The sequence below is a fragment of the Halichoerus grypus genome, chromosome 2, assembly GCF_964656455.1.
Source record: "Halichoerus grypus chromosome 2, mHalGry1.hap1.1, whole genome shotgun sequence".
Taxonomy (NCBI): Eukaryota; Metazoa; Chordata; class Mammalia; order Carnivora; family Phocidae; genus Halichoerus; species Halichoerus grypus.
Genome location: NC_135713.1, coordinates 62,983,056 through 63,124,270, shown reverse-complemented (window position 1 = coordinate 63,124,270; position 141,215 = coordinate 62,983,056). Strand labels below are relative to the sequence as shown.

The 141,215-nt window shown below is 48.5% G+C and overlaps 1 protein-coding gene across 8 annotated transcripts; it reads right to left on the bottom strand.

Annotated features, from left to right (window-relative positions):
• Positions 1 to 25,330: 25,330 nt before the first annotated feature.
• HRH2 (histamine receptor H2) lies at positions 25,331 to 80,413 on the bottom strand. 8 transcript variants are annotated; one of them, XM_078066892.1, is made up of 4 exons: positions 80,285 to 80,413; positions 56,802 to 58,375; positions 28,048 to 28,210; positions 25,331 to 26,485 (listed from the first exon to the last, which is right to left on the bottom strand). In XM_078066892.1, the coding sequence occupies exons 2-4, from the start codon at positions 57,875 to 57,877 to the stop codon at positions 26,429 to 26,431; spliced, it is 1,296 nt and encodes a 431-aa protein (XP_077923018.1). In that variant the 5' UTR covers positions 57,878 to 58,375; positions 80,285 to 80,413; the 3' UTR covers positions 25,331 to 26,428. The 8 variants fall into 8 exon arrangements, 6 of the variants coding, with proteins under 6 accessions (XP_077923018.1, XP_077923020.1, XP_077923019.1 ...); XM_078066894.1 differs by lacking the exon at positions 80,285 to 80,413 and adding an exon at positions 71,783 to 71,945; XM_078066893.1 differs by lacking the exon at positions 80,285 to 80,413 and adding an exon at positions 70,192 to 70,389.
• Between the last annotated feature and the right edge of the window lie 60,802 nt (positions 80,414 to 141,215).

Sequence of the window (141,215 nt, the reverse complement as noted above, 5' to 3'; positions counted from 1 at the left end):
CAGTGAGCAACAGAAAGAGAGAGCCTGAGCCAGGGGGGTCGTCCACAGTTTAAGACACTTAGCCTCCTGCTCCGCAACCAGAGAAGGGAGGGGTTCCAGAAGTCAGCTGCGTTGGTGCTTCCCAAACTTCAGCCATTTGGACAAATGCCACCACTTTTGTGGTTTCCCCCTCAGATTGACTCATACCCACATGATGATTTACTCAAAACTTCTTTATTTAGCGAAGATCGCCTTTATAATTTTCGTTAAGATAAACTCATGATTTTGGCATCAACGATTGCATTCGAAAAGGACGAAACCACTGACATACATGGGAAACTAGTCTTGCTTGACAGAAGTAGAAGATAAATCCTCAAAAGAAATACAATGCAAACCGCCCTCTTCTCCTTTCCAGAGGGATGCTGTTACCTGACAGAATTCCGGAATTCCAAGTGTGCTCTGTCTCCCTTACGAAGAATGACCAGGAGCGCGGAACACATTCGAGACTTATCGGCACCAAGCTCGCTCCTTGACGAAGTAAGGACTAACAGAGAAGGGGCAAAGGAGCCAGGCTTGCTTATGATGCAGTTCGGTGCCATGGAAGGCTCCTCCATGTCCGCCTGAAATCATCCCACGTATCCGCCTTGGAGGAACCTTACCTTAGATCGAAGCCCGAATGCTTTGTGACTTCTGCACTGCACATAACAACACAGTCTTGGGGGGGGGGGTGCAGACAGCAGTAAGCATGCCTCCCAGAGATCGGTGGTTTCGTTGGCACTCAGCCAAGCTGGGTGAGGACTGACTAGGCGACCCTTCTGTCTAGTCGGGGACAGGGTTGGCAAACTCTTTCTGTAACAAGTCAGGAAGTGAATGTTGTAGGCTTTGCGGGCCACACAGTGTCGGGCGCCGTGACTCAAAGCTACTGTTGTGGTGTGACAGCAGCTCAGACAAGATGTAAGTGGCTCAGTAGGGCTGTGTTTCATAAAACTTTAGGAATGCTGAAATTTTAATTTCAGATAATTTTCACACATCACGAAATAGTGTTCTCCTTTTGTTCGCCATTTAAATTTTTTTTCGAGATTTATTTATTTGAGAGAGAGAGAGAGACAGAGTGAGCAAACAGGGGGGAGGGGCGGGGGAGGGGGGAGAAGAGAATCTGAAGCCGACTCTGTGCTGAGCGCGGAGCCTGAAGCGGGGCTCGATCTCATGACCCCAAGATCACCGACAGAGCCTAAACCAAGAGTCAGACGCTTAACCAATGGTGCCACTCAGACGCCCCCTTTTCGACCACTTAAGAATGTAAACATATTCTTAGCTCTTGGGCCATTCCAAAAACAAGTGATAGGCCAGATTTGACCTGAGAACCATAGTTTGCTCACCCTGGCCTGAACCAAAAGCTGTCCCTGCCTCTGTCAGGGCCGGCGGCTTCCTAGGTGTGGGATCTGCTAGAATGCACGTGGTCCTGCACAAAGATGGGCCCCCACTTGGTTGAATGCTCCGCTACAACCATCTTGAAAGCATTAATAATTTTTGAATAAGGGACCCTGCATTTTCATTTTGCAGTGGGACCTGCAAATTACGTAGCCAGTCCTGGTGTCTTCTCATAAGCTGTGTAGAGACATGGAGAATTATCCCCCAGCAGTGGCCTTACTGGAGCATGTCCTCCTTATGGTGATGGCAGAAGTACAAGAAGCTAAGTGGAAACACCTAGGTGTCTTAAGGCCTACGCCTGAAACAGGCTGACTGCCACTTCTTTTCGCCTTCTGCTGGCCAAAGCAGGTCATATGGTTGAGCCCAAAGTCAGGAAAATGGGAAACATACTCTGTTCTTTTAATGAGAGGGACTCTAATGTCACATGACAAAGGGCTTGGATACGGGGAAAGGTGATGAATTGGGGCCAATAATGCCATCTATGACCAACTCTGTTATGGTCTGTTAATCATTCTGGCTGTTTCCATACCTCTAGTGTCAAAGAACTCATTATCTGGTCCTCTTGTCTGTAAGCTTTATTAGTCCCTTGTTCCATCTGCCCAGGCAGAGGCAAGGACAAAAGAGTTTTGTGTGTCCTGAGGTTGATTTCCGGGGGCAGCATTACACAGATAGTCTTCCTTCCCCCTCTACGGGATCAGAGAGACTGACAGCATGGAGACTAGAACTCGTTGGCATTTTGAATGCACAAGCCAGCATGCCAGTCTCCTCCTAAACATTCAGGCAGCTCCCTTTCCTGGAAGAGTCCTCTTGGGGATCTCAGTAGCTTGACTAACACCTTCGTGCTGAAAACCTGGAGAAGAAAAATGGCTGGCTCATATTCTACTTGGTGAATTCTTTCTAGGTTTTAAACACATTTGAATAAACAGAGTGAGGCCACAAACACAGATCTGACTCTATCATTCCCCTGCTTGAGGTCCCTTCCTGGCTCCCGCATCCCAGCTTGGCTTTACCACACGGTCTTTGTGGCGTGGCCACAGCTGCCTACACAACTGCATTTCCCGCACATTCCGCTCACGATAAGCATCTAGACTCACTGGACATCTTCCACCTCTAGGCCTCTGCACCCACTGTCACAATCTTGGAGGTCACCGGTGAGATAAGCCATCTCTACTTTTAAACAAGAAACGGGACATTGTTGGCACATGTAATTGAAAATCCAGTGGTGGAGGGAGTTTCAGGCATGCAGAGGTGCTTAAATCATGCAGTTTAGAATATGCTTTTCTCTTACTTACTCCATTCTCGGGCAGGCACTCCCCTCACCGTGATCAGTAGGAGTAGCTCAGGAGAAAAGAAGAGTCTCTTTTCTAGATATTCCAGCAAAGGTCCCAGGGCTGACTCTCATTGGCTGATTGGGGTCACATGTCCATCATTGAACCAATGGCTGGGGGAGCTTGAGTGCACTGATTGGCCAGGCCTGGATCCTCAGCTTATTCCCGCATCTAGGAGAGTGGCGTTAGCTCCGCTTAAACCACAGGGACCCAGAGTGGGGATTTCCCAGGGGAAGATCAGGGGGCGGTTACCAAATGAAGTGCTGAACAGAGGCAGGGAAGCCAAGACAACAGACGTCCCCACCCTCTGGTTCCTCCGTCTGAAATGCTTCCTTCTTCTCTGCGTGGCAAACTCCCACTCATCCTCCTAGCTCCACCTCCGGTGTCGTCCTTCTTGTAGACCCCTGAGCCCTCCCTAGAATAAAGCCACTCCTTTCTCTGTGGGTCCCTCCCATCACTCAGTGCTATGCTGCCACGGGTCTCTTGGGGTCATCTGCTTCTGGAAAATGTTGGTGAACTTGGCCAAACTCCCCAGTTTCAGAGCCTGTGCCAGTTCACACCTTCCCTGATTTCCACGCGTCCTTGGCTTTCCTCCGCATGACACTCGGCTTCCACATCTGTGCGTGTCACCTCAGGTTGGCCACTGGGGTGCACACCTCGACGCCCTTGCCATCTCAACAACAACAAAGTCTCATCACACGTGTGACTTTGTGAGTGTTCTAGCCTGACTGAAGACCTGAGGGTGACAGAGGAATCCCACGCCTCTCGCAGAGCCTTCTGCCGTTAGGTGGGCTCCCCACTTAGCCCCGCCCCCTTCTAAGAACACCCTTCTCCCCAGGGTGGCCCCCCCACTGGGCCTGGCATTTACTCCTCCTGTCTCCCCTCCCCCAAGGCACAGACCTGCCAGTCTGGTCTGCACTTACCTACCCCCCTTCCTCTCTTCCCTGCTCCCCACTCCTAATTCTGGCGAATACTCTACATCGGGGCAATTCCAGTGGTCTGTCCAGTCTCCCTTCTCAGCAGGATCCGAGCTCCTTGAGGGCCCAGGTCCAGGTCATCTCTACGTCTCCAGTGCCCAAGACAGGGCATGGCACCGAGTAGGGGCTCAGTGGAGGCTAAATTCAAAAACTAGTTTCAACAAAAGGCTGCATTTAAAAAAATCAGCAAGAATTTCTTTGGCCGCTGCAGGAAGCACAGAGCGTGTGGGTGAGTGATGATTTCAGCAGAAATGCCGCCGGACGCTCGGCTTCTCAATTATTTATGGACCTAAGGAGACACGTTCCCGGAGCGCGGCAATATATTCTGAAGATGTCGGGCAGAACGTGAGTGACTTTGTTCCTTAGAATCCCTGCAGCCCTACTCTGCACCTCCCAGGGAGGGGGACTTTTAGCTTCTTTTTTTTTGCAGCAATAAAGAACTGTTTTGGAACTCAGTTCTGCTCCTGCCCAGTTACTGTTTCTCAATGTGCTGGCAAAGATCGAGAGATGAGAGCAGGACAGCCTCTGGGAACAGAGGGGTCTGGGTTCGAGTCTCGTTCTGCCCTGGGTCACACTACGCTGCCCCCTCTCTGGGAGGCCGTTTTCTCCTCTGTGCCATGGAGACCGGCACTGCTTCCCTGCCAGGCGCCTGGGGGCCTTCAGCGAAGCAGTAACCTGTAGGCCTACAGCCTGCCCCGGGTGCACACACAGGCACTCATCTGATGCTGGTCCCGTGCTCTGTCCTGGCTAAACTAGGTCCAGCTTCACCCTGTGTGGCTCTGAGTTCCTGGAGTCCCCCATCAGGGGCAGAGTTTGTGGATGGAACTTTAAAAAAGATTTACAAAGCATATGCTTTTCATTTGAACCAGGGAGTAGAGATGGTATAATTAGCTGCAAGGGATTTCTTATTTGTAGAAGGAAGAGTTGAAGGATTTCCAGGCCAGACTATTAGTGCTTTTCTCAAGAGCAGAGGGTATGTGAGTTCCAAGCGCAGGAGGTGTGCTGATCCTGGAGACAGAGGGTGTGCTGGTCTTAGGGCCCAGGGCTGTGCTCTAAGGGCAGGTGCGGACTCTACAGTCAGACGGTCCTGAGTTTTCACCTTGTGTTTGGTGACCCAGAAGTGAGTGGGGATGGAGGCAGCCTCTGGAGCCTCATCCCCATTGGTGCTGGCCCTGATTTTCACAGTGGGTTTCCACTTCTGGCTACCTTCTATAATGTTCATATGGTGACCAACAGAGACTGTGATCATAGAGATTTCCTAGGGTGTGGTATTCCACAGGTGCTTAATAAATGCTGAATGAACTGTTTGACGAGTTAATAGCCTCAGACTTGGGGTGAGATGGAGCTTGATACAAATTTTATGTGCTCCTGGCTAAGTGTCTATTTCCTCTGAACATCAATGTCTTCATGTGCGGAAGTGGGTGTAAAACCACCGACTGGGCTGGGTTTTTGAGGATGGAATGGATCACAGCTGGAGAAGCACCCAGCACATAGTTAGCACTCAGTCCATGATGGATTCTCCCTCTGAGTGCCCAGCTGCCTTCTTTAGAATTTCAGAAGTCTCCACTTTCCCCCCTTATTCGTCTCTAAATAAATAATTCTCTCCTTAAGTACTGCCTTCTAGATAAAGAAAACTCTCTTATTTAATTTGATTGTTTTCCTGTTTGTTTAATTACTACCATTAAAACGTTAATGTTTTCTTGTATTTTTTCATGGCAAATGTGATATTTTAACTCCACTTGGGGTTATTTTATTTGTCAAGCTTCTGCTGTTGCAAGTATCAGAAACCTGATTCGAAGGGGGACTTATGAAAAGGCAGACACTTACTGGTTTCTGTAATTAAATATCGTAGGGGGTTGCTTCAGCCAGAACAAGGCTGCTTGCAGACAATCAGACGGCGGGTCAGGATGCGGTGTCTGGTTCTTGGCTCTGCTCTCCTGCGTCACCCTCACTCTGGGGCAGGCTTTGCCCCCGTCCTCTCCTCTCAACAGTGACATTGAAAGAGCTTTCCCTGGGGCGCCTGGGTGGCTCAGTCGTTAAGCGTCTGCCTTCGGCTCGGGTCATGATCCCAGGGTCCTGGGATTGAGCCCCGCATCGGGCTCCCTGCTCTGCGGGAAGCCTGCTTCTCCCTCTCCCACTCCCCCTGCTTGTGTTCCCTCTCTCGCTCTCTCTCTCTGTCAAATAAATAAATAAAATCTTTAAAAAAAAAAAAAAAAAAGAAAGAAAGAGCTTTCCCTTCCCATTGGACACACCAAGCATCTTGGGACTTGGGTCCAAATGTTGCAGCTGGGGGACTGGCCAGCTCTGCTGGATTCCATGCCTGGAGCTGGGGGTGGGAGCTTGGTCCCTCCAAACCTCTTGGGCTGCGAGCGGCAGGGAGTGGGTCCCACAGGGAAGCCAGGGTGGTTTCTGCTCTCTGAGGCAGGGGACATCCGTAAGGATTATTATCATTTCTATTTTACAGGTGAAGAAACAACCTATGTCCACCACTATTTCATTAGCAGCTAACTCAACCCCCTCTAATAAACTTATTTCCTCTGAAAAATAGGACCTGGCTATCACATAGTCAACTTAAAAGACCCTTGTGGAACCAGGGTGCTTGTGTCGCCTTCTAGAGATGTCCGGGGCCACATGTGGGGCCTGGTTGCAGAGGAGCTTGTGCAGAGTGCCAAAGAAGGCTGAGGGTGGCCTTTGTCATGGCCCCCCTTGACGATCTTGTGTAGGTCCCCATCCTGGATCTTCATTCCTTCATCTGTGAAATGGAAACAATCAGCGCTATCCTCTCAGAGATGTTTGGAGGATGCGCTGGGGTGACGAGCATGTAGGAAGCGCTCAGTGAACGCAGAGCTGGCTGTGAACCCGTGCCACCTTAGGCCAGTCCCTCTGCCACTGGAGCCTGAGCATCTCTGTTTGCAGAATGGGATGATGACAATCTCACATCCAGGGTTGGGCAGGCAGGAGGCACTTAGCGTCTGGAGACTGAGAGGAGAGAGGACTTTGGGGACTATAAATTCCTACCAGGTTCCAGGCATCTTTACCCACATGACCTTGCTGTGACTAAGTCCCCTGCTATTCAGATAAGGAAACTGAGGCTCAGGGAGGCAAACTTCCTCCTCACCCAGCTGAGGGGCAGAGCCAGACTTTTTTTTTTTTTTTTAAGATTTTTATGTATTTATTTATCAGAGGGAGAGAGAGACTGAGAGCACAAGCAGGGGGAGCGGCAGGCAGAGGGAGAGGGAGAAGCAGACTCCCCACTGATCAAGGAGCCCGATGCGGGGCTCAATCCCAGGAGCCTGGGATCATGACCTGAGCCGAAGGCAGATGCTTAACCGACTGAGCCACCCAGGCGCCCCCCAGAGCCAGGCTTTGAACCCGTGTCTTACCACTGTGCCAGCTGCTTCCTGAAGAACTGGGGGGCTGCTTCCACATATAGCCCTCATCCCTCAGGGCCTGGCTAAGAAGGCCTTTCATGTGTCTCCCCAGGGCTCCCCAGTCTGGGATAGGACCCTCCGTGGTTTCCCGCAGCTCCCTAGGTCCCCATCACAGCTCTTCCTCCCTGGAAGTGCTTCTGTCTGTGTGTCTGTCTTCCTCTACCGGACCAGGGACCAGGCCTGAGGTGCCTCAGAGCCCCTGATGTGCCGCTGGGAGTGACGGGGGAGCCCCTAAGTTTGGACACAATGGCGTGGTATAAAGAGCTTCCGGCTTCACCTGCAGCCCTCCCAGCCGCACCCTGAGCAGGGCCGAGAACCTCCTCTGTGAAATGGGAACACCGTCTAGCTGTGTGGTTGTCAGGAGGGAAGGAGTGCGACAACTGTAGCTAACGCTCTTTGAGGACTTCGTCATCTCATTCATTTCTTCCAACCATCTTTTAAGGCAGGACTAGACTCGAGCACATTTTACGGCCAAGAAACAGACTGAGAGACGAGAGCTGACTTGCCCGGAGCTGCGCGGCGGAACCCACGGCCGCACGGTGGGGGCTCATCGGTGGCGTCTGGAGGAATCACACGCGTTCACGGGCGCCCCGAGCACACCGTCGCCTGCCCGCCTTGCCCGCCCGGGCCGCCTGGGGGGGGTTAAGTGCCGCGCCGTGTACCCCGCCGTGTACCCCGCCGTGTACCCGCCCAGCTTGCTGCGCCGCGCGCCCCGCCCAGCTTGCTGCTCTGCGCACCAGGCCTGGAGCAGCTTCTGGAAGGTGGCCGGTTTGGGGCAGAACAGGGGCGTCGCCTAGCCTCGCCGAGAAGCAACTGGCGCTTGAAGTGTCAGGTTCTGGTCGGGAAGGACGGCGGCGCGCCTCCCCCAGCGCACACGTTCAGCGCGTCCTCCTCCCGGCGGCAACAGCTTCCTCCCGCGGGAAGGGCTGTAGGGGCCGCGCGGCCTCCGCAGGGGCAGCCCCAGCGGCGCTGCGACATTGACAGGGAGCGCTCCCGTCCAGGAAGGGCGGCACAGGACCCCTGTCAGAGACCCCTCAGGAAACAGCTAGAGACACTTGGGGTATAAGGGAGGGGCCTGTGGAAATGTGGGTGGGCCGTCAGTGGTGGGGGACCCGAGAACCGCTCCTGCTGCACAGCCAGGGAGTGTTGGGGCTGGGGCCAGCCCTGGAAAGTGGGGGGCCAAGGCCAGGCGGAGAGGTGCTCTGTCAGCTTTCCCAGAGGCCTGGAGGGAAGTAGGTTTAGAAGGCAGACTTGGACCCACTGTCCAGCAAGAGAATCATTGGCCAGAGAAGTGGTGAGCTTCCTGTCTCTGGAGGTATTCAAGTAGATACTCGAGCAGAGATATGGAAGGATTAGGGCACCGGGATCTCCAAGGACCCTTCCTGATTCTCTGTATCTGGGGGAAATGACTGATGATCTGACTGCTCCTCTGTTGCAGATGACCTTGGCCTTACAGAGAAGACCTCAGGCTGAAGCTCTGAGCTGGCTCTTGGGGCCCTGTCAAGGACAGGGCGCAGCAACCCTTGGCGAGGGACCAATAATGCTTTTCTTTCCCTGCTCTCAAGGATGGCATCTGTTGACTCTCCTGCAGCTTAGCGTCTGGTTCTTCTAGATTGGTGGAAGGTCATGTTCCAGCAGATGTAAGTGACCAGAGGGTAGACAGGCAGTTCATCTTGAAGGCTGAAAGGACAGGGAAGGTCAAGGGGGCTACGGGAAGGCACCTGGATGAGATGGCCATCCGGAGAGGCTGGGATCCTATGGGGAGCATTCTAGGTATGGGCAGGTGAGCTGCGAGTGTGGAGAATCAGGGATGGCTTCCTTGCAAAGGTGGTGTGAAACAGTCTTGAAAGATGGGCAAGACTGGGGGAAAAGGGAGGGACATTGCAGGCAGTCCCTAAACCTGAGACTAGAGCCAGAAGCTGGGTTCGTCAATACCTATTTGGCTGTAATTGCTAGAAATGGAATTAAACCCAAATGGATTTTTTTTTTTTTTTTTGGTTCATGTAATTGAGAAGTCCAGAGGCAGCTTCAGGCATAGCTAGATCCAGATTCTCAAACAATGTCGTCCTCTCTTTCCATTACTCAAATCTGCTTTCCCCATGTATTGTCTCAGAGGGGCTCTCCCAAAGATGCTCACTGGCAGCACTTCTCTGCTAGCTCTGCATAAGTTCCAAGAACAGTCTCATTGCTCTGACTTGGCCATGCCCAGCCCTGAACCAGGCATGGAAGCCTGTGGCTCACTTCGACTGGGTCATGGTCCAACTCCTGGGTTAAGAAGGTGCAGAAGTATTTCCATAAGGAGAATTGGGGTCCCAGAAGAGGGACAGTGGATGGAGGTGAGGCAAAACCTGTCTGTGGCTGGGGCCTGATCCTGCCGATGGGCTTCCTGCCACCTTTCCTTCTGACTTCTGAGCACTCCTGGCTTCCTTATCATGATGCTGGGACCCTCTGCCCAGATGCTCCTTTTCTTATCTGAGCACCCTCTTGGTGATGGCCAGATGTCCACATCCTAACCCCCCAAGCCTGTGAAGATGTGAGCTTCTGTGGCCAAGTTGTGATGAAGTTAAGAGCCCTGAGACAAGGAGACAATCCTGAATTATCCGGGAGGGCTCCGGGTAATCACAAGCACCGTTGTGCATGAGGGGGAAGCTGGAGAGGCAGGAGGAGGGGATGTGAGGGCAGAAGGGAGATTGGAGGGATGCCATCGCTGGCTGGGGGCCAGGAGCCACAGGATAAGGCGGCCTCGAGAAGCTGGAAAAGCAAGGAACAGATTCTCCTCTGGAGCTTTCTTGAGACTTCTAGCCTCCAGAATGGTCAGTAATACATTTGTGTTGTTATAAGCCATGAAGTTTGTGGCAATTTGTTACAGTGGCCAGAGGAAACTGACACACCCCTGTGTACTTGGTATTTCACCTTGTGGATGCCTTGCTTTGCACTGGCCTCCCTCCATCACCCAGAGAAAGAGTCATCTCCAGGGAATCCCTGCTGAAGCAGGGTTGGGAGTCAGGTCCGCTCCTCTCAACCAACCCCGCACTGAGCCCCCCTCACCCAGGCTGGCTCCCTCGGGAATCCGTGGCATGGGTCTGCAGCAGAAGGCCGAACTCAGGTGGCTACAGGATTCCCAATGAGCCAGTCTGCAAAATGCAGACAGAGACAGAAAGGGCTCTGCTACCCACAAATAAAAGGCCCTGGGCTTTTGCCACTGAACACTAGAATTAGTTCCTGGGTCACCAAAGGCAAGGGCAAAGTTAACAACTTGGAAATAATTTCTTGTATTTGCTTAGTTCTATAATTTACAAAGTTCTCCCACATCTGTGATCTCATGGGTTGCGCCAAACCTATGAGGAAGGTGTTACTCACATTTTTCAGCGGAAGGACACTGAAGCTTCAAGATTAATGACTTGCCCCGGGTCACACAGCTAATGAGCGAGGGAGCTAATTCAAGGCCAGCTTCCCGTCTCTAGAAATTTGCTGTTGAATGACTGAGATGTGGAGGGGCCTCTTTATCACTGGGGCCTGGTGAGCGTGTGTGTGTGTGTGTGTGTGTGTGTGTGTGTGTGTGTGTGGTCGAAGACAGGGGAGTCTTTGAATTTCTGTAGGCCTCAGTGACCCCAAGTGTACTGGGATTCTGCTGGACAGAGGGACCATGGAGGGCAGATATGCTTGCCCAGAAAAATCTTTCCTGATGATACACCTGAGCCCTGCCAGGGAAGCCAGACGAGCTGTGATGAGCACCCAGGACTTAGGTCTGTACTGAAGGCCTCTCTCTGTTACTCACTCGCTCTGCCCCGCCCTCCGTGGGCCTTGCCTCCTTGGCTGGCCCTCCTACACCCTGAAGGAGGAATCTCACCTGCCTCCCCCACATCGCCACCTTTCCATGCCCTGGGCTGCAAGGCTGGGCTCTGGGAACTGAGGGGGAGTTCCAGGGGCTGGAGTGCCAACCTGGACTCGCTCTATTGGTTTGCGTTGTGGACTTTTGCTGGTCTTTGGCCCCCCAGCCTCCCCGCCCCCTTCACTGGGGAACCGTGGGCAGGGCTGTCCTGGGGCTGTCTATGGAGGTGGCTGTGTTCTCCAGACCAGGCCAGGGGCGTGGCCTTACGCCACGGGTTTTGAATCATAGGGAGAGACCACCAGAGGTCATTCATCACAGTGGAGGCAGCCTGGCGGAGAGAAGAGTGTATCCCCAACCCCCCGCCCCACCCCGAGCTGCTCTGGCATTTGCTGAGCTCAATCCTCTGGCTTTCCCTTCATTTTGGGAGCTACCTGACATCCTTCCAGTAGATTAAGTTCCCTCACATCAGAGTTTAGGGCTTGCAGCCAAGGACTCTTGATGATGCAGACAGAAACCCAAGTAGATAGTAGGAAAGGAAATATTTTCTAAAGCCTTCTTTAGAGCAATGCAGTGCACATTTGTCGAGCACCAATGGTGTGCTAGCCCCTGTGCTGGGCACCCGGGCTCCAGAGAGGTCCAGATCTCCTTCACAGCCTGGAGGAGCTCATGGTTTGTGGCAGGGGACAGCGAAGGGACAGAAACCAGTGTCAGCACGCTGCTGTGCCATGTCTCCCATGTAATAAACTCCCAACTGCTAATTCAATTGGCACCCAGAAGGGTTTGCTCCTGCTTCCTCTCATTTCCCTTAAAAAAATCAATAAACTGCTCATAATGTCTTTTTTTTTTTAGATTTTATTTATTTATTTGACAGATAGAGAGAGAGAGAGCACAAGTAGGCAGAGTGGCAGGCAGAGGGAGAGGGAGAAGCAGGCTTCCTGCCGGGCACGGAGCCCGATGCGGGGCTCGATCTTAGGACGCTGTGATCATGACCGGAGCCGAAGGCAGACGCCCAACCAACTGAGCCACCTAGGCGTCCCTCATAATGTCCTTAATAAAGACAAAATCAGAGCTTTTTATAACCTTATTATAGGGTTGGCATTTTCAGCATTTCCCCCCCAAAACTGAAATCAAGTTTATGTGGCATCATTTGGGAATCAGACAGTGGACTGAGACAATTGTTTATGATAAATAAACCAATAACCAACCTGAGTTTGGCAGTTTACCATTTTCAGAGGCTCCCATGGGCATCACAACAACCCAGAGGTTAGAAGACTAGCTCAGAGATGGGAAGGAACCTGCCAAAATTCACACAGTGAGATGGAAATGGTAGAGCTGGGGTTTGATCCTGGATCTGCCTGGCTCCTCAGCCCCGGTTTTCTTCTGTGAGCAGTGCGGATGAGTAGCTGGAACTGGGAGCTGCAGGATGGTGGGGCTGGGTGGAGAGGCTTTCTGCAGGGAGAAGGCTTGGCCAAGGGCTGTTGCTGGCAGGTGCCGCGGCGTGAGCATCCATGTTGCCGCACTGCCCCCTGGTGGACTCCCCGAGCCTGGCCTCCGGGCTGTTGGAGGGTTGAGCTGGGAGTTTCAAGCTGATTGTAGCTATGGGCGGGTTTGGGGAAACCTTCCTGGTGGAATGGCCTGTGCTTTTGGACAGCTGAATGTTTAAGCCTTCCAGAAGAGATAACAGATGTTCATGTGTTGGCTTGTTTGTGTGAAAAGTGTTTATTCATGAATGCATTCAACCTGTCTCCAGAGACACCTGCCTACTCCTGCCCAAAAGTTGATGACTTGGCACGACCCTTGTGCTCAGGGAGGCCCCAGCCTCATGGGAGGGTCAGGCCCACAAGTAGATGCCCATGATGCGGGGTGATGTGGAAACCGTGAAGCCATGCCCAGGGCATCCTGGGAACCCTAGCCTGGGCAGGAGTGGGGAGCGGTGGGAGGGGCGAGGGAAAGGTTGGTCAAAGAAGGTAACAGGTCGGGTGAGTGTGGAGGGGAGCTGAGGTAAGATGGGTACAGAGGGAGCAGTATGTCCTCTGTGAAGGGAATGGCTCTGATTTTACGCTGTAGTCATCATTTTGTGTTCTTTTCCTTCAGGAGACCCAGCCCAGACTGTGTGAGCTTCAGGGGCTCCACCTTATCTGGCTCTGCCCCCAGGCCAAGGAGGAGCCAAAGCAGCTGTGCGCTAGACCAGGCCAGGCTGGTGGTGTGGCCAGAGCCCTGGAGGAGGGCCTTGGGGCAGCGGGGGACTGCGGAGGATAAAATGATAAGAGGCAGAGGGTAGCCTGTTGGCTCAACTAAGAAATTCAGCTCTGTCCTGAGGGCAATGGGGTCCTATTAAGAGGTTCTGAGTAGGAGAGTGGCCGAGCTACCCCCAAGTTAGAAAGTTTTTGACAGACCAGAGAGCTCTCCCAGAGCAACCCCCTGACCCAGGCAGAGGGACCCCCACCATGGTTCCCGTGCTTTGGCAGACCCTGCCCTGGCCCTCCAGCCGTGCCGTTCCCCAAAGGCGATGAGTCCCTGGGCCAGGAGGATGTGCCCACCTGGAGCCCACCCCCGGCCCCTCTTCCAAAACACACCTTGGGGAGCTGGGACCTGACTCCACAAACTGTGCAGGACTTGCCCACCTCCAGCCTCCAGAGGGTGGGCCATGCTGACGGTGTGTGCATGGCTAGACCCAAAGACAGCCATTTTGGGGGTGTGGAGAGGGAGCTGGAGGGTGCCTGACGGAGGGTAGCAGGCAGCTGGAGGTGCTGCGGGGGAGCGGGGGAGGGCATGCCCGTGTGGTCTCTCTTTGTTGCCCTTCGTTCCCTCCCCAGAGACTTACGAGCACCTGCGTTGTGCCCTGTGCTGGGCTCGCTGGGCCAGGCCCGGTGGTTTCCTGGGCCAGATGTACTCTGCAGGCCTGGGCATACAGCTGGAACGAGGAGCCAGGAAGGGGTTCTGTAGGTGGGAATCCAGAGGCTGGTGGCTGCACACACGCATGAGTGTGTTCTTCTTCGTGGGGCCAAGCTGAGGACCAATGCCAGGCCAAACAGGGAGACAGTCCCAGGGCTGATGCCTGCCTGATGTAGTGACACGTGGGGGAGGGAAGGGCAAGAGGAAGGGCTAAGGCCCAGATGCCAATGCCAGGAGCCCTCACTTCCTATTTCTTGGCTCTTGGTATGTAGCTCAGGAGTAGGTCAAGTGGCTTAAGAGTTCAGGGCTGGGGCAAAAACACAAGGGGGGGCCACTGGCAGGATTGGGGAGCCTTATCTTGGGGTTGGGGGCAGGTGGGGGCCTATCTCTGGCAATCTGGTCTCTGGGACACAGGCCAGACCTCCTGTTCCCTCCAGAACAGAATTCCCACCATGTCTGCAGCCCTCAGGAGGCAGCAGGAGGCTCCCCAAAGGCGGGGAGGAGGCACTAGTCTGGCCCAGCCTGGTAATTAGACCTTTCAATTGCAATTACTTTTGCAATTAGCTCAGCTGGTAATTGGAACAGGAGGTGGTAATTTCTGTCCTTCATGGAAGCTCCCTCTGAATTGAGTTTTGCTCGTCTGTCCAGGGTACAGGGTAGAGCTCTGGGGAGAGTGCTGGGCTCTTGGGTGGGAGCAGTGGGCACACAGCCTGTGGTGGGCTCAAAGTGAAGCATTTGGGTTCTCCCGACCCCTGCAGTGGGACATTCAAGGCACAGCAAGTGGGTGCTTGGTGCTCTGCCCTTGAATGTGGGCTGGCCTAGTGACTTGCTTCTAACTAGTAGAATATGACAAGGGTGATGGATGTCCCTTCTACATAGGTTACAAAAGATTGTGACTTCTGGCACTTTGCTAGCAGACTCTCTTTACTGCCTCTGACTGGCACACTCCAAGGAAGTCAGCTGCCATGTAGGAGAGGCCCGTGCAGGAGGGAACCGAATGCTGCCAACAACCGGTGAGTGAGCCTGGCAGCCAGTCCTTCCCCAGCTGAGCCTTCGGATGAGACCATAGACTCTGGGCTGACACACCTGATCACAACCTCTTGAGAGACTGTGAAACAGAAAACCCAACTAAGCAGATCCCAGATTTCTGACCCTAGAAACAGGGAGACAATAATTGTGTGTTGTTTTAAGCTGCTCATTTTTGGTCTAAGTTGTTATTCAGCAATAGGTAACTAGTACATGGACAAACTATTAAATTAAGTATGTTCTATCCTTTGACCTTGACAAAGTATACTTTAAAAACTACCTGAGAGGTCAGGTTTAAATCTAGAATCTTTGGACTCCTTGGATTTCTGCACCAGAACTTGGTGGGGGGGGGGGGGAGGTGGACTATGACATGAGGACACCCCCCTTCTCTTCACACCCTGGCTCTATCCCATACACCCCAGGGCTCATACATGTGAGAGGGTTAAAGCTCCATACACCAGCCCCCACAACAACTAGCCAATTCTGGGCCCAGCCATGCTCCCACCATTGTCACGATCTGCCTCAAGAGGTTGGCTCTAGGGAAAAAGCCCATGCAGGCCCTAGAATTGGGCTTTAGCGCTATTTAGCCGAGGAAATCCAGGGTCTCAGGTGTGGTTTAGAAGGGAGGGTTGAGCTCCTGGTGGGCATAGCCTCTTGGCCCCACAGACTCCTGACTCTGTGAGGTACAGCTGGAGGTCCAAGGCAGGACTGTCTGAAGCTCAGGAACCATAGCGGGGGCCCTTCTGGCCGGAGGCTGAGGGTCCCCCTGGGAGGGCCCTTGTTCCAGCCTTCTCAGGCAGGAGGGAAGCACCCCCAGGGATATGCCAGAACAAAAACGACCCTGGAGAGACAGGAGGGGTGGGGGCTTTAAATAATACCGGGTCAGTTCTCACCGGGTCCACTCTATGCCAAGCACTTGCCAGGCTCTGGCAACGAAAGACTTAAAGGACACGGCCTCTGCCTTCGCAGTTAGTAGCAGAGGGCACACCTCCAACCAGACCCAGTCCTTCTCCCCAAGCATACTGCTTCTTGAAAACCTATACATGGGAGAGGTTTTTTGTTTTACAGGCCTTCATTCAATTAGAATGGATTGAGTACCTATTACATGGCAGGAGCTGGGTATTAAGCAGGAGGGCTTTATTAGCATAGGGGTTATTAGGAAGCTCATAGATCCTGGGCAGAACTGGCTGCCCTCTGAAGCTGGCCCTGCCCACCAGCCTGATGCGCTGCTCCCTGAGCCCACCGCTTTCTGCAATGAGCTTATTTCTCAATTGAAGGTGCTTGTTGCCTGTGATCGGTTAAAGTCACACGTCTGTACCCGAAGGGCAATGAGGCCGGGAAATGCAGATGTTTGCATTCTATACTGGGCAGGAGGAGTTCACAGTAGAGGAAACCCTGGACAAGCGGGAGGGCACCCGCAGGTGTGGGCAGCTGTGATTGATAGCTGCCTGCCTGGCAAGGGGCGCGCGAGGACCGACCAGTTGTGCGGGAGGAAATCCAGCAGTGTTAACTTAGCAACTCGCAACAGTGAAGCCTTAACGTTTCCTGCTAGTAATGTGCCACTTGTTTTTGGAGACCACTGGCTTGAGGAAGAAGAATGGATCTGATCTTGCCAAATAAAGGATTTTCAATCCCTTCCAAATTTTTTTGCAAGTCACATTCTATTTCGATTTGGGGTAAATATTTAAACCACCCCACGGATGAATGCTCCCTATAGCAGTTGCTGCAGTTTATAACCTCTAGCTCGGGACTCCCTCCCCCTTCTCACAGGGTTGTCACCATCCCCCCTGTTTAGCTGTTGCCTGCATATTGCCAAAAAAAAAAAAAAGTTGATTTCAGAATATAAAAATAAGACTGCAAAATCAAAACCAATCAATGTTTATATTTAAACATATTCTGCAAGCGGTAATATTATGCTAGCTGGTGAACTGCAGGTGAATTCAACATTAGAGTCATTTAAGGTGGGGTCTGAAAACATTTTAATACGTGAAGATATGGGGTAAATCCTCCCAGATTAGCATATCTGTACAGGAAGGACCTTCATCAAGCTTCAAACTACACGATGTTTAAAAACTTGTAACTGTCTTCATTTGGTGACATGTAAAACAGTTATTTACTTTAAAATTGTAGGGCTTTTAAAGCAAATATTTACTAGGTATCGAGTAGGTGCTGGGCACTTTGTATATATTATCTCATTCAATCCTGATTTGATCCTTATACTCATGGTCACTCCCATTTCACGGATGAGGAAACCAAGGTACAAATGAATGAGCACCAGGCTTTCTTAGGACTTGAACTGGAGCCAGAATTCAGATCTTAGGGTTCTGAGATCAAGACAGGAGTGAGGGTCCTTCTCAGTAAAGGTCTCAAAACCTTGAGACCCACGATGTGCCTATTTGCTTTCTCCTCTTATCTTGGGTTAAAATAGAACCTGGCTTTGTTAACAATGATATGGTGGGCCTGACCGCAGTTTCAGAGAAGTGAGGACAGGAGGTTAATCCCCACCCCATGGCTGTTAAGAGTGAGTTTCTTGGGCTTGAAACAGACAGTAATGCCATTTTGTAACCTCACTTGCTATCCCTGGTGGGTCAAAATCGATACTTCTAGATTATCGAAATCAAAATTAGGATAGTTAAAAAGATCATTTGTACCCTGTGAACATGGAGATATGAAATCCCTGTTAAGACCTCTTCTTTGCCTGGAAGGGTTACCATGGATACAAACTGGTGAATTGATTACCTGGAAGACAGCTCAAACCAGAACATTCTTAGTATTTCTTAGTGCCAGGTCCTCACAAACTGCAGCAAGGAGTCCACGAAACCACAATGGTTGGGTGGCTGTTGTCACCAGGTAGGAGAAGGACACCCACATTAGTGTGCCTTCCCATGAAGTTCAGTGGGTCGTGCAGAAGGGTGATGGGTCTCCAGTTGCCCAGATCAATAGCTGACTGGCATCAAGGCCCAGGCCCACCCTACTGGTCCTAAAGCGTGACAAAGGACCACAGAGGCATAGAGTCTCAGGAATATAGGGCCGGAATTTTGCCCACCCTCTCCATCAGATTCTAGGGGGCCCCCGTGGGCTTGGCAGGTGGATCTGGGTTTCTGTAACAGAAACTGATCCCCTCTCAGAAATAGGGCATGTGGGAGAGGCTGCCTCTCCAAGAGAATGTCCCCAGGTACATAACTATCTTTATTTCCATTTTACACCTGGTGAAACCGACATAGAATATACCTTCCTCTTTTCTTGAGGGATTCCCAACATCAGAAATTGTGACCACTGAGAATACACCATATTAAAAATCATTTTTATGTAATCATGAGTCGAGCTGAGCTATGGTTGACAAGTTATACTTAGTAGACAACTAAAATGTTGTATTTTGTAGTTATTTAACAAGCATTTGTTCCTTTTTTTTTTAAAGATTTTTTGTTTATTTTTTAACAGAGAGAGAGACAGCGAGAGAGGGAACACAAGCAGGGGGAGTGGGAGAGGGAGAAGCAGGCTTCCTGCGGAGCAGGGAGCCCGATGTGGGACTTGATCCCAGGACCCTGGGATCATGACCTGAGCCGAAGGCAGACACCTAACGACTGAGCCACCCAGGCGCCCGCATTTGTTCATTTTTTTTAAGTTTACATTTTCTTATATTTTGGAAGCTCTGGCTTTTTTTCAGTTCCCAAATATCTCTGGAGGTCTCGGAAAAAGAGTGTTTTTACAGTGTCCAATGGTTAGAGTAACCCTGCCAGCAGGCGGCACCCCTGCCCACTGCTGTGGTTAGAAAAACAAAATTTTTGTCAAAGCGTAATTTTCAAAAGATTAAAAACATAACTCGTACAAACGTATAGTCAACACGTGACAGAGTTTAATTTAGCCCATTCGTGGGGGAACAAGCAAGATGATAGAGCTGGCTCAAGGAAGTATCTGAGAGGCCGCTGTACATCTGGAAAGGAAGAATCTTGAAATAAGACTGCTGAGACATAAAACTGGTCAGTGTCCTACAGGACGATAAACTGTAACCTTCGGAGTTATCTTTTCTACTGAACAGAAATCATTTGCATTTCTGTTGGGCCACAAGAAAATCATTTGCAACTTATCAGTCTTGTATAAATTAACATGTAACTGCAGAGTCTGGTCCCTGATCAATACTAAATAGTCAACAAAAGGACTTTCCGCTAGAGAATCATATAATACTGGTCGGGCCTGCTGGCTACACTCCCATATGACACTCAGAGGACATGCCATCATCTTTAGCCCTATTTCCAAGTCTTAGATAAATTTTGTTAAGAACAGATAAGGGTTTTTGGGGGGCAAGTCCTTGCCGGGGTCATGGCGGGCTGTAGATGTGTGGCTCCCAGGGCAGATAAATAGTTTGGTACCCCTCCAGGTCTATGTCTCTCAATTTCTGTTCAACACTTAGTCAGTAGAGCCGAGGGAAAACGGATTTTTCTGTAACAAAAACTAGATACAGAAAGAAAGTCAACGCATTCACGTCTATGGTCCCAGCGAGTCAGTTCTGAAAATACTCCAGCAAAACATTTCCTTTTTTTTGGTGGTTATTTTTCCTTCTTTAGCCTGCCTTTGGGAAGATCCAAATCAAATAACTAGTGGGAGGCATAGTAAAGAGTTTTAATTTTAGATAATCCTTTTTTTTAAATTGGTAAGCAGCAGGAACGACTGGGTTTTGGAATTTCAGCAGCCGTCGCTGTGGACGCCAAGCTTGCTCTGATGGCACGTGTATACAGCCAAATGTCCAGAACAGGCAAATCCATAGAAACAGAAAGGAGATTGGTGGTTGTCAGGGGCTGGGGGAGTGACTGCCGATGGGTAGGAAGTTTCTTTCTGGGATGATGGAAGTGTTCCCGAATCAGACAGTGGTGATGGTTGCACGACTTTGTGGATATACTAAAAGTGCTGAATTGTGTACTTTAAAGGATGAATTATATGGTCTGTGAATTATACCTTAATAAAAAAAATACCCACAGAAGGATCAGCACAGCAAGGTATTTTTAAAAATTCCACAATGGGGAGCCATTTTCTTTGTTGGAATTGTAGGGGTCAATGCACAATTTGCCAGCTACAATAGAAGAATGGTTCTGGAAACCTGAGTTAACATATTTGTAGTTATCTGCATGATGTTTCAGGGCTCCTACTCTGGCTGGCTGGCTGGCTCAAGCCACAGTTCACCTTGGGCTGGGTCTATCTGTCGTGACATGTTTCAGGGGAGATGTAAGCACAGAGAACTGAGAAGATACCCCTTCTCCTCTTCTCATTTGTGATATGAGTCAAAACTGTTCCAGACTGTTTGAAACACCTGCTTAGACCCACCCAGTGTTTAGCATTTTATGCTGTGTGAGACATGATCTTCAAACTGGAAGACCCTGTCATGTTGTGTGTGGCATTTGTGAGACAGCCATTTTCTGAGGATGTAACCATGAGGAAAATTCACCTGAAATAATCGTTGTCTCTATGTATTCATCGGATGTCTTTACTGATCATATCTCTTAATCCTTAAACCTTAATCCTTAATCTTAAACCTCAACATGCAAGGTAGATTTTATTACCCCTGTGTAACCAAAATGACATATGGGGCCTCCCTATCCCTTGAGATCTGGACAAGGTTGTTTTGATACACCCCCCCCCCCCCCCCCCCCCACCGCCCAGGAAGTCTACAGCCTTCCCGGAGACTCTGGTGCCTTCCCAAAGGGCTCAGATTCTCAAATTCTCCTCTGCTCCGGGCACCTGCTTCCTCTGGGGCCCCTTCCATTATGTTCTTTGTGGACCCACATGTGAAACTCCACTCCCTTCCTAAATTCCCCCCAAAAGCCACTCACACAAAATATGCATGAGTGCAGTGAACTTTCCTGGAGATTTCTTTTGTAGGAAGAGAGATGGAGAATGGTTTGCATCACATCAATGTGTACAACTATAAAATGAACACTAGGCATTCCCCTTTCCTCAAAATGGCATTTGAGAACGTGCCTGATTAACATCACCCTGTCCCCATTTTAGTGGCTCTTGTTTTTTTCCTCTTTTCCCATAGCTTCTCTTCACCATCTGCCACCCCAGACTGTGCCTCAGGAACTCCAAATTTTTTCCCCACTGTTATGCAGATAAATGCATTTTCAGATTCAACTAGGTGCTTAACAGAACAAAGGGGACCCATTTATCAATAAAGGGACCTTCTCTTGAAAAAGCAGTTAGGTTATAAATAGCATAAAGAAAAATGTCCCCAGTACCACCACTTCATGGATGAGAAAGTGAGGGTCAGAGAGGACTGTGTCTGTCACTCCCATTGCCTTGTCTGGCTCAACCCCCCAGATCAGAGGCACACTGTTTCTCTGGGAGAAGAGTCTGGAGTAAAATCAGAATGAACTCTGTCCCTAAATCTCTATGAGACATTGGGTGCCCAGGGCAGCCCTGACTTGGATCTTGCATCCTAGATTGAGCTCAGGGTATGTGAGGCTTCCCTCTCTCTTCCCTGTTGGAGCATGACATTTGGAAGTCAGTGCCAGGGCCCAGATTTGAGTCTTAGACATACTGTTGCAGGCCAGGGTAGAGAATGAACATAGGGTGTGTAAGAGACTGGAAGCAACTGTATTACTAGGGAGTAGGGAAGCTTAGAGAGCTCCCAGGAATTGCCAGGCACTAGGAGACCCATGTCTCCTCTATCTGAAAGGCCCTGGCTCTGCAGAGCTCTGGAGTTGGGCTGATTTCAGTTCCTATCTAGGCTCTGCCGCTGCGGTGGATTAGATGGTCATCTAGTAACACTCACCTCCACCTCTACCTCAATTCCATGGGAGGAGTAAATTTACTCGCTCTATGCATGACTTGGCCATGGGACTTGCTTTAGCTAATGTGTTTGTAGACAAGATGCTTGGGAACTTGAAATGCACTTGTGCTGCTGGGCTTGCTGTCTTGTGTGCCCCTGCCATTTCCATGACAAGAACATGCCTAGGTGGGCCTACTGGTCCCAAGAGAGGATGGCAGGCATGTGGAACAAAGCTAAACCACCGAGCAGAACACATCCTAGATTAGCCAGCCTACAGATTCATGAGCTAAATAAATGTTTACTGTCATTTTCTGGGAGAATTTGGGCATGCTTGTTATGAGCACTACTGTGGCCATTGTGAGTTGATACATCTCTCACCAGCTGTGTGACTTGGAAGGCTGGCTTCCTCCATGGAGACCCACAGGAGGAAAGCAAGATTTGGTAGAGCTCATAGAAAGCCTGGGGTGAGCCCAAGGAAAGTTCTGGGAATTTCTTCCAGTTAAATGTCCCGTCCTGCACTCGCTGGAGGTAACGTATCTCTAGGGGGAATATTCTAACTTCTAGGGGATGAAAGAAGCCACAGCGCATGATAGAAAAGACCCAGGTGGGTGGGGCTGTAGGGACCCAGGCCCTCCACCTCCACGGGTTGTTGGTGGGAGCTTGGATGATCTGTGCTTCTCTGAAGGGCTACTGGGCAACATGAATACTCCATTTCCAGAATTACACCTGTCGGTATGCTAAACACATTCATACACCACCACCACCACCACCACCAAAACCTACTTGCATATGTGCACAAGGAAATATTGTCAGACGATCAACATAGTATTGTTTAAACAGCTACAAGTTAGAAATGACTCAAATATTCCTGGCTAGGGGGACACCATGGCACACTCTCTGACGGTTAACAATAATGGAGGAGCCCTTTATGGGTTAATGTGGTTGAACCTTGAAGACACATTGCTGAATTCAGTTCGTAAAGTAGAGCATAACGTTTGTGTTGAGAAGCAAACAAAACGGAACTGAACACCACGCAGCCAACTGGGTAGCAGTGGTTTCTCAAAGGGAAGTGCTAGGGGAAAGCACGGGGAGGGGTGGTCAAAGGGACTCTGGCTTTCTCTGTAGTGTTACAATTTTGAAGACAAGAGGGTCTGAATTGTAACCTCAGCTGTGTCACATAATTAGGTTTTTAACTCTGGGCACTTTGTGTTCCTCTTCAGGCCCCAGTTGGTGGGGATGTGAGCCTCTACCTGCCAGGGCTGACTGGTGGAAGAAATGAGCTGGTGTCTGTGGAGGGGCTGACATCATGTTTGGGCACAGGAAGGGTCTCATAAATGTCAGTTGAAAGCAAAGGATAGGGTCATCCGTGAGGCACACAGCCCAGGCTGCTGGTCCTTCTGGGGCTCTATTTCCTTGGGCATCCTGCCAGGACTACTAGGCACACAGAACCCTGGCCAGGCCCCGGCAAGTGAGGGCTCTGGTCCAGCCGGACCCGTGCTCGGGCTTGTGCAGTGGTATCTCAGGGCATGAGAGAAGCCATGTTGTGTTGTGTGACCCCGAGTGGGGAGGTTGGGACATGACACCAACATCTGCAATGCTCCCCAAAAATAACAAATTATGAACGCCTTAGAGCTGCTGGCTGGGTGTAGGGGAGCTCCTCCCAGTCACCCTCCAAGCTGTTAGTGACCACTGAAGGCTCCTGAATTATCACTGGAATGCTTGGAATTCTGAGAGATGTGTGTCCTTGGCTATCATTTCCTGCTTGGGTGGCCTGGGAAAAGCTCCCTCAAATGGACAGTGAAGATGATAAATTCGCCCTCCAAGCCCCAGATGGAGTTGGGTCAGCAAAGGTGAATTGCTGGCTACTTAGCTGAGATGAGACTCCAGATGGATTCCCTCAATCTGGGCTACTGAGCACTCCCTCCCATCCACCACACTTCTGAGTTTCAGCACAGCCCCAGCATGCCCCAGGAATGCATCCCTTCAGACGGTCACGGCTGCCGTGGCCACGTCCTCCTACACTCCGCACCCCGCACCTTGGCCACCCCAGCACTGGCCCCCATGTCCCATTCTTTGCATGATTCCCTGGTAATTTTGGTACAGGCCAGTCTCTCTGGGGGGTGGGGAGGGTCCGTTCCTTTGGGTTCCCAGCATGGAGCCCACAGTCTGCAGTAGAGCCAGTAGTAGATCCTAATAAAATGCTACAGTCCACCCTTCCCAGCAGTGGGGCTGCTCCCTCAACTGGAGAATGAAGGATCGTTCCATAACAGACCTCCTCATTCCTGAATTTTCCAAACTGGAGTCTGAATGATCTTTCCATAACACAGACCTCATCATTTTAGCCCCTCCTGATGAAGACCCTTGCAAGCCATCCCATTACCCATGCTCCCAATGCAGCTGCCTCGGGAGCCTGCTCTCGCTCTCTGAGGTAAGCCCTTCTAGACTCCCTGGTCTTTTTTCCCTCCCCCGCCCCTCCCCTGTTTGCCTAGTTAGCAATAATGGTTTTGCTTCTCTTCGGCTTCCTATTGGTGGAATCTACACCTGTTGGAATAGGATTCTGGAAAAATTCCCAGGCTTCCAGCCCTGGCTGGCTGCCTATATAGTGCCCCACTATTCATCACCCCCACTGCTATAGTTCACGGGACACTTCCCTGTCATTTCCTTCCATCCACATAGAACTGCTTAATACCAGCTATTGACTCCATCGGCTGCTCTCATCTTTCCCAGGTCTCCCTTAACACAGCTTTGTCTTTTCTCCCCTGAAAAAACCCATATTAAAATCCACTTTGAGGGGCGCCTGGGTGGCTCAGTCGGTTGAGTGCCTGTCTTAGGCTCAGGTCATAATCCCGGTATTCCGGGATCAAGTCCCGCATCGGGTTCCCTGCTCAGCGGGGAGCCTGCTTCTCTCTCTGCCTTTCACCCCGCTCATGTTCTCTCTCTCTCTCCCTGAAATAAATAAATAAAATCTTAAAAAAAAATCCACTTTGAGCCAGTCAGTTCCCATAAGCTTTGACTGAGATGAACTCACAATCTCTTCTCTGCCTCCTGTGGACATTCATCCAGGTGTGCCTTTTTGCATTCGCTGCAAGGCCCAAAGTTCAGGATTCCACAGCCTCCTCTGGCCTCCTCCCTTCCCTCCCAGGGGACACGGTCACTGCTGATCTCGACTCTGGTCAGCTCCCTCCTTCATCTTCCAAACCCTTTCCTCGGTGCCTTTGGTATTCCTTCCTGGCCCCACATCCATGAACCTCTTCTTGATCTGGCGGCCTCTTACTTGCTCCTCAACCACCTACCCTACTGCAGACTTCCTCGACTGACAAGTTTTCCATTTTGAAGATGTCTTTTTCTCTTCCTTAACACAGGCATCTCTGCGGCTGACAATCGTGGGCACATGGCCTTCTGCAAACCCTTACTGAGCGCCCGTCATGTACCTGGCTCACCGGGGAAGCAGGACAAAGGCCTGATCCTTCTGACCAGCCCGTCCTTCATCGCCAGTGTGGTGTTTCTATAGTCCCCTGAGAACTCCTTGACTTTTTAAGGCAACTGCCAAGTTGGCCTTTACCCCAGTATTTTACCATAACTCCTCTTCTAAATTAAGACACACCGTGTGATCAAGTTTGGGGAGTAGTCCTCACCAGGAAGTTAAAAAATAAAACCGCGAGGCAGCATCTGTTTTGATAGCTTTATTGGAACATGATGGTAACACAGAACATGGATTTGGGGGCCCATCACAGATGCTCCCCTCCTCTAGACAGCATGTGCCCCACTTCTGCAGCCAGCAGAGACTCCCAGGAGCCTCCAGAAGGGTGGGGGCAGCTCAGACACAGACCCAAAGAGGCCTCTGCCATGGCGGGTGGTGTGTGGGCACGCTGGGTTGGAGCCCTGAACAGCTGAGACTGTGACGAGCCCGACTGGGTCTTATGCCTCCAACTACTTGGCCATGACTTCGAGACCCACCTGCCTCAGACTCCTGGGAAAACCGCTTAGGAGGGGACTCTGGGGCTTCCAGAAGGAATCCAGCCAAGAGACTGAGCACCTCTGAGGGTCACTGGGGGCAAACCATGCCTTCAGGTGTTTTGGCAGATAAACTGCTTAAAGCCCTTACTAGGTGCCAAACACCCTTCTAGGGACTAGACATACAAAGGTCAACAGAAATAGGCAGGGCCCATGACCTCCTGAGTGGGGGAGACAGACGAGGGTGAGGGAGTCACACGGATGACTGTAAATTACAAACACGCAGTGGCTTCTGAGGACAGTTGGGGTGTGTGTGTGTGGGAGGCCTGACCTAATGGGGTGGGTCAAGGAAGACTTCCTCAAGAAGTGGTATTTCAGCTGAGCTCTCATGGTCAGATGGGTGGGAAGAGCATTCCACGTCATGGAAACAGCTTTGTGCGTGGCCCTGCGGCGGCTAGGAGCAGGAGGATAAACAAATAGAAAGGAGAAGCCAGGCGGGTTGGGGTGAAGAGACAGAGGGGAACGTGGCAGGAGGAGGCTGGAGGGCCCTGCAGGCCTGAGCACGCAGGGCCGGTGGGCCAGGAGAAAGATGGTCGCCTGTGTGTGCCGTGTGAGCACGTCCGAGTTTCGCACAGCCCGCTGTGTCTGCTGGGTGGGGGGGCTGGTCGGAGGCCAGTGGGGAACGTGGAGAGCTGTCAGGCAGCTGTCTCATTTGTCCTGACCAAGGACGGCAGTGGGGCCGAGTGCGGACAGAATCAAGCAGATGGTGGGTGCCTGTGCAGCTGGGGCCTGGGACAAGTGACCACGAGGAGCTAAGGCTGACCTCGGGCTGCGAAGCCAGTGGCAGACTTCTGTCTGAGACGGGGGACCTGGCAGAGGAACAGGTGCAGGGAAACGGTCAGGAGTGTGGCTGCAGACGTGCTAAAAGTGAGGTGCCTTCGAAACACCCAGGTAGAGGGGTCGGGTGGAAAACTCCCAAAGGAAGCCCGGGCTCCAGGCACAAACCTGGGAGTAATCTCCTCACAGCTAAGTCTCCTGGTGACTTCGGTTACGAGGGTGCAGACGAGGCCACAGAGGCAGAGAAATCGCAGTGAGAAGAGAAGGCTCATGGGACCGGCACACCTGACAGCCGGGGAGAGGACAGTGAGCCGCCAGAGGGCAGAGAAGGCCTGGGTGCGCACGGAGGGGGACGCCACCGGCGGCGGCTCTTGGAACCAAGGGAGGAGCGGGCTCCGGGAGGGGCCGGGGTTAGCAGGGAGAGTCCATGCCCACCCTCGTTTCTCGGGGTGTCACCACCCCCACCTCCTTGGGTCTCTTCAACAACCCTGTAAATAGCAAAGGGGATCTTACCCCCTTGGATGGAGGAGTCAAGAGCTGCTCAGAGAGATCACTACGATGCACCCAAGGTCACACATCCAGCAGAGGACGCTGTGGGGTCGACTCCCTCCCCCCAGGCCCCGCCCCCCAATGCCATCTCTCGCTGACTCTGGCACACCGCCCGCCCCCCCACCTGCCCCGCCTTGGCTCTGCTCCGCACCACTTCTTGTTGATGAACAGCACCAGAGAGGGGCAGGACTGCGGCATGAAGGCACCCCTCAGGCTCCGGAGCGGAGCCCCGCTAAGAGAAGGCTAGGCTGAGTCAAGCAAACACCTTGATCTCTCTCCTGAGCAGCAGTGCAATGTCAAGTCAAGCGCGTGGGCTCGAGGCCTGGCTCTTTGCCCATGCTCCCGTTCCTTCCTTCCCTCGACAACTATTTTTCGAGCGCTTCCTAGGAGCCAGGCTCGCGTGCTAGCTGAGAGCCCTGGGGCGGGCCCCGGTCTTCCTGGAGCCTCAGTTTCTACCTCTGTGAAGCAGGTTGGTGATTCTTACCACGTGTTATAAGGATTACGCGAGCTCAAGCAGAGGAGGTACCTGGCACGCGGCAGGTGCTCAGGAAAGGCTAATTTCCTTCCTGTCTTTCCCTTCCCTTCCCTCGCCTTTCCTTCCCTTCATCCTACAGAACCTGTGCGAGAGTGAGAGCTAACTCTTTATGGCAACACCCTCTGCTGTGCTCAGAGGGCCTGCGCATTCCTGCGTGTACAAATCCACGCACACACCTGTGCACGCGTCCGCCATGCCCAGCCACCTCTGCTCATGACTCAGGGCCAGCACCAACGTGAGCTTTGAACCCATGGGATTCAGCGGACCCAGGCCCAGGAGAGTTCTGAACATCTGCTGGGGATGCTGAGCACAGAACAGGCTGCTCCGCACTAGACCCGAGGACCCCAGCACCCCGCTGTGTGCTCCGGGAGTCCCTAGACTCAGGCTAGGGTGGCTCTGGGGGCTTCTGGGACCTCCTTTGGGCTCCAGGAGTCAAATCTTGGTGACCAGAAGCAGTGTCTTCTGTGTCCTGGGCCGGGTCTAGACAGCCTCGGAGGGCAGAGTCCTCACCGCTTCCTGGGGTGGTGTCCTCAGTGGCTCCTCGGACAGTGGCTCGCCTGGTTGCTCCTCTGAGGGGCCTCTCATGTGTCTCTGGAGGAACCTAAGCCCCCACAGACTCTTGCAGCAGCTTAGAAGATTGCTGGAGCACACAGTGCAGGATAGCGCTGGCTTCCTGAGGAGACACAAGCACAGGTCAGGGCTGAGGTGACCACAGAGCAAGGCCAGAGGGCCTAGGGCCCACCTCTGGCCTTTGCTTCTTCTCTGCCAGCCTGGGGAAGGGTGGGGGGTGGGGTGGGGGCCCTTCCTTGGCCAGCAGGGCAGCCCACATGCAGCAGGGACTTCTTCCCTCAACCCACGGGGGAGAGCATTCAGGAGACCTTTCAGATCTCAGGCCTGCTTCCAGCATGCCGTGCACCCCTTAACTCCTCTGAACCCCAAGTGGAGGAAAAAACAGCCACCTTTCCAATTCTTGGAAGGATTAAGTGTTATAAAATAGGTACAAAAGTATCCCACACCTTGCCTGGCTCGCAATAGGAGCCCAATTAATATTTGCTGTTTCTCACTCTTAGTGAAATGATTCCAGAACATCGGCGGTATGCCTTGCATGGGTTGAAGGGAGGCTGGGAGAAGACACACAGATTTATTCAGCCTTGCATTAAAATCAGTTGTGAGCGCATCTGTCTCCATCAGAATGTGTGCTCCCCGAAGGCGCTAGCCCCCGGCAATTATCGCTGGTATATAGTAGTTCCTCAGCTAACGTCTGTTGGGTCGATCTGATCAAAGAATAGATCACTGAAGACTGAGTTAGCCAAAAGCTTGGTAGGAAAGTTTTTAACAAAGTATTTGGCATATATTTTTAGCAAGAAGAGGATTTCCCTCCCTTCTGGGCGTACAGAGTTCCTTTGCGCTGTTGCCTGCTAAGGTGCGGATGGCAGACCTGTTCTTCTCTTGAGCTACTTTCAGTGAGTAAGAATTCCTTTATCACGTTTATTTCAAGGCAGAGGGAAAGGCTCAGGGTGGCGCTCCTGTGTTTGCAGCCCGCACCATCTGCAGATCTCCCTTTAGAACAGAGAACAGGAGGCAGGCTCAGAGCTTTAATCAGGCAATTGGGTCTGGTCAGACTTTGATGACATTGTTTTGTGTCATTGTATCTATGCTCATGGGTTCTGTTTTCCACCAGTGATACTGTGTTTCCATTTATGGGGACAATATAAAGTTTCCTCATGTATTTCAGTGAAAACAGTGAGTTGGTATAGAGCTTTAAGTGCCTATAATGCAGGTGGGAGAAGACTACGGGCTGGACTGGATGGGGAAGGCAATGTGCAAGCGGCCCTGGTTTGGGGAGTGCCGTTCCAAGTCCCCGACCCATCCCAGCTTCCCCTTAGCCCAAACACAGAAGAAGCTGAGTACTGCATGGTGGCCCTAGAGACTCTGTCTGGGGTCTCTGCAGCCCCAGGGCAGGACAAAATCTGGCTTCAGCTATGTCTAAAACCACGAACGCTACCTACTTTCTGGCTTCCCTGCCTAGGCTGGAGTGGTAGCTTTCCTTGTCAGTTTCAAGCTGGGAGCCACCCGCTGCTTGGCCCTGAGACCCCCTGCGGTTCCTTGGGATGTCCTCTGAAGATCACACCTGGCCTCAGCTCCCCCCATCATCTGTTAAGGTAATCTGGCTGCCAGAGGAATCAAACTCCCTGCTCCTCCTCCTTTCTACATAGAGAGAGGTAAGAGCATCGAGCTTCCCTTTAGCATCTGTTAGATAGATGGGGGTTGTGGATTTGGACGCCTGACTTTGTAAGACACAGATGAGAGAAGCCCCCGACACCCAAGCTTCGCTCAGTGCATAGGTATGCTCCAGCTTAGCCACTGCTGAAGGCTGTGAGTGGCCCAAGCTCTCCCTGGAGGTTTGGCCAGCCCTTCCCTCCCCAGAACACGTGCCCTCACCTGGACCTCAAGGTTATATACCCCTGGCACTTCAGAGGCCCCATTCTCCATGCTAGCAGTGTACATATTTGCCCAGGCAGGCAGGTATCTACCCTTGGGTTAACATTCCACACGCAGCTCTGGTCAAGCGACTTTCACTGACATCATCAAAGAAAAGCTGGCTTTGGCTAGGAAATAACCAGCTCCCTTGTAAAGAGCTTACAGGTGACTTAAAATAATATTATTATGGAAATATCACATGTTCCTTATAAAAAATTCAGGACATAGAGATTAACAAAACAAAGAAGATAAACATCTCAAATAACTCCTCTACTCAGACATATCTTTTTGTTACATATTGATTCTGTCTTTAAGTATTTTTAAATGAAATACATCATACATCCAAAGAGACCGTATAAAAGCCAAATATGCATGGTTTAAAGACTACCAAGGAATACTGAAATGGAGACCAGCATAACCACCTCTCAGGTTAAGGGACAGAATTTACCAGTACCGGACTTGTTTTAGCAAATACTTAGGTATCCTGAAACATCATATTGTGGTGTTCTGCCTGCATTTATTTATTTATTTATTTATTTATTTATTTATTTTTTATTATTTTGGCAGAGGTGGGGGGCTGCAAATTACAGCTTTATTCTTTTTACAAAATAACAATTAATTCAGCAATATTGTCATTTTCCAAATGGGGGCTAAATCTGGATTGTCTGTCTGGAGCAAGGCTGTTCGTGGATGACAATCATCTTGAAATGAACCTTGATGGATAAATGTGATTTCTCTGCCTCAAACGCCTTCCTTTGGCAACCATTCAGTCCCCACAGCATCATCGGGCCCCATTCCCTAGAGGATGCTTTTGGATTCACCTCTCCATGTGGCAACAGTGACTGCTTGAGATGTGAGTTCAGAACTCAACCCAGAAGAAAGAGAGTCCTTCCCATGACTACTGCATCTTTCTTATGAGGCAGAGAAGCTAGGAGCACAAAGGCAGTCGATGGCTATCCAACTGAATTACTATCACTTCCAACCAAGACTTTTATCCAGGGGCACCTGGGTGGTATAGTTGGTTAAGCATCCGACTCTTGGTTTCCGCTCAGGTCATGATCTCAGGGTCATGATTTAGGGTCTTGGGATTCTCTCTCTCATTCTCCTTCTGCCCCTCCCCCATTGCTCTCACTCTCTCTTTACAAATAAAAAAAAAGACTTTTGTCTAATACAACAACACAGAGTATTATTTGAGGTTGACTATTTCCAGTAATAATATATTCAGCAAAACAACCTTCTACAACAGTTTATAACTGTAAACACAACCAACCTTCTGTACTTTATGATCATAACAACCCTCTACAACACTTTGCACCTATAAACAAAACAACTTTTACAATATTTTATAACTGCAAACACAAGTTTAACATGCCCGGGAGGACCTGCCACCTATTTGACATTTTGAGTGCATATAGAGGCTTGAAAAATACTAGCTTATTGGAGTGCCTGGGTGGCTCAGTTAAGTATCCGACTCTTGGTTTTGGCTCAGGTCCTGATCTCGGGGTCCCAGGATCCAGCCCCAACCTGAGACAGCCTCCACGTTCAGAGGGGAGTCTGCTTGAGGATTCTCTCTCCCTCTGCCCTTCTCCCTGCTTGAGCACGCTCTCTCTCTTTCTCAAATAAATAAATAAATCTTAAAAAAAGAGAAAAATATTGGCTTATTTATCAGTTAATACAGTTTCAGATACTAAAATTTTGATTATTTAATGCAGTTAGTGGTTTTTGGCATACATAATCTCTCAGCATACATCTCAATCATTAACACTTAGGTAATAAGCATTAATTTATGTAATAACTATAATTTACTCTGGATTTTAAAAAAATTCACCACTTGTAAAAAAAAAAAAAAAAACCAGAAAAATCCAAAGAAGGATTAAAACTACAAATTGAAAGTATTTAAAATTTATTTTATTTTATTTTATTTTTTTTAAGATTTTTATTTATTTATTTGACAGAGAGAGACACAGCAAGAGAGGGAACACAAGCAGGGGGAGTGGGAGAGGGAGAAGCAGGCTTCCTGCAGAGGGGGAGCCCGATGCGGGGCTCGATCCCAGAACCCTGGGATCATGACCTGAGCCGAAGGCAGACGCTTAACGACTGAGCCACCCAGGCGCCCCGAAAGTATTTAAAATTTAGATTTTCCTTTTATATAAGTAAAACCATGTTTTATGATTTTTTTCTGTAGCTACCTTTTGTTGTTGTTGTTGAATGCTATATTTTTGAGATTAAACTGTGCTGATGCATGTACCTGTAGTTCATTTTCACTGCTGTAAAGTATTTCATTACGTGAAAATACTCCAATTTATTTATCCATTCACCTGTTGATGGACATCTGAGTTGTTTTCCATTTTTTTTTTTATCATTTCCCTTCTCATACTTGTTTTTGAATTTACACAATAATGGCCTCATCAAATGAATAGGAGAGTTTCCCTTTTTTCCCCTCTGATAGAGTTTGTGCAGAAGTGGAATGATCTATGATCTATTCCTAGAGTATTTGGTAGAACTCCTTTGCAAAACCAAGTACTACTGGTGTTTCATTCATTTTATTTATTTTTATGTTTTTAATTTTTTTTAAAAAGATTTTATTTGTTTATTTGACAGAGAGAGACACAGCGAGAGAGGGAACACAAGCAAGGGGAGTGGGAGAGGGAGAAGCAGGCTTCCTGCAGAGCAGGGAGCCCGATGTGGGGCTCCATCCCAGGACTCTGGGATCATGACCTGAGCTGAAGGCAGACGTTTAATGACTGAGCCACCCACGTGCCCCTCGTTTTATTTATTTTTAATTGTTACAGGACCATTCCAGTTTTCTGTTTCATTGCAAGTCAGTTTTGGCAAGTTCTGTTTCGCTAGAAGCTTTTCCCTTTATCTGAGTTTTCCCTTGTTTGGGGCATAGAATTGATTACAGCATTCTTATTACCTTTCTTAATCTCTGTAACATCTAAAATAATATCCACTCTAAACTCTTAATATTGTTTATGATGTTTGTGATTGATTTCTCTTTGTAGTTCTTTCAAATTTATTTCATATATTTTTAAAAGCTAGTTTATTGGGTACGTATGTGTTTAGAATTATTATTGTTCCAGTAAATAAAATCTTTTTCAAAATATGGTGACGATCTTTATCTTTAGTAAAATGTTTTGCTTAAGATTCACTTTGTCTGATTTAATGTAGCTACCCAAATTTCCTTTTGTTACTATTTGTCTAGCATACTGTATTTTTGAAAGTATAACTTTCAACATTTTTGTTTCCTTAAGTCTATTTCTTGTAAAAACATTTGTTTGGATTTTTAAAAAATCATATCTGATGACCTTTGTTTTTCTTACTTGGACATTTTATTCCATTTACACATATTGTGATTACTGATATATTTTAACTAATTTTTTCAGTGTGGTTTTGTGTTTTATATTCACCCTACCTTTTCTAAATTTTCGTATCTTTTCTTGCTTTGCTTTAGATTGCCCTTTCCCCACCCTCATTCTCTTTCCTTCTTACCTTGTGGAATTTCTAGCCTCTTATAAAATAATTTTAACATGCATATTTAATATAATAAAGTCTAGTGGCATGGAGCCCTCCTCATTTACTTAGCTTGCCATCCATGCTAAATGTAAGTTGGGATGAGACATTAAGCTAAATTCCAATACTGTGTAGACGCTATTACATTACAGAGTCTAGAGATACCAGTAGGTTTAATATTCCTTGACCCCCTTCATAGCCCCATGGCCCATCCTGCCCTGAGCCTTAAATCTTGAAGCGGGGGATGTTAATGGGGTTCTCAAGAACACATAATATGTGTCTGCCACACAGTAAGTGCTTATGGTAAACACCTGTTGTTTTCACCTTCCCATCATCTATTCCCCTTCTCTTGGTTATAGCACTTTGATTCTTTGGGAGCCAGCCTTCCTCACTCTTTGCCCATGTGAGTGAGGTGGGGTTGACTTCTTATTCTTTGCCCTGGCTCCTGGGGTGGGTACAGAGGTAAACTCATGACCTACCCAGCCAATGAAAGCCTGAAACTTTTTTGTTGGAACAGTAGGAAAGGGACACATTTTCCACTGGAGTTGCTAAGATGGGAAGATGTAAACTTGGAGCTGCTGGTGGCACCACAGGGAGACTCTGAGAATGAAGTCAACACAGTGTAAAACTGAGTTGAAAGCTGGAGAAAGACAAATTTCTGATGACATTTGCACATTTGGATCTAGCCATGCTTGAAGCTACCCTTGTTTTCTTCAGTTTTATGAGTCAGTTCCCCACCTCCACCAATCCCAGCCTCTTTTATTTATTTATTTATTTAATTTATTTTTTGAGAGAGTGAGCGAGCTCGCATGTGCATGAGTGTGTGTGTGGGGGGAGGAGCAGAGGGAGAGAGAGAATCTTAAGCAGGCTCCACGCCCAGTGCAGAGCCTGATGTGGGGTTCGATCTCAGGACCCTGAGATCATGATCTGAGCCAAAATCAAGAGTTGGACATTTAACCGACTGAGCCACCCAGGCGCCCCCCACCCACACAGCCTCTTTTAACTGGGTTTCTGCTCCTGGCAGTCAACAGTATCCCGATTAATAATACTTCTAGAATCTGAATCCCATCTTTTCACGTTGAGGGTGTTAAAATCTATCCGGCCACTCATGGTCCGGATCCAGTTTCAGTGCTACTCTCTCTATAGGAAGCCTTGCTCAGGCCCTCTCTGAACCTCAGTTTTCTCTTCTGAAATAAGTTTATAAAAGCAACCTCACAGGACTGCTGTGAGGACTACAGGTAATGAGTGTCAGAGCTCTTCCCCGTTACCGTCTACTGCGTATGGTACCGACGACCACACAGAACCACATGCGCACAGCACCTGCTGTCATTTACGTCTGTGCCTTTGCACACGTCCCGTTGCTGGAGTCTTTATGTTCTTCGTTGCTGCTCAACTTCTACTTCTCTTTCAAGGTTCTGCTCAGGCATCGCCTCCCGTGGGAAGCTATCTCTGAGGCTTCCCAGGATTGCTGATCCCCTCCTAGCTCCTATAGCCCCTCCGCTGAGGCAATGACCTCCTTGGGTTAACTATCCATTGACTTGTCTATTTCCCAGACGAAAGGCACGCACTGGATCTTTCATCTTCAGCCCCACCGTCCAAGTTTCTAGTAGGTGTTCAGTCAGTCAGGTGTGTGAAAATGAAAAGCCCGATCAATCTCAGTTTCAGGAGTGATTCTGCCATGTTCGGACTTCCCCAATTCACAGATCATCAGAAACAGAAGCACTTCCCTGTCGCTCCGGCAGCCCTTCTGCTGTGTTGGTGACTCATGCTGGCTTTATTTCTATCTCTACCTCCCTGCTGCAGGCCGGGAAGAACCTCGTGGACAGGAGCCCCAGGAGGGGCAGTGAGAGACGCTGACCATTTCAGCCAGCACCTCTGAGACTAGCCATGTGCTGGGGCGGCGGGGGGGGGGACGGAGAAAGCGGGAGATTTGGGACCAGGAGCCCTGAGTGTGGTTTGAGTCTTCCTCATTCCCCTGCTGTTGGGTCTCAGACACTCCATCTCTTTCTCAAGTCCCTCTCCTCATTAAAATGGGGACGAGCTCAGTGAAAGGGGCTGGGAAAGGAAGCTTCTCCTCCTCCTCCCTTGTTTCTTGCAATGGGTGTGGTCATGGCTGCTTTGTTCCTCAGGGTCCCCAAGAAATGGAGGTTGAGGGACTGTATGTTGAGGGTCTGGGCTGATCTCTGAAACCAGGTTCTTACTATGCTGTGCCCAACCACGCAGCATAACCGTCACCACCACGTGTCAGCTTCACCTACATCCTGGGAACTGGGTCACTGAAACTCCTTTATGGGGAAAAGGAAGTGGAGGAGAAGAGAAAGGAGAAGAGGCTCTCTCGTACCCTGGGAACCGGCCATAACCTACCAGGGCTCTTTCCCCTGCCTTAAGCTTTTGTCAAAGTCAGGGGTGACCCTCTTCTCCAGGCCAGGCCTAATTTCTGGTTGTTCTGAAATAAGCTATGAGGTGGACATTTCAGGACACCAAGCTACCCGGAGGCCATTCAGAGCATCATCTTCATATACCCTTGTTTCCTACCACAAATTGATACCACCCGATATGCTGGAATGACCAAACTTCAGGCCTCTGCTCATGAAAGAAATTATTTTTTCATGCCCTTCTCAGAATTTTCTGGAAGCAAACATAGAGGGTTTGCCTACACCAGCATCAGCTTTGAAGGGGTGGTGGCGGGGTCTTTTGTCCTTCAACAACAAGCGTCACAGCGAACTGGGCAGAGGCTTCCTGCAGGAGTTTTGCACACACGCTGCATTCATTTTCGTGCCAGAGAAGGTGAAATTTATCCAAGAAGGGCACCCCAGAACTCCCTGGGACTTAGTTGAGATCTAGAGGTAATAGTCATAAACCATTGGCCTCTTTTAAGTTTTCGCTCATGACGTAGGAACTAGATGGTGAGGGTCTGAAAGCCTTGGGCTCATCAGAGGGATTTTTATTAGGGAACTCCCAGGACACGCATCCCTGAATGCTGGAGGGTCACAGCCTGGGACCGCACTGGGAGCTCAGTGAGGGAATGGTTGGCTACCACTCTCGCAGTCAAGCGAGGGACCTGGCACAGAGCCGGCATCAGGCATTGTACTAGTGAATGAGCAAATGATTGACAAGAACTAGCATTTACCGGGTGCTCACGTGCTAGGTCTTGAGTGGGCTATTTGGCATCCTTTTTCTAGTTAATCTTCCCAGCAGTGCTATAAGGCAAGCACGGGTGTCCCACTTCACAGACCAGGAAACTGAGGCTCTGGGTGATTCAGTGATGCCCCTAGGTCACTCATTAACAAAACTCAAATAGGAAACAACAGCTGTTGGCTCCCACGTGGATGATGGTGGGCACAGAACCATTTCTGGCCCCGGGGACCAGGGGAAGCCCTGTGGAGCAGGTGGCCTTTGAGTTGGGCCTGGGGCAATGAGTGGAAATGGAATGGGGATGTTGGCAGGGGGTATGTCTCTTTGGGCAGAGGGGGCAGCCTGAGCTGTGGGTTGTGCTCTGGAGCAGGGAGGTCTAGTTCATCTGGAGCAAAAGAAGCCTGAGGATGCAGCGGGAGAGGAGACAGAGTGGGGTTCCATAGCCCGAATGTGAGGGGCCTGCTGGAGGAGTTTGCAAGTAACCTGCCAGGCCCTGGAGCAATGCTGGAGGCTACAGAGCCGAGGAGTGTCAGCGATCGGCCAAGGAACAGTCTCAGCTTGTGGTCAGCACTGGCCCTTCTCCATGATCTTACACCTATGTGGGTCAGTGAGATTGTACCTGAGTGAGGGCCTGGCATAGGGTGGCCGGTGGGGAGGGAGTGTGACCCTTTGTCACAGGTGCTCCCACTGACGGTGATGGCTGAGGCTGCAGGGCATGGGTCCGGGCCTTTTTCATGGGTGTTCTCTTTAAGACTCTCAGTCTCCAATCATGTTGAGCATTTCCGGGGTGCTTGAACTGCCACATGGGCACCACCCACATCTTGACGGATGAGGGGAGTAGCTCTTCGTGGAATTAAGGGACCTGAGCAAGGTCGCAGAGTTGGTGGGTAGAGGAATGGGGTTCTTGCCTTGTCGCCTTGGTCCAAAGCCTGTGCTCTAAGCCCTCAGAGCAGCCAAACAATAGCCACCATCCACGGAGCGCCTCCTGTGCTCTGGGTCTCAGCATTTTGTGAGTCTGAGCTCAGTTAATCCACACGCAAAACCCATGGGGTAAGTGCTATGATTCTCCCCATGTGATGGAGAACACTGAGGCACAGAGAGGTGAGAAACCTGCCTCAGGTCACACAGCTGGTAAGGGGAGCTGGGTATGTTACAGCACACTGGGCTTGTTGCTTGAAGGAGTGAAGGTGTGGGGAGCCCTACTTCCACTCAACCCCTCCCTTGCCTCCATGTCATCCATGTCCTGGGGCTGCACTAGCATTGCCAAATAAAAAAGTGATGATAGTGTTCATGCGTCTGGCACTCAATACTGAACTCTCATAGCACCCGTAGGACACATACGATAGAGTTGTTATCTTCTTAGCGCTAACAGGAAGTCTGGGCCCAGAGAACTTGAGTCACTTGCCCAGTGACTCACAGCAGGTAAGTGGTAGAGCCTTGAGACAGCCCCGTTTGGCCCAACTGCAAAGTTGGAGATGCCCTGCCCACCCTGATCCCTTCCTATACACAAAGTGGCTCTCGGGGAGGCCGGGCGTCCCCCATGTACTTTGGATCACACTTAGTTCGCCCCAGTCCCAGGCTTGTGCTCCCCCTGCCCTGCTGCTCGAACCCTCCAGTAATTCCCCATGCGACTGGATGGCTTGCCCAATCCTCTCCTTGAAACTATAGAACGTTTGGTAAACCTGAAGAAAACCCCAAAGTCCTGCCCACTTACACCAGTGGGTGCTTATGGAAAAAACCACATGGCACCCACGTCAATCCTCAAAGTCATTTCCGATCACTCATTCTATCCCACTTCTGTGAGGCAGGCCAAGTGTCATGCCTATTTTACAGATGGGGAAACTGAGGCTCAGGCAGGCTTGCCGTATGCCCAAGGTCAGGTGTTATCAGGTGCTGCATCCTGGGCTCAGCTCCCTGTTATCGCCATGCTGGTCTCTTCAGGTTGAGACTTACTTGCTCTGAACGGTTCAGGACGTGGATGTGTGACAGGCTCTCCCTTCTCTGATGGCTCCTTCTCAGCCCTTTCAAAGACTCCCGTCTCTTCCCTGTCCTCTCTGCCCATCCTACAGTGTTGGTGGCCCCTTCTCCTTGCATCTATGCCCTGCCCCAGCCAGCAGCGCCCCTTACAACCCTTCCAGGACGCTCCCCCCACTTGGCTTCGAGGAAGTGATACCTTCCGGAAGCCTGGCAGCCTGTCTAGAAAACTACTAGGCAAAGGGTGACAAAACGCTTAAAATATCCTTCCCCTTCTACCAGTAATTCTGTTCCCAGAAATTCAGTTTCTAGGGAAATAATCTGAAAGAAACCAAATGTTCTCTGCATGGAGATGTTCATCATAGGGTTGCTTATAATAGCAAAAAAATCTGGAGACTACAGCAAAGTGCAATAAGGAAACATTTCAGTCAATCATGAGGCTCCTCATGCACTCCCCTGACCCCAGCAAACTGCCATGGACCAGTGTTCACTGGGGAACCCCCACGTGCCAAGCACTCTTCTCAGACCTTTATATTTATTCTCTCCTTCAATCCTTACAACCTTTTGAAGTGGGTCCTGGCAACGCCCCCATTTTACAGACAAAGAAACTGAGTCATGGAGAGGTTAGGTAATGTGCCCAAGGTCAGTCTGACTCCACCAGGCTCAACGGCTCCCAAAGCAGTGGTGGTGACTAGTTACCGTCACCAGGTAGATAGTTGTTAAATGCAAGCCAATGTGCCAGGTGTGTGAGATGTCTCAGGTGGGGCAGGATGGGATACTATTTTGAGATGTCGAGGGCTTGCTGTGGCTTCTCACTCCTGCTTGTCCCCATTGTCATTGCTGCCCCCCACCATTCAGGCAGCAACTGCAGGTGTGGGCAGGGATGATTTCTTAGACTCCAAACAGAAACAGTAGTGAGAGAGTCCTAGGGTATTTGGTGTTCAAGGGCCCACGTGAGCAGTTCCCCCACCACCCAGAGAGGAAGAGGAATGACCTGGGGGCTGGGGCAGGGGGCCTAGAGTTAAGTGGTAGAGTGGGCCCCACCCCGTCACCCCCCTTTGGGGTCAGAACCCAGACTGGAGGTGAGGTGGGGGTCACTGGAGGATGAGTGTGAGGGTCTGAAAGCACAGGGGCTTGTGCCCTATCCCTAATGGAAGCCAGGACAAAAGAGGGGTCCCTGCAGACAAGGCAGAGAGGAAGCTTCAGTTTAACCCTGTACCCCAATTCCTCTGCTCCCACAGGGGGTGCAGGAGGTCCCTCAAATCTCCTGGATCTACAGTGAGCTCCAGCATGTGGCCGGGCTTTGATGCCTGCCTGCTGGGGGAGTCCAAGGAGGCTGGGGGCCTGCAGCAGAGGTAAAAACCCCTGAGAGAATGTGGTCGGTCCTCAGCAGTGCCAGGGAGAGCCCAGGAGCAGGTCATTTGTGTCCTGGGGCCCAACCATGGCACAAACACCAGGGATGGAGAAACTGGCATGACAAGTCTATTGTGGTCCAGAGGATGCTCTGGGGGTCAGACAGCCTCTGGGAACTTAGCTTACCCTGGAGGGAAGGAGATGGAGGGGGAGTAGAGAGAATCTTGTATTGAGTTGGTTCAACTTCCAAAGTCACTGTGTTTCCAGCTGGAAGTGACCGAGCTCTCTGACCAGAGCTTCTCCACCATCCATGAAATGGTGGTCCGTGGGCACCCTGAGCAGAATGAAACAAAGAATCTTACACCTGCGGGGGCTCAGGGCTGCACCGTAAGCTGCTGTCCCGGGCACATGCATGAACAGCCTTGCTCCTTTCTCCAGCTTAGGATGGAGGTGCTGTAAGGACCAGCCCCACTCTTCAGATAGGGACAGAGTTTTGGAGAGGGAAGGACTTACTCAAGATCAACCAGCCAGCAAAAATGGGGAGGTTGGCCTTCAGCGCTCTCTCAACAGACCACGGCACTAAACGGCATCTCATTGCCTATGAGCGCACCCCTCTCCCCACGCTGTTCCTTTGTCCAGAATGGCCCTCTGCTCCTCAGCTTAGAAACTTCCTATTGTCCCTCAGGAGTCAGCTGAGACATCATCCCTTCCAGGAGGCTTTCTCTGCACTCCCAGCCCGGCCCCCACAGCAACGGGGTCTGGGCACTCATCACGTGTGTCTGTACCCCTCCCTGCTCTTCTAGGGCCTCCATTAGTGTACCCCTCCCTCCCACCCAACCCCCTGCAGGGGAGTGGGCCCTTGGTAAAGGATGAGTGAATCAATGACTCAGTAAGACTTAGCAGCCCCTAAAACAGGAGACATGTGGCCTGCTGAAGAACTCCAAGTATGGAACCTCTTTTTTGCCATGATATTGAGGCCACATCTGCTCATGAAGAACATGAAGGGAGAACAGAGCCATGATTTCAGGGATTGCATAAGATGGCAACAGGAATGGGGTTTCTCCTCGACTTTCAATTTTAATGTTTCCCCTTCCACAATAATTCAGTGTTTATAAATACTGTGTTTCCAAAGTCAGTGTGGAAAGGGGAAGTTTCCTGAATCCTCTGGTCATTGGGACTGCCTTGCCACCCACCCCGAATGCCAGTCCCTGGGTGACAATGGCACGTTTTACAGTCCTGGAATGAAGAAGGGAGGAGTCTCATTCAAGGGCCTGTGCTGCCCAAGCCTGTGGCCCTCCCTGCGCGCTGCAACCTTCTACACGATCGGTATGGAGCAGCAGACCCACCAGCGTGCTGGCGAGCCACCTGCCACTTACGCCAGTTGGGACAAACTCCCCCGCCCCCAACCTTCCCATCTCTGGGCAGAGAGTAAGTGATCCACAAACCCCAGGAGAGCCTCACGGGCTATGGACACCCTGCAATGCACAGCGTGTCTCAGGCGTACCCCATCCCTGTCCCCCAACACACCCACAAACAGCGCCTATGGGTTTAACAAACCCCTGAAAGCAGAGAGCCCTGTGACGCATTGCTGCTTTGTCAGGGGCCGTGGCAGCCTCCAGAAGTCTGAGCTCTCTTTGACAGATGAGGAAACTGGGACTCGGAGAGGGATGTGATCTTCTCTCTCTCTCTCTTTTTTTTAAGATTTTATTTATTTATTTGAGAGAGAATGAGAGAGAGAGAGAGAGAGCATGAGACAGGGGAGGGTCAGAGGGAGAAGGAGCAGGGAACCCGATGAGGGACTCGATCCTGGGACTCCAAGATCATGACCTGAGCCGAAGGCAGTCGGTTAAGCGATGTGACCACACAGCGGGTCGGCAGCAGGGGCGGTGAGGAATTCAGGCCCCTCATCTGCCAGGGCGGGGCTCTCTTGGTAGCCCTGTGGTGCACCTGCTTTGCACCCCCATCTGCACTCACAGCTTGGGGCGTGACAAGGACACATTTTACTGAATTTGTCTCCACACTCAGAATGATTTATTAGTATGAAAAACATGTTCTTTGCTGCCCTTGCCAGAAGATTCTTGACACAAACACATTGGGGGTTTGGCATAAAATCTCTCCTTTGTTAAGCATGGTTGAAATTGTCCCTTGGGACTGATCCAAATCCCTCATTTTCAGAGGACAGATGTGAGACTCAGGGGTCAGGGCCGGACTTGAACAATTCAGTGGCCCAGCTGCAACATGAGTCCACAAAGCCTGCCTTGAACTTCCCAGCCGCTTCTGTACAGAGGGGAGGAAGGAAGGAAGGAAGGAAGGAAGGAAAGGGAGGAAGGAAGAATGGGAGAGATAAAGACTACCACTTATTAAGCATCTACTCTGTGCTAAGTGTTTTGCATAAATTGATGCTTAGCCTTATTGCTATCCTCGCAGGGAGACATTTCTATCCCCATTTTGCAGATGAGCAAGCTGAGGCTCAGAGAGCACAAGCCACCTGCCCAAAGTCACAGAGCCAGCAAGTGCTGGGGCTGAAATTGACACCCATTTCTTTCCCCTACATCAAGGGTTGGCAAACTACAGCTTGTAGGCCAAATCTAGCCTACCACCTATTTCTGTTGAAATGGTGGTGGTGGTGGGGGGGAATAAATAGAAGAATAACATTTTGGGGCGCCTGGGTGGCTCAGTCGGTTGAGCGTCTGCCTTCGGCTCAGGTCATGATCCCAGGGGCCTGGGATAGAGTCCCGCATGGCGTGGAGCCTGCTTCTCCCTCTCCCTCTACTGTTCTCTCTGCTTGTGCTCTCTCGCTCTCTCTGTCAAATAAATAAATAAAATCTTTAAAAAAAACAAAGAATAACATTTCATGAGTGATGAAAATGAGACAGGATTCACATTTCAGCATCCATAATAAAGTTTTATTAGAACACAGCCACCCGCATTCATTTATGTACTGTCTATGGTGCTTTCACACTCTAAGGGCAGAGTTGAGTAGTTGCAAGAAAGAACATATGGGTTGCAAAGCCCAAACTATTTACTATCTGGCTCGTTGCAGATAAGATTGGCTGATTCCTGCCCGATGCCATGCAATTTCCCAGGGGGCCTGGAAAGTCTGCAAGGCCTCCCTTGTCCCTGCACAAGCACATCAGGGGTGAAACCCAGGCCTCCTTCTGCTTGCCAAGCCATGTGCCCTGGGGCTGGATCCCCCTGAGAAGGGCCCTTCTCTAATTTGTTCACCTGGAGTGTTCACCCTTTCTTTTATGGGTACAAAGCTACTAGCAGTGGCCCCAAATGTACAGTTCCCCTTCCTTCCCCATCACGGCCTCTGGGAAGGCAGCCCCAAAGTATGTCCCATCAGATCTGCAGCAGAAGGAGTGGATAGTGAAGGTAGAGAACAAGCAGGGGCAGGGGTCTGCGTGAAGCTGGGGTGGGTGGGGGAGGGATGGCCCAGGCAGAGCTGGGGCCTCTAGCTGGCCTCAAAAGGGACAATCACCAGGGAGTTAAATGAGGAGTTCTCTACCTTTCAAGTGACTCCCGGGAGGCCACTATTTATTCTCTGTGACTTTTAAGGCTGTAAAAGGCTTCCCACCTCCTCTTTCTCTGTTCTCCTTCCCCTGACTTCCCCTCTGGGGGTGGGAAGGAATCTCATTCCCCAAACTCTCAGAAGAGACAGAAGATGAAAAGGATTAACTCTTTGCTGTAGCCTGTCTGCTCTGCCTGGCAGCTGTGCATAAATGTGCGTGAGCCCTGCAGGCCTGAGCACAGTGTTCTGGGCCTCCCCTGGGCCGGAGGCAGGGATGGGCACCTGGGGAGTCCTTGACATAGTCTCATGCCTAGAGCTCCCCACCCAGGGCCTACAAACGGCCAAAAGCTTCCATAAAGCCCAAGCGCTTGGTAAAGGAGAAATCAGACCATGGATGAAGGAGGGGAGGAAGGAAGAAACAGAGGGAAGAAAAGAAAACACAAAATAGAATGGAAGAAAGAAAGGAAGAAAAAACAGAAATAAAGAACCTGCTAAGTGAAAAAGCAGGGCACAAAAGACCATATATTATATGAAATGTCCAAAATAGGCAAATCTGTGGGATAAAAATAGATTAGGTTGCTTGGTGGAGGGCAGGCAGGAATCAGGGTTTGGGAGATGATCACAGAAGGCTACAGGGTTTCTTTAGGGGGGTGATGAAAATGTTCTAAAATTGGTTGTGGTGATAGCAGCACAACTCTGTGAATATACTAAAAACCAGTGAATTGTACCCTGAAATGCTCGAACTGCATGGTATGTGAAGTATATCTCAATAAAACTGTTACATGGAAGGAAGAAAGATTGAAGGCGGTCCAAGATGGTGGCATAGGAAGACCCTGAAATCACCTCCTCCAATGGACACACCCAGTCTGTAACCCATAGTTACATATGGAACAATTCCTGCTGAAAAAGAATGGAAAAGTAGTGGGACATTTCCCTCTACAACAAGGGATAAAAGGGCCACATCAAGACAGGTAGAAGAGGTGGAGACGCGATCTCACCAAAAACCTCAACCCTGGTGGGATAATTCACAATAAGGAGAGATCTTGTGGGTCTGGAATCTCTCTCTGAGGAGAGAGGGGTTTGTGCCCCACACTGGGCACCTCAACCCTTGGTACCCGCACTGAAGAGATGAGGCCCCCAAAACATCTGGCTTTGGAAACCAATGGGCCTTATGTCCAGGAAACCCGGGGCGGGTGGTCTGTGGAGATCTGAGATATTCCTTCTGAGGGGTTCTTGCACAGACTCACCCATCCTGGGACCAGCGGGAAGGAAGAAGTTTGAGAGGTGACTGGATTATATGTGGAGGAGGTGCATTTACCAGAGAGGTAGAGGACAGTTGGGACTCTCTTTGGGGACAGAGGTGCTGGTGAGCAGCATTTTTGTACTCTCCCTTTACCTTGCTAGCACAGGTAGGTATGCATAGACACAACTTTGCTAAAGCCTTGGGTGCGCCTGGCCCCCAGCACTCTCTCTCTGCCTCCCTAGAGCCATAGGCATGCCCTGGCCTCAACGCTCTCCAACAGCCTCGCTGAAGCTGGTGGGTGAGGGCAGCCCACAGGGGACACCGTTGATCCCCTGGACCTTGTGGCCTGAGGTGCTTGTGTTTATTGGCCCCACTGGGACCATAACAACTGGAAAGACAGTTCTGGGCAGGCTATCACACCCAGGGCATTGCACAGATAGCAGACTGATAGCAGTTGTGTTTCAACTCCAGTCTGCCTCTGAAAAAGACCCATCTCCTCATCCTGGAGCTTCAATCTGAGGGACAGGCTTCAGGTTTGCCAGACATCTAGAGGCTATAGAGGGACTCTGAGGGAATGTAGGCAGGGAAATAGCATCTTTGAACCTTCCCTTGGCCTTCACACAGCTCACTGTTATCTCTTAGAAAAGAGCTTATACATTTGCCTGAAGCCCTGATTTTTCCAAGAGTTGCCCACAAGACACCTCCAGATTTCCTGGTCTGGAGGCCGGCAAAGTTTACAATTGCAGTCCCGTGGAACTATATATATTTGCATACTTGAAAAGCTGCTACCTGAGGATCTGGCTTCCAATCAGACTGAAAGTAGGTGCTGCCTGTGATTACTCCCTTTGGAACACTGGTAGGTCTTGGCACACCCTCAACCACAAAGGTCTATCAAGAATAAATCAGGCTACTCAGAGAGTCACAAAGGTGTGAGGGACAACAAGAGCTAGGGCAAGATTGAACGATAAGGTTCATCTCCTACACAAGGCCACTCTTTCAAGACTGGGGGAGGTAGTTGTTTTGACTAATACATAGAAACAAACACAGAGAGGCAAGCAAAATGAGAAAACAGAGGAATATGTTCCAAATAAAAGAACAAGACAGAATCTCAGAAAAATATTTTAATGAAACAGAAATAGTAATCTACCTGTTAAAGATTTCAAGGTAATGGTCATGAAGATTCTCAATGAACTTAGGAGAAGGATGGATGGACACAGTGAGAACTTCAACAAAGAAACAGAAAATGTAAGAAAGTACCAAACAAGTCACAAAGCTGAAGAATACAATAATGGAACTGAAAAATACACTTGAGGGGCCAAGAGCAGACCAGATGAAGCAGATGAATGGATCAGTGACCTGGAAGACAGGGCAGTGGAACTCACCAAGAACAGCAAAAAGAAAAAAGAATTTTAAAAAGTGAAGATAGTTTAAGGCACTTATGGAAGAACATCAAGCAGAATAACATTTGCTTTATAGGGGTCCCAGAAGGAAAAGAGAGAAAGGGGCAGAAAACTTACTTGACGAAATAATGGCTGAAAACGTCTCTAACCTGGCAACAAAAACACTTAGTTCAGGAAGCCCAGGGAGTTTTTTTTTTTTTTTAAGATTTTATTTATTTATTTGACAGACAAAGAGAGAGAGTACAAGCAGGGGGAGCAGCAGGCAGAGGGAGAGGGAGAAGCAGACTCCCTGCTGAGCAGGAAGCCCAATGTGGGACTGGATCCCAGGACCCTAAGATCATGACCTGAGCTGAAGGCAGATGCTTAACCGACTGAGCCACCCAGGCGTCCCATGAGCCACCCAGGCGCCCCTGCCCAGAGAGTTCTAAATAAGATGAAACCAAAGAGAATAACGCTAAGACACATTATAATTAAAATGTCAAAAATTAAACAGAGAATCTTAAAAGCAGTAAGAGAAAAAAAAAACTTCTTGCATACAAGGGAACCCCCATAAGACCATAAGCTGATTTTTCAGCAGAAACTTTGCAGGCCAGGAGAGAGTGGCATGATATATTCAAAGTGCTGAAAGGAAAAAACTTCTGACCAAGATTACTCTACTCGGCAAGGTTATCATTCGGAATTGAAGGAGAGATAAAGAGTTTTCCAGAAAAGCAAAATCTAAAGGAATTCATCACCACTAAACTCAACTTACATGAAATGTTAAAAGGGATTTCTTCAAGCTGAAAAGAAAAAGCACTAACTAATAATGAGAAAACATATGAAAGTAAAAATCTCACCAGTAAAGGTAGCAGATCAACCACTTATAAAGCTAGTTCAAAGGTTAAAAGATAAAAGCAGTAAAACTAACTGAAACTATTAATGATTAGTTAAGGGATACCAAAATAAAAGAAAGTAAATATAACATGAAAATCATAAAACATGGGGGGAATATAGAGTTTTTAGAATGCATTCAAATTTAACTTGTTATCAACTTAAATAAGACATATATATATATACACTGTTCTATGTGAACCTCATGGTAGCCACAAAGCAAAAACCTATAGTAGATACACAAAACATAATGAGAAAGGAATCTAAACATAACCCTAAAGAAAGGCATCAAACCACAAAGGAAGAGAACAAGAAGAAAAAAAAAAAAACCATAGAGGAACTATGTGCCAGAAAACATCTGACAAAATGGCAATAAGTACATAACAATAATTAAGTGTAAATGGACTAAATTTTCCAATCAAAAAACACAGAGTGGCTGAAAGGATAAAAATAAGACAACTATATATGCTGCTTACAAGAGACTCACTTCAGATATAAGTACACACACAGACTGGAAGTGAAGGAGTGAACAAAGATATTCCATGGGAATGGAAAGAAATCTGGTTTAACTATATCTGACAAAATAGACTTTATTTTATTTTATTTTTATTTTAGAGAGAGAGAGCACGCATGCCTGAGTTGGGTGGGTGGAGCGGCAAAGGGAGAGAGAGAAAATCTTAAGCAGGCCCCACACCCAGCATGGAGCCTGATATGGGGCTCGATCTCAAGACCTTGAGATCATGACCTGAGCCGACATCAAGAGTTGGACGCTTAATCAATTGAGCCACCCAGGCGCCCCAAAATAAAATAGACTTTAAAGCAAAGACTGAAATAAAAGACGAAGAAGAGTGTTACATCATGATAAAGGGGTCACACCAACAAGATGATAACATTTATAAATATTTATGTGCCAACACAGGAGCACCTAAATATATAAAACAAATACTAACAGACCTACAGGGAGAAATTGACAGTAATACAATAATAGTAGGGGATGTTAATACCCCACTTTCATCAATGGATAGATCATCCAGACAAAAAAACCATTAAGGAAACACTGGCCTTAAATGACACATTAAACCAGATGGACTTAAAAGATATATACGGAATATTCTGTCCTCAAACAGCAGAATACACATGCTTTTCAAGTGCATATGGAATATTCTCCAGGTTAGATTACATGTTAAGCCACAAAACAAGTCTCAATAAATTTAAGAAGATTGAAATCACTGTTAACAATAGAGAACAAACTGAAGGTTGGAAGGAAGGTGGGTGGGGGATGAGCTAAATGGGTGATGGGTATTAAGGAGGGTGCTTGTGGTGATGAGCACTGGGTGTTGCATGTAAGTAACAAATCACTAAATTCTACTCCTGAAACAAATATTACACTATATGTTAACTACTAGAATTTAAACAAAAATTTGAAGGAAAAAGAAAAAGATTGAAATCATATCAAGCATCTTTTCTGACCACAGTGGTATGAAACTAGAAATTAATTACAAAGAAGAAAACTGGAAAAATCACAAATATGTGGAGATTAAACAACATGTTACTAAACAGCCAATGGGTCAATGAAGAAATCAAAGGGGAAATTAAAAAAAAAAAACAACCTTGAGACAAATGAAAATGGAAACACACAATCCAAAATCTGGGGGATGCAGCAAAAGCAGTTCTAAGGTGGAAATTCTTAGGGATACAGGCCTACCTCAAGAAACAAGAAAAATCCCAAATAAATAATCTAACCTTACACCTAAAGAAACTAGAAAAAGAAGAACAGATGAAAGCCCAAAGTTAGTAGAAGGAAGGAGATAATAAAGACCAGAACAGAAATAAATGAACTAGAGACTAAAAAAAATAGAAAAGATCGATGAAAATAAGAGCTGGTTCTTTGAAAAGATAAACAAAATGGACAAACCTTTAGCTAGACTAATCAAGAGAAAAAGGGAAAAGGCTCAAATAAGTGAAATCAAAAATGGAAGAAGAGAAGTTACAACTGATGGCGTAGAAATACAAAGGATTATAAGAGACTGCCAAGAACAATTATATGCCAACAAATTGGACAAACTGGAAGAAATGGATAAATTCCTAGGAACATACAATCTTCCAAAACTGTACCATGAAGAAACAGAAAATCTGAATAGACCAATTACTTTACCAATTATTAAAGAGATTGAATCAGTAATCAAAAAACTACCCCCTGCCCCCCAAAAACTCCCAACAAACAAAAGTCCAAAGCCACACAGCTTCACTGGTGAATTCTACCAAACATTCAAAGATTTAATACTTATCCTTCTCAAATGCTTCCAAAAAATTGAAGAGGTGGGAATACTTCCAAACCCATGTTAAGGCCAACATTACCCTGATCCAAACCCAGACCAGGACACTACACAAAAAAAGAAAATTACAGGCTAATATCCCTGATAAATGTAGATGCAAAAATTGTCAACAAAATATTAGCAAATCCAATTTAATAATACATTAAAAGGACCATACACCATGATCAAGTGGGATTTATTCCAGGGAAGGAAGCATGGTTCAATATTTGCATATCAATCAATGATGACACACACACAAAAGTATAAAAGTCATATGATCATCTCAATAGATGCAGAGAAAGCATGTGACAAAATTCAATATCCATTTATGATAAAAAAAAACTCTCAACAAAGTGGGTATACGAGGAACATACCTCAACATATTAAAGGCCATATATGACAAACCCATAGCTTACATCATACTCAACAGTGAAAAGCTGAAAGCTCTTCCTTTAAGATCAGGAACAAGACTAGGATGCCCACTCTTGCCATTTTTATTCAACATTATATTGGAAGTCCTAGCCACAGCAGACAGGCAAGAAAAAGAATTAAAGGCATCCAAATTGGAAAGGAAGGGTAAAACTGTCGCTTCTTGCAGATGACATGATAGCGATATACAGAAAACCCGAAAGATTCCACCAAAAAACTGATATAAATGAATTCAGTAAAGTCACAGGATATAAAATCAATATACAGAAATCTATTGCATTTCTATACAGTAATAATGCAGTAGCAGAAAGAAAAATTAAGAAAACAATCTATTTAGGGGCACCTGGGTGACTCAGTCAGTTAAATGTCCGACTCTTGGTTTCAGCTCAGGTCATGATCTCATGGGTCATGAGATCAAGCCCCGAGTTGGGCTCTGTGCTCAACGTGGTATCTGCTTGGGATTCTTTACCTCTCCCTCTGCCTCTCCCCCCACTTGCATGTGCATGTGCATGCGCGTGCTCTCTCTCAAATAAATAAATAAAATCTTTTAAAAAAAGAAAGAAAACAATCTCTTTAACAACTGCATGAAAAAGAATAAAATACCTAGGAATAAATTTAAGCAAGATGGTGAAAGACCTATACACTGAAAACTATAAAATACTAACAAAAGAAATTGAAGAAGATATGAATAAATGGAAAGATATTCCATGCTCATGGATTGGAAGAATTAATATTGTTAAAATGTCCATACTACCTAAAGCAAGGTACAGATTCAATGCAATCCGTATTAGAATTCTAATGGCTTTTTTCACAGAACTAGAACAAATAACCCTAAAATTTGTATGGAACCACAAAAGACTTTCTCTAGCCAAAGCAATCTTGAGAAAGAAAAACAAGGTTGGAAGTATGACACTCCCTGATTTCAAGCTATACTACTAAGCTATAGTAATCAAAACAATATGGCATTGGCATAAAATTAGACACATAGATCAACGGACCCAGAATAGAGAGCCCAGAAATAAACTCACACCAACCCCTAAGCAGTGGTGGGGCAGGACTCACACTGGGGCTCCCTAGTTCCACCCCAGAAGCAGACCACCCCAACAGCCTTGTGGTGTGACGGCCAGGCACAGAGGGTAGAGGTGACAAAGCGGCCAGTGGGATTCCAGTGTGCCGGGGGGTGCGGCCAGGGCCCTTCGTTGGGGGTGAGCTGCTCCAGGCACCTTCGCAAAAAGCACCATACAGGCTCTCAAGAAATGTTGGAATCGGTGTGCCGAAAGGTTAGACTACTTTAGAACCCAGATGATACAGGGAAACAAATTTGGGCTCTTAGCTAGGCAAGCTATGGGAAACTTCCTGCCTGAGCAACACTCCTTCTTAGGAAGAGTGTGTGCACGGCTCATGGGGCTCTTTCACTCCTGTGGGTCCTGCAGCTTCATCTGCAGAGGCTGGGCTTGGAGCAGCAGATGAAGTCAGCCCCGCACTCCCCTGAACCCCCAACCTCTGGCCAAACCATGACATGCTGTGGAGGCCTAATGGACAGCATCGGGTTGTCAGGAACTGCGGACTCCCCTCCTCCCCGCCCCCACTCAGAAGCTCACTTTCTGTGTCCTTGGCACAAGTGACCTCACCTCTCTGGGCTGGTGTGTAACACAGCCAGGGGGAGGGGCCAGGTTACTGTTCGGGGCCTCTTCCCTCTCCAAGACTGATTCAGAGCCTGTGGTTGGGTTGTTGTGAGGCCTGCCCTGACACCACTGTTTGGAGGGAGGCCCGCTGTGATGTCCAAATTAGAAAGGGGAACCAGAGATTTCTGAGCTCCCACTAGTTCCTGCAACCTCCTCACTGAGTTTTGGTTTCCTAATCTCTGAAGTGGAGGCAGTATTATTTACCTCTTAGGGCTCTTGGGGAACTAAAACTAGATATTCACTCACGCATTCATTCAACAATATTACTGTGCCAATCCTAGTAGGGATACAGCGGTGAACAACACAGGCACGGGCCTGCCCGTGGGGAGCGTACCCTCGGGGGTGCAGACCTGAAACACAGAGAATGCATCAAGAGGAATAAGACAGTCTGGGCTGAGGCCAGGGGGCGTGGAGGACAAGGCCTGGGAGGTCAGGATAAGAACTTGGGAGCATCAGGAGGGACGGCGCATAGTCCCACTTCCACATGGAAACCCGCTCTCTGGCTGCAGAAGGAGAGCAGATAGGAGGGCTCGGGTGGACAGCTGCCACGGGACCTCTGAGGAGAAAGCTGGCTGGAGGGGTGGGGGCCCCCTTGCCTCCCTTTGCACCCCTTCTCCCAGGGTCTTTCCTGATCTCTGGCTCCAGCCTCCAGGTGCTCTGCAGGAATGCGGAAATGCCACGCCCACGAGCGACTGCTGATACTCCAGGTGCTTATGAATATTATCTCCCCGCCCCGGGAGATTACCCAGAGTAAGCCAGTGTGTGGAAAAAGGACCCAAGAGGCCTGGGCAGGGGTCCAAAGTACTGGGTTCACTGGCCCCTCCTGAGCTTGCGTTGCGCCTCAGATAAGTCACTTGCTTCCCAGTGATCTTAGTTCCCACATCTGGTATCAATGGGACTAGCACCGAGTCTGGACTAAATTCAAGTCCAGACAGTGTTTTACTGTAGAAAGACCCCAAGCTTTAGGGTCAGACAGGCTCAGACGGGAATCCTTGCTTGGATTTGAGGCTATGTGGTCCGACGCTGGCCACTTTGCTTCTGGAAGCCTCAGCTGGCTGGGGGCCCACACTTTGAGAAGCACTGCCCTAGAATAACATCCCTCAGGGAGGACAGCCTCTGATCTGCTCACTTCTACGCCCCAAGCAGGGCTGGGCTTATAGCAAATCCTTGCTGGGTGCCTGGGGATCCTGGGCTCGGAGTGGTCTGTTTTGGCTGTGACTGAAGTGGGTGGAGGGCGGGTGTGGGTCAGGGGATGTTGGCAAGAAACAGATCAGGAGGAGGGTAGGGCTTCTAATGCCAGGCAAGGCGCTGGGACTTGGGGTCGCTGAACATAGTCCCCAGAAATGTCCACATCCTCATTGCTGGAACCTGAGCATGTTACCTTCTGTGGCAAAAAAAAAAAGGACTTAGTAGATATGATTAAGTTAAGGAATGTGGGATGGGGAGATGATTATCCTGGTGGTCCCTAAATATAGTCACAAGAGCCCTTCTAAGAGAGTGGCAGGAAATTTGGCTACAGATGGGAGAAGGAGTTGTGACAAAGGAAGCAAGAGGGGCAAGATGTGAGAAAGGGCTCATGAGCCAAGGGGAGCAGGTGGCCCCCGGAAAAGGCACGGAAAAGGCACAGAAAATGCACGGAAAGAGATTCTCCTCTGAAGCCTCCAGGAGCAACCAGCCCTGCCAGCACCTTGGTCTCAGACTCCTGACCTCCCAAACTGTAAGGGAATCCATCTGCCTTGTTTTTGGCCATCGAGTATTACAGCAGCCCTAGGAAATGAATGCAGGCCGATATCCAGCAGGAGCGGTGGAGGTCACTGGGCGGGGCACGTGGACAGAAGTGACAAGGGCCACTCTCTCCAGGAGTCTCCCCTTGGCTGGCGCCACCATGCCCCTGACCCAGCCCCACCCTGCCCCAAGGGCAGGCCCAGTTAGGCCCTTCAGAATTCTCCACTCAGAGCGACACCTCCACCACCACCCCCTCCCCCCGCCCCAGCAGGGATAAGGGCCTTCGGTCAGGTCAAGGCTGATTTTTGTCCCCAGACGGAAAGCAGAAAGGACATGTTATCAGTCATCAGGGAAGCTGGGAGCCAACCTCATGGAGGGCCACACGAAGCCCTGATGCCCTGGCGGTCTCAGTGGGAAAATCAACCTCTGGCTGTTCGTGGCCTCCTTCACCCCCCACCCAGGCCCCCACCAGTCCAACTGGTTCACCATCCTCCTCTGCCCAACCCCTCTGCCCACTGTTTCCGGGGCCTGGAGGACAGAGCACGGCCACGGCCACACAGGACGTGTGTTCTGAAGGCCCTGGTTCTGTGGCTGCCATGTGTGACCCAGGCAGGCCCAGCCTCTCAGCTGGCCTCAGCCTCATAGCCCCTCCTTCCCAGCGTGGCCGTGAAGATCGGAAGAAAAGGTGGGCATTCATGGTCCACAGTGTGCCCCGCACCCAGAGGACAGCCAATCGGGGGGGCTGCTATTTCTGTTGTTGCTCAGAACGTGGCTTTGGTTGACTCATTAGCTTGTGTCACTTGGGTAATTTACTTATCTTTTCTGAGCCTCAGTTTTCCCATCTGTAAAGTGGAGCTTAAACAAGCATAGGGTTGTGGGGAAAGTGAAATGAGGTCATAAGTCCAGAGGGTCCAGTACCACCCTGGATGAATAAGGTGTTTTCCCGTCTGCATTTAAGGCTCAGCTTGGAGGTCTGCTCCCTGGGATGGGCTCCCTGGGCCATGAACCGCCTCCTCTGGGCGCCCAGCACACTGGGTTTCAGTCCTTGGCATGTGCTGCACCGAGCTGCTGCCCATCTACTCTTAAACTAGACCATGAGCAATGACAGGTGGTGAGACCTGGGGTGGGGGGCTTGCTTTATTTCCCTTTGCACCTCTAGCACCCAGCCCAAGGGTGGGGATAGGATGCCCACAGAATGATTATACATGGAAACAATGGCCAACGTGTACAGCGGGCACCTAGTGGGTGCCCGAGTAGCGTCAGCTGTTGTTGCTAAGTGCTTATTGAATACAGTTCCCTACGGACTAGGGGTGAAGGCAGCCTCTTCACCAGGGGGTCACACAGGTAAGAGCAGCGGGAAGTGGCATGCATGACTAGATTGAATCGTGTCAACAGCCTTCTATGGGGTCTACTCTCTGTGCTTTGTTCTTTGTTTTTGTTTTTGTTTTTTTTTAATATTTTATTTATTTATTTGAGAGAGACAGAGATAGTGAGAGAGAGCTCGAGCAGGAAGGAGGGGGAGAAGCAGACACCCCGCGGAGCAGGGAGCCCGATGCAGGGCTCGATCCCAGGACCCTGGGATCATGACCTAAGCCAAAGGCAGAGGCTTAACCATCTGAGCCACCCAGGTGCCCCTGTGCTTTGTTCTTTGTTTGCTTCGTGATCTAACTTAGCTTTGTGCTCGAGGCTGCTTCCTGAATGGGGGAGGGAGTGGGAAAGGACATGGTCAGAGGGGGCCTTACCCATCAGGGCCGGATGTGGAAGGCTCCAGATCTCCATTTTGGAGAGACATTGCTCGGTGGTTTGGAAGATGGATTTGAGAGGGAGAGTCTCAAGGTTAGGAGCTGGAGGCAGGAGCAATGAGGCTTGTTCCAGAAGGCTGGCAGTGGAGGGGTGGAGGGCCCGGGACCCAAGTCTATGGCAGGACACTCCACACCTGGCTGCTGCAAGGACCAGAGGGGACATGAGGCCCAGGGGTCTGGCTGGGCAGTTTTGCTCCCACAACGCTCCACAGGGACCAGAACCCAGAAGGTGTGGGGCTGCGGCATCTGCCCAAGCTTTTCTCGAGTCTGATGCTCAATTATTGAGAGGAGACAAGTGTCCCATTGGGGCTGTAGAGCCTGCTCACATCTCTTGACTCACATGGGCATCAGGCAACCCTGGGAGGTGAGCAGGGCAGGCTGCATGAGGACAGACCCCACCCCCTACGAGATGAGGAAACAGAAGCCCAAGAGGGGCAGGGACTTGCTCACACCAAGGAGGGAGGGAGAACAGAGCTGAGAGCGGGGCTATGCAGTTGACTTTCCATGCCTGTGCATCAGAACAAAAGCCCAAAATGTCATTCTGCATCCTCGGGGCTCAGCACAGTTCCCAGCATGTGGTGGGAAGTTGATAAAGGTTTGCAAATGAATGGACAGACGGACGGACGGACGGACAGACGGATGGATGGGTGGGGGGTGGGTCGGTCACACAGACCTGCATTCTGGGGGGCAAAGGCATGGTCTGTGGGAAGAGTAAGGAAAGCAACATTTGTTGAGCACTTTCACGTGCCAGGCGTTCTACCAGCGCCCTTTCACTCAGCCCTCTCCGCAGCTAGAGTGCCCACAGACAGGACAATGTATTCTCCATGCTGTGGGTGAGCTTCCTCAGCGCCACTCAGGTCTCTAGTGGGGTTTCCCTCAATACCCGGCATTGCGTTTGCCATCAGTGCATGTATCTACATCTCATTCTGATCCTGTTTATTTTTTCAGCCTGGATACCTCTTGGGAGTAGAATCCTGGGGCATCCTCTCTCTCTCATCTCCTGTACCCCAAACATCCAATGCTCTCCAAGCCTATTTTTTTTTTTTTAATAGCCTCCTAGATTTTGCTCTATTCCTTTCTCCTCTCTCATGGGCCAGTGCACATCCCCCTTCACCGATGGCCCCATCTCATCCTTCTGGTCCACGTCTTTCCGGGAACCAAAGCTCTCTTTCCAAAGCACAGAGCTGCCTGGCTTCCCTCCACCCTTGCTTCTAATCCTTCCATCTTCCCCTGAGACCAATGGTACAAGGTCCAAGCCCCTAGCCTGACCTGCAAGGCTCTGCCTTCCCAATTTGGCCAGCCCTCTTTCTCCTCTGACCCGAGCACCCCTAGCATAAGAGCGGGTGCATCAAAGGGGCTCAATGAACGTGGACTGAGCTGGGTTTGCGGTTACTCCCCCGGCGGCAGCATCAGTGCCTGGCCATTTGTGGTCTGTCCTGGAGAGCTTGGGTGAACACCTCACATGACTAACCAAATGGCAGAGTTGGGCCTCGAACTTAGGATTCCCGATTGTAAGGACAACGTAGCTAGAATAAAGGGCCCACAAGTTCTGGAGTCAGAGATCTCTGTCTAGGTCCCAGCTGTGTGGCCCTGGTCACGCGCTCTGAGATTTAATGTGGTCCTTTAAAAATGGAAGTCAAAGCGTCTACCTTGGGGGGCCGTTGGGAGGATGGAACAACATGAGGTTGGCAAAGTGCTCATGAAGACTTCGCAGCACAAAATGTTCGACCAGCACCTGGGGAACGACCGCCACCTTCACGGTCGCCATTACTGGGATCCCCCTCCCCGGGGCGCTTGTCCCGCACACACACACACTCAGGGCAGTTACCTGTCTGAGGCTCCCCTCGGGGCTGTGACCTCTGTCCCACTCCACACCTGCAGCTTCAGGGGCTTCTCTTCCTGCTGCATGGGTTCTCGGCTTTGGTTCCTGGTCAGCTGAGAGCTGCCAGCCCTCCGAGTAGTCTCCTGGGCACTGTGGCTGGTGGGCCCGCAGCGGAAGAGCTGCTGGTATGCCGTGCGGAAGTCTCTGTTCAGCGTGGCGTACAGGATAGGGTTCAGGGCCGAGTTGGCATAGCCCAGCCACAGAACAACGGCTTCAATGGCCTCGTTGATGTCATCATCCCCTACCAGCCCCCGGTAAACAAACACGGTAAAGTAGGGGAACCAGCAAATGATGAAGGCTCCCATCACGGCGGCCAGTGTCACTGTGGCTTTGTGCTCCCCGATGGTAGCCGCCTTCCAGGAGCCCATGTGATGGATCCTCTTGGCCTGATCCCGGGCAATCTTGAAGATGCGGTAGTAGGTGATGCACATGACCAGCAGCGGCAGGTAGAAGGTGACCAGCCCATCCACCAAGCCGTACACCAAGTTGACCTGCACTTTGCACTTGGGGATGGTGTGATTGAAACTGCTGTTCTTACTCCCGCTGTTCCACCCCAGATGGATAGACAGGAAGGACAGGGTGATGGAGATGACCCAAATTAAGACAAGGGAGACAGCCACCCGGACTGGGGTGACCAGCACGGGGTAGCGCAGGGGGTCCGTGACAGCGCAGTACCGGTCGAGGCTGATCATGAAGAGGTTGAGGATGGAGGCCGTGCAGAGCATCACATCCAAGCTGGTATAGATGTTGCAGAAGACCTTGCCGAAGCTCCACTTGCAGGATAGCTGGTAGAAGGCCGAGAAGGGCAGCACCAGGAGGCCGAGGAGCAGATCGGTGATAGCCAAAGACACAATGAAGCAGTTGGTCAGACTGCGGAGCCGGCGGGTCAGGCCCACAGCCAGGCAGACCACCACGTTGCCGGCAATGGTGATGAGGATGAGGACAGTGAGGACCACGCTGACAGTGATCTTGCATGGGGGAGAGTCCAGACAAAATGAAGAGGCTGTGCCGTTAGGTACCATCCTGGGACCCTACGGCTCCGTCCTCTGCCGGCGGACCCTGGCCACTTCTTGCCCAGCTTCCCAGTGTGTCAATTATGTCAACCACTGGGCTCTAGGCTCCCAATGGAGCCAAAAGAAAATGTCCAAATGTGGGGAGGTGACAATGACTGCCCAGTACCGTTTTCCTAGAAATAAATAAAGCAGTCTCCTGGGAGGTATTGAGCATGAGTATGAATGAAGAAGAGCGAAAGGAGAAAGCTCCTGGTTAAAATTCCAGTCCTCAAATCACCCCCTGCTGAGCCAGCTTCCTCCAGGGACTGGAGCAGGTCTCTACTCTCCAGGTTTTGCATAGAGACTGAGGCACTGGAGCATGTATCTGGAGGTGGCTTTGGTTTTATTCGGGAGGGATCATGTGGAGATGTGGCCGCATCCTTCTCCATAGCTGGTGGAGGCTCCCACCCATGTGATGGGGGTCAGGGACTGCTGCATCTGCCTCTTAGGACCACTGGCAAACAGGAGCTGAAAACGCAAGCATCCAGTGTTGAACACTTTGAAATCAGACCAAGAGCATGACCGATGCGAGATGAATCCTTCTAGACCTTCTACACCTTGACCTCCCTGGGAGACACCAGGAGGCACAGGGTCAATCTGGATGCCTCTCTTTAGGAGGGACTGAGGCAACCAGGATGCGCAGCGGGAGGAGGAAGGGAGGCAGGATGCAAGGGGCTGGACCACTGTGTCACCCTGTGAGATACAGTTGGAGGGGTAGGACTATTTATATGGGAGAAAGAAAGAACTAGACACAGACTCTAAACACCACAAGAACAGGGGCTGCGTCTACTCGTTCACTGCCAGTTCCCGGTGCCTGACCCCACAGGTAGGCAGTAAGCATCTGATGGATAAGTGATCAAATGAGTGAATAAATGAGCAAATGTAATGGCTTTGCTCTGATGAGGCACTGAGAGCATGTCTGACACTGTTGGTTTCACAAAATGTCATCGTACCATAAAGCAGGAGCTGATCAACTTCCTCAGCAGAGAGCCAGGTAGTAAGTACTTTCTGCTTTGCATCCCCCAAGGTCTCTGCTGGAATGACTCACCTCTGTCCCTGTAGCCCGAAAGCACCTACACGGACAATGTGCAAATGAATGAGTGTGTCTGTGCTCCCATGAGACTTTACTATGGGCACTGGAATTTGAATTTCACATAGCTTTCACGTGTCACAAAACAGGATTCTTCTTTTGATTTTTTCCAACTCTTTAAAACTATTTCCAAACGCTTTAAAAATGTAAAAGCCATTCTTAGCTCATGGGCTGTGCAAAACCAGGCAGAGGGCCAGACTGAGTCTGCTGTCACAGTCTGCCTGTGGCAGGCCCTGCCACACCTGCTCCAAACATCGCTCTCAATCTTTTCTTATCTGGCGGCACATGTGGTCGGTCAGCCGGCTCAGAACTGACTCAGTCTCTCCGATGGCTGCCTAGCAGCCCACGGGGTGGCTGGCCACAGTTGATCCTATTATGCCTTCATCAGGGGTATTTTGGTGGTTTCCAGCTCCTTCCTCCCTCCCATCTTCCTACCTTCCTTCCACCTGTCCCAATGCAAACCTCACTTCACCAGAAAGGCTGCACACACAATATGTCTTGGTTAAACCCCAGAGATCCCCTCCTACTGGTGATATTCTGTGATTCCAATCGATGAAAAACAAGTGAAGGCCCTGCCGATTCCCTTTCATGCCAGCCGATCCTGGTTTTTCAGAGAGCAGCCAGCAGGCAATCTACTGGGATCTGGGAGCCTGCAGAAATCAGGATGACAGTGGAATCCCTCTCAGAAGCAAGCTAATCGCCATGTGACATGAATTAAGCCTCTCCTAGGCTCTGGCCTGGAGCGGTTTTGCAACCTGAATATGAGAAGCATCATTTAATCGTAACCACTGTGTTGGTGCAGGGATCACGGCTCCTGGTCACCTTCTGCCGCTCCAGCTGGTTCAGCCACCGTGCTTTGCGAGCTGGGCCTCTGGGTATTATTTTTAGAAGATCTTTTCATTACATAAATAACGCAAGCAGCATGGTTCTCACTGGTACATTTAATTAACTGTGGACGAGATAGCAGCAAGGCTATCTTTTTTGAGAATCCCTATTTCTGATAACAATTTTTTTTTCTGAGTTTCTTAACAGCCTGGTGTAGGTATTTTGGCCCCGGACCAACGTTTTAGCTAATGTTTGGGGTTTTCAAATCCGAACGAAGCAGCCTTTCACATAATTTGAAATCCATCCTCCCCTCCCTTCTTCTTTCCTTCTCTTCCTTCCCTCTGTTCTTTTCGGCCCGTATTTCTTTCAGACCTTACAACGTGGCCAATGCTGTTCTAGGTGCTGGGGGCACAACGATGAACAGAGCAGTGGTGGTCCCTTTTCTCATGAGTTTCAAAGAAGAATCACTTCTGTCGTGTTTCTCTTTTACAGCCCAGGTCCCAGAGTTCCTGGTGACCTTCCGTGAAGGCAGGAGCTTTCGAATGGAGCTTCACCCACCCTACAGCCTGTGGGTAGAGTGACTGCCCCAGAGCCACAGCACCACAAGATCACTGTCACTGTTTTCATCATCCCAGACAACATAAAAACACTTTCTTGAACTTCCCTTTCAAACTTCCGAAGCAATGACAAGCTTATTACAGTAAACCCATATCCCGAGGGATACAGAAAAGGCCGACTCTTTGTGTGGTCACACGTCCAGGCCCTCCTGCCTGGAAGGTGCCCGCTGCTGATGGTTTGGTGTGATGGGGGCCTTCCCTTCTTTCCCTGTGCTTCTCTGTGTACATGCTCTCCACATTACGGAGCAGCTCGGTTTCCCTAATTCCTTTATTGTATAAGGACACCCCTCTCGGTCACTTAGGCCTCACTCCCTCTTTTGAGAACCTATGCTGTGGCAATATAGCCTCTGTCGGGCTAAATGTATGAAGGACGTCTGTGACAGCGGGTTTGCAAGCAGCAGAAAGCAGGAACCCACCAGAGTGTCCAGCAGGAGGGGATGGCTTGAGAGATCATGGTGCATCCTTACTGCAGGATCGCTCTGGGCATGCTGAGATCGCATATTAAATGAAACATCATCTCATCCTCACAATAACCCACGAGTGAGGGAAATCACTGCTCTATCTAGTGCCTGGAAGAGTGAGGCTCAGAGAGGCCCAGTGATGTCACAGGCCTAGTAAGTGGTCAGAGAGTCTGGATTCACACTCAGCTCGCACTCCTTCAGCCTGCCTTAATGCCTGTGCTCGGATCAGACTTCACCCCATCCTTCCAGCTGGATCTCACCAAACACTTCTATACTGTCCTCTAACTCTGCCATTCAGTTAACCCAGCTTTTCCCCCAAACGTATCACACCCTCTCACTCTTTGCCTTTGCTGTCTCCCTCACCTGCAGCTCTGTTCTTCCCTCTGTTCACTTCGACTACTCTCCTTTCAAGGCCCTGCTCAAACACCTCCATCTCCCTGGAGCCTTCCTGAATGCCTGGAGGCAAAAGCATTCTCCCCTGTACTTTGCACCAAGTTATACTTTGGCACCTGCTGCCTTGCATTGTTAATATGGCTCTGTGTTTGCCCTCCCCACAGGGCCTGGATCTTGCCCACCTCTCTCCACCCCCCATCCACCCATCCAACCACCCATCCACCCACCCATCCAGCCAGCCAGCCAGCCAGCCAGCCAGCCACCCAACCATCCATCCATCCACCCACCCACCCACTCACCCACCCATCCATCATCCACCCATCCATCATCCACCCATCCATCCATCCAGCTAGCCAGCCAGCCAGCCAGCCACCAACCATCCATCCATCTACACATCCATCCTTCCATCCAGCCAGCCAGCCATCCATCCATCCAGCCAACATTTTCTGTTGTCTATATAACAGGAGAAGTACAGGGTACCTGGAGTGTGAGTGAGTGTGTGTGTGTGTGTGTGTGTGTGTGTGTGTGTGGTTTCCTCACCTTGGAAATATATGGGTACTCCCCTTGGGATTCAATGGGTCTGGTTAGTATCTGAATTGATATGTGAAAATGGGCCTATTTTCCCCAGCATTTTATGGTGAACGTTTTCACACACAAAAAAGTTGAAAAACAACAAAATATATGGTAGATCTTATCCAACTGTCCATGAAGATTAGATAATTGACTGTTCACCTCTCATTCTGTGTGAAAATCACATGAAATTCATTAAAAGCCTTCAGCCACTTCCTCCCCCCATCCCGTAGGCTAACCACGGATGTCACAGCTGCACGTGTCCCACTGTTTCCTCTTCTCATCTTTGTCTTAATAGCCTTTCAAAAGGCACCTTCTGGAGAATTGGCTCAGGGTTGCAGTACTCCCCGTTGCCCCCTGGGGAGGCTTCTGACCTTTACCTGCGTTATCACCTAGCAAATGCAGCCCTAACAAAGAACAGGGACCAGCTCAGAGTCTGCTCATTGCAGGCCTCTGTGAGGCCATGCTGGCCAATTAGCCCTCAAGAGCAGCCCCGGCCCAGCGTGATAAGTGCACTCACTGCACTCTCTGATGGGTTTTAAACCCGCCGTGCTGGGCTCTGTGCGGGGGAGGTCTGATCCGTTTTCCATTACTAGCTTTGGTTGGTCTCTAAGTTTAGATCCTTGACGTGCCATTCAAGGTTCTTTGTGACCCGGTTCTGTCTCCTCTCTTTCGTCTCAGCTCCTGCCTGCCATGTGCACTTTCGTGTCCTAGGACAACACTTTGAGAAACAGGGCACAGGTGACATTTCATTCCTCTGGTTTTGAAAGTGCCAGGCCCATTCTGACTCTGTGCCTTCACATATGCTGTTCCTCCTGCCTGGAATGCCCCTCCTCCTTTCTCTTGGCTGGCGAGCCATCATTCTTCCTGTAAGACCTGGCCTCCTCTGCTATCTCAGCCAGGAAGGCTTCCAGAGGTACTCGCTCCATTCCCTCACTTCTACCTCCCACTTGCACCCACCTTTGACACAGGCTTGGGGTTTCTGGGGTGCGCTGGGTAGAATCCTGGGTTTTCGGTGCCCCAGGAAAACTCTCCTCCTTGGGGGGTCCTTGGTGATTCATCATCAGAATGTGTCTCCCCAGGAATGGAGTTGTGGTGGCTGGGATCCAGAATGTTATTTCCCTCCTCACTCCTCCCATGCAGCACAAAGAACACGGGGGCTTGGGGGGGTCGAGGGTCGCCCCACCAGCACAAGCGTAGCCCAGAGGCAAACCCAGGTCTGCCTCGTGCCTCAACTTCCCTCTCACTAGTCTTCACAGACAAAATCCCAGAAGAAATGCCACTGGTGGTAGATTCTGTTTGCTAACTAGAAGGGTGAGGCCTTCTGGAAAAGCTACTAGTCTAGGGCTCGGGCCTCCTCCCTTTCAAATCTTATCAAACTGAGTCCAGCACTTTCTTTTCCCTTTTCACTGGGAAGTGAAATGAAGTTCCCCTTTCAAGGTTTAAGAAACTAAGCTCCAGGCACAGGGAGCTGGTACTGTGCAAGCAGCCCGCAGCTTGGGGGGATCAGTTAAGGCTGGTGTGATTGGGTTTCTCACTGGGCCTGACAGATGAGTCTGGTTTTCCAAGCAATAATTTACACTAGGAAAAGAAAACGGGATTCATCAGACAACGCCTGTGTGCCAGGGACCTCCTGGGTGATCCAGTAGGAAGTCCTGTGAGGGAGGTGATTTGATGCTTATTCTGCAAACCTCGGCACGCAGAGAGGTGAAGGGGAGCGCCAGGGGCTGAAAGCAAGGACTCTGGACAGATCTGGGCTCTAATTCCAGTGCTGCCACTTAATAGCTTTGTGAGCCTGGGCACTTTACTGCCACCTCCCTGAGCCTTAGTTTCCTCATTTGTAAAATTTGTAAGATAAATATGCCCTCCCTCACTTGGTGGATGTGAAAATGCAGAGTAAGGGTCTGGCACATGGCAGGTTCTCTCCGAATGTTATCTGTATTATTGTCTAAAGCTGTCCAGCCAGGAAATAACATTCATGAGCACTCCATATATTTATTGAGTGCCTTTCAGTTGCTGACACCGTGCTGGGCTCTTGGAACACAACAGTGAGCATGACAGACACATCTAGAAGCTTCTAGTACAGTGGGGGAGACAAACATTAAGTAACTCATGGTAGAATTGCTCATTTAATTATAGTTGTATTAAGAGTTCTATATATAAATGGGAAGTATAGGGAGCCAAAAGATTATATAATGGGGGGGGCCTGACCTGGTCTCGGGGTTACTAAAGGCTTCTCAAGGAAGGGATATGTGAGTTGACACATGGGTACAGCTTGGAAACTCAATGACAATGGGGGACAAGCAGGTTCCAGAAAGAGGGAAGAGCTCACACAAAAGCTCCACCAGGAGGGAGATGGTGGATTTTAACCCCAGAGCCATGGGAAGCTCTGGGGTTAAAGGGGTAGAGGGGGAGTGTGAGCGAAGGGTGATGTGACTGGAGGGAGGAAGGGGCCCCCTGCCCTGCTGTCCATACCAGGTGGGCTGTGGCAGTGGGCGTAGGCCTAAGCTGGGCCCTGCTGACCACCTCCTGTAATCACCATAAGTTATGAGACAGAAGTCACTGGGTCCTGGAAAGGCAGTTCCTTGTCTTTATGAGCCATAATTTCTTCAAACCTCCCCCCTATAATTGGCCATTGCAAATGTCCTAGGTACCTGGTGAAGAACGCATTAGAAAGTGGCCCCAGCAACAGACCCTCAGGAACTCTGTCCCTGTCAGGAGTCCCAACCGTCAGCGGGGCAACTTTCATTCCTTAAGGAGGGAAGACAAGCCTTTGCAAGCTCCAGAGTGGCCATACCCCCATGGGGTGCTGGGCAAATGTGACCGAGGCTCAGCCAGTCCGTCGGAACTGAAATGACCTTGGTCTTCCCCAGGGTCCTTTCTTCCCACTTCCAGATGCCAGCCAGGTCCACTTAGGAAAGGCTGACTGCCTGTTATGCGCCAGGAGCTCTGAGGCTCCTAGTTACCATCAGCCAGGAGCCTGGTGCAAGCTGTGAGGCTGAGGATATAAACCAAGTGGACAGGGCGGTTCAGACACAGCCAAGGGACGGCTAACAGAGGCCGGAGTGGGGACAACGAGGGGCTGTGGGAACTCGGAGGAATGAGGTGGGACTCTGTGGCTGGTGGCAGGTGTGCGCACGCACGCTTTACTGAGTCTGAAAAGCCCCATGAATGTTACGAACACTCAGACTCCTGACCCAGCAGTTGAGTTTCTAAGAATTTGTCCTGTGACTCCCCACAGCACTGACTGTGTGAGCAAAAGCTGGAAATGGTGTAAAAGTGCAGAGGACACAAAGCAATGAAGCCGTCAAAAAGACTGAGTAGGTTGTCTGGGCCCATGTGGGATGGTCTCCAAACATGTGCCGAGTAGGATAGGAAAAGGGGAAATGTGTGTGTGTACCCACGCATCCATGCGTGACTGCTCAGGAAGGATACTGGGACTTGCCAAAAGGGGGTTGTTTCCTCTGCGGACCTGGGGGTTGAGCCATGGGTGGGAGAAAGACTTTTTTTTTTAAGATTTATTTATTTTAGAGAGAAGGAGAGAGAGAGCAAGCATGAGCAGGAGGGGGAGAGAGAAAGAGAGGAAGAGGGAATCTCATGCAGACTCCACGCTGAGTGCAGAGCCCGACGTGGGGCTTGATCTCAGGACCCTGAGATCATGACCTGAGCTGAAACTAAGAGTCGGATACTCAACCAACTGTGCCACCCAGGCGCCCCATGAGACTTCTTTTACTATATGCCCTTTGGGACCTTTTGAATCTTTTTACCTTGGGTATGTATCACCGATTCAAAGCCTAACAGCCACACAGTTTGACAGGTGGCAGAGATTTCCTGGCAGAGGGATGGAAGCTGGGTGATCAGATCACACCTAGGAGCAGGACCAGCCATGTGGTTGGTCAGGGCTCCAGGCCAGGGCTGGCACTGGGTCCGCTCAGCCCAGGAGCCCCTTATCAGAAATCCTCCACCCCAAGTTCATTGCCCTCAGGCACCATCCTCTCCCCACAATCACTGCACAGGTTTGGGGGTCAGACTGGTCATGCCATGCCCCTCCAACGCTTCCCTGCTGTTCGCATAAAGATGACCATGCCTGCCACACCCTGCAGGATCTGGCCTCCACCAACCTCTCTGGCTGATTCTCCAGGGGAAGTTGGAGCTGGGGATGGAGTGCTAAAGAGTTTGGACTTAGCAGTAATACCATAGGATTTCAGTCATGTGTGGAATTTAAGAAACAAAACAGGAACATAGGGAAAGATAAGACGAAAACAGGGAGGGAGGCAAACCATAGGAGACTCTTAACTCTAGGGAACAAAGCGAGGGTTGCTGGAGGGGAGGGGGGTGGGGGGTCGGGGTCACTGGGTGATGGGCATTAAGGAGGGCACATGATGTAATGAGCACTGGGTGTTGCATGCAACTGATGAATACTGAATTCTACCTCTGAAACCAATAATGCAGTATATGTTAACTGAATTGAATTTATATAAAAAATTTTTAAAAAGGAGTTTGGACTTAGTTCTGAAGGCAATAGAAAGCCACTGAAGCTTCAGTCACCAGGCCCAAGATTACCCAGGAAACTGCTCGCAGATCTGGGAACATGTTCTCCTGGTCCCAGTCAGCCAACCACCAGTGAGGACACTCTTCTTACTGGTAGCATGTATACAACTCTTACTTCACAACGGGCCTGGGGCTCTCTCTCTAAACATCATCTCCTTTACACTTTACCACAACATCTTGAGGCAAGAAATCTCTTCTACATTTTACAAATGCAGGAACCAAGGCTCAGACAAGTTCAGGAACTTGTCCAAAGTCTCAACACCGTTAAGTGGAAAAGTCAGGATTTGAATCCAGGTCTGTCAGACTCCAGAGTCCGTACTGGGCCACTGCCTATTTATCTTTTCCTGTAGAGAAAGAAATGACTATTTGGGTTTTTCAAAGAGATGGTGTGATTGCCTGGGCATCTGCAACACGAAACACTTCCTTTTTCGCAATAGCATTAATGTTAGTCTTTTATCTTTGTGGTTGTAGACTTCTAACACCTTCCTGGCAGTGGGCTGGACATTTGGCCAAAAAAACGTCCAGCCCACTGCCAGGAAAGGCTTTTGGTCGAGGCTGTTCTTTAGAGAGAAAGGTCCCAGATCCCAGTCATCTGAACTTTGGTCCCACCTTTCATTTCCTCCTGGGGTCCAAAACCAGGGATTGTGTTTGCTTCTGTCCTCAAGTGTGTCTTGTTCCAAGCATTGCAGCCCCCTTGGTGGGGCCCCTCTGCACAGGCTGAGAGGTGAACAGATCTGAAGGTCGTCTGGGATTTGGGGTCGCTCAGCACAGGTTGGAGAGAGCCCCACCCACTCCTTAGCCCACAGTGGGGAGGTGGGATCAAAGTGGACATTCTATTATGATGAATGCTATCACCCTGGCATCTCACTGAGGGGGACATGAGGTCCACATACTGGACCACAAGCCAGGACACTGATCACTTCTATTTGCTGAGCACCTACAGATAGTTTACTATCTCTGTGAGGCCAAGATTATTATTATTCGTGTTTGACAGATGGTGAAACTCAGGTTCAGAGAGGTTAAGATCACTTTTCAAGTGCACACAGCTAGTAAAGAGGCAGGCAGGGCTTGGAACCAGGCCTGGCTCCACAGTCTCTGAGTGTCCAAGACATGCATCTGGTCTAGCTCATTCCCTATTTGTGTGACCAGTTCTCACTGAGGTGTCTTCTTATCAGTGAGAGACCCCGCGCTGTTTGCCTGACCTCTGCTAATGGTTGATGTGGGAACCTGAAGCCACATCTGGTGACAACAAATTCCCTTAGTTATTGTTTGTCCGAGAAAGTCTTTATTTCTCCTTCATTTTTTGTTTCAATTAAGGTGAAGATCACATAACAGAGAGTTAACCATTTCAAAGTGTATAATCCAGTAGCATGCAGTACATTCACAATGTTGTCGTTCCAAAACATGTTCATCACCGCACAGAGAAGCTCCATGCTCATTAAGCAGTCACTCCCCATCCCCCCTTGTCCTGGTCCCTCCCAACTACCAACCTGCTATCCGGCTCTTTGGATTTGCCTATTCTAGATATCATGGGCACAAAGGGCATGTAAAATTGGGAAGTGTGGGGCTAGGGGAGACCTCTGATTCTCTTTTCCACCCCCTGGCTCCTTTTCATCTGCCTAGATGCTCAGCTAAATACTTAGGCATCACCCTTGACCTCCAACCTACCAGTCACTCCCCATCCCCCCTTGTCCTGGTCCCTCCCAACTACCAACCTGCTATCCGGCTCTTTGGATTTGCCTATTCTAGATATCATGGGCACAAAGGGCATGTAAAATTGGGAAGTGTGGGGCTAGGGGAGACCTCTGATTCTCTTTTCCACCCCCTGGCTCCTTTTCATCTGCCTAGATGCTCAGCTAAATACTTAGGCATCACCCTTGACCTCCAACCTACCAGCAAGCCTGGGGATTCTGAAATGTGTGTATCTAGGAAGTGGCTACTTTCCTTGGCCTCTGCCACCATCCCAGGGTTAGTCTAAGCCAGCATCATCTCTTGCCTGGACTTTTGTGACCGCTCTCCACTGGCCTCCCTTCTCTCTTGCCAACGCTGTACCATGACACTTCCCCTTGGCCCACAAGACCCCATGGGCCCTGTGCCCTACCTCGCTGGTCCCCTACATTATGCCCGAGGCCTCAGTGGGCACCTGGCTATCCTGACCTCGCTCCAGTGCCGTGGGCATGCCCCTCGCTCCTCCTTGGGGCTCTGCTTGTGCTGTGCTGCTGACCTGCACATTCCAATCTTGGCACAAATGTCAATTCCACAGAGGGTCCGTCCTTGACCCCCCGAAGCAACTCTCTTCACCTCTATCATATCCCTCTATTCCACTTCCCACAGATTTTTTTTTTTTTTCCTGGAATTTTTCTTGCTTTCCCTACTTGTTCCCTATTTCTCTCTCCCCACTGGAACGTGGGTGCCATGAGGGCCAGGGTCCACTCTGTCTTGTTCCCTGACAGGCACTTAGTGAGGGCTCAATTAATACTGACTAGATAGACTAAATGTATGTTGAAAACAACCATGATAACAATATAATATCCCATTTACTGGGCACTTTGAAGGTGCCAAGTGATGTTCTAAGTACCTTATATACTTTATCCCATTTAATCTCTGCAACAACCCTATTTTGTGGATTCCATTATTCATTTCCATCTTCTAGATAAATAAATTGAGGTTTATGGTGTTTGATGACTTGGCCAAAGTCCACGGCCAGCAGTGGCTTGGCAAGTGTGGGAAAGGCCTGGGGAAGAGCGAGTTGGACTGGGCCAAATGAAAATTCTGCCTTGGTTCTTCTGAGGGAGGTGAGACCCGTATTGCCAATGTTTGCAGGTGGGCCCAAATCTCTGCCATCCAGGGGGCAGGGGTGGGGTGGAGAGGGCACAGGGTTGGCAATTTGGACCCTGAGTTTGAGTTCCTGGTATGACCCTGACTGGCTGTGTTACCTCCATCAAGTTCCATACCCTCAGGTTCCTCAGCAGACAAGTGAGGAGATGGGCTTAGAATATCTCAAAGGTTTCTTCCAACAACTTTATGTATGCGTGTATGTGTAGAGGGGGTGGGAAGGATAGAATCATGAGCTCCCAAAATAACAACATAGGAGTGTTCTGTGTGGAAACTACATTCAGTGGTCACCCCGTGGCCAAGAACCCCTTCTACGGCATCCCTGAAAGGTAGTCGGCCCCAATCGCCTTGCATACCTCCAATGATGGGGGACTTACTATCTCAGAAATTATTTGCCAGCCAGTCACAGCCATTTAAAGACATTATAGAGCCCTACACACTCTTTGTTTTGGAGGCATGCCCCCCTGCATAATAAATGCGTTGTAATAAATGCATATTCCAAAGAAAAGAGAATGTGTACTTAGCTATTTAGTATAATGAGCTGTCACTGACCAGCTGTCATAGTGACACAATTGTAGAAGGCCAATTAAACATTTATTACTTGCAATTTTGTGGTTTTCTTTTTGTATTTTAGATCTGGTGTGTGTGTGTGTGTGTGTGTGTGTGTTCGCCTGTATGAGTTTGCAGACATCTTTTGTAGGTTCCTTAAAGCTCTGAAGCCCCATAGAACAAAGTCCCCTTTTCCAGGCAGCTTGACAGAACTCCTTGTTCTCCTGAGTTTTTGCTTCTTTCTGAGCAAGCAGCCCTCGGGCCTCCACCTGGACTCCTCACCACCATCACTGCCATCGCGGCCACCATCACTGCCACCACCGCCCTGCCCATTACTGCTGCCATCAGCGGCCTGGCCACCCTCATCTCCATCCCTGCATCGCCTCCCCTTACCTCCAGCCACCGCCGCCCCGGGAGCCAGGCACGGGAGCTGCCCCCACCATCTCGGCATCTCCCTCCGTCTCTGTTCTTCTTTCCCCCAGCCTCACTCCAGGTTTTGCCCTTCCGACAAGGTACACTTGCTCCTCCACGCGACAGTCCTGCCCCCAGCCGGGTCACCTTAACAATGGCGGCAGCAAACAGCTAGCATTTGCCGGGAACATTCACACATACTGGCTATCTTACATAATCCTCTCTGTCCTCTCCCACTTTCCATGGCCCCTCCACATGCCCATGGCCTCATTTCAGGTCCCGCAGGAGAACGCGATGGAGCACTCGGGGAGGTCACTCTGACCCCATTTTGCAAATGTGGCACAGAGAGGCCAGCTGCCTAGGCGAGGTCACACAGTTGGTCAGAGGCAGGCAGAGCCGTCTCTGTCTCTCATTCCCCACAGCTTACCCTGTCCCCCACCGCCTGTGTTTCTTTTTTTTTTTAAGATTTTATTTATTTGAGAGAGAGAGACAGAGATAGTGAGAGAGAACACAGCGGGGAGCAGAGGGAGAAGCAGGCTCCCTGCCGAGCAAGAAGCCCGATGCGGGGCTCGATCCCAGAACTCTGGGATCACGATCTGAGCCAAAGGCAGACGCTTAACCGACTGAGCCACCCAGGCGCCCCACCTCCTGTGTTTCTCAAACCTCATTCACTCACGCACCACCTCCAGGGTTCTCGCCAAACCCACAAAATACCAGTCCTGTTTTTTTTACTTACTATTTTTCTTTAAAGTGATTGAATTTATTGCAAATGGAATTGTTTTATCATTGCAATAACCAGCAGGATCACTTTCCTTCAAACAGGTCACCCTGAAAATTAATGTGGCGATTAACCCATGTTACATTCCACGTGGCTACTACTGCACAAAGAGCCAGCCTTGTCCTTCTCAGAAAGGCAGACCGGCCTGCCTGGGGAGGTGTTTAAGACGGACTGGCACCACGCTGATACTTCCCCTTGGACACAGAGAGGAAGGTCTGAAGAACCGAAGAGAATCCTCTCTCTGTAGGATTGGCTGCGCGCCGACATCTCTGCCGCCGACCACCCAAGTCCACCTCGGGACCGCAGGGTGGGCTGCCTGCCCCCCTTGAGGAAACATCTGGCTTGCGCAGGAAGCTACCACTGCGCAGTGGAAAGGAGCCAGGACCCTCTCCGAGGCTCGGTTTTCCCATCTGTACATGGGTATGATACCGCAGCGTGCAGTGCTGGGAAGATGACATGTGACACAAAGGGATGGCTAGAAGCGAGGTGGCCCCTAGCAAGTGTCACTCCCTTCCTTCCCCACGGCCATTCCCTGCTCTTCTCCCAGAGACACTGCACTTGGAGTCCTGCCTTTTCTGGGAGAGAAGACACCCCAGCTGGCCAGACGGGGAGAAGAAGTGAGCACTGCAAGTACACCACAGCCTGCCAGGCCGGAGGGGACGGTGTTTCAGTTAGCAGGCTTCTCCTCCCTGCCTGCCCCTCAGCCCACCCTCATCTCAGCCTCCAGACCCCAGTGAAACAAAGAGTCCCCCCCAGCAACTGCAAGTGCCTTCTAATTCCAGCTCCGCTACTTACCCGTGAGGCAATTCTGGCCGGGAGACTCGGCTGGGAGCCCCGACTTCCCTTCCTGTGAAATGGGGATAATAACCTCAACCACACAAGGGTTGCCGAGAGACTTGCGGGCTTAAGAGCGAGGCATTTCTAGAACCAGCTCCCCTACTGCTTCTCTCCACAGCCGCGGCAAGCAATGGCGTGGTGTTTCTCTGCCTCAGATGCCTCAACGGGCAGAATGGAAATGATGAGTTGTTGCCAGGAAGAAACAGGCGAAGGTGTGCAAAGCCCCAGTAGTCGGTGTTCAGTGGGTGTGAGCCCTCTACGTGATGAACAAGCACGCAGCACAATGCCTGACCCAGAGCCCGTCTTCCTCCTGCTCCCCACTGGGCTCTGTCCTGCCCTGTCCCTTCTCCTTCTGTGACCTCAGCGTGTCCCCTTTCTTAGCTACATCCCCTGGCAGCACCCTCAGCTCCTAGCCCCTGCCCTGGGGGGCCAACCCATGACTCTGCAGTGTCTGACCTAGATGCCAGGCTTCCCAGAGATGTCCACTCAGCCCAATCCAGATACAGAACAAACTGCGGGTTTCACTGTGTTACTTACGACAGGTGAATACTAGAAATGACTTTTAGGCGTTTCAAACTAGAAGACTGCTGGAGGAATTATGTCATAATGGAATCCTGATAGCTATTACTATCACGCTCTGGAAACTATGAAATAATAAGGGAAAATGTTTATCTTTAAGTAATAAAATAGCAAGACTGAAATTGTATCTAGGAGATGATTATAATTAAGAACTCCTACCTTGTTAACCTACAGGAGAGAAAAACAACTAACATTTATGTCTAGAAGGGCAAACTGGATGGGAATAGTGGTTTTCTTTGGATGGTGGTACGATGACTTATTACTGTCTTCTTCCAAATTTCCTTATTCCAACTTTTCTACATTGAGGATTAATTCTACAGTGACTAAAAAGAACACAAAGATGCAGAATTGTGTATGCTGTACTTCTCTTATGTCAAAAACATGCATATATATATATATATATATATATAGTGCATATGTCTTTTGCATAAAGAAAATTTGGAAAGGTACAGCACAACAAACAAAAGTGACCCCCTCTTTTGGGCAGGGTACTGGGCAGATGGGGGCCAGGGTGGAGTGAGGGTCTCCCTGTGCATCTTTGTATACTGTACTTCTGACCACATGAATATTCTCTCTAATCAGAAAGTGAAAAGAAAAAGAAAACGTAACTATCGAATAAACCTTTAGCAAAGGCAGTATTTTCCCAGATGGGCTCTGTGGACATTTGTTAAAGTTGCTACTTAAAAAAAACGAATTTGTGCTGGAAGTACAGGGTCTTAATGGTGCACTTAACAGAGCCCGTCAGCATGTGCTGGGACTGAGAGAGACAGGGGATTGCAGAGCTCCCAACAAGCCAAATAAGGTCCCTGCCTTATTTTTCCCACGGAGCCTACCCGAAGGATGATGCTCCCAGGACCAGTTTAGGGAGCACAGGGTAAGGGAAAGCTAGGAGGCTGGTCGTGCCTCCCTGAGCCAGGTAGGCTGTGTGTGAACTGTCTATACTCGCTATGAGACTGCAGGGGTGTGGGCATGGTGACCCAGAAAGAGGATGCATGCCCTGGCCAGAGGGGTGGTCACTGTTGTCACTATGGGCCTAGTGCCGCCAGACTGCCACATTCTTCAAGAGAAGGTGGAAATCCGGATTTTAAATGAAATCTTCTGGCTATAAAATAAAATATCCAAGCTTTTCAATACAATCTCTCTCTCTCTCTCTCTTTTTTTTTTTTTCTAATATCTTATGGTTCCCTGCAAAAGTCCTCCACCAGCTGTGGGCTAGGAGCTCAGTGCGTTGCTGGTGTTCTCAGAAAGCCAGGTCAGCCCTGAGGATTTATTCCCTTTTCTAGCCACCCACCCTCTTTCATGATTGCTTTGAGAATTTTGCCCCAGATCAGCATCAAACTCACTGGCCAATTGCCCAGGGGAGTTTGTCTTCCTTCTTGTTGAAAACTGGGCTGACACCCATCTATCTCTGCCCCGGGAGTGTGGGAAGGAGTCCGGGAGAGGCTGACTAACCCTAGCAACCAGCCCTCTCGTGGGGAGTGAACGCTCCGCGTCAGGCAGTGACAGTCAGTGGTGCTGCTCTGGGCTCTAACAGCCCTCTGATGCCAGCGTCTCTGCCCCTCCTGCCCTCTGCAGCCTCAGTTTCCCTTCTTCTCCTGCCATCACACCCTCTGTGCACAGGCCTGCCAGAAAGTCTCATCCTTCCTCTAGCTCTCCATATTCTCGCACCTCAGTGTCTTTGCACATCCTGATCCCTGGGTCGGGATCACCCTCTCCTGCTGCCTCTACCACCCATCCCTCTGGCAGCTGGACAATGCCACACTCAAATGGCAGCTCCTTGTGCCTTCTCTGTTGTAGCCAGCACCCCAAGAGGCTGGCATCCATTGCTCCTGGGCTGTTCATTATTTAGATTCCCCTTTCTCCTTCAACCCACACCCCTCTCACGTGCTTTCACCTCCCAAACAGCTTTTGTTTTTTAAAGATTTTATTTATTTGTTTATTTATAGGACAGAGAGAGACACAGTGAGAGAGGGAACACAAGCAAGGGGAAGTGGGAGAGGGAGAAGCAGGCTTCCCGCCGAGCAGGGAGCCCGATGTGGGGCTTGATCCCAGGACTCTGGGATCATGACCTGAGCCGAAGGCAGACGCTTAACGACTGAGCCACCCAGGCGCCCCTCCCAAACAGCTTTTAAATCAGTCCCCTTCTCTCCCGCTGCAGTGTTCCAACCTTTATCCCAGCTCACCTGGATGAGGGCAGGGCTGTCCTGACTATTCCAGGTCTCGGCTCTCTCGTCAGCCCCACCTGTCCCCACTTTATCTGGGGAAAGGGCATTTTAGAAAACACAACCTGGTCACCTCTATCCCCTGCCTGAAATCCTTGTGTCGCTTCCCAGCCTACAGGACAAAGTCCAGACTCCTCAGTTTGGCATTGTGGGATCCGTTGCGGGATCCAGCTCTGCCGACTCCTGTTACCTCCTTCCCCTGCCCCTCACGCCTCCCGCAAAACCTAGCTGTCCTGTGTGCCCTGAGCACCCCAGAGGTTCTGTGGCTCTGTGTCTTTGTACACCTCTTTCTCCATCTCCATCATCCATTCTCCAAAGAATACTCTTTGTCTACCTGCTGCCCTCCCCATTCACCTCTACCCCCAGCTCTGTGAATCCTGTCCCCATTCCCCCAGGGCAGCAGGTTTGGAGCTTAGAAGGTTATTCTCGCAGCAAAGGTGGGCGATTCCCGGGCTGAAAGTGGCTGAGGTGTCCAGTCCTGGCTGGAGCTGTTGACGATTCTTCTTGCCACTCCTGGAGGTTGGGCACCAGGTCAAGGCCGCCACATGTTCCTGGAGACCGTCCTCACAGGGCTGGCGATAATCAGCCATGCTGCCTGCTCCAATCTGCGACCAGCTTGGCTCCAGCCACCTTTCCCTCACTGCCACGGCGCCAGGCAGCGCTGTCACACGGAAGCTGGCATCGAAGGACAGAGTCAGAAAGGCTCTGTGAGATCAGCCAGTGTGCCCCTGCCTGGTTTTCAGATGCAGCAGCTGGGGCCCAGAGAAGGACAGTGGCTTGCCTAGGGTCACACAGTGATGAAAGGTATAGTCATGCCCGGAGCCCAGCTCTTCCAGATCTTATCAGATAGTTAAAAAAAAAAAAAGAAAAAAAAGATCAAAAGAAACCTTCAGATGTGCTAGCAAGGGCCCAGGGAGGAGGGCCTTGAAATTTTCAGGACAGGACAGGCCTCCCCGAGGCTGAGCCCAGAGCTGCTATGCACATGACGGTCAGGCAGAGGAAAACAGCCCGTGCAGAGGACTTCAGTGGGGGACGAGCTTGCTGTTTTGGTCAGAGCAGAGTGAGTGAGCAGAGATGCAGTTGAAGGCAGGGCCCGATCATGATCATGTAGGGCCTTGTAGACCTCGGTAGGGTTGGCATTTTAAACTACATAAGGGAACAAAGCAATGGAGTTTTGACTTTGAACTGAGCAGACAGTTCTGCAAACAAGATATACAAATGGCCAACAAGCACCTGAAAAGACGTTCAAATTCATTAGCCATTAGAGGAATGCAAATCAAAACGAGAGTAATACCACGTCATACCCACAGAATCCAAAAGTAATGACGGGTAATTACGGTTGGTGAGGATGAGAAGAAACTGGAATCCTCATACACCGTTGGTAGAGATGGAAAAGGTTCAGCTGCTGGGGCGCCTGGGTGGCGCAGTCGGTTAAGCATCCCACTCTTGATTGGCTCAGGTTGTGATCTCAGGGTCATAAGATCAAGCCCCGCATCGGGCTCCAAGCTCAGTACAGAGTCTGCTTAAGACTCTCTCTCCCTCTCCCTCTGTCCCTCCACCCACTCATGCACGTGCTCTTTCTCTTTCTCAAATAAATAAATAAATAAATCTTAAAATAAAAAGTTTCAGCTGCTTTGGAAAACACTCTGGTAGTTCCTCGGAAGGTTAAACATTGTATTATTATATGGTTTAGTAACTCTATTCCTAGGTTTATTCCCAGAAGAAATGAAAATATATGTCCTCAAAATCGGTACATAAATGTTCATAGCAGTATTATTTATAATAGCCAAAAAAGTGGAAACAACCCAAACGCCCATGAACTGATGAATGGGTAAACAAAATGTGGTGTATCCATGAATGGAATATTATTTGGGCCATATAAAGGAATGAAGTATTGATACATGTTACATACAACATGGATAAACTTTGAAAACATGCTAAGTGAAATAAGCCAGACAAAAAAGGCCATCTATTATTCCATATAATCATATATTATATGATTCATTGATATGAAATGTCCAGAATAGATACATCTATATGCACAGAAAATACAGTCGCAGTTCCCAACCTTGTGTAGGAGTGGGGATGGATTGGGGAATGACAGTTAATGGGTACAAAGTTTCTTTTGGGGGTGATGAAAATTAGATCTGGATGTAGATCGTGGCGATGGTTGTACAACATACTGAAAACCACCGACTCGTAGACTTTACATGGGCGAGTTTTATGGCATGTGCATTACATCTCTATAAAGCTTCAATTTTGTTTTGAAAGACCACTCTTGTTGCTGGTGGGGGCAGAGTAGCAGCAAGGAGGCCAGGCAGCCAAGAGCCCAATCACAGGCTCAGAGTGCCCAGCGCACGGGAGGCACAGAGTGACTATGTGTGGATGCCTCGCACAGGCTGATCCCTGTTCAGGAATGCCCTCCTCTTCTTATCCAGGCTTTCTTAACTCTGCACTGTTAACATTTTGCACAGGATCATTCTTTGTTGTGGAGGCACCATGGGACGTGCATCACGGGATGTTCAGCAGCACTCCTGCCTCTACCCACTAGCAGTCAGCACAGCTCCCCACCCCAGCTGCGACAATCAAAAATATCTCCTAGGGGACTAAACCGACCCCAAGGGAGAACCACTGCTCTAACCTCTTTTGCTCAGCTGGTGAATTCTTGCTTATCCTTCCAGAATCATTTCCCATGGCATCTCTTCTGGGGAGTCTTCATCCTTCATTCTCTAAAGTTTCCCAGTTTCTTGAACAAACCCCCATCATAGCCCTGAGCACGCTGTGTACACACCACTCTCCCCCACAGCTGTGTAGAGACGGCACCTTACGTGCCTTTGGGTCCCCAGCATCGAGTATAAAACCTGGCCCTTTGGAGGTCGCTACCGAACCATCGCCTCATCTGCCAAGTGTGGAGATGCATTGCCTCCCCCAGGGTTTCTGTGATCAGGACTCAAATGTGAGTTAACTGATCTGTCCACCCCTCCTGACTCTGGGTAGGGGTGTAGGTTTCAGATCCAGATGGCCTGGGTTTGACTGCTGTGGGATGCTGGGCAAGTGACTGAGTTATCTGACTCTTGGTTTCTTCTCTGTAAAATGGGGATATTGATAGTACCTACACTGTAGGGTTATCATGAACACATAGTAAGAACACAACAAATGTCAGATTCTGCTGGTAATAATAATTTACTATTCTTTCTTTTTTCTGAGGGGCCTTCCAGGATTCAGCATAGAGGTGGCCTTGTCACTGGTAAGTATCCCTGTGTAAGCCCTGTCCTAGGTGCTGGCCAAGAGGAGCTGGGGATGGTGGGTTATATTGTCACTAGAAGCCAGACAGTTCTGTGTCCACTAATGAGAATATTGCATAAAATATGGAAGTTCAGAAATTATAAAGAGTCAGGGAACAAATCTCCCATTTTCCTGCCACCCACAGGCAAATATTGTTAACAGTCTTTGGTCTATTTCCTTCTAGTCTTTTTTCTAAGTGCTTGCCATGAATTTGTGACCATACCCTATATATGCATATGCATAAGCATGTCCTCATTCATTAAAAACTTTCCATTCTTAGTAGCCACATGGCTGTCCCATAATTTACTTAATTGATCCCCTACTGGACATTTAGGCACTCTCTGATTGTTGATGAATATCTTTGCATTTGAAAGAGACTTTGTGTATAGTTTAGTCATTTCACTTGGATGTCCTCCCTTCTTTTAAAACATTTTTGGCAAAGGAACCTCTCTAGCCTGCCGGGACACCCATTTTCCCACAGCTAGGCATCCATTTTCCCATCATCAGGGATTTCCTCCCCAAGGTTGAACCAAATCCTTGGGATTGTGACTTAATCCTGTTTCCCCTTCTGTGGACATTGGCGGAGATGGACCACAGCTGGCCTTGTCTTCCTGTTGGATGCATCAGCAGGGAGAGTCAGTTTAGTTAGTCAACAGCAGATGGAGAACGAAAAGGAGAAGCAGCCTAGGCCAATGTTAATGGACACGAGATTAACTGGGACAAGGTGGTAGAGGAAGAGAAGTTGGCCAGCTGGGGTGAGCCAGCCTGATATCTGTTTCCTATGTGATGTTGACTAGTGACCTTCCTTCCTTCCAGATCCCTAGAAAAATCCCTAGGCAAAGGTACCCAACCCCGTTGCCAGGCTCAGACTCACTTTCTCCAGTGTTTATATAGCAGCTCTTCCTATTACACATAGAACAAGAAACCAGTGCTGACTGGGCTCCAGCCGGGTGCCAGGTCCCATGCTAGACATTTCCCACAGTCATATTGTGGAGCCGGTATGATACCCTCAGAAGTGCTTGGAATCAGGCAGATCTGAGACCAATCCCAGCACAGGCACGTCCTACCAGTGTGACCACGTGGAAACCATTTACCCCTGTGAGACTTGGTTGCCTTGTCTGTAATTTTGGGGTTTAATGGCACCAGCTTCCCAGGATCCTTGTGGAGACTGTAGCCCACACCGTATACACAATGCACCAAGTACCAGGCCTGCACAAAGCAAGTGCAGGAGAAATGTTATTTTCTTGTTCCATTCAATTCTCATACCTCACAGTCAAAGATGTCAATAAATGTAATCTATCTCATTGCCTTTTATAACCTCCAGCGACGGGGCACTCATTAGTATGAATTTATAACTTCCCATTACAAATAAGATACTGAGGCTCAGAGAGACTCCGCCAGGAGTTTTTCAGGGCAGAATCGGTCATCTCACAGATTCCATGTCTCAGAGAACCATCAGGATGCGTGTCTGGAGTGGAAGGGGCGCCTGCTCCCCACCCCAATTCCCCAGGCCCTGTTTCATGCCCAGCCGGGCCACTGACCACTTCTGGCAAAGGAGACCAGAGAGGACCGGCCACATGCCAATGAGTTCCCAGAAGGCAATGAGAACCAGGACTCTGGCGGTTGAAGTTAGGGTATGACAGTTGCCATTGGGAGACACCACAACCTCTACTTTCCTGACCCACCTTCCTATCCTCAGAGCCTTCTCAGAGAGCCATTAGCACCCCCGCCCCTCTTCTCCGGGTTGGAAACTGAGGTTCACATGGTCAAGGTCAACTGCAATTACTTAAGTCAGTGAACTGGGATTCCCAGCCGAGGCCACTTTGCCCAGCTCATCCCAGAAGCAAATCGGTCCAGGCAAGCCCTGCCCGTCCTTGCTACTGGTCATAGGGCAGCAACCCAGGAGGATGAAGGCCAGATGCCTGGGCTCCCTGAGGAACTGCGAGCCCCCTTCCCGCCCACCCCCAGCCCTCTACTGGCTTTCCTTAAGCAGAATGTCGCTCCAGGCTCCGGCGGACACAACGGCCCTAGAAAACTGCCACCAGGGCCGGGGTCAAAACAGGGCTGTTTCGGTGCAAGTGGACTTTCCAAATCCACCCCCACGCGGGCAGAGAGGACAATACACCGGACCCCGCACCCAGAGCACGGCTTCGAACCGGGGCTGCATCCCGTCCTTGCAACGCCCCCTTGGCGCGCGCACGACCCCGGCGGGTCACAGAGAAGGAAACTGAGGCTCGCAGGCGGAGAGAATCGTCCAAGGTCAGGCACAGTCAGCGAGCCGTGGGGCTGGAGCTCGCACTCGGGGTCAGGGTCACGACGGCGGCGGGGACCCCACCCGAGCCGAGGCCCCGCGGGGAGGCGGCGACCGCGTTACCTTGAGCTGCTGCGCCGTGTGGCTCCGGCTTCGGCTCCGGGCTCGCCGGCGTCCTGCGCCCGCGCCGGCTCCGCTCCGGGCAGGGATGGAGCGGGCGCCCCGCCCGCGCCCCGCGCCCACTTCCTCGTCTCCGCCCCCAACTCGCTCCTCCTCGCTCTCCGCCGCTCCCGCCCTCCCTCCCTTCCCTCTCCCGGGCTCTCCTGCTCCCCTTTCTTTCTCTCCCTCTCTCCTCCCGCCTCCGTGCACAGCACACTCTCTCTTCCTTCGCTCGGCTCCCTCCCCACAGTCCCTCTCCCCCACGCTCCCCCACTTTCTCCTAGACCTTCTTTCCTTCTCTCTCTGGCTCTGACCCTACCCCTTCCTCTTTCTTTCCGTCACACTACCCCTCTTCCTCTCATTTCCCTCCTCATTTCCCCCACCCACTCCCCCCTGGCCCTAGGCCTGTCTGGGACCCAGCGTCCAGTTGTGAGGTGATAGGAGTGGAAGGGGACTACCGGCTGTGGCCCAGGGATCCGGTGGCACCCCTCAGCATGGGTGCCCAGCATCCTGCTACCTGGAATCAGGCTATAGGAGAGACAGGACTTGTTTCTGGGCAAAAGCCTAGATAATTCTGGGATCAGTGGGACTTCAGAAGACCCCCAGAGAGGGTTTGTTCTAGCTGGAGGAAGGGATGGAGAAAGAGAAGAGGTAGAGAGGAGGGAAAGGGGCTTTTGGGTATGGAAAATGGAGGCTCAGATGGGAAAACATCTCTCTTAAATATCAAGATGTCAAGGCTGCAGACGTGGGTGGAGGGAGCCTGGGGGGACAGGATGGCCAAGGGCATTGTGCCAGGCCTGGGGTAGTCAGGCCAGGGTAGGAGAGGCAGGTGGTCAGATGGGCTGCCCCTACTTGCTTGGGGAACCTGATACGAGGAAGGGAGTTTGTGCAGAAGCTTGGCAAAGGAGAGCAGAAGGATGCTGGCTCAGGGAAGCATACATTTCAGAGGCGTGCTAATGCCGATTGACACACCACCCTAAGCCATTCTGACACTATGGGCCTGGCCCTGTGCCTATGGGCTGAGATGCAGACTAAGGCCACAGTCCTCTGGAGCTCCGAGGTCACAGTTTCTGGGGGAGGATGTGGTAGGCCACGCATGCAAGAATGACAGCAAGAGCCTCCAAGAGGGTCTGGGGGACTCCATGCTTGCTCACTTACAATTTACAAAGCCGCATAGGTCATCTCTAAGAGAGTAAATCAAACATGCCTCTCTGTACTCCCTGCTTAAAACCCTCCCATGACTTCCTGTTGTAGTTAGGATAAAATCCAAGCCCCCTATCACTGCCAATGTGATCTGATCTCATGTCTCACCACATTCTGCCTCACTCCATGTGCCTCAGCCACAGCCGCTTCCTACTTGTGCCCGCAACGGGCCACGCTGGGTCATACCACAGACCATTTGCATTGGCGGTTCCTTCTTCTGAGATTGCTTTTCCCCCATATCTTCCTGGCTGCTCAAATGTCAGAGAGGCTGCATGGCCTGATGATCGTCTTACCTAAAGCAGTCACCTTCTCGCCACAGTGCCTTTCACATCGTCCCTTTCTATTATCATGAAAACACTTACCGGTATCTAGAATTTTTTGTTTTAATGCTAATTGTCTGCTTTACCTCACAAGAATGTAACCAGTGAAGGAGCAGGAACCTTGTTTGTATCATTCCCTGTGTCTCCCAGAGCCTGTAACAGTAGCTGGTACATACTAATAAATGCCCAACAAATGTTGATTGAATAAGTGGATGAATAAATACTATAATGAAAATGTTTAGAAAAAAGGTGATTGACCCTGCCAGGGGAAAAAAGATTGTCTTGAGATAGGAGTGGAGAAGAGGGGAGGGCCGCAGAGCTGGAGGAAACAGCATGAAGACCAGTGCAGAGCATCAGCTAACCTGGGCCATCCAGGGAGTGCTGCCTGGTGGGCCAGCAAGCAGAAATCATATTGGGGTGGGGTGGGGTGGGCTTTAAGGACACCTCAGGGATGTGAGTTTGGACCTGATCTTGTGAGCAATGGAAGCTGCGGCAGGTTTGGGGGCTAGGTGGCTGAAAGGCTGGGGTGTGTATCCTGGAGAAGAGAAGGCTCCAGCAACCTCTGTCTCTAGGAGGGGCTCTCTGAGGGAGCAGATGAGACTCCAACTCTTGGACCAATGGTAGAAATAGAATGAGACAGATTTGGACTCTGTAAAGAATTTTTTTAAGGATCTGAAAAGGGAAATTGGCTCTCTGTGGGTGAGATTATGGTACACTCATATTCGGTGCCCCTCCCAGAGAAAGGATGCTATGTCTGTGACCTGTTTAACCACTGATGTGTTGGTGAAGGTGATTTGTGTCTCTTCTGTGCAGGAGGGTCTGGGAGAGCAAGTGTCTGCCGTTTCACTTTCTTCTGTCATGAGACTGGTTCTATTCAGGCGACGTTTCAGGGAGAGGCTGCTTCATCATATTGGGTCCCAGAGTGAAGTCCCAGAACCCCCACCCAGCTCCCAGTGGGCACATAATGTGATCGAGAGATCAATTTGTTGTAGGCCATTGGGATGTCTAAGTCATTTGATGTTGCAGGATACTCGTAGTCCTCGGTGTTCTTCACTGAGTTAGAGGTCCAGTCAAGCTGGTGTCAGCACTTCTTAGCTATGATAGATTTTCAAAGATGGCCACAATTTGGCCCAAGGTCCTCTGCAATATGGCAGCACCCCCAGCAAGAGGGGTCCCTTCCCCTAGATTGGGCCTGCCTCGTGACTGGCTTTTTTTTTTTTTTTTTAAGATTTTATTTATTTATTTGACAGAGAGAGCACAAGCAGGGGGGAGGAGCTGCAGGCAGAGGGAGAAGCCCGCTTCCCACCGAGCAAGGAGCCCGGTGTGGGGCTCGATCCCAGGACCCTGGGATCATGACCCGAGCCAAAGGCAGACGTTTAACCTTAACCGACTGAGCCACCCAGGCCGCCCCATGACTGGCTCTAACTGACAGAGCCCAGCGGAAGTGGTGTTATGTGGTTCCTGAGGCTGGGCTCTATGAAGCCTTGGTGCTTCAGCTCTCAGTGTCTTGGAATAATGCTCTGAGACCACCAGGCCGTGAAGACATCTGGGATGAAGGGCCACACACAGAGAGACAGCCAGCTGTCCCAGGTCTCATGGCCACATGGGTGAGCACAGGCAAGACCAGCAGAAGAACCACTCAGCTCACCTACAGAATTGAGAGAAATGATGCATCTTTGTTGTTTTAAGTCAGTAAATTTTGGGGTGGTTTGTAACAAAGCAATGAATTAGGAAAGGGGCCTTGGGGAGAATCAGTTCCTATATCTGAGCCCATTTCCTTGACCATTAAATAAGAATAACAGCAATGTCTGCCTCAAAGAGTTTAGATGAGGCTCAGATGAAAAAAGAAATGGGTATTAAATTCATTCATTCATTCAACACCCGTCAACTGGATCTACCAAGTTTCAGGCCCTGGGTTAACTCTGGGATACGGCAATGAACCAGATAGGCAAGGATTGGAAATGTGAGGAGGAGAAAGACAATGAACAAGGCAGATAATTTCAGCTAAAGATAATAGCTACGAGGAAAGCCAAGCAGGATAATGTAATTGAGAGTGACTGGGGGCAGTGCTGTGTTCATGATGGCTGGAGAAGGATTGTCTTAGCTCATGACATTTGAACCCAGGCATACATGACGATAGTGGGGAGCAGCGTTCCACGTAGGAGAAGCAGTCAGTAACTGTAAATGCCCCAAGGTAGGGAGGAGTTCATCATGGCTGAGTGCATGAGGGAGAGGGAAGATGTTTGGAGATGGTGTTGCTGCAAGGCCATGGTAAGGTGAGTGGATTTCATCCTAAATGAAATAGAGCCGAGGAAGGATTTTAACCGGGAAGTGATACCCTTATACTCTATGAAGCAAGTTAGTACTGGAGTTATTGCTGGAGTCAATTCATGGTTGGTTCCCCCACAGACTGGGATAACATTTGCAACCCTTTCCAGCTCTAAAAGTTTCCAGTTCTGTATTAGATCTGAAAAACCTTTGGAAACTACTAAACACGATCATATAGGAAGTCATCATTTGCAAGAGGGCTTTGGGATCTGATAGCCCAAATTTTCTTCTAGCTCTGAATACTTAATAAAAACCATCTTTCAAAGGAAACGGAAGAAGCTTCTTATTCTAAGAAAACCCAAACCACTATTTGACCAAAATAGAAAAAACAAAAAAAACAAAAAAAACAAAAAACGTGCCTTCTTTGGATGAGTAATCTCTGCCGAGTCTGACAGCTTAAAATTGAAAAAAAAAAAAATTGCAACAATTAAGATAACGAATGACATGGCATAGCAGTAACATTTATGGAAGTGGTCTGCGGAAAATTCCAGCGAAACCCACTGGGTTTTGTCATCAGTTATTTCTCATCTCTGTCCTGGGCTCTGGGTGGCTCTGGGTTTGAGGTAGGGCAACTGAAACTGTGATTGGTATGTGTGGGTGTAGAGTTTCTTGGTCGTCATGTGCCCTGAGTCTTGAGAGAGGCTTTGGAAAGGTCACAGGGCTGGGAGTCCCCCAGTGGATGCAGTTGGTTCCTGCCCCACAACAGCTCCTCCAAAGAACCCAGACTTGGCTATTTCCCCAGTGTCTCCAACATTATATATGCCCCAGTTCTGGCTTACAAGCGAGGAAGGAACACAATTTATTGAATATCCACCATCTTCTGTGCTGGATATTTTGCATCCATCATCTCAAATAATTCTCGCCATAGCCCTGTGAGGTAGATATTATTATTACCTGCCACCATCACTCTTTTATAGATGAGGAATCTGAAGCTCAGAAAGTTAGAGTTTTCTCCAAGGTCGCACAGCTAGCTGGGGAATTCACGTGACGGGTTCCAAAGCCCCATCTTTTAACCAGTCCGCTCTCCTGGTGCGCTCCACTAGCAAAAAGGAGAATGTTCTGTGGGAAACCAGAGCTGGAAATGATGCATTTAGCCTGGGTCTCCAGCCAGCCAGCCCACCCTATGAATTTTGGACTTACCAGCCTCCATAATGGCATGAGCCAATTCCTTAAAATATATCTTTCTATATCCACATCCTCTTGCTTCTGTTTCTCTGGAGAACCTTGACTAGTGCATAGAATAGGAGCTATTCGCCATTTCCTAAAGGAAGGATTTCCTAAGAGCAGCTAGCTGGAGGATGTGTTGGCTGATACGGGCAGCCCAGAACTGGGGCTCAAGTAAGAGCACAAGGGCCCAGAATGAAGGAAAAGCCAGATTTTGGAATCTTGCTTAGCTGACCCCCTGGGAGCCTGGCTGGGTCAATCAGAGTTCCAGGCGGCAAGGAGTTTGGATGTGAACGTCAGAAGGTGAGCCTGAGACCCAGCCAAAGATGACTTGGGAAACTCGTTTCTGATTTGGGGGTGGGGGGGGGTGGAGGTGCTAGGCAGCGGGTACTGCTGTTGTCTACAACAGTGATTTGCACCCAGCTGTCCCAGCCTCCGTTCTAGATGGAGATGTCATGTGACCTGGTTCAGTCAATGAGAAGAAGGGGAAATTTTGCTGGGGGGGGCGGATGGTGAAAATTTCCCCTCCTATAACAGGAGAGACAGACACACCTTCCCCTGCTTGTTCAGTTACTTCGTTCTTTTGATCCTGAAGCAGAGGCAGCCATGTTGTGACCATGAGGGGAAAACTATGAGAACGGCAAAGAAATGGACTCAAAATCTAATATTATAGGGTTTCTGGGCCAACTTTTTCACTTGTAAGAGAATAAGCCCCCTCCCCCTTAAGTCAGCGTTTCTATGATTCACAGCTGAACACATTCTGATTCGAGGAGGAAGTACACGAACATGCAGTAGTATGACCTCATCCCTAATTTGTTGCCCTTTGAGAGTACAGTGACGCAATTTTCCTCTGCTGGGACGTTTTTCCTCTCTATTCTCCACCTGCTCGGGTGCCGCGCTTAGGTAGTACTTTCTGTGCAAGTTCAACCTTAAGTTCCCAGGCTGGGTCCCATGCTCTTCTTCAGAGCCTTCTTAGCCTGGTGCACCTTCACGAGATGGTGAACGCGTCATAAAATGGGTGCTTGGTGGGGGGTGAGGGCAAGAGGAATGGGGGAGGGGAGGGAGCCAGTGATCCTTGTCTCTCTCAGCAGGCTTCCATGTTGGTCTCATTCGCCCCAGTCTACCTCACGGCCACACCTAGCTACAAGTGACCATGTGGCCCTTCTAGCCTCCCTAGTGGGAGGCAGGCAAGGAGAAGAGCACTGGGAATGCAAGTGCTGGCTTGGTCACGAAGCAGCATCTGCCACAAATGATAAAATATTTTATTAAGTTTTTGATGTTTGAACCATATATTATTTGTCTTTTTTTTCTAAACGGAAATACTTTTATCATTTTTTACCCATTCTAAAAGTAACAAAGCTTGTAGTAAAATTTCAAACCATATGGGTTAAGTGAGTTTCCTGAAATCTTATTCCTCTAGCAATAAGCCTATGAATAATTTGATCTATAGCTCATTCCAGACTTTTATCTATGCATAAAAATATTTTGTATGCACTTATTTGTACAAAAAAATGGAAGAGGGTGGTTTTTTCGATAAGAACACCAAGCAACTTCAGAAAGAGATCACCACTTTGCCCTATGAAAAGTGACGCCCTCCATCCCCAGTGTCTGGTCACTTCTTTCACTGCTCACTCCCTGGGGACCCAAGAGGGGATGCTCCTTCTCTCTCGGCCCGTCTGCTCCAATTTCTTCTCTTTCTTTACTGATCAGCTCCTCCACTTAGGGAAGAAAGCTCCCTCATGGCTTTCTTCTAGTTTCCAAAAGAAAACCTATCTAGGACTGTGGAGGAAGTCACATTCCTACTGCCATCTCCACCCCGATCCCTTCTCTTGGAGTATTGGCAAGGAACTGTATGATGTCTATCTTTCTGGTTTTCTTGCTCTGTGGAGGATGATGACGATAGAAGCTACTGGTTACTGAGCACTTAGTATGTTCCTAACATGGTCCTACCATAAGACAGATTTTCATCCTCATTAAAACAACCATCTGAAGCTGATACGGTTATTTCTCACTTTAGAAATGAAGAAATTGAGGTTAAGTAATTTGCTCAAGGCCATATGGCTAATAATGTCAGAGCCAGGATTCAAACCCAGGCAGTTTGAATCTGACACACGCAGACACACAACGCTATAAACATAAATTTAAAAATAGAGTTTTTTATAAAATAAAAACCCAGTAATTTTCTGCATCTTTTTCTGTATATAAAGATTTACCTGACTCTTTTAAATTCTTAAATGATACTCCATTATATGGATGAACTATACTTTTTTTTTAGCCCATCTCCTATTGATGGACATTTAATTGTTCCCAATTTGTCACTTTGCCACCTTCCTCGTGAGAATGTCTGACTTGAGGCTTCAGCTCTGTGGCAGTGACTCTGGCCTTGCCCTAAGGTGACCATTCAGCTCAACTTTCTCCCACCTGATCACCAGCTCTGTAACTCATCTCTTCATTCAGATCTTCGAGAGGATCTGACAGGTCTCAGGCCAGCAAATGAGCACTTAGGACTCGGGAGCCCAGAGGGAAGGCAGGTCCTTCAGAGGGGCCGGTGTGTGGGGCCAACAACCTGCCCAGCACCCTTTCTTTCTTTTTCCCGTGTTGCTTGTTCATGACCTTTGCCTGTTTTTCTATGAGAGTGGTTTTCATTCCTTATGGGCTTATAAGAGTTCCTTGAATATCAAGCTTTGTCTGTGCTGTGAATATACTTTCTCACTTTGTTCTTTGTGTCCATGCCTTGTGCCATAAGGAAGTTTTAAATTGTGATGTGGTTAGATCCATAGATCTTTTCTTGTATCTTTATTGGCCTTCATGTCCTGCCAAGAAAGGCCTTTCTCAACTCAACGTTGTAAATCTTTCACTCCCTTTATTGTCTCTATTATTTTTATGGTTTTTGTCTCACATTTAAATATCTGATCCAGGGATGCCTGGGTAGCTCAGTTGGTTAAGCGCCTGCCTGGGGCTCAGGTCATGATCCCAGGGTCCTGGGATGGAGCCCTGCATCAGGCTCCTTGTTCAGCAGGGAGTCTGCTTCTCCCTCTGCCTGTGCCCCTTACCCTACTTTCACGCTCTCGCACTCTCTTTCTGACAAATCTTTTTAAAAATAAAAATAAATAAATATCTGATCCATTTCCCTTTATTTTGTCTATTGCTTTTATGGGTTTGCCTTACATTTAAATACCTAATCCATTCAAATTTGTTTTTAAAATCAAGTTAATAATCTCTCAAATAATTATCTCAGTCCAATGGTTGACTAAGCCACCTTTTCCCTACTGATCTGCCACGTCTTGATGTCCTATCCTATCACATGTTTTAGTGCTTATGAGCAGGGACATAGGAGTTGGACAGACTTGGATTCAGGGCTCTGCTCCACCATTCATTGGCTTGTGACCTTGAACAGGTCACATATCTCTGGGCTTATGTTTCTTTATGTGTAAAGTAGGGATCATCAGGGTTCCTGATTCACAGGATGACTAGGGGATGCAATCCTGCAGCACATGCAAAGCACTCAGTAAACATTCTTATGATTATTATTTCCTAAGCTCCCCCACCTTCAAGAGCCTGTGCTTGGGCCCTCACTGCTTCCCTCTGTCTGCTACATAGTCCTAGTTCTATGGTATATTTGATATCCATTAGACTGTAAACTTCTTGAGGACGGGGACGATGTCTTTATCTCCAGCACCTGGTATATCACAGGTGCTCAATAAATATCCACAAAAAAGAATGGATGAGTAATGTGAGCTCCTCTCCTTATTCCATTTTTTGAGCATTTTCTTGGCTACTCGTGAGCATAATTTTAATTAATTTGCCAAGATCTTCTCCCAGGAACTAGTGGGATTTTTATTGGCTTTACGAAAAATTAATGGGTCAACGTGAGGAGCATCAACCTTACAACCCCAGGAATGTGATCTGCAGTCCCTTCACCCAACCCTCCTGCTTTGTTGGGCCGAGCAAAGCCGCATCGTGTCCTTGCTATAGGCCTTGCCTGCCTGCCCGAAGTTTATTCCTGGATATTTTGCTTTCACTCTTGCCCTTTGGAACAGTATCTTTCTCTGTTAGAGTGACTGAGCACTTAGAATCCTGAGTTGGACTTCCTCTTGCTGGCTTCTGCGGTTCAGAGCACTGCCTTTGGAATCTAGCAGATATGGGGGTTAAACCACTTAATAAGTGTGGGACCTTGTCAAAGCACACAGCCACCATGAGTCTCAGTTTCCTGGGCTTTGACGGAGAAGTAGTGTCTGCTCCATGGGTGTACTGTAAAAATTAAGTAAGATATTGTAGGTAAAGCTTTGAGGGTGTTGCCTGGTACTATTGCAAATATGATCTAAATGTCTGTTATGATTACTTAGTAATATTACTGACATAAATATTTTATTATAACTTTAAGCAATGTCCTACCATGCTGGGTGTTTTATCATTGCTATGTACAAAAAAATATTTCTAACTCCCTCCCCCCACCTCATCTCTTTGGCAGATGAGGGAACTTTCTGTTCACTAAGTACATGTGTTCAGTACTCAGCCTAATGACTTCTCAGATTCTTGAAGGTGATGTTGATGTTGGCTGTGGAGATGCTGGAGGAGAATGAAATTGCCCTAAGACCCCACGGAGACTGGAGATGGGAGATAGGAAATCTTGGGTGGGATGGGGGAAAGATTCTGAGGGGAGAGGGAGAGAAGAGAAGAGAAGGAGCATGATATATATCAGGTGATGGGGAAGGAGGGTAGAACCAATGTGTCAAATGTCATGGGGATTTGGGAGGGAAATCCCACCCCTTCCTAACTCCACTCCTACACACTCTCATGGCTACCAACCACGCGTTTTTTTCCAACGCCACCAAGCTGGGTGTCCTCAGTTCAACTCAATTCTGACTCTATCTTCTAGAGACAGCACCAGATCCCACAAGTTAAGGGCTCAGTCCCACAAGGCTGTCCCCGCCCACTTCAGACGCCAATCACGAGACCAGATTGCCACCCGTGCTTCTGGACTCACTGGCTATACGCTTGATCTTAGCCAAAAGGCCGAGAAGTGATGGACTGACTGGCTATAGACTAGAGGTTCCTATCACTCCCTCCTTGCGTTTAATTTGCCAGAGCTCACCGAATTCAGAGAAATATTTTACTTACTAGATTACAGTTTCTTATCAAAGGATGCAACTCAGGAACAGCCAGATGGAAGAGATGCGTAAGGCGAGGTATGTGGGAAGGGCTCCGAGCTTCCATGCCCTCTCCAAGTGCGCCACTCACCCCGAGTGTCTGCGTGTTCACCAACCCTGTCCTTTTGGATTCTTACAGAGGCTTCATTACATAAGCGTGATTGAATCGATCATTGGTCGTTGGGGATTGATTTCAGCTCCAGCCTCCCTCCTCTCCCCATAAGTGGGGGAGAGGGGGTGAGGGGGTGGGACCAAAAATTCCAACTGTCCAATCACATGGACGCAGACCCAACCCCACTCTCCCCTGCCCTCCTGGCAGCGCTGAACTCAATGAGGAGCCGGAGGCAAGGGAGCTCTTTGATATAGTAGATCTTTTGGGGGTGAAGAGAGGGCTTGGAGGGAGGGACAGGGGTTATCTGCCACAGCAGGGGAGTCACAGTCAGTCCGCCAGAGAGTAAGGGCAGGGCGCCATTTGTACTAACTTATTTGATCCCTGCCATAACCCTCTGAAGTAGATACTTCCTTTCTCCTTAGTGAACCGGAGGCCTAAAGAAAATAACAGACTTCCAAATGTATTCCCAACTGCTTCTCTGAATAAATTCCTACTAAATTTTCTCAAAACCTGAACCTGGTGCCCAGATTTCTCAAAATCTTTTTTTTTTCCCATCCTGGCTGATGTCTTGCCAGGTAAAGCATGAGCTCTCCTATCTTACCTACTCCAGACCAGCTCCAAAGAAGAGGGTCTTTCCTTCCGATCCCCAGCAGAACTCTCCAGTATAAAGGAATACCTCTCCCCAGAGGGCCTGTAAATTCAATTGGATTCCTCAGAAAGACTAGATGGAAGACGTCCTGTTTTAAATATTTACTATATACCCAACACTGAGGTAAGTATATATACCTATATAGTAAGTTCATTTCACTCTCACAGTTACATAGATAATCATCCCTGATTTACAGGTGAGGAAACTGGGGCTTGGAAGGAGAAAGTCCTGGCTTAGAGTTACATACAAGACAACCATATACAGCTGCTCAAGGTGTGCACTGCACAACTCCAGGCAGTGACATTCATAAACTATGTGAACTGGCTGGTAAGAGCCAGTGCTAAGATTTGAACTTGATATTTCTGGCTACACAGTGCATGCTCTCAATCACTATGCTATGTGCCTTTTTAGAAAAGAAGAGCTGTAGGACCTCAGAGACCACTTTGCCCAGATGTTGCAAACCTAGGAGCCAAGAGTTGTATCCAGCCTGTTTTATTTGTCTGGCACATTGAAGTCGAAGTTTACACGTTAGAAGATTTCACTTAAAAATCCAGGCTTTTGTCTTCTCCTAAAACACCAGACACTGGGCTAATTCTCACAAGGCAGCACTGGACCAGAACTGAGGAGTGTCTCTCTTGACAGGGCGTGAGTTCTCTACTTCACCGCAGTCCCCATACTTCCTGTGGCCTTAGACACTTGTCCACTGCACACATGTACATCACCTGCTGGGCCCCGCAGTCACTGGGCTACGGAACTTTTGCTACAAATGTCCAGTATACATACAGGAGCCTTCTAGGTGCTCACCAAACAAAACATGCCTCCCTGCTATGACTCATGTGGCTTCCTCCCCAGGGATGCCCTTTCCCTTTCTCCAGGGAGAAACTCCTACTTATTCCTTGAGCTTTGGCTTGATGAGCCTCTGATTGCCCCTCAAGTATTACAATAAGCTATTTACTTGTCCCCTTCCCGGGTGATGAGCTTCCTGAGGCCCAGGAAGGTGTCTTTGATCTCTGCATTCCCGGTGCCCAGCATGATGTCTGGCCCAGAGTCAACAGGACACTAATCCATGCTTATTCTTTATTCGGTCTGCCTCCCCTTTCCCCTCTTCTCCCTAAAGGCAAAAAACTGAGGATCAGAAAGGACATGTGACGTGTCCCAGAGCACACTTGTCCCAGACCATTTATAGAGTAGAAAGAGTCCTTGCTGGTCATGTATTTCCACCCCCTTGTTTTCAAGCCCCTCCCCCCTTCTTCTCCCCTTGCTCACAGCCTCTTTTCCACATTCAAATTCTGGCTTGAGTCTTGCCCACAATAGAAGCATGAGCCCCCTTGTCTGATTCTACCCCATCCCAGCTCCAAAAAGTGGGGTCTTCCCTTCCAAACTCAGCAGAAAGGACACGTCCTCCCAGAAGGTCTTCAGATTCAACTCCATGTGGGGGATGGCACCTGCTAAACTGCTGGTGACATTCCTCTTGAGTTCTATTTCCTAGCAAAGTCCAAGAGTGTCTCTGGATTACTGGAATGTCTAATGCCATAGCTGGATTAGGCAAAAATGGAAGGTGGGGAGCTCTGGCGTTTCTCAATTCCCTTCTATCCGTGAGCTCAAATAAGGAATGCCAACTCAATCTATTTTAGAGTTACTGACAGTAGTGTGGAGGAAAAGCTCAGTCCCAGGGCTGGGGGTCACCCCCTGGCCCAACCTCATGGCTGTCCTTATTAGTCTATCACTGCTTCTGGTCCCAGGACCTCAAGCACAGCTGGGTGCCCTCGAGTGAAAGCTATTCATAGATCTTGAGAGGTCCTTGCTCTCAGGCAGCCAGCTAAGGCCTGCGGTATTCATTCCCCTCTTGCAGGGGTGCAACTTCCTTCCAGAGTCAGCATCATTGATTTTCCAGTGATCAGGAAATGCTCCAAATTTCAGCTCTCTTGGGGCACATACTACATGGTCAGCTCATCCTTCTGAAGCACCAGCCCAAGCCAGGATGGCTGGATCCAGAGTGGCTTTCAGCCACATAAGCTCAGTTCTTCCCATAAACACAGATTTCCTTTCCCCTACTGATGAATTAATTCTTCTTTGGGTGTTACTAGCAGATCCATGTCAGGGGCCTCCCACTGTTCTTGCACTGTTCTTGTTCAGTTTCCTTTGGTGATCAACAACAGCCTTCTGGTCGCCTTCTGATTCTGTTCGCCATTCATTGAGCTCTTATCAGAACAATACAAATAAACACAACAAATTGAATTAGTTACAGAGTGGGATGAGATACTACAATAAAGGAATATATGATGTTTCATATTGAGAAAAAAGAAAGTAACAGATTTTACCTTCCAAACCATGCACTATCCTGCATCCATTACAGAGGGTGTTGACACCTCTAGTGACAGCGATGAAAAGGTGCTCAGGATAGGCTGTTGTCAAAGGCCACCCACCAAAGACCACCAGGAGCACATCTGTAGCCAAAAGGTAGCTTTATCTGGTTTGCTGCAGCAAGGGGAAAGGCACCCCAGGGGAGCCACAAGGGTAGGGCTGGGTTGGGAGAGTTTCTCGGAGAATTTGGGTTTGACAGGGATGATTCTTCAGCGGCATTAAGGAAGTAGGTTCTGGTTTGGATGGTGGCAAGGGCAATTCGGTCACTGGATATCTTAATGCCTTTTATTTTGGAGGCAGTGCAAAACTGTCAGTCATCACATTAGTCAAAGGAGGGGGTATTTAGTAAATTTTGTGGCCTCTGAATGGCTTTGCCTTTGTCTTATTCGAAACACAGGTGCAGCATGGCCCAGTCCGAGCCCCACACCACTGAGGCTCCGTTTGTATTCTGTGAGCATTGGGCATCATTTATGTTCAGATGGGAACATCATGGTCTGGCAGGCAGCAGAGCAAATTTTTATTTCTCATCGATAATAGAAAAAAAAAAAAACTGGTTTCAAAGGTTAGGAAAGGGGGCGCGCCTGGGTGGCGCAGTCGGTTAAGCATCTGACTCCTGGTTTCGGCTCAGGTCATGATCTCAAGGTTGTGAGATTTAGACCCGCGTGGAGCCCCGTGTTGGGTTTGGCACTCAGCACGGAGTCTGCTTGGGAATCTTTCCCTCTCCCTCTGCCCCTCCCTCCACTCTCCCTAAAATAAATAAATCAATCTTAAAAAAAAAAGGTTAGGAAAGTACACACAGACACATAACATGTAAGTATGATGTGTTTGTATGAAGAAATTAAATAAATGATTTATTAATAGTGTTTTGTTTTGCTTTGTTTTGTAGTTTGGTTTTGGCCTTTGTGGCATTTTTAAGATCTGGAAATTTCACATAAAAATAAGAATTTATGGCTTTTACTGATAAATAATAGGAAGATTTGGCAACATTGGGCTTGAACGCTTTTCTAAAGTGAAATATGTCAGGGTACTTTGGAAAAAAAAGTGTTGAAACTCCCAACCCCTGTGCTCTGATACTTCAAATTAAGAAATCACAGTGGGATGGGGCACCTGGCTGGCTCAGTGGGTAGAGCATAGGGCTCTTGATCTCGGGGTTGTAAGTTCGAGCCCCATGTTGGGTGTAGAGATAACTTAAAAAAAAAAAAAGGAAGAAATCTCAGTGGGAGGCCCCTGACATGGATCTGCTAGTAACACCCAAAGAAGAATTAATTCATCAGTAGGGGAAAGGAAATCTGTGTTTATGGGAAGAACTGAGCTTATGTGGCTGAAAGCCACTCTGGATCCAGCCATCCTGGCTTGGGCTGGTGCTTCAGAAGGATGAGCTGACCATGTAGTATGTGCCCCAAGAGAGCTGAAATTTGGTGCCACACGTGGGGCAGCACAGTGGTGTCAACTGGGAGGGTCAGACCAGCCGGGCTGAGTGGCTACAGTAGACAGGTGTTCACAGGACTGTGCAAGACCGCTACTCAACAGGGACACCTGGTGAAGTAACAGAAGCAGCAGACTGGTGGATGATTAATATCACTTCCCTCTCCCGTGGTGTTTGGAAGCAGGACTCCTGACCCAGCATTAACAGTGCCGTGAGCAGAAGTGGGGAAGAAGCTAGTGTGAGGAAAGCCGGGAAGCTGAGCAAGGCTGGGAGCTTGCAGCAAGAGCTCCCCAGGGCAAGACGCCCCGGAGGGTGGGAGGGAGGTTTTGGACATTCAGAAGACTTAGCCCTTGCTGGTCTTCCCAGTTTCAGTTCTTGTTCTGTTCTGGAAAGCCTGGCTTAACTCCTCTGGGCTGAATTGGCTGCTTCTTCTCCATTGCTCCCACTAAATTTTGCTCACACATCTGCGAATGCCCTGATCGGGTTGTATTGACATTATGTATTCATGGGTTTGCCTCTGTTCTACACCCTAAACTCTTGGCATGGAGGAACCACAAGTTTTCAACTTATGTCCCCAGGCAGCATGAGGCAGGACTCCTTCTCCAGTGCTCTCCCTGAATATGGCACACACATCTGTGATGGCAATGATCAGGTCGACTGGAATTATTTATTCACATGAGTACCTCTCGGCTGACCTAGAAGGCAGGGGTCATATATTTCCATCTTTGTGTCCCCAGCTCTTAGGACCTAGAATGGATATTCAACAATAGAAGAATAAGGATTGCCTGGGGAATTCGCATCCCCACGTGCACCCTGTGGATGGACACAATTATCGCTGTATGTGTGAAGCCTCCCTGCGTCACCTTAGGTTAGAAGGACTTGCTGGACTCAAAGCCAGGAAAGGGGTGGGGTTGCCTCTCTGGAAGAACTTAGCTCCTTTCTTTCAGGCAGTAAGAGTCAACAGAAGGCGGACATGGAAGACTGTCAGCTGCCGGGCTCTCACGTTCACAGGTAGCAGCTCACGCAACCCCCAGCACAGCCCTGGCTCTGATCCAGAGGCAGCAACTCAAGCTCCAAGTGATGGGGGAGTCGCGATTGGAACCCAGGTCCAAGAGAGGCCAGAGCGGGACACTTTTGACTGCCTTAGTCCACCTGAGAGGCAATAACGAATCCCCTGTCATTCAGTGACAGCCACCTCAAATGATCTGCCCTGCTCCGATGTGTGTGGGGAGAAAGCTGTCATGAGCCCTCAGCCCGGAGTCTATCCGACACAAGATGCTCGAGGGGGCAGTGGGGTGGTGTGTGGGCAGACTGCTGGGAAAGCAAGGGGCACAGGCTCTTCTGATAGGGGGCCTAGCTTCCAGAGGCCCCTAATCACCAGCTAATGGTCGGCATGGCCACCAGGGCCCCCGCCTAACAGGCAATAGGCCTCCCTGCGACCTTGCCCGCTGATCTTATCTGCCTATAGCAGGGCGTCAGCCGCACAGTGGCGTTCCCTCTGCCCAATACAGCCAGAAGAAAACCCGGACCTTGACGAGCAAGCACCCCATCATCTCCCAGCGGTGCCCCAGACCCGGCGTCTATGACTGCAGCATGTCCTCAGGCCCCCCCAAGGCTTCCTGGTCTCCCTGGCAGCCTTTCATCTCACCCCTGGGGATGTTCCCAAAGCTCAGATCCAATCTGATGTGACCCCAAAGCCTTTCAGCCTTTTGCTAAGTTCTTTTTTTCTGGATCTGTCTCCTTTTTCTCTTCCCCAAACCTGCCAGCCCTTTGGCAATAGCATGGGCTGAGTTCCCCGTCATTGCAGATATTCAAGCCAAGGCCGGTGGGGGGCTTTCTTTGTGACTCTGGGGCCTGCAATTCTAGGAGCCCCGTTATTTCTGACAAGCCCTGCAGAGGGAAGCATGTAGGTCCTCGAATTGGCCACCTCTCTTTAGAAGCCATGTGATGGTGGGCAAGCCATTCCTTGATCTCCCCGGGCCTCCATCTTCTCCTCTGTACAGTGGGGATGTGGACACCCACCTTACAGGATAACGTGAGGAGGTTTGCGAATTGCCTGGCGCAGTGCCAGGCACACGCCTGGTGCTTTGTTGCTCTGTCATTTGGGCCACAGGTAGGCCTGCTGCCTTGTGCGAGCGCACGGCCATGGGTCTGAACTGAACTACTTGAGGGCGGGAAGGAAGCCCACAAGCCCCATGGTAAGGCTTCCTTCTCTCCCTCATTTTTATATTCCTTCGGTGAGGATTTCTTGTTTCCCAAACATTTCCTATCTCCTAGCCTTGCCTTATTCTGTTCCTGCCACCAGCACACCCTTCTCCCCATATTTACTCACATGTCCGTTCAACAATTACCTATTGATTTTCTGACCCTGATTTTGTGTCAGGCACTGTTCTAGGCTCCAAAGATACACTTGTGAACAAAACAGACCAGGTCTCTGTTTCATGCAGCAGGCGTTCTAGTTGGGAGCAAAGTAAAGACATCAAAACAGGTAACTTTAACCACACTGTCTCATTCGGTACTTCGATGATGCACCTGGTGGAGTGGGGTGGGGGCTGGATGCTGTGGGAAGGGAGGTGAGGGATGATTGCGCACTGCAGAAACCAACCCTGGCTAGTGAGTGCTGATCAGGAACTGAGTGGGGCCCTGGATGGCTGGATGGATTTACATGTATTAGAGAACAAGACTTGGAAAGGGGGCAGGACCCAAGTGAGACCTCAGCCAGACCAGCCCTAGCACAGTCAGCCTGAGAAGCCGCCTGGCACCCTCTCTCCTGCCCTGTGGGACCCAAGACTTGATTGTTCTCACCACTGGGGATAATTTCTGGTTGTCCCATTGGAGGCTAGATCATGTGCTTGCTCCACAATTCCTAGGGGGCAGGAGAGAGAGAGAGAGAAAGAAAGAGAGAGAGTGAGAAAGTAGACATCCACCCTTCTTTGACTTTCTTTGATGTGAAGTCTGGTCTGTTGCCAAGTAGCTAAGAGATGATAAGTACCTGAAGAGGTGACATCTGATCTGAGGTCTAAATGATAAAGAACCAGTCACACAAAAATGGGAATGGGCATTCCAGACAAAAGGAACAGCAAGTGCAAAGGCTCTGGGGCAGGAATGGACTTGATTTGTTCAGGAGTGAAAAGCAGACTATGACGTGGGAGAGCAGTGAGTGAGGGAGAGACCAGGAGGATAGACGGGCAGGGGAGCTACCCTGTTTGCGATGCTGCCACTGCCCCAAAGTCCCTCCTCCCTGACCCCCTACCTCCCCAAGTTCAGTAGAGACTGCTTGGCTCCACATCTGAGTTGCATTATCTCTCGTATACATACTTTCTACCTGATCTGGCCGTTATTTACGGGAATGCCTGACTCTGAGAGCCCCAGAGGGTTATATAACAGGGTTATATTTTCATTTCTGTGTCTCAGCGCCCAGAGACAGCTTGGCATGGGAAAGGTCTTGGGATTGCTGAATGAGTGAATCAGCTGCCGCTGAGGCGGAGCATACTAGTAATGCAGGAACCTGGGTCAAGAGCACCGATGTTTCTAACTCTTAGGTAAATCTTGTACCAACCAAGAGATCTGAGTATCATATCAGGCTATGTGTATTAGGCTTATGAGAAAGTTCCTAGTATTACTCTGGTTGCTCAGGGTTTGGTGGTCAGATGCCCCCGTTCTTGCCATGTGGTAGACATTGGGGATCGCCTGTCCCACAGTCATTGCCCCTCTTCCTTGCGACTGAAGCCCCAGTTTTACCTCGCTGGCGACACGCCTAACCCCAGGGGCTAAGCATGGTTGGTGTAAGCCGATCATGTGATCTGGTAATCAAGCGCTGCCTAACAAATGACCTCAAAACGCAGAAACAACAACCATCATCTTATCATCTTACATGGTTTTAAGGTTGGCTAATATTCACAAGGACTTGCCCCTTGAGGAAGAGAGTGACAAGAAAATGCAGATACACTTGGAAACGGCCACATCACGTCATCCCCACTCTTTTGCCACCGCTTGGTCTAGGGTTGGTCATGTGATCCATTTCTGACCAATGAGACTTAAAGTCTATTGGAGATTTCTGAGGAAATTGTTGACGTCTCTGTTCTTGAGAGAGGGAAAACGAGGGTCAGGAAGACTTGCCAGAGGTCACACAGCTGGCCAGGGGAAGAGCCGGGTTTCCAGGTCTGACAGAGTCAGAGTCCGGCAGAGAATCCTTCACTCGGGTGTTTCTATAATGACTCTTCCTCAGCCCTTGTTTCCAAAGAGACCGAGTCTGTTGAGACACCCTGAGACCCATAACTTTTCCATGTCTCATGCTTCCTGGTGTCACCCTCTCTCACTCATCCACTCCTGTTAATTCTACTCTGCCCTATCCTCCCAAAGCTGCCACCGCCCAGTGGGCGCCACCATGCCCTCTCTTCAGGGTCACTGCACCCTCTTTAGAATGGTCTTCTGGTGCCCAATCATGGCCCCTGTAGTCTAGATGATTCTTTCTAGAGCATAAACAGTTTACATCCCCCCAGTGGCTTCTCAGGGCACCTGGAGGAAAGTGCAAACTCTGCCCAGGACTCCCAGGCCCGTGACCCTTCCTGAGCCCCGTGGAGCCCTCTAGCTGCAGTCGAAGCCTGACCCCCACTGCCTAGGGCCCCTTTCTCTTCTCTCTGCAGCCAGGCAGCCACTCCTTAAGGTCGCCCTTCCCCTGCCTCCTCCTGTCTCTGTCTCCTGTCCCGTAACTGGATGCCACAGAACATTTCAGTTTGTAACTCTGTGTTAGTTTTAGAGTTTTTTCCAAGCCCTGTCCCCTTCACCGAGGCTGTGAGCCACATGTGGGCAGCAAGACACTGTGGACTCGTGGTCAGAGGGAAGGCTCTGGACTCAGACCAAGTTCATAGCCCCATTTGCTTCTGCTTGTGGGCCTTTCACAGTTTCTTTCTGCCTTGTTTGCCCAGTCTGTAAAGAGGTGGTGATGAGAGAACCCTCCTCCCTGGGTTGCTATGAAAATTAAGTGAAGCAATTCCACGTGACATTATTAGAGCAGAGCCTGGGCATGAGGCTGCACCTGCCCTCGCACCTGACATGGAGGGCCCCCTAGTAAGTGCTTGGTCGGAACATGCTGGCTGAGGAGCAAATGGATAATCTCCCTTGCCCCCCATCATAGCCCTGTGAGGTGGGAAGGTGGGATTATTGTTCTTGTTTTGCCAGGAAGAAGACAGAGGCGCAGAGCTGGGGACCAGCCTGTGCGGGGCACACAGCAAGTCAGGGGCAGATGTAGATGTTGCTCTTGAGGCTCTTGGCTCCCAGTCAGATCTCTGACCACCACCCATTCAGAGGATGAGGCCCTGAGGAAATCCAGTGGGGTCCTCGGCCGGTCAGTTGTAGAGTATAAGGGATTTGAGCTATCTCCTCCTCTGGGGTCAAGGCTAAAGTTCTAATGATTATTAAGATGTCCTCGCTGGGCATAGAGCCAACTGAGTGATTAGAAGGCGTCTGGCCCAGCTGCAGATGTCCTTGGGGACAGAGAGGTGTGGAGGGGGAGGGGTGCAGGCCCCAGATCGGGGAGCACACCACACTCATACCCAGATCCCGAGCATTATCTGAGCGCCCACGGTGTGCCTGGCCCTGTGCTGAGGGTGCCTGCCTGGGCCGTGGCACCGGCATCCCCTTCTACATGGGTTGAGCTTCTAAAAGATTAACCTCATCTCTCCTCTGCCCGCAGCTCTTCTGGGGCTCTCTACCACCCCAGATTCCTGGGCCTGGCATTTGAGTTTCACTCTGAAGCTCTGTCTTTACTTGTCTACTCATTTCTTGCCCATCTCCTTGCGCCACACTTAACGCTCTGCAGCTTGTTGGCTGTTGTAACCAGAGATTAGCACGGCGCCTGGAGTCTTCTGCTGCTCAATGGATAAATGAATAAATGCATGAATGAATAGTCTGGCCCCAGCCACCTCTCTAGCTACATCTCCTAATGGTGTCCCCATCCTGGATTTTATGTTCCAATAATCCCAAGCCCCTCCAAGTTCCCAAAAAAGTCCTTCTGTGCCTCTGTGACTTTGCACATTCTGTTTTCCATCCAGAACACCCTCCTTTGTTGGCTTCCTGATTCTCTCCTGTTCATCCACCAGGTCTCAGCTCTTTCCTGCCTTTGCCTCACCCCATCTTCACCTGCCAGGTGCCTCCCCTCTATTCTTCCATGGTCTCTTTCTTACTGCTTAATAACATCCTGGATCATGAGCTCCTTAAGGATGCCATGTCTGATTCATTTCTTGAACCCTAGAACCTAGCCAGCCTTGGACATAGCAGACATTTAGTAAACGTTTGCTGAAAGATGAATTGACTTAATGCTCACACACCCTAAGAGTTAGAGATCCTTTATGTTTGGGAAATGTGCTTTCTGATGGTGAGCAGCAGAGATGCCGCTGGATCCCAGTCATGGAGTTAGGTGCTCCATCTTTTAGTCTTAGGCCATGGAGTCCAACAGACCTGGATGTGAATCTTGGCCTTGCTACATACCCATAGGGACAGGTCTCCCAATACTCTGTGCTTCAATTTTTCCACTCGTAAATGGGGATAATAATAGGATCTCCACAGGGAGGCTGAAAGAGTTCAATGGGACGATCCTCATGAAACACTTGGCCAAAAGCCTGGCATACTGTAGGTGCTTAATAAATGTCCACTGCTGTTACTATTGTTACCATTATCCTGACTCCATGTCCTGTGCTCCATTCCATTTCACTAACTCAGTTACAACTACACAGAGTAAACTTTGCCGGAAAAATAGGAAGTGAAAGCACTAAGTCAGATTGTTTTTGCTCTCGGCTGCAAAGGTAAGGGACAGCAACGTAAGCTCTGCCTGTGCCTTTGATTTGGGGGCTAGGAAGTCAGGATCTCCAACCTGGGGCGGTGGGGATAGGGGTAGCTGGGAGTGATTCAGGGACTACATCTCTGCGACTCTTATCTCATCCCAGTCTGAACCACCCAGAGGTCGGATCCCTACACCTGTCTAACTTTGGCAGCCAGTAAGCAAAGAGGCCCCATTATGAAACAGCACAAATGGGACCCACCTCTCTTATCAAGACCAAAGGGTGCACAAAGCAAAAAAAGGCCCTTTGTGAAATCGGAAAACTGATTAGCAATCACCTGCTCTGTGGCTGGAGTTTTCCCATGCACGAGCTTTCTTGATGTTCCCAACTTCCCAGTGAATCATAGAACATGTGGAGAAGACTGTTGGCACTTGCCAAATAGCATATAGACATCCCCAGCAATCCTTGCAGGTATGTGGTAGCCATGTGATGATTATGGGTCCAGCAGCTTGTGAGTGGAGGTGATGTGGGTCACTTCTGGGCCAAGGCAACTGACAGCCAGTATACTTCCTCCCTCCCTCCTATTCCCACTGCCCTAGTGACCATGGTGACCATGTGCTCTAGATGACATAGTTATAAGACAGAGCAGTGCTATGAGTGAGGGTGTGAGCAAGAATGAACCTCTGTTATGTTAGGAGGTATTTGTTACTGCAGCAAAGCCTAGGTGAATCCTGACTAATGGAAGATATGTTTCTATTTTCCAGATGAGAAAACATAACCTTCTGAACTTGAAATGACATGCTCAAGGCCATCCAACTAGGAAATGGTGGGGCCGGAAATGTACCATTGGCCATTGGACTTATGTCTTTTTAGGACTCGTTCAAACCAGATTCTAGGCTTGGCAGGCTCATGATCTGAAGTTGGGATGAGCCAAGAAAGCACAGTAAGAGGTCTTGGGCAGTGACTGGGTGAGATGGGGAAGCTGGACAGATCCAAGAGATGATGTAAGCAAGTGAGGAGCCTCAGCCTTAGCCTAGGAAGTGGAGTTTGGGTCTGAAGCTCAGGATCTAGGTCAGAAGGAGAATTAGGGAAGGTCTGTGAGTACCTAAAGGTGAAGAAAATGAATCCACATATAGCTGAATGATGACCACAGCCCCTGGAGAGGTCATTTCCAGGGACAAGATGTCTCCCAGGTTGAAAACAATAAATTCAGAGTCTGGAAAATTCAATCAAGGCTTTGGGGAGGAGAGAGGAGAGAGGCTTACTCAGGGAGGTGTGTTAAAGAATATATCTGGTTTTTGTCCTGGCACAGAGCTCCAAAAACTTTTAGAATTAACTGAGTGAAAGGAGTGTCTTTGTCATGCTAATGAGGTGACTCTAGGTGGGCCCTTAGCTATCTTCCCAATGGGGACTAGTCACCAGAAAGACCACCTTTGTGATTAGAAAACTGGAACTTTGGGCCAGCCTGACATCTGGGGTGGGGGATGGGAGGTGTTGGAGATTGAGTCCAATTATGTGGCCAATGATTTCTTTAATCATGCTTACATAAAGAAGCCCCAATTAAAGCACTGAGATCATGGCATGGTGGAGCTTGCCTGGTTGGCAAACACATTGATGTGCTGATGAGGTGATGTGTCTGGATTCCACAGACAAAAGGCACAGAAGCTCTGTGTCTCCCTCTTCAGACCTTGCTTGTCCTGTTTCTCTTTACTTGGCTGCTGCTGATCAGTACCCTTTATATAAGTCTAGCATTTTCAGTGAGTTCTGTGAGTTATTCTAGAGAATTATCAAACCTGAGGGAATCATGGGAACTCGTATATTTATAGTCAGCTGGTCAGATATGTGGTGGCTCCTAAGATTTGTGGTTGGCATCTAAGTGGGGGCAGTCTTACGGAGGACTGAGCTTTGGAAATTGATGCTAACTCCAGGACGCCCAGTTGGTACTAGAGCACTGGAGATAAATGTGGCCACAACTATTAGTCTATTTGGAGGACGAGTTTGAACAAAAGGGTAGTGTGCAGGGATCCTAGCTAGAGAAAGGGTTTCAGTGTGTCAATATACCCACCCAGAGATGTCAGTATCCATTGCTTTTGGTGGGTCATCTTTGCATTGATAATGGAAAGAACTTATACTCAGGTGAAGGATTCTAGCTATTGGGGCCATCCAATCACTCTCTGTACTTTTCTTATAAAATCATCTTCACCACCATCATCATCACCATCACCATCATTATAATCATCACCACCACCATCATCACCATCATCACCATCACCACCATCAGCAGCACCATCACCATCATCACCACCATCACCACCATCAGCAGCACCATCATCATCATAACACCATCACCATCACCACCACCACCATCACCATATCACCATCACCATCACCACAATAAGCAGTACCATCATCATCACCATCATCACCACCATCAACACCATCATCATCGTCACCACCACCATCACCATATCACCATCACCACAATAGGCAGTACCAATCATCACCATCATCACCATCATCATCACCATCACCACCATTACTATCATCCTCATATCACTAGCACCATCATCACCATCACCATTATCACCATCAGCAGCACCATCACCATCATCACCATCACTATTACTAACATTGATTTCGGGCTTAGCATGTGCCAGATCCTCTGCTGAATGCTTGCTGCACATCCCATGGCAGCCCAGTGAGGTAGAAACGGTAATTACCCCATTTTACAGAAGAGGAACCTAAGGGCAGGAAAAGTGAAGCGACTTCTCTGGTAAATGTGAGGGAGGGTCTAGCAGGATTTAAAGCCCAGGCAGCCTCATTGCATAGCCTGAGTTCATAGGCACCATCCTGTAAGCTGCCATGTAGAAGTCTCCATAACTGTGAAAATAAAAACTTTTGTGATTTAAGTCACTCAGTCTCTGGTATTTTGTTATGGCATCCTGAGCCAACTAAGACACAGGCCCACCCAGCAGAGGGAGGGGGATGGGGAGGGGAGTCCCATTTACTGAGAGCTTGCTGTGTGCCAAGTGCTGACCCATCCCTCAGGCACAGAGGCACAGCATCTGGAGCCCACGTACTTTTAGGGTCTCATGAAAATAATTTCTTTTAAAATCATAAGATTAAAAAACTGGAAAGTTTTCATCATATAAAAAAAGAAGAAAAATTTTTTTTTAAAGATTTTATTTATTTGGCAGAGAGAGAGACAGCAAGAGAGGGAACACAAGCAGGGGCAGTGGGAGAGGGAGCCCGATGTGGAGCTCAATCCCCGGACCCTGGGATCGTGACCTGAGCCAAAGGCAGCCGTCTAACCGACTGAGCCACCCAGGCACCCCCAAAAAAGAAGAAATTTCTAGGGCCACAAAATTCTATCGTGGTGAAAGGGACCTACAAAGGCAAAAGTTCCTGGGGCCCATGAAAGTCATACACAGTGCGGTTTTTGTAAATACATATGGTCTGTGGTTATGAGAAGATGTGACAGAAACAGTATGACCCATGAAGCTGAAAACATTTATATCTGGCCCTGTGCAGAAAAGTTTGCCAACTCCCTACTTTATGACCATTAGTTGAGTTAATCCAACTATTTTCTAGATAAGGAAACTGAGGCTGCGTGCCGCTCAGTGACTTGCTGGAGACCCCATAGATCTCCGAGGAGCGAGCACTCTGTGACTTCACCGAGAGCCCACATTGTGCTACAACTGCCAGCAGCTGGGATGTTCGATCTGCTTCCTTCCTGCAATTTCCCTCGGTTCCCCTACACTTTACCAAATGAATCTGCGACATTAGAGCAAAACTTGTTACCACAATTAGGTTCAATTCAACCAGTGTTTTCTGTGCCAAGCCTTCCCCGTGCTTGGTGCCAGTGACTTAAAGATGTGCCTGACTCATTCTTTGAAGGAAGCAGCAGAGCAGTGACTCCAGTGTGAGTGTGGGTGAGCTGCGGCAGCCCTGCCCGAGCGAGGCCCCTCTCCGAGCCTCGGTTCACTAGTGTAGTTGAGTGTGTGGCTCTGGGGACAGACGATCTGAGTTTGAATCTTGTCCAGTAGCTAAACCTTTTGGCCTGTGTCCTTGGCTATGAAGTTGGGCGTCTAACGGTTCCTACCTCATAGGGTTGTAAGAAGCACAGTTAAACATGGAAATAAACACCTTAGGGGGCGCCTGGGTGGCTCGGTCAGTTACACATCTGCCTTCAGCTCAGGTCATGATCCCAGGGTCCTGGGATCGAGCCCCGCATCGGGTTCCTTGCTCAGCGGGGAGCCTGCTTCTCCCGCTCCCTCTGCCTCTCCCCCCTGCTCATGCTCTCTCTCTCTCTCTCTCATGCTCTCTCTCTCTCTCAAATAAATACATAAAGTCTTTTGAAAAAATGCCTTAGGACAGGGCCTGGCACCCAGCGAAAGCTTCGTGGTTGTTAGCTGCCACTGTTGTTCTGCCCCAGGGCGTGATGAGAGAGCCTCATTCGGATCTGGTCCCAACTGTTTCCGACTTGCTGTATGACCTTAGACAAACCACTTTCTCTCTCTGGTCCTCGGTTTCCCCAGTTGATCTCCAGGGTCCCACCTGGCATTAATGTTCCCTTTTTCTGGAATTTTTCACTGCTTTTTCCTTGGTAGGCCTTGATTCTGCCAGGGCCTGCCCAGGGGGGTGCCCGTCCCTGGCTTCCCTGACAAGTGGCGAATGTCACCCTTACCTGCCTGCCAGTGACTCAGATAGGGAGGGCCTGGGAAAGGTCAGAATCCAGGGGCCTGGAAAGATAAACGGGAAAGGAAATGAGAAGAACAAGTTGTTGCTTACTTAGCTCTAAGGTGTGTCCATTTGCCCAGAGTATCAGGATAGGCCCGAACGGAGAAAACAGCCCCTGGAGGATTAAGTCTTCACTTGGCCCCGGGAAAATGCAAACATGTCACCTGTCGTACGTCTTACAGAGCACGATCACAGCCAGGACGCTTCCTCCTTCTTGTCACTGCCCCCAAAAACACTCCTTCTCAACTGGAACAAAATCTGACCCCTGCTCCCTGGCTTCTAGGCCTCCCCACTTGCCTCCTGCATGTCTCCCCGACAGGTCTCCTACCCGGCCACCCCTTGCTCATCACCCATCAGCCCCACTGGCCTCCTATTTGTTTTCCTGAGAAGCCAGATTTATTCCCATCACTTTCGCTGTTATTTCTGCCTGGAGTGTTCTCTGCCGCTCTCTTAACGGCTGGCTCCTTTTCATTCTCTTTCTTCGTGGAGGCCTACCCTAGCTGCCCCTTAAAGCAGTCTTCCCCAGGTACCCTTGACCTGTCCTTCAGGTCACTTTTACTCTGGGAGTCTCCTGTTCCCATGTTCATTGTCTGTGAATTCCAGGAAGCCACTGGCCTTGTCCTTCGGATCACTGCCGCACCGACAGGCCCAAGCAGTGCCTGGGGGGCAGGAGGTTGTCAGGGTACCTGCTACTGAACCCAGTGAGTGACATCCACACATCACTTTCTGTGAGAGGAGGATGAATGCCCGGGGGAGCAATGACGTGAGGGCCTTTCTGAGGAAGCTGGTAGCCTCACTCGGGCTCTACAGCAAAAGCCATTAAATTGTACACCTGAAGGGGGAATTATATGATATGTGACTCATATCGCCAATAAAACCGTTTTAAAAACCCTTTCACATATCAAAAATGCAGTTGAGATCTAAAAGGTAAAGCTACCGACCCAGGGCCACAGGCTAGAAGGGACAAAGCAGGGCTGGAAGACGAGGCTGCCTGAGCCCCAGGGCTGTTGCGTTCATCTGCACTCAGCCACCTCGCCCGGGCTGGGGTGAGGAGGGTGAGGCGGGGCATTTACGGGGTTAAAAATACCCAACCGGGTCTTAGCTAAGATTTTAACGGGGGTGTCTGTGGGTGATCAGATTTTCTATTTTCCTTCTTTCTGGTACTGTACAAATATTTTCTTTCTTCTTTCTTTCTTTCTTTCTTTCTTTCTTTCTTTCTTTCTTTCTTTCTCTCTCTTTCTTCTTTCTTTCTTTCTTTCTTTCTTTTTTCTCTCTTTCTTTCTTTCTTTCTTTTAGTTGAGGCATAATGGACATACGACATTATATTAGTTTTAGATGTACAACATAATGATTTGTTATTTGCATATACTATAAAATGATTACTGCAATAAGTCTAGTTTAACATCCTCACCATACAGGGTTACAGAATTTTTTTCTTGGCATGAGTGCTTTTAAGATCTACCCTCTTAGCAGCTTTCAAAGATACAATACAGTATTGTTAATTATAGTCACCAGGCTGTCCATTATATCCCCAGGACTTACTTATCGTATAACTAGAAGTTATGTGAGTATTTTAATATAAAAAAATGTTGTCTTTTTGAAAGACAACATTTTTCAAGAAATGTAGGTGTAGTTAGTTCAATAGGCATCAAGAGTAAACAACTGCTCTTGTAATTGTCCAGCGAAGGCTGAGTGCTTTCTGTGCGCTGGGTACCGTGCTCAGTACTTGCTGCATAATATTGCTTTTCGTTGTCACACCGGCTCTGTGAGGGAGAAGCAGTGATTGTCCTCCTGTGCGGATGAGTAAATTAGGGTTCTGAGAAATGAAGTGGTGCATCCAAGATGACACAGCAGGTGGTGGCTGGGCTGGGATTTATCCTCAGGTCTGTCCAGCTCCACAGTCTGCTTCTAACCAAGTATTTCTCATGGAGACATATTGTCTAGACCAACAGAGGCAAGAGTCTGGCCACGGGTCATACTGATCAGCTGGGACGGTCAGTCTGAGACTCTGCACTGATGGAGGACAGTAGGCAAGGAGAGTCAGTAGAGAGGTGAAGACACAGGGGACCATGCTGTATAGGAGCATCTAGGGGTCAGAGGGGGGAGTGGGTCATGTCACAACACCATACCGCCTCAGTCTCTGCAAGGTGTGTTGGGGTGGTCTTACTCTGTGAGGCCCGGAAAGAGGGACACAGGGAGCTGGGAGCAATGGTCAGACTCAGGTAGGGGGTGAGTTGGGTCTAACTATTTCAGTCTTAGTAAATAGTGACCCCCTATAACTGGAAGTACACGAGCTGAGGCTTGATTTTAAATGAGCAGAAAAGGCGAGAAGTGGCTTTACGCATTGGGCGGAGGTTGTCCTAGATGACCTTATTAGTCCCTGTACGTCAGATAACGAACAACTCCCCAAAACTCCATGGCTTACAGTAACAAATGGTTATTTCTCTTTCACCGGTCTGTGGGTCAGCTGTGGCTCAGCCGGGCTTGGGTTCAGATCTTTTCCATGTGTCTTCAATTCTTGTAGTTCCTGGAGGGAGCTCTTCTCATGGCCTATGCTGAGAGCACAAAAGCAGGAACAGACAGGCAATGCATCCTAAATCCTCTGCTCAGTATGGCCACACTCTCAGTTCCACTCAGCTTCCTTTGGTCAAAGCAAGTTACACGGCCAAGTCCAAGTCCGTGGGTTTGGGATGTGTATTCTGCCCACAGAGTGCAGAGGGTAAATATTTACTGAGCACTAATGCAGTCTACCACAATGACCTTTCAGATGATCTGCTCCATACCAAAGAAATAGATATGCGATTTTTTGGATCCCTCCAGGAATGCGTGGTAATGAGTAGACACATGGCCAATCCCAACTCCAAAGTATCTCCTTGCTCCCTCCTGCCTTTCTCTTGGTTTGTGTGCTATGTTGTCACCAATCCATCATTTCTTCACTCTTTCTATCATCCTTCCCTAGTTCCAGGCAGAAATGGGATTGGTGAGATGAGTCAGACAGTTTCTGACCTTGGCTTCCTTACAGCCCCGATGCAGGAGATAGCATAGAAAGAAAAACAACACACAATCCCTGGGACTTCCTTAGTTCCTAGGGAGGGATCCCTGACCTGGAATTTGGTCACATGAAGGGAAATGGTAACATCAATGCCTTGCATGTTTTTGGTGCAGCTCAAGGATGGTGCCCAAGAGTGGAGAGCCCGTTGCTGAGTGTGTGTGGGGTGTGGGTGTGCCTAGCTGTGCCCAGGAGCTTCAAGCAGAGTAGGGACCAGAAACCTGAAGTCTCTTAATGGAGAGGGAATTTAGAAGAGTAGGACAGCGAACTGAGAGGGGCTGGGGAGGCTGTCATGGAAGGAAAAATCAGGACAAGGGGTCAACAAGCTAGCATCTAAGGGTGAACGTGACCAGCCAGAAATTCTTCCTGGTAGGATTTTAGGATTTTACTGGATTTTAAGATAATGTTCAAGTCGAGGCTGTTGTCTGCCCTGTGTGAGGGGCAATAACCACCCGTCATCACTCCAAACTTTCTGTCAGAGTCTGTTACGTGCAGAACCTTGTGTGCAGGATGATCTGGGGCAGAGAAATAATCAGGCTGGTGTCCATTGTGGGGTTGAGGCAGTGGGTGGCCGTGGCAGGAAGGGGTGTGGGGGACACGTGGGGAGCAAAGATAGCTGGAGGGTGAGCACTCAGGAAGTCGAAGAACAAAGGCTGGCTAGGAGAAATGCAGATATCTAGATTAGAGTGCCAACTATTTTTACTTAAATATCAAAGAGCAGGCTTCACCCAGTAGGTTGGAGGGCCTAGGGTTTTCAGGGGGCTCCTATCTGACTTATATTTGAGGTCTTATTTAGGATAATTTTGGCCTGTTTGGAAGACCCTTTGCAGCTGGGGCTAACCACTGACCTAGTGTTGACACAGAATGGTGCCCTCACAGCACTGGGGAACACAGTCCTAGGCTGAGTAGATCCTCAGAACAGAGTCAGAAGGAAATTATGCAAGCAAGTCTGGGGTGTGGAGTCCCTCAGTTTGAGGCTGGGCGTTGCAGCGTGTCAAGGCACCTGCAACATTGAGAGAACTTTCTAGAGCTTTTCAGTCAAACAAATCTCCTGAGGCATATGGCCTTGAGACAGGACAACCTCAGGGGTCTCATTTCCGGGGTATGCTAGACTACAGTGTGACTGCACTCGCAAAGGATGTACGTTGTCGGGGGTTGGGGGGTGGTGGTGTGTGAGGGCAAAAGCCATCAATTCTGCCCCGGATGTCTCTGGGAAAGCTCTGTGGAAGACACGGCCTTCCAGCTGGGCCTTGAGTATGAAGAAGAGTTCATTAGACGGCAAAGACGAGGATGGGCTTCTTGGCAGAAGGAAGTATGGGAGGTAGAATCTGAAAAAAGGACGATGATACACAATTTCACTAGTTAACATGAGCTTTTTAAGCTCTTTTTCATGTATTTCTATTTTCTGTTAAAAATGAGAAATTTATTCAGATTTATGCTAATTGCACGCCCTGCACCCAGAATAGAAAAAGTCGTAGGCAGAGGCTGCAGAATCATCACTCCTGTGGGAGCTTCTTGCTGTGAGAGATGAGCCTGTGGCTTCTGTGGAAGATATGCAGCCCCTGGTCCCTTACGCCACTTGTTGGGCAGCCACACACTGTGAATACATCACAGACCCTGCAGTCACATGGACTGGGGTTCAGTGCCTGAGACTGGTGCTCTGGACTGGGGGCTGTGTGACCTTGGGCAAGTCATCTCGCCTCTCTCAGCTTGAAGTCTCCAAAATCTAAAATAGGGATGCAGATCTGTCTTCCTGTTGCTTTGCCTTCTTCAGTCTTGAACACCAAGTCGATCTCCCTGGTAGTTAGCCAACTGGACTCCCAAAGCATCTTCTTACTTGATCTAGAAGCTCTCTGGCTGCCTGGACCAAAGCACAAGATCTCTTTGATCCCTTTTTTGCTCAGTTGCTCAAAAGTCCTTTAAATAAGTGACAATAAGCAAGCATACCCATCTTCCCTCCTTGGTGCTCAAGTCAGCTTTCTGTAACTTCTCACCCCAGATCAATAACACCAGTTCCATCAATGAGGCTGGATTCCTGTGCCTCTAGCTTCAGGGTGATGCCTAGAGGGGACATGTCTTCTTTTCAGTCAATGCTGAGCCCAGTGAAGCCATCCCTTCTTCTGGCAGGTTCTGGAATGTTTAGAGCCTGAGTTGGAACCTGTGATGCCTTGGACAAGTCGGCTAGCCTCTCTGAGTGACCTTTTCCTAATCATTTAAATGGGGATGACAGCAGTGACCTCACAGAATTATGATCAGGAGGACATGAAATGAGATAGTATATGTAAAATGGCAGATTATATGACGACTATATATTTAGATTTTGTCTCCGGTTCCTGGCACAGAGCTCCTAAAACTCTTGGAATATCCAGGAGTAATGAGTGTCTTTGTATACTAATGAGGTGACTGGTGCCTGGGAGCCCCTAGATAGCTTCAGGATGAGGACTGGTTGCTAGAAAGATCAATCCATGATTAGAAGGTTGGAACTTTCAGCCCCACACCCAATGTCTGGGGAGAGCTGAGGGGCTAGAGGTTGACTCAGTCACCAATGGCCAGTGATTTGCTCAATCATGCCTGGCAATGAAACTGCCATAAAACCCTGAATGATGGGGTTCAGAGAGCTTCTGAGTTAGTGAACATGTATAGAGGTGCTGGGAAGATGGCATATCAAGAGAGGGTGCAGAAGTCCCCAACTTCGCCCCCATACCTTGCCCTAGGCATTTTTTTCTACCTGGCTGCTCCTGAGTTGTAGCCTTTATGATAAACTGGTAACTGTAAGTAAAGCACTTCCCTGAATTCTGTGAGCCATTCTAGAAAATGATCAAGCCGGAGGAGGAGGTTGTGGAAAGCTCCTGAATTTATATCCATTGGTCAGAAGTATAGGCAGCAACCTAGGACTTGTGACTGGTGTCTTTAGTGGGGAATCTGTGAGACTCAGCTGAGCCCTCGACCAGTGGGGTCTGCGCTAACTCCAGGCAGTCTATGTTGAACCGTGTTGAACACAGTCCATGAGTTGAACCCCTTGGTGTCCAGAGAGTTGGTATCAGAACTGATCCCCGGTGCTGGAAATGCAGTTCCCAGATGCAGAGAGTAATCAGTGAGCAGTGCTATGCACCACAAACTGTGCTAGAATCTCTGCAGTGCTCATCTACTGAGTGCTGACTGGGTTTTGAACATTGCTTCATGGTTTATCAAGAACTTTCACTTATGGTATAGTCTCATTTGCCTCTCCCAACACCCCTGTTTTGTTTGCTTGGGCTTTTCTGGCAGAGCAGGACATTGAGGCTTGAAAAGATGATGCAGCCCACTCTTCTGATTCCAAATTTGGGGCTTTCCCCCACTCTGTTGCTCCAGTGGGCAGCTCTCATCAGGGGCCCTTCCGGGCTCAGGGAAGGATGTTCCGGAAGGACTGAGCATGCAGGGCAGCCAGGGAAGCAATAGGGGTGCATCATCTGAGAATTTAACTACAAAAACAAGAACTAAAAGTCAATTTGCTTTTTGACTATCACTGCACGCCTGCTATTTTAAATAGTGTTAGAGATAGAATCTTCTTCCCTGAAAACACTTTTTGTTGGTATAAGTTCTCAAGGATTGTTGTGGTTATAGTTGAGAGTTTTAATAGTATATGTGAGCTTCAAATTAGCACATTTTTATTACTTATTCTTTAAAAAATATTAGTCTACAAGGAAATGAATTCGGAGACCTCTGTGCTGTACAGTCGATGGGGACACACGCAGACTCAGCTGTAAGCTCTTGCTTGAGACGAAGTTGTATCAGTTTGGAATCGTTCAAGTTTGCTTTGGGAGAGGTTTTCGATGCTGTATGCTCCTGTGTGTGAACAATGGGTTTGAAATAAATGAAAGCACAGTGATTGCAAAGACGAAGAAACTGAACTTGCATTTCTTCAGTTCTGTCATTCTACGCGACTACTTGGAACTTGTATTTGCGTTTGAAATTTAAAATGGTGGGGGCACCTGGGTGGCTCAGTCGGCTAAGCATCTGCCTTTGGCTCAGGTCATGATCCCAGGGTCCTGGGATCGAGTCCCACGTGGGGCTTTCTGCTCAGTGGAGAGTTTGCTTCCCCCTCTCCCCCTGCCCCTCACCTCTGCTTGTGCTCTCTCTCTCTCGCCCTACTCTCTCTCTCTCAGATAAATAAATAAATAAAATCTTTTTAAAAAAAGAAATTTAAAATGGCAGAACAAATGACAAACTGTGAGGTGTGATATTTTTTGTTTGCTACTGCAAATTTCCATTTGTACATGAAACATATCCATTTCACTTTTGATTATTATTTTACTTCAAATAATTATAGGTAATTACCCACCTTATAGAGAGGAGAGGATGCTAATAAAATGATCTACTCTGGGTGTCAAATATGGTAGGTACACCCCTACTAGGGAACCAACCAGATCAAGTCAAGACTCTCTGAGAATCTGGGCGAGTGAGCCTACGTGCTGTGGTTATGCGAAGGAGACAGTAGTAGTTGGTATGACAGATAACACACAGACTTTGGAATCAGGGAAGGCAGGTGTAGATTCCCAATAGCTGTGTGGCCTGGAGTAAGTCACCCCACCTCTTTGAGCCTCAGTGTTGTCAACTGTAAAAGAGAAGTAATGTCAGAACCTACCTCCTGGTTCGATAAGAAGGTTCAGGGAGATAATGTGGCCAAACTGCCTGGCTCACAGTTGGTGGGTACGGATGGGTGGCCACTGTTAACGATATAATTTCCATACATCAGGGGCTGGTAGGGAAGGAAAAGACAGGAGGCAGAAGAGAATGTGAGTGTGGGCATTTCCAGTATGACCTGGGGTGGCTGTGGTGGCCAGAAGAGCAAAGGCACCTTTTAGCTCCTGTCCAAGTTCAGAGAGTCTGATTTTGCAAGAGAAGCAGGAACTAGGAAGTTTCAAGTGTAATTTCTCATTGAAAATGTTGGCTCAACTAGTTTTAAAGCACTGTGAGGATTGAACAAAACAACTGCGGGCTGAGTTTGATCCACAGGCCACAGGTGGGCAACCATAGTCTAAGAAAAGATGGACCCCCAAACACAACAGGAAGGAAGTCTATTGCTTGGAGAAAAATCAGTGAATCTCTCTTTCCTTTTATCTCGCTCTCGGTCTGTATCTTTGTCTCTCCCATACTCTATTTTATCTGCAAATATGTCAGTAGTTATCTCTGTAAGATAAGGGCTTTTCAAAAATGTAAACACAATACCATTATCATACCTAAAAAATTAACACCTTATCAGCTACTCAGTAAATAGTTAACATTTCCCCTGCTGCCTCATATTTTACGATAGGAGTGTTCTGAGTGTTTTCAAAACTTTTTCCATTATGGCCTTCTAAGGAGCTACTTAAAACATTTTTTTCCCCAATCACATCCCTCCTTGCCCTGCTCTGTGAAATTTTAATGCCACATATATATGCTGTATATTTCCTTATGTACTGGGGCCCTTTGGAGGGCCACAAACCATTGAAACAACTAAGTTTTTCCACCCCTCCAGAAACCATTTTTGCTCCCTTAGGAGCAACTTCCCCTTGAAAATGCATGTTGTAATGGGATCCAAATATGGCATGGCTCTTACTATAACAATGGTTCATACTGTAACAATGGGTTAACGTATTCTCCTGGACCCCTTATAAGGTTCTCCCTCTATCTCTCTCTCTCTCAATTTTTAAACTTATTTTTGTTGTTGAAGAAATGTGCTCCCAGTGATGGGTATTAAGGAGGGCATGTACTGCATGGAGCACTGGGTGTTATACGAAAACAATGGGTCGGGGATCACCACATCAAAAACCAATGATGTATTGTATGGTGACTAACATAACATAATAAAATTAAAAAAAAAAAAAAAGAAGAAAAAGAAATGTGCTATGTGTCTTATTACATTTCTCCCATCCTGCATTTGCTGACTGCAGCCTCCAGGTGTGGTTTACGTGTCCCTCTATCCCCTGTATTTCCTGGTCTTTGCTGCCTGGATTCACTAGAGGCTGAATCAGTATGAGGATTGGTTCCTACTTCTTCTTCTTCTTCTTTTTTTTTTTTTTTTGCAAGACTGTGTCTCTTTTTTAAATGGGAGAAGGCACTGAATATCATAGTCTGGACCCATTAATTCTTTAGGAGTCTCTCTCCCTTTTGAGAAAATAATTTTAGAGGGGAGGAAAATTTTTCTTTTCTTCCTTTTTAGGTTCTTTGGCTGGTCTAATAATTGATGTAAGACAGATCAACAAGAGAAAAACAAATGTAATTTCATACTATGGGAGCTCTTAAAAATATGTACTCTCCGAAGTGACAAAAGCAGGTAGCTTTTATGTCTTTTAAACAAAGAGAAACAATCATTTGTGGAGAGTTGACAAATGGATTTGGATTTGGGGTATCAAAGGAGTGAAGAAGTAACAGTTTGTTTATACAGCCTTCTCAGTCCCGACTTCCCTATCTCTGGTGATAAGAATGCCTTCCAACCTCTAGCAGGGTAGGTAGACTTCACATATTTCCTCCTTTCAGGGAGACAAAGGCAGTCAGAGTATCCTTCTGGTACCAGCTGTTTCTTAAGAAACTTTAATTCAAAATAATCAACATGCAAAATGGCATATTTTAGGGCAGCCTACACTAAGCCCCATCAGTTTCCAAGAGTTAATTCTTCAAAGGGCTGAAAATTATAGCATTTCCTAAGGGTTTATCCATTGCACTTTCTTCAAAGAATATTTTAAACCTGCTTAATCTAAAACACCAAGGCTCTAGTTAAAAGTTCAGTTCTGGTAGCTTCTGGAAGGCAGTTAGATAACATATGTGAAATTCACACATTTCATAGCCCTCTACAAACATAAGGGAAAAGGATGACCAGCCCCCAAACTCCTGTCTTTCGGCCTTCTTCCTTTCCTTTCTTCCATGAACAAGTACTTTTGAAGCACCTCTTGTGTGTGTTAGACCCTGTCTGAGGCATTTGGGTGAGCAGGACAGAGTGGGGAGGTTACATGCACAGAATGCACCTGCACCTTGCCTACAACTCAGCCGTGCATTGCCTTTTTTCTTGCTCTGATTTTTTGGTGGCATGAACAATGACATCAAAAGCATACCCTTGACTTGGCCAGGGACCGAGTGGCACACTTTGGGAAGAGTCCAAGCCAGGGACTATGGAAGAAGATGGGTGTCTCCTTTGCTGCCAGAGACCAAGCCCCATCCTTGCTCATTTTGTAGGAGCTGGTCCGTGGACATCACCTCACTGTCCCCTCTCCTGCATGCACACCCCCCACCATGATTGAGTTAAGTAGCAATTAGTGACAGTGGTTTATTGTGAGGAGGACTGGCAGTCCTTGGCTTATCTTCACATGTAAATGTCCTCCCAGGGATATTTTCACCACTTCTAACTTCCTGTTCCTTCCCACTTGCAGATGCTGGGGGTCAGGTGGGGGGGGTCAAGACTCCATGCTCAGCTCCAAACAAGGATAGCTTTTTTTTTTTTTTTTTTAAAGATTTATGTGTTTATTTGAGAGAGAGAGAGAATAAGCAGGAGGGGCAGAGGGAGAGGAAGAGAGAATCTCAAGCAGACTGTGCGGTGAGCATGGAGCCTGACTTGGGGTTCCATCTCATGACCCTGAGATCATGATCTGAGCCAGAAACACAAGAGTCGGATGCTCAACTAACTGCGCCACCCAGGTGCCCCAAGGATAGCTTTGATCAGCTTTCATCATGGTCCTGGTATCTCCAGCTACCACACTCTGTTTTTGCCTGTTGCCTTCTCCTTAAAATAGAACCCCAGCTCCCACCTGTTCCCATGAAGGGAGGAGGCTGAATAAGGATCTGCTGAGTCAACCCTTTAGGGACAGGCATGCAGTATCTTCAGGGTATTTTCAGAGTGGAAGAGGAAAGCTCCTTTAAGTGCCAAATGCAAGCTTGGAAGGGAAATAAGCCCAGCCAAGCTGGTTCAAGTGTGACCTTTAACATAAAGCCAGATTGTGCAGGGCAGGGCTTTGCCAAAGACTTGCTTCCAATGCTAATTAGGCAGTATCTTGGAAGAGTATAGGGAGGAAATGTGAGAATCTGAGTGGGGCCGAGAACCGGGGTCTGCCTTCCACCCCTAAGCTGGTGTCTCTGTGTATCTAGTTGGTGCTCAAGTGAGAATATGCATATAGAAGTGCTTTTGCAATCTGTAAAGTGCTATAATTGAGTGAAGGATTGTCTTTATTAAAGGGAACTTTTATCTTGACCTTGGAAAGTGAGGGTGGGGTGAAGGATATGGGAAGGGATGGGAATACTATATGCCTAGTACTTTCAAAACATGGATCTTGTTCCTCTAATTCTTATATGAAGTAGAAATTCTTATTCCATGGTTTGTCAGACTCCGGAAGTTCATTTTTGATTTTATATATTCCAGAAACATACTGGATTGGGTGCTAGAATGAAGAAAGCCTTCCAGACAGTTCTCCTAGTTCATTTCCTATTCACTCATTTTATAAATATGTATAGAGTGCTTGCCTCCCAGCCATTTTACAAATGAGAACACTGGAGTTACAGAGCCAACGACTCACCAGCTGGTTGACCTTGGTTGGGCAAGTCACTTTACCCCTCTAGACTTCCATTTTGTTATACATAAAATGAGGATAATAAAATGGCTTTCTGGTCTACTGTGAGGATTCCCTGAGAACCTTGCTTGGAGCAGGTACTCGATAAAGCAGCAGGTAAGGACAGCCCATCCTGAGTTTTCCTTTACTGTGTTGATCCAGGATGCTTACCTGGATAACACCTCTTCCTCTGGAAATGGGAGGCAGTGTTTTTGTTGTCACAAGGATTGTGAATGCTAGTGGCATTTGGGGGAGGGGACAGGGATGCTTGAATCCTGCCATGGGCATGACAGTCTTACACAGCAAAACACAAGGAAGCATTGTCTGCCTCCTTCCAAACTTTAAAATGTCCCACCAGGCTACTCGGTACCAATAGTATCAATAATACATCAATATTTTAATAAGAAAAGTTTTTACAAGACATTATGTGAAATCCCAGTAATTCGGGGGATGCGGAGAGAGGTTTTGATGGAAGAAAAATTCTGTCTTGAGATTATTGACCAATTTCTTTTGGTCTAACTCATCCAACTCATCTTCTACCATAGTGTTTCCAACCTCATAGGTAGTTGAAAAGGGCTTCCAGCTACCCACGCAGTTACTGCAAAAGCGGTTAACTCATTGCCCGTTTCTTATAACAGACTTAGAATCAAATTGCCTTAAATTAGTGGAGATACACGAAATGCAGAAATCTCACTAAATTTCATTAATGTTTTTCAAAAATATTCAAAATCATTGCTCTTCAATATAATTTTGTATTTTCGCATAGCCTAACTATAAGAGATCTCTGTTCCAGAATTACACATTAAAATGATTTATTTGGGGGCTGCCTGTTATTTTTCACTTTTACTCTGACAGGGTTTACCCTGTTAGGGTCAACAACACAACTTTTCTAAGACGTCTTGTGTTATCTATTATTATCTATTTCCATGCCGTACCCCACATCCTGTCTCCTCTCCAAGGACACAGATTCCCAATTGGCAATAGGCCTCAGTATGTTTTCTGGGATTCTTCATCACTGCCTTGTCTCCTGTCACAACACAGGGTATTATCTGGACACTATACTTCTACAGAAGGCCCAGCTTCTTCAAGAGACTGTCACACTTCCTTATTTTCTCCCGTTGTCTGGGCGTGTTAACCAAACTTCAGGTAAGGTTATTGCCTTTCCTCTTATCACCTATAAACATGTCTGATCTGTTAATACTAATCCTAACACTGGTTTTTAATGGAAGGTCCACTCTGCCTCAGCCTCTTCATTTCCCTGCATTTCTTTTTTTTTTTTTTTTTTAAGATTTTATTTTATTTATTTGAGAGCGAGAGCAGAAGACGGGGTAGGGTCAGAGGGAGAAGCAGACTCTCCGCTGAGCAGGGAGCCCGATGCGGGACTCGATCCCAGGACTCGGGGATCATGACCTGAGCCGAAGGCAGACGCTTAACCAACCGAGCCACCCAGGCACCCTTCCCTGCACTTCTTATGCCTTCTCTAAGTCATCTGAGCATCGTGGTCCTCTTTAATCCAAATTCATATATTTTTATTTTTTATTTATTTATTTATTTTTAAAGATTTTATTTATTTATTTGAGAGAGAGAATGAGATACAGAGAGCATGAGAGGGGGGAGGGTCAGAAGGAGAAGCAGACCCCCCGCTGAGCAGGGAGCCCGATGCGGGACTCGATCCCAGGACTCCAGGATCATGACCTGAGCCGAAGGCAGTCGCTTAACCAACTGAGCCACCCAGGCGCCTAAATTCATATATTTTTAATAGGAACCGGTGTCTGACTTCAGGTGGGAGCGGGTGGGTTACTGGATTATTTGGATTACGGGATTATTTCACTGTGCCTTCTAATGTAGTCTTGTCAGAGTATCGTATTGTATGATGAATTATTTTCTCTTATACTACGGGTGGGAGATTTCATTTATCTATATTAAGCATGTGTGTACATATGTTGTATTATCTAAAATTTCAGGATAGTAAAGAACACTTTTAAAAAACAGACAAATTTAGCTTCACCTCAATAGATACTTCTTTGTAACAGCACAGATTAGATATGGCAGTTATACATTTTTCTCATTCGCTTTGAAATATTTATTCTGAGAAAGGGGGCATGTGTGTGAGAGGATTGGGAGCCACGGGTCTGGAGCAGCCCTCATTACCTCAGTCTCTGTGTGACTGAAGGCTCACTGTGGCCAGGGCCTGTCCCCCAGGACACATGCCCTCACTGCTCTGCCTCCATCCACCCTCCAGGATGATGGTCTCCCTACTCCCCTCCCTGCTTACCACCAGTCAAGGAGGGACATTCAAGACAGACAACAGTGTCTATCACAGTGTCAGGATAGACACTCCCTGTTTTGAGAAGACAGATCCGGCCACTGGTTCCCTCCTCTGTCCTGGTGGGAGACTCAGTGGTTGGAAGGATCCAGAGAGCTTCGTATGTCCTGCCTCCTGCAGCAGTACTTTGAACCATCTTAGAATGGCCGAGGCAGAAGGGCTGGCTTGCTCCGTGCTTCCCCAGCATCAGTGTTTGGAGGACCAGTGTCCTGCCCACGTCCTGAGGAGGCTGTTGAGAACCTCTTCCTCTCCCACGCCCCCTGTTTGTGTTCCCTCTCTCACTGTCTCTCTCTGACAAATAAATTAAAAAATCTTTTTTTTTAAGATTTTATTTTATTTTATTTTGACGGAGAGAGACACAGTGAGAGCAGGAACACAAGCAGGGGGCGTGGGAGAGGGAGAGGCAGACTCCCCAAGGAGCAGGGAGCCCGACGCGGGGCTCGATCCCAGGACCCTGGGATCATGACCTGAGCCGAAGGCAGACGCTTAACGACTGAACCACCCAGGCGCCTCAAATAAATAAATAAAATCTTAAAAAAAAAAAAAAAAAAGGACTTAAGTTTAGCTCCTCTCTACAAAATAATTCCCCAGAACAGCATAGATTGGATATGCTAATTATACATTTTTCTCATTCATTTTTGATAAATGCACAACTGTTAAAATGCAGGCTGTCAGCGTGCACTTCACCCCTTGGGAGGGCATGTACGGCTGGCCCTCCCGTCCCAGCAGGGAAGGCCCGTCTCAGTCCCCAGCATCCAGGGGGACTGGCACTGCTGGGTAGTTCTTAGGTAACTGATTTGACCACTAAGGAAAGTGAGTCGGGGGTTTGTCCAAGGACCCTGCCCACACCCCCCTCGGCTGCTTGTAGCCCGCCTACCCAGGGGAGAGGAACGTCCCTGGATTCACCCCCACAGCTCCCAGCCCCAAAGCGTTGCCGAGGAGACTGTGATTCCTTTTTTTTTTTTTTTTGCTGACATCATACATTTTGGAGCTATTTGGCTCGCCTCGTATCCGCCCCTAGTGGGGGTGGCTGTAGAAATCATGCTCTGGCAGATAATTAAAATTGCAAGTGAGTAAGGAGTCAGGAGGCCTGCATCTCCTGCCGAGGAGATGTGCTAATCAGCTGGAAGAGAGGGCTGCAGATGCGTTGCCAGGAAGAGGGCCCAAGGGGACACGGAGATGCCCCTGGCGGGTTTGTGAGCCCGCTGCTCTGTTCTGCTCCCCAGACCGCAGCCTAGTCTTGCCCCTGCCAGGGTTCCTCATCTGCCATCTGGCCTGCCAGTGGCCCTTTCCCAAGTGAAGAGGACTCGGCCTGTCCTGATGACTGCCCATCAGCGGTCCCCCACTGCCCACCCCGCAGCTTCTCTGAGTGAGGGGGCCAGACCAGCTGCAGCAGCTGGGAACAGGTTAGAAAAGCACATCCTTGGCCCCTCTCCAGAGCTACTAACTCAGAGCCTCAGGGATGGTCCCCAGAAATCTGTGTTCGACAAGCCTCCCAGGTGATCCTGATGCTCGCTGGAGGGTGAGAACCCCGGTCCTAGACAAGGTTCAGCCTTATCAGTGGGGCATCCGGGGCCCTCAGGACTGGAGATGGGCCCCGTTGGCTGGGTGGCGGCCTCCCCGCCCTGGACTTCACCCAGACTCAGGTCCGCTTCTGCGCTGGCTCTCAGTCTGGGTCCTTGTGCAGGTCCCTCCTCCCCATGCTGCCCGGCCTTTCTGCCTGAGCCATTATTCACGGGAGTGTCGAGACTTTAAAGGAAATGGCCGTGTAAGGGGGCCTGCTCCGTGCTTGGCACAGAACGATTCAAAGATGACTATCTATTGAGCAACTAGGGTCTACCAGGCACTGTTAACAGCATTTGGGATAAATCTATGAATAAAACAGATAAAAATAAAAATCACCACAAGGTGCTTATATTCTACTTGGGGAATACGGACTACAAACCAAAAAAACTCACAATAAATCAGTACATGATCCAGAATTGTAGAAGATGATAAAGCTGCGGGGGGAAAGCACAGAAAGAGCAGGGTGGGAGGATCAGGAGGGTGAGGGGCAGGCATGGCTGTGGGGTTCTGCCCATAAACAGGTAGTCAGTGAAAGGGATGTTCTAGCAGGGACTGGAAGGTGAGGCAGCAGCCAGGAGATGTCAAGGAAGGGCGTCCCGGACAGCAGACGAAGCACCAGAGCAGAGGCCCTCCGAGGGGGCTCCCAGCTTGTTGGAGCAATGGCCAGAGGCCAGGGGGCTGGAGCCGAGTGGGTGAGAGGACGTGGCACAGAGAAGAACAGAAAGGGCAGTGGGCTGGACCTTGAAGGCCTGGTCGGCTCTGACTTCGAGCTAAGGCTTTCCTGGGAGTACAATGAGAACCACTGGGAGTTTTTAAGCAGAAAAATGACATGGATCAGACTTACCCTTGGCAGGGCACACCATGGGCGCTATGTTGGGAAAGACTGTGCAGGAATAAGAACAGTGGTAGCCAGGGGCCTCTGAGGAGCGGCTGTAAATCCAAGTCCGAAAAGATGGCGGCCTGAAGCAAGGGCGACAAGTCCTGGGCTCTTGGATACATTCAGTGGAGGCAATAGGATTGTCTGTGGATGGGATGTGGAATGTGAAAGGCTTGAGAAAGCAGGATGACTCCAAGGTTCTGGCTGAGCTGATGGAAGGAGGACATGGCCGCACGGAGACTGGAAGGCTGTGGGTGGGACTGTTTAGAGGGAAGATCTGAGTTAGGTTCAGACAGACTGAGTGTGTCTCATAGATGATCAAGCAGAGACATTGAGTAGGGATTAGACACACTAGGATGGAGTTCAGGACTGTGCTCTGAAGATGTGAACTGGAGAGTTGAATGACATAGATGACATTTGAAACTGTGAGTCCAGCTGAGAGCTCTGTGGTCCAGGGCGTGTCTATGAGTGAAGAAGCAGACCAAGGACTGAGTCCTTGGATTCTCCTTGGACTTGCTGTACGATCTTCCTTCTTCCCTCATTAGTAATGAGCTATATCATATCTTTGACACATGTTCATTTTATGTTTGTATAACAGTCATGATTTTGCTTTTTAAAAAAAAGATTCTTTAACAATTGTTTAATTTGAAGATGATGGCTAGTGTAGTTTGTGATGAGTAAAGGATGGGGGCAGGATGGAGAGAAAAGAAACAGATTATGTTTGGTTTGCAAGGGATAAAATCCTACCATCCAAACTAGTCCAGTTAAAGAGAGTTTTGCTAGAAAGATCCAGGGTCCTCTTATGAAACCCAAGGGGAGATAGAAAGGCCAGGTCTCATCTAAACTAGCAAGTGGATGGGGCACCTGGGTGCCTCAGTTGGTTAGGCATTGATTCTTGGTTTTGGCTCAGGTCATGACCGCAGCATAATTTCAGGGTCACGAGATCAGGCCCACGCTTGCCGGGCCTCGTACTCATGGCCCTGCACTCAACATGGAGTCTGCTTGAGATTCTTTCCCCCACCCTCTCCCTCTCCCTCTGCTCCTCCTACCCCACCCACACTCTAAAAATAAATAAACAAATAAAATCTTTAAAAAAAACTAGCAAGTGGGTGGGAGATTAAGTTTGGCTGCATATAACAAAATTAAGGAGAAGTTTCTTTGTCTCCTATAAAAGAAGTATGGAAGTCAAAAGCTCAGAGCTAGTATGACAGCTTTTCAATGTCATGAAAGACTCAGACTCCTTCTATTTTTCTACTGTATCACCTTTAGCATGCTTCCAACCTCAAAGTCACCTCAGTGTCTGATATGATTGCTGAAGCTCCAGCTATCACTTCCTTATTCCAAGCATCAGGAAGGAGGAAGGAAAGAAAGACTTCCTCCCCTTTAAGAAAACTTCCAGGTAAAATCGGAGGGGGAGAAGAACCATGAGAGACGATGGACTCTGAAAAACAAACTGAGGGTTCTAGAGGGGAGGGGGCTGGGAGGATGGGTTAGCCTGGTGATGGGTATTGAGGAGGGCACGTTCTGCATGGAGCACTGGGTGTTATGCACAAACAATGAATCATGGAACACTATATCTAAAACTAATGATGTAATGTATGGGGATTAACATAACAATAAAAAAATTAAAAAAAAAAAAAAAAAAAAAAAAAGAAAACTTCCAGGTAGTCCCATGCAACACTCCTGCTGACTACACAGTACTTCAATTGACCAGAACTTAGTCACATGGCCATACCTAAATGCAAAGGAGGCTGGGAAATGAAGATGATGATAACAAAATTAGACCCTCAGACTGTGGTTGGAATCCAGCCTGCAGATATATTTTGGTTGGCCTCGACAATTTTGAATTTTTAAAAACATGATCAATAATTTAAATGTTGTAAGATTTGATATTTAAAAAATCCAGATCTCTGGATTCTCGAAAATCCTCAGAAGGTCTGACAACCCTGGGCTCACGTTCCACCACCTGGGGACCTTTGAAAGGTTTTCCCTTAAAGAGAGCCTTGCTCTCCACTTTGCCCCACCTCTTCAGGTTGTTTACAGGGCTTGTGACTTGGAACTGCCACCTTTTTTTTTTTTTCTTTAAAATATGACACTTTTTGGGGCGCCTGGGTGGCTCAGTTGGTTAAGCAACTGCCTTCGGCTCAGGACATGATCCTGGAGTCCCGGGATCGAGTCCCACATCAGGCTCCCTGCTCAGCAGGGAGTCTGCTTCTCCCTCTGACCCTCCTCCCTCTCATGCTGTCTGTCTCTCATTGTCTCTCTTGCAAATAAATAAAATCTTAAAAAAAAAAAAAATAAAATAAAATAAAATAAAATATGACACTTTTTAATAAATAACTGAGCTAATTATTTTCCCTTATGCATTTCCATATTATGTGCAGTGTTATACATCTTTATTTATAGAAAGAATTTTTTAGAAAATAAGTATTTTCCTCTCAAAAACAATTGTACCATAGTAAGTAAAAAAAACAACAACAAACATTTGAATGTCAATTGGTTAGGGACTAGGAACAACATAGAGATATATCTTCAAGATTATAATCTAATTGAGGAAAACAGAAGATACATGCAAATACAATATTTCGCAGTCATTAAGAACATGAGATTTGAAATATTTGTTTTTGTTTTGTTTTGTTTTTTGTTGTTGTTTTTGTTTTGTTTTCAGTATACAATTTATTTTTGCCGCCTTTTTAAGGCAGGAGCTGAGGTGCCCAGATCACCTGCTTACAGAAGAGCTGTAATACTTGGAATACTACCCAGTGCTGGCCACTGGTGGACGCAGTCGGGGGCCTTGGGGGCAGATCTCCAGATTGAGCTGTGGTGCAGGCATGTACCCCCAAACCTGTCTATTACAGATGATAACTAATCTGCATTGCCACCCTGGGCCTCTTGCAAGATAGGGCCAGCTGTCAGAGCCCTGAGCTGCTCCTTACTGAGCACCTACTGAATGATGCATTTATTAGACTCCAAACCCCATTTTACCAGAGTTTCTCCAAGGTGGACACAGAGGCCTCCTGCGTCAACATCACCTGGAGAGTCTCTTTAACCTGTTGACTCCTCGGGCCTGTTCCAGAACTCTCTAGGGAGGGACCAAGGACTGTGCAGCCGTGCAGGTGGGAACATGGGCCAGGGATCTGCCCCCGCCCCTCCCCCGGGCCCGCGCAGCTGTCTGGGGGAGGCCGGGGATCAGCAGACGCTCTTTCATGGGGAGGCTGCTGGCCCCTGCAGGGCTCTGCCCTGAAAGGCAGTTTGAGGCAACCTGGAGCATCTCCTGCCTGCCAGGCTAGCTCTGGGCTGCGGTGAGGGGGTTCTTCTCTTGATTTCTATTTCAGATTTAGGCTGGGGGTGTGGGGGTGTGGAGAGGAAGATAGCACGCACTGGAGAGAACGAGTCACACGCTAGGTTCTCCTCCTCACTCCGCCCCGGGCACGCGGCCCCCCTCTCTGCTTCCTCCCTATAAAGTGGCAGTCATTAGTAGAGGGGAGAGCTAGTTTTATGTTATCTAAGTGCTATCAGTTTTGATGTTATCTATTTCCCCCCCTGCTGTCCTCACTTCCCCTTTCCTGGGGGGGGGGAGCCCTCCCCACGTGCAGCGCCTGTGGTGGTGGGGGAGACAATCCTCCCATCCTTGCGTCAGGATGGGCATCTGAGCCCCTGAGTGAGATGAGGCCGGGGGGGGCCAGAACAGGATTCGGGGTGAGCCCACAGGGAAGGACATTCTCCTCCTTGGCTGGCTGCTGTGGGGATATAGGCTGGCAGCCAGCTTCTTCCCCACAAAGGGTAATTCTGCCTGGGAAGGAAGGCAGCGTCGGGAGGAGCAAGGTAGAAGAAAACAAGCCATGAAAATGTCAGATGATATCCCAGAAGCCCCTGGATCCAGGAAAGCCTTGGAGTCGGGTCCACTCCAGGGTTAATTTGCCAGTGGGTCTCCTTTTTTTGCTATGATTCACTCGGGTTGGTGTTCTCTGGCTGAGGGAGTGTTAGAGGGCCTAATATACCCGGCCGCTACCACGCCTGAAGCGTGTTTGCTGCTAGGTATGGTATCACCGGGACATATTAGAGTTTGGTCACTCTTTTGGATCTTCTTTGCCTTCTTATGATTTGTGCTAGATATATGCTCTTTTTCCCTTTGTTATTTCATTCCTTGAAAGCTTGGCCCATGGTCATGACAGGCAGTTAAATGCTTGTGCAGGAAAAGGCGTGCAACTTTCATCTGGGTGACGACTATTTTTTTATTGGCCGCCTGGCACGCTGGGTTAAGAAATCAGTGGGAAAGAAGGCAGGGATTGATTAGCAATGTCTGCCACGGAGCAGAAGCTACTGTAGGTGCGCATGTGATATCCTTGCCAGTGTGGATGATTCTTTTACCGATGTTAGTTTTTCCTAATCAAGAGGAGGGAATTATAAGGGCTGTGTGCTCTATGATTTCCTGAACTGATGCCAGTTCTCAGCTCAATTCAGAACTTGGCGCATGGGAAGATTTGTGGCCAGAGGTGACTGAGGCACCTGTGGTAGATGGGAGTTCCCAAGGGATTTGGGGCAGGTGGCCAGAGGCCACATTCAGCCTCCACCCTTTGCCAGTGATCCTGGACATATCCCTCTCCTTCCCCGGGTACCATGGCTGAATTTGCCATGAGAGGGAGATGAACCAGGAGGAGGACTGGAGGAGACCCTTCAACTTGCACGCAAGAGGCATCACCCATGCTGTCCCCTATGCGATGCCTCCCTCACACACTCTTCATCATTCCTCAGCACCCTGATCATATGTTGCCTCCTGCCCTCCCTTGGGCAGAGATGGTCAGGTCCTCCTCTTGGGCTGATGTTGTCATCTGTTGCCCCAACTGTGAGTTGCTTGAAGGCAGGTCCGGGTCTGATTGAGCTTGGCCTGTGACCTGGCATGGAGCAGGTGTTCAGACAAGGTTTGTTGAATAAATTAGTGAATGATCCCCTTTCAGGGACATGAAGCTGCTGAGATATTGAGGGAAAGGCCAACATCCCAAGGGATGTAATACTTCCGATATTTCTCCTCCCTCCCTTCCCTCCTCCCCTCCCTTCTCCCATCTCCCATGGAATTTCCAAGCTGAAAAGCCTATGAGATGTGAGATCCTCATTACTGCCTTTGGAGGTGAAGCTCCTGAGTCATGCGACTGGCCTGGGTTGGCTGGGCTTGAGGGGGTGGGGAGGCACCGAGGCTCGCCCCGAGACTCCTGATCTGCCCTTCCCTCCGAAGGCTGAGTGGCCAGGGGCTCTCCAAAGAGGCAATCAGAGGCACTGTTTACATGCTAAAGCCTGTTTTTCTCTGAACTTCTTGCAAATTGGACTGAATGTACTAAATACATAATGAATCTCCTAAACTCTTTAATGCACTTGCAGTACTTATTGATTTCCTCGTTGATTACATATAATTTGCTGAACTGATTTGGCTGTGTGACTTGAAAGGCATTTGGGAGAGATCTCTGTAATTTGTCACTCAACTCATCCTGGACTTTAGAATGAATACAGAATGATACATTAAAAAAGTTTCAGGGTCGTGATCCAGATTATCTTCAATGGATGGGACCACATTCAAGGCAGCAAATTTTGGACTGAATTCCAATTACATGCCAGGCCCCGTGTGAGCTACTGGGGTTTCACTGATGAATAGGAGAGCGTTTCTGACCTTGGTGTGATCATAGTCTATTGCAGAGGTGGGTAGACAGGCCCACAGCGTTTACAATTTAGAGAGTGGGAGCATAGAGGAGGAATATATAAATTCATTTTTGAAGGTCAAAGGAATTTTCAGAGAGAATTTGACCTTTGAGCTGGGTGGTAAAAGATGTGCTGGAGACTGCAGGCAGGCTAGACATAGCAGGTGTCTGATGCTCTTGTCTGCCCAGCTTCCCTCCTCCTTTCTTTGAGAATAGCATCCAGGTTTTCTTTGAGAGCTTCCCTCCCCCATCCTGTATGTCACGAGGTCCTGGTCGAAGCAGGTGTGCCCCCAACCATACCTCATGACCAAGATGTGGGTCCTTCAGACTTTGCTCCTGGAACTCTCCACTTGTCATGGCATCTTACAAGGACAAAAGGCAGCTGGGGCCGAGACAACCCAAGACGGTTCTTGTGTTTCTGCTGCTGAGATTCAGGCCCTGCCTGGGTTCTTTCCTTCTCAACTCTCAGTCTATGAGCTGCTCAGCAGCCAGGGTTGGTTTCTGTCACTTACAATCAAAAGTCTCTAAGTGACACATAAATGTGGAGGGCCTTCCTCTCCACTCCCCAATGGAAGAAATTGATTTTTCCTCCTTGGCAAGACCACGATTCCACAGCCATGCCTCAGATAGGGCCATGTGGCCACAACCCACCATTTATATCTCCATCTCTGAGTTCCCCAGTGAGCTCAGACCTTGTATTTCCAACTGCCTCACTAACACAGCCACTCGGATGCCTAATACACATTCAAAACATGTACCCCAATTCCCATTGCCCTGTCCCCTGCAACAATGGTTTCCTCTCCCATCCCTGTAAATGGTATCATCATTCACCCCTGAACTCAAGCTAGTTGTCATCTGTCTAATTGGGCTCTCTCTCCACCTGCCCTATCCCAATCCCATTCATCTGCCAGTCCTGTTGGTTCTGCCCCCAACTTCCATTTTGAACCCATTTTCTTTCTACTCTGACTCCACCAAACTAAATCTGGGCATCCTATAATATAGCTTCTTAAATCCAATCTCAGACTCAATCTCACAACCCTTCTGCTTAAAACCCTTCCATGGCACCCCACTGCACTTGAGATGCAATGAAAATTTCTGGGATCTGGTACATCCTGCTCCATTAGGCCCCTTCCCACCTCCCTGTCTTCACTTTCTACCCTTCTTCCCTCAGCCAACTGGCCTTCCTGTTCCTGGAACCCATGGCATACCTCAGGGGATTTGTTCTGGCCGTCCTCTGCCTAGGATATGCTTCTCCTCCATCGCTACCTGGCGGCTCCTTCTCAGCATTCTGGATCAGAATCTCAGCTCAAAGTTCATCTCCTTAGTGAAGCCCCCTTTGATCACACCAGGCACCTCTCTCCCCCACACCAAACACCTCTCTCACATGATCTAGTTTTATTTTTCTCATCGCACATATTACCGTCAGACATGGCCGGGTTCATTCATTCATCTGTTAGGTGTCGTCTTCCCCACTGCAATGAGGGCTCTCACAGAGAAAGGTCTTGTCCATTTGTCCACTGCTGTATCCGCATCACCCTGCACACGGTCTGCTCAAAGATTTCCATCGTGCAAGCAAAGGAATGAGCTAATGAACAAATGAACCAGTAACACATATTCTCGGTGTTCTGCATTTGTCAGATTATGTTATGCAACCATCTCTCCTAGTAGACAGAGCTCCTCTAGGACACGGACTGCGTCTGTGTTTAATCAGTATGTCCAGCATCCAGCAGATAGCTGGCACATAGTAGATGTTCCATAAACGTGTGTTAAAAGAATACAGAAGTGGGCTCCTGGGTGGCTCAGTCGGTTAAGCATCTACCTTTGGCTCAGGCCATGATCCCAGGGTCCTGGGATTGAGTCCCACATCAGGCTCCATGCTCAGCGGGGAGTCTGCTTCTCCCTCTACCCCTCCCCCCTGCTCAAGAGCTCGTGAGCTTGCTCTGTCTCATGCTCTCTCTCTCTCTCAAATAAATAAATAAAATCTTAAAAAAAAAACAATACAGAAGCAAATGGCATTCGTGACGAGGGAACAGGAGAGGGAAAAGCGTGGAGGGTTGATTTGTGTTACACAGGTTTACACTCTTCTTGGAGAATCACTGAAACAACTATTTTTATGGCACTAGGAGTGCATGCACGCCCACGTGTAGTTGCAGGGAAGAGATGAGGCAACAAAGTTCCAGCTGATAAAATCTTTACAATGAAGCTTCCCTTCTCATGCAAAGCTGTGCAATAGAAATGATTTCCAAGTATCAGGTCCAGAGGGGGAAAATATGAAAGTCGGGAATTTCCATAAGAGGAGAAGTGGTGGGAGGGAAAGTTGAGACTTTGATAAATGCCCAGACTTTGTAAGATTGCAGAGTTAAAAGGGACTTAACATTTTCCTAGGCCAGAAGTTGTCAAATGTTAGCAGACATTAGAATCTCCTGGAGATTTTGATAAAGGGGCAGATTCCTGGGGTCCATTCCCAGAAATTCTGATTCTATAGGTCTGGGCTGAAGTTTCCTTCCATCTGTGAATCTGTATTTTAACAATTACCCTCTGGTTCTGACACAAGTGGTTATTGACTCCCCAGGCCAGAGAAAGCCTGAGCTGAACCAAACTTTATTTGATGCCTTGAATTCTCTCTGTAACATCCCCTCTGAAGGCCTTTCATCCTGCCTGTGATCCTCATAGTGATGGGAGATCCCTGTCTTTGGACATCTAAGACTATTAGGAGGTTTTATTGTCATGGGGTGGGGTGGGGGAGAGGAATGCCATTTGAGGCCGAAGATACAACATATACAAAAGCTGCTAAGAAGAAAAAATGCTGGTTTGTGGCTGAAGTGCGAGTGATGGGAAACATCGGGAGCACTGGATTACAGGAAGATGTGCAGAGCCTGGAAGTGGAAACTGCAGATTGAAGCCAGATCAGGGAGGCCTCAGATGCCAAATGGTGAAGTGTGGACATTATTACCAGACCCCGGGGACCTGTTGAAGAGTTTTCAGGAAAGAATATCCTACTTAGGGACGCCTGGGTGGCTCAGTGTTGAGCATCTGCCTTCGGCTCAGGTCATGATCCCAGGGTCCTGGGATCAAGCCCCGCATCTGGCTCTCTGCTCAGCGGGGGGCCTGCTTCTTCCTCTCCCACTCCCCCTGCTTGTGTTCCCTCTCTCGCTATATCTGTCTCTGTCAAAAAAAAAAAAAAAAAAAAATATATATATATATATAAAGAATATCCTACTTAAACCAGCCTAGCTGGGGTACGATTACTATTTGGCATGGATTGATCCAAGAAGAACCGGTTTCCTTCTCTCCCCTTCTCTAGACTCTGCTACCTCAGTGTTGACTCTATTATCAGACCTCATGTCACAAGATGGCTGCAGCAGTTTCAGCCATTCTATTCCTCTCTAGGTGAAAAGAGCCACAGTGTATTTCTGAAATTCACAGAAAGCATCTAAGGGCATCTCACTGGCTGTGACTGGGCTCAGGTGCCCATCTCTGAACACTCACGATGACTAAGGGAATAAGATATTCGGATTGGCCAGGCTTAAGTCACACGTCTATGGAAGAGTCAGCTCTACTGGAAACAAAGAGACTGCTTGTGGAGGATGGGTGGTCCCCTAGAAAGAGATCTGATGAGTCAGTGTAGAATGATTTATTCAATATCTACAGAGAACTGGGGCCAGAGGACGGGAGGGTGTGAGGTGGAGACTGTGGAGCGGCACAGGACGAATGTTTTGGAGGAGGCAAACTAGATTGCACAATGCTTCGGGGGTCAAGGTCTGGCTCGACCATTTACTTCCTGGGTGGCCTCGACATATCATTCATTCCGCTGAGCCTCATTCGTCATCTCTAAAGCAGTGCATGAACAGTGTCTTTTAGAGAGCTGCTGTCAGGAGCTGATGAACGAGGTAGTTCCTGGCACATCGTAACTACTCCATAAAAAAACAGCAATTACAACATTTCCTTGATTGTAAGACAGCGTTGATTATAGATGAATCATTGGTTTAGTAAGACAGAGAAAAAAAGCTGCTATATCAATTGTATTTCAGAAATGTTAAAATGTGAGAAAAAGTGTCTTTAGATTGAGGAGATGGCCAGTGATGATGATGCCAGTGGTGGTGGGGACTGGGGCAGGTGATCAGTGGGTAGGAGGTAAAAGCACAAACTTGAGTTGACACAATCGCACAGAAACCCCGGTTTTGACACCCACTGGCTGCCTGATGTTGAGATGCATGAACCATAAAAAAGGACTCATCGCATAGCTCCCTCTCCTTGCCCCCTCTGTGCCTCAGTTTCCCTTTTCATTCTCCTGTCCCATGCCACCAAACTTCACAATTTTTGCCTTCCTTATGCGTATTTGTATTCACCTACTTCCCTACAATTTTTTAAAATAATCAAACTTTTGATAATTTAGGAAAATTCCTTCTAGAAAATTAAAAGGTAGAGATCCTCCTATGTCATTCTCACCCCCTGAAGATAACTCTTTACTACTGAATTGGGTTTCTTTCTCTGGTATTTTTCTGTGTAGAAGGTTTTGTTGTTGTCACAGTAGAAATCATCTATAATTTCAATTTTGTATCCTGTCTCCCTCCCGGTTATTACCAGCTCTCCCCAAATAGAACTTTAATGACCGTAATATAGTTCATCATGTGTCTAGAAGTGGTTCACTTAATCATTTTCTATTTTCGAACACTCAGTAGTTTCCAAGTTTTTACTGGAGTTGAGAACACAGGGATGAACAATTTTCTGTGGAAACCGATTTTGTATTTCGGATAACATCATGAAGAAACAATCTTGGATGTAGAAATATTGGGACAAGAGTTGGGACATGTTTTCAGTTCTTGGTTGCCAGTGTGTCTTTCAAGATAGTTTTAACACCATGTGATCTTACAGATATCTGTCAGGCCTGTTGCAAATGCTTGGCATGTACATAGCTGCGTGTGCACAAACACACACGCGTGTTTAGCGTTTGTCATGAGTCACCCCCGGGGCTGGGAAGAGTGGGTCTCTGTAACCAGGGAAACAGCCCTTCAAAAGCCTGCCACCCCCAGCTCAGTGTTAAAATAACCCAAAGAGGCTCCCGTAGGAGCAGATTGGAGTGTAGGTGCCATTTATCTTTCCAGTTCTGGCTCAGGCACTAGATTGTGGCATTAACCCTGGGTCTTCTCCCTTGACGGAGATGTGGTCTCAGACCTGAACTTCTTTCTTGTCCCCCCCACCCCACCCTGCACAGTGCGAAGTCCCCTGGGCAATTTCCTCAGGGCTTCAGTGACCATTTCCCCCCTGTGCTTCCTTGTCCAGCAAGCTCTCCACGGGGCCCTGGGCAGGTACCCTCACCAGGGAGATTTGCTCCTGGAACAGTCTGCAGGAAAATACATTGGGATATGAGAATAAACATCAGAACTTCTCATATTTTCATAAATGTTTTTTTGCGTGTGAAAAATAATCCATGTTCAGAAAAGTACATGCCATACAAATGTGCAGCTTCAGGAATGGTTTTAAAATAAGCATCCGTGTAATCACCACCTGGCTCAAGAATTCTATGGATTGGGCAACAGAGGCTCAGGGGAGTCAGGGCATACCCCTGGTCAGTGGCAGATGTACGGTGATTCGTTTATTTGTTCGACATGTCCTCTTGAGATTTTACTGTGTGCCCGACCCCGTGCCAGATCTCTGTTCTCAGGGAGTTCACAGACCACTTTGGACAGCCTGCTCAGGGTGACCTCCTGGAGGAAGTGAGTTGGGAGCAGAGGCCTGAGTGAAGAGGGGCCGCCCACGCAGGAGGAACAGCAATCTTGGCAGAGAGAACAGCAAGAAAAAGGCTCCAAGGTGGGAACAAGCATAGGTGTTTGAGGAACAGAGAGACCAAAATGATTATAATCTGACATAATCTGGATAATCTGGACCAAAATGATGAGGGCCAAGTGGAATGAGGGTGAGGGCAAGGCAGGCAGGAGCAAAATCACCCAAGGGTCCTGTAGGCTGCAGGAAGATTGAATTTGATTCCAAGGGCCATGGGAAGCTGCTGGAGAGCCTTACCTAGCAGAGGGGCATGACGTGATTTACAGTTTGAAGGGAGCACTCCAGGTGCTGCATGGGGCAAGAGAGGGAATAGCCAGACCAGTCCGATGGCCAGGTCTCAATTCAGGGGCGACAGCTTGGACTAGGATGGGGCAGTGGAGATATAGACAGGCCAGGGAGACAAAGCCCCTGAATTTCCCCGTTTTTGTTTTTTTTTTAATTGAGACATAATTCACATCCCATAAAATTTACCATTTCTAAGTGTATAATTCAGTGATTTTTAGTATATTCACAAGGTTGTACAACCATGACCATTATCTAATTCCAGAACCTTTCCAACATCCCTCAAAGAAACCCCATACCCATTAAGGGTCACTCCCCATTTCCTCCTTCTCCTATTCTCTGTCATCACTAATGTCTAGGGACTGGACTATTTAGGACACTTCCTACAGATGCAATCATGAAATATATGGTCTTCTGTGTCTGGCTTCTTTCACTGAGCGTGTTTGCAATTCATCCATGTTGTCCCATGAATCAGAACTTCATTTCTTTTTATTGCCAAATAATATACATTGTATGGATCTATCACCTTTTGTTTATCCATTCACCAGTTGGATATTTGGGTTGTTTCCACGTCTTGACTATTACAAATAATATTGCTATAAACATTCCCATTCAGGTTTTTGTGTGGTCATATGTTTTCAGTTCTCCTTGAGTATATTTCTAGGAGCAGAATTGCTGGGTCACGTGGTGACTTTATATTTAATTTTTCAGGAACTGCCGGCCTGTTTTCCAAAGAAGCTGCACCATTTTACTTTTTCTCCAGCAGTGGATGAGCGTTCCAAGCTTCCACATCCTCACGAGCCAACACCCATTGGCCATCCTTTTCAGTGCAGCCATTCTAGTAGGTGTGAAGCCTATCTCACTGTGGTTTTGATCAGATTAGTCTGAGGACTACTGATGTGGGGCATCCTTTCATGTATTGGCCATTTGTGCATCTTCTTTGGAGAAATGTCTATTCAAGACCTTTGTCCACTTTTTAATTGGGTCCCCTGACTGATAAGACTCTATGCCACTCAGGTCCTTGCTATTTCTAATTCCTTCACTTCCTACCCTCCTCTCACTCATTTGGTTCTAATTTTTCTGGTCTATTTGCTGTTCTTGGAATCTGCCTCGGGGCCTCATGGCATTTTCATATTCCCTTCCTTCTGCCTGGAATCCTCTTCCTCAGATATCCACAAGACTCACTCCCTCACTTCATCCAGGTCTCTGCTCCAATGTCCCCTCTTCAGAGTGATTCTGTTGCCTTGCCCTGCTGTATCATGAACTTGTCTGTATGTTGTCAGCCTCATCAGAACAAAGCCTTTGTCATGTCCTTGTGTCCCCAGCACCCAGAGAGTGCCTGGCACATGGTAGACAGCCAATAAATATTTGTTAAATGAATGAATGAAATAATGTAGACCCAAGTTCGAGATCATACAGCTATTGGATATCCCAACTTAAAATTTTGAGCATGGTAGGTCTGTTCACAGTGACTTCAAGAGAGGGGAGTGGCATGGGGAAAAAGAGTACTCTTGGCTGGTGCACCGTGGAATTAAGATGTCTTTAAAGCATCTTGGAGAATCATCAGGAGGGCAGGCTGGGCTGGAGGGGGTACTTAGGAGTCATTGGCACAGTGATGGTAACAAATCATAGGAGCCTACCCAGGGGAGGGGGAGGGGGTGAGAAGAAATGGGGTCTGTTCTGTGTGACTGGGGGTTCAAAGAAGAGGGGGAAAGAACACCAAAATGGGGCACAGGGAGGGAGTGGGGGTGTAGGGAGAGTCAAGTGTCCCAGAGACATTGAGGAAGAGGAGGCCTGGACAACAGGAGTGCTTTCAGGCACAGCGAGAAAATGAGACCTGGAAATACATTTCTCAAATCAATTGTTGCTTTAGTCATCCTTAGCAAAATAAACTGGCATTTCAAAAATAACCACAAAGTTTAAAACTAAAAGCAGACAAGTTATCCCCAGTGCAGAAAGGACTGCTTTTAATCAAAGCAATGGAGTTTGGCATTTTTTCCTAAGGTCCCAGACTGGGAGCTTACCAGTTCCATGGGGTCCACCATGGGGCCAAGCAGATCTTTTAAAAATACAGAATTGGCTGCTCACATTGAAAAATTGGGAGATTTCACATAAAAACCCAATTTCAAGCTGCCTTGAAAAACTGGAATATTTGGGCAAACTTGCCCCTAATTCCAATGAGGCATTAGTGAGCTGCCGTCCTTATTTTTTGTTTAGTTTAGGATACTTTGGATAAGCAAATAACGTTAAAAAACCTTTTTGCCATGAGAAATTTCAAACATACTAAGAAGTACAGATGAGAAGAGGGATGAAGACTTTTAAAAAATCATAACCACAATACTATTATCATATTCAACACAATTAATGATAATTCCTTAATATCATCTAATATCCAAACTCTGTTCAATAAGACCCCCACACTGCATTTGGTTGCTGGGTCTCTTCCATTTCTTTTAATCTATAATTATTTCCTTCCCCCTCTCCTTTTTTTTCCCCCTTCTTTGTTGAGGAAAGTGGGTCATTTGCCCTGTAGAACTTCACATATTCTGGGTTTAACTGCTTGTTTCCTCCTGCTGTATTGTATTTTACATCTTTGTCTATCCTTCTAAACCAATGTGAGACTAGATCCAAATCATCGCCTTCTTTTTTTGCAAGTATTACTCGGTGCTGCTGGAGGCTCATAATTTTTTTGTTTTTAAATTTTTTTGAAAGACTTGTTTATTTTAGAGAGAGAGAGTGAGTGAGCATGGCAGGGAGGGGCAGAGGGAGAGAGAGTCTTAAGCAGGCTCTGTGCTGAGCGCAGACCCCAACATGGGGCCTGATCTCACGATCCTGAGATCATGACCTGACCCAAAACCAAGAGTCGGAAGCTTAACCCACTGAGCCACCCAGGTGCCCCTGTCACTCCACATTTTTAAGAATGATTAGCAGATTCAGATGGCGTCAGCAGATTTCGCCATGATAACGTTCACCCTCAGAGCGTGAATGACCATTGTCTAGATCACACATTCTCAACCGGGGTGATAATGCCTCCCAAGAGGCCAAAATTAGTTTGTGGAGGGGGATAGAAAAAAATCGTATACTTCTAATGTAGAGAACAAAGATGTACATATAGTACATAAATGGAAATACAGTATATCTGTGGCATTAAAATTTCATGGCGGGGTGTGATTAGGAAGAAAAAATGTCTAAAAGGGCTCCTTAGGGGAATGATAATGAAAAGAAGGCTGAGGAACACTGGCACGGATGTATTATTTCATTAGGGATTGCAAATTGGTAATTTCCCAATGCTATCAGTCCTTGGCTATGATTCTTCTATAAAGAAGAACTTCTTATCAATGACTTGGTTTTTCTGAAATCCAATTCATACAGGAAAGGCAAGATAAATGCTTATCCTTTGCTTATCAATTTTCAGCATAATGAGTTTGTGCCTGGCAACTTGCAAAGGAAACACTGAGATTTTTTGGTATCATTTTGAACTTCATACGCTGGGTGTGATTTTTCAATCCATTTTAGTGAATATTTTTCTTGATGCTCAAATTAATCTTGCTTCAACCAAAGGAACTCCTTCAAATAGGCTCCAGTGTCCATCGACGTGTTCCCAAATCTGTATTCCTGCTTTCAGTCATGACAAGATGTCCCGGATTTATCTTGGACATTTCTTCCCCAGATCTTCAAATACACTTTCCTTTGAAGAGCACTGGTTCCTTTCAGAGGGTAAGGGGAATGGTATGTAGAGAGCACAGTGTGAATGCTAAGGGCGCTTCTAGTTAGAGTGGACAGAAGTAAAAAATAAGTATTTTTAGAAAGGGGAAAAATAATAAGTTCATAGAGCTGTTTCCAATTCAAATGAAAGATTAACATTTGTATTGAACAGTTTTCATATATTTTCATTCTTTAAATTACATTAATTATTCTGGTTTCTAAGGAAATTAATATAATTATTTGCTTTATCTTACTATATATACATATATAAAAGATGTAAATATGAGTGTTTATATATATAAAAATACACACACACACAGGCTCAACATAACAGCAATAATTTTTTACTAAATATTTGACTACTAAATGCAGTTTAAAATATCTTTTTATTTTTTGGTTACTTTTATTTATTTTTTATTTTTTAAAGATCTTATTAATTTATCTGACAGAGAGAGACACAGTGAGAGAGGGAACACAAGCAAGGTGAGTGGGAGAGGGAGAAGCAGGCTTCCCGCGGAGCAGGGAGCCCAATGCGGGGCTTGATCCCAGGACCCTGGGATCATGACCTGAGCCGAAGGCAGACGCCTAACGACTGTGCCACCCAGGCGCCCCTTTTTTGGTTACATTTAAAAAGTAACTTGAAAGAATTCTTCTGTGAGTAGTTGTGCTACTATCTTCCTATGCAGCTGGGTTTTGTTTTTTCTTTTTCGATTTTTTTTTTTTTTTCTTAAATATGTCTGGGGTCTTGGAAGCTTGACTACCTTACATTCTCCTACAAATGGACCTTGAGAGCTTGTCTGGAGGTCCTAGCAGGGGAGTGCAGCTACTCATATACCCTCGACAGAAGAATGGTCCTCCTCTAATGGGTAAGGCTGTCTCCTACCACGGAGCACACAGCCTCAGGAGGGACGCATACGGATCCATGAGGCAGGAAGGGGACACCCGCCTAGCCAGCCAGATCTGCCTAATCAACCCTGGTGATCAATGGAGTGACAGATGTCACAGCCAGATCGCCCCCACATTCTCTTTTAGCTTTGATTTTTAAAAATTATGTAAAACATCGACATCCTTAGAAAGTAAAAGCTATAAAACATGTACATTCCGAGAGGCCACACTTCAGTCCCTGTCCGTTTCTTCTGGTACAGTAGTCCCCCCTCGTCCACAGGGAACGTGTTCCAAGATCCCTGGTGGGTGTCTACAATCCCAGTTAGAACTGAACACCATATATACCATTTTTTCCCTACGATAAAGCTTAATTTATAAATTAGGCACAGAAGAGATTAACAACTCTAACGAATACTAAAATAGAACAATTATAATCCTATACTGCATAGAAGTTATGTGAATGTGATCTCTCTTTCTCAAAATATCTTATTGCCCTGTACTCAGGCTTGTTGTGAGAACATGAGATGATAAAATGCCTAGGTGATGCAATAAAGTGAGGTGAATGACACAGGCGTTGTGACAGGATGTTTGGTTACTATTGATCATCTGACAATAAAACAGAAGGAGAATCATCTGCCTCTGGATCGTGGTTGACCACAGGCAACCGAAACCACAAAGGCAAAACTGCAGGAATGGGGGTGCGGGAAAGGGACTGTGGTACTTGCAAAGTTTTGTGCTTTTGTTCTAATGGCTACCTTTATATTAATAGCTTTGTGTGATATTTGTAACCCTTTCTTTATCAGTTTGTCTATTGGTTTCCCACTATGAGAAATGCTGAAATTAACGAAGACCTTTTTGTATCCTCCCCTCCTTCCTCAGCATCTATTTTAAAGTAACATCTTTTTACTTCCAATGAATACCAAGGAGGCCATCAATGAGGTTATTTGACATTTCATACACTCTCTTCTCTCCCCATGTGTTGAAACTTGGATCATATGTACTTGTCAGAACACATAACAGTTATATACTAGTCTGTCGCTCCTGCCCCCATCACCCAGTGCTTCTTCTCTTGTTAAACATACTCAGGGCTCCCCACCAGCCCTTGTGCTGAGTCGTCTTTGTTTTCTGACTGTCTGAAGCTTGCTCTTTAGTAAGTTTCTCAGAAAACGATCATGGGAACAATATTCTCTGAGTTCTTTGAAGCTTGTAACAGTTTGTGCTGTGCCCTTTTTTACTTGATCTCTTTGACTGGATATGAAACCCTTGACTCTTACTTCCTTTCCTTGAACTTCTTAAATATATCACTCTTTAGAGTTCTGACATAAGGCGTTTCTGATGACAAATTTGATATCTGACAAAATTGATTTCCTTTCCTGCTCAAATAATTTGTTCATTTTATCCAGATATCCAATGTACTGTTTTCTTTTAAAGTCCAAAAGTTTAACTAAAATATGTCTTGGTGTTGGCTATTTGGGGTTGCTCTTCTCAGGTTGTATAATTCAAGTGATTCTTTTTTCCAGAAAAGTTTCTCAGGTTATAGTTTTTGCTACTTACTTCCTTGTGTTGCATTTCACCCCCTTGGGAACTATCATATACATGTTGGACACTTTACTCTTTTGTGTCTGTCATTCTCTGCCAAATCTTTCCTTAGGGGCATCTTCATTTCTGTTCCACTTCTTTTCCCCTTTTTGCCCTGTCAGTCTATGGCATCTATTAATTTTGTCTCTAATTCGTTCTGCACTTTTTAAATTCTGTTTTATGTTGTTCTTTCTTAACTGCTAGCCACAATCTTTTTATCCTTTTTTTCTTCTAGCTCACTTTGAAATACTAGGTTATAGTTTTCCTCTGCTTGGAGTGATACATTTCTAATGTGTTTTTTGTTCTTTGCAGATCTATTACTCCGATAATTATCCTGTTTTTTAAAAAATTCTTTGATCACTA

Bases quoted from the DNA above. Each gene is read 5' to 3' on its own strand.
- HRH2 (XM_078066892.1), bottom strand. From the start codon at position 57,877: ATGGTACCTAACGGCACAGCCTCTTCATTTTGTCTGGACTCTCCCCCA. The intron at 28,211-56,801 runs GTAACTGCCCTG...GTGTCTCCTCAG, and splicing joins CCGAGGGGAGCCTCAGACAG to GAAGCCAGCGCTATCCTGCA. The intron at 26,486-28,047 runs GTGAGGACTCTG...TTCCTCTGCCAG, and splicing joins GGACACCACCCCAGGAAGCG to GTCCCCCGTCTCAGACAGAA.